General features: G+C 43.0%; 4 protein-coding genes across 22 annotated transcripts in view; 2 read left to right on the top strand and 2 right to left on the bottom strand.

The window, feature by feature from the left end:
• Nucleotides 1-10,410: 10,410 nt before the first annotated feature.
• Nucleotides 10,411-22,008, top strand: LOC115174618 (transcription initiation factor IIA subunit 1). Of its 4 annotated transcripts, none has more exons than XM_029733321.1 (12): nucleotides 10,411-10,646; nucleotides 12,415-12,516; nucleotides 12,794-12,953; nucleotides 13,512-13,550; nucleotides 13,752-13,816; nucleotides 14,500-14,575; nucleotides 14,776-14,814; nucleotides 15,066-15,199; nucleotides 16,734-16,835; nucleotides 17,070-17,327; nucleotides 19,076-19,165; nucleotides 19,425-22,008. In XM_029733321.1, exons 1-12 carry the CDS (start codon nucleotides 10,617-10,619, stop codon nucleotides 19,530-19,532), a joined length of 1,203 nt encoding a protein of 400 aa, XP_029589181.1. In that variant the 5' UTR covers nucleotides 10,411-10,616; the 3' UTR covers nucleotides 19,533-22,008. The 4 variants fall into 4 exon arrangements, with proteins under 4 accessions (XP_029589181.1, XP_029589183.1, XP_029589180.1 ...); XM_029733320.1 differs by having other exon boundaries at nucleotides 10,412-10,646; nucleotides 15,066-15,217; XM_029733323.1 differs by lacking the exon at nucleotides 14,776-14,814.
• A 2,879-nt stretch (nucleotides 22,009-24,887) lies between these two features.
• Nucleotides 24,888-59,560, bottom strand: LOC115174617 (thyrotropin receptor). The gene is made up of 12 exons (XM_029733318.1): nucleotides 59,094-59,560; nucleotides 49,358-49,429; nucleotides 44,544-44,618; nucleotides 42,296-42,370; nucleotides 41,842-41,916; nucleotides 37,194-37,271; nucleotides 36,629-36,697; nucleotides 34,864-34,941; nucleotides 32,596-32,784; nucleotides 27,485-27,827; nucleotides 26,782-27,363; nucleotides 24,888-26,623 (listed from the first exon to the last, which is right to left on the bottom strand). The coding sequence occupies exons 1-12, from the start codon at nucleotides 59,285-59,287 to the stop codon at nucleotides 25,994-25,996; spliced, it is 2,460 nt and encodes an 819-aa protein (XP_029589178.1). The 5' UTR covers nucleotides 59,288-59,560; the 3' UTR covers nucleotides 24,888-25,993.
• A 799-nt stretch (nucleotides 59,561-60,359) lies between these two features.
• Nucleotides 60,360-101,173, top strand: cep128 (centrosomal protein 128). Of its 2 annotated transcripts, none has more exons than XM_029733324.1 (25): nucleotides 60,360-60,491; nucleotides 60,887-61,064; nucleotides 61,216-61,302; nucleotides 61,597-61,723; nucleotides 61,963-62,096; nucleotides 62,348-62,439; nucleotides 62,509-62,581; nucleotides 62,834-62,953; nucleotides 63,831-63,917; nucleotides 64,624-64,698; nucleotides 64,813-64,942; nucleotides 72,690-72,832; nucleotides 73,226-73,513; nucleotides 74,335-74,658; nucleotides 76,430-76,756; nucleotides 78,475-78,639; nucleotides 79,875-80,051; nucleotides 87,863-87,922; nucleotides 88,108-88,300; nucleotides 91,913-91,962; nucleotides 92,764-92,787; nucleotides 97,203-97,280; nucleotides 98,555-98,668; nucleotides 99,597-99,705; nucleotides 99,992-101,173. In XM_029733324.1, the coding sequence occupies exons 2-25, from the start codon at nucleotides 60,906-60,908 to the stop codon at nucleotides 100,120-100,122; spliced, it is 3,267 nt and encodes a 1,088-aa protein (XP_029589184.1). In that variant the 5' UTR covers nucleotides 60,360-60,491; nucleotides 60,887-60,905; the 3' UTR covers nucleotides 100,123-101,173. The 2 variants fall into 2 exon arrangements, with proteins under 2 accessions (XP_029589184.1, XP_029589185.1); XM_029733325.1 differs by having other exon boundaries at nucleotides 60,362-60,491; nucleotides 60,920-61,064.
• Nucleotides 101,174-119,483: 18,310 nt separating this feature from the next.
• Nucleotides 119,484-144,179, bottom strand: part of LOC115174620 (neurexin-3b) — a 343,543-nt gene continuing 318,847 nt past the window's right edge. For 6 of the 15 annotated variants that reach the window (XM_029733338.1, XM_029733330.1, XM_029733329.1 and 3 more), the window contains 2 exons: nucleotides 134,033-134,114; nucleotides 119,484-122,352 (listed from right to left, as the gene is read on the bottom strand). In XM_029733338.1, the coding sequence (XP_029589198.1) occupies nucleotides 121,358-122,352; nucleotides 134,033-134,114 (1,077 nt within the window). In that variant the 3' untranslated portion in view covers nucleotides 119,484-121,357. Of the gene's footprint in view, nucleotides 122,353-125,436; nucleotides 125,572-134,032; nucleotides 134,115-144,179 lie in introns of those variants that run through there. The other 9 variants (XM_029733339.1, XM_029733333.1, XM_029733332.1 and 6 more) reach the window with 3 other exon arrangements.

Below are 144,179 nucleotides of genomic sequence, written 5' to 3' on the forward strand. Positions count from 1 at the left end.
GCATGTAATATCCATGTTATTCACGTCGTCCCAAATCAGCCCACACAGAGCAACTAAAAACGAAACATATTCTCTGTTACAGAAGTGCATCACAAAAGCAAGCGAATGCTTGAAAGCTCGGTTGAACCCTTCGCATAAGTAAATTGATCATTAGGTTATTGAGACCAGTGCCTGTGATTGGCTCTTTAGACTGGCCTCTGTTATTGACCTCAAATGTTGACATTAACAAGGCTCAGAACATAACAAGACCCTTTACAACCTGTTACATAACTATTCATTCACTTCCTGTAATCATTAAAGTCCAATACTTTTGATTAAGTGTCAGCGGTGTGCCATCAGTGTTTTACTCCCAGTCAGGGATATAGTTCCTTCTTGTCACTCAGTCAATCTGATGGTTGCCATGATGGAGCCATGTGGCAGAGGAAGGAAGGCCATTCATAATTAAAGCCAAAGACTACAGGCTTAATCACCAGCCACTGCCTCCCCGCGCAGCACAGCGCATCACAGCACAGCGCGCCACATATCCCTCCACCATGCGCTACAACTGCATGGAGCCAGTCTCTGTTGCTATGCAACTGCAGCAAAGAAAGTGCAAGTATATTCTGTACATCTTTAAGGGGCATCTTTCCACTGACCCAGTTGCCTGAGGCTCAAACAAATGTCTTAACACGCCATTATGTCAGTCTGCTATGTTTTAGTTCTCTTGGAAGTTGTCCTTCACCACTTTTACAAGGGCCGTTTTTGAAATGCCAGTTCATCTTCAAGACTTTGTCTGTGTAACGTGACATGTATGAGTAGTAAAAATTCAAAGAAATATCCACAAATATGAGGGCTCTTCACCCACTGAAACGGATGAAATAAATGAATACATGGTATTCAGGGGCCAGTCGTGTAGGAGAGGAGAATATGTGTGCTGTGTGAGGTGGGGTGAGTCAGACACAGAAGGTTCAATTCAAATCAAACTGTATTGTCACATCCGCTGATTACAACAGGTGTAGACTTTACATTGAAATGCTTACTTATGAGCCTTTTCCCAACAACGCAGAGTTAAAAAGTAAGAAAATATCCAAATAAAAATAGAAAATAGTAACACAATAAATACCAATAACGAGGCTATATAAAAGGAGCAGCGGTAACGAGTCAGTGTGCAGGGGTACAAGGTAGTTGAGGTAATTACAGTATGTACATGTAGGTAGGGTTAAAAGTGACTAGGCAATCAGGATAGATAATAAACAGAATAGCAGTAGCGTATGTGGAGTGGGAAAGTCAAATCAAATCAAATTGTATTTGTCACATGCGCTGAATACAACAGGTGTAGACCTTACAGTGAAATGCTTACTTACAAGCCCTTAACCAACAATGTGGTTTTCAGATAAATGCAAATAGTAGCTAATCAGGAGTCTTATGGCTTGGGGGTAGAAGCTGTTAAGGAGCCTTTTGGACCTAGACGTGGTGCTCCGGTACCGCTTGCCATGCGGTAGCAGAGAGAACAGTCTATGGCTTGGAAAGGAAAGTGTGTGTATGTTTGTGTGTTTGTGGCGTCAATACGCATGTGTGGTTTGTGAGCCTATGTAATGTGTGTGTGTGTGTGTGTGTGTGTGTGTGTGTGTGTGTGTGTGTGTGTGTGTGTGTGTGTGTGTGTGTGTGTGTGTGTGTGTGTGTGTGTGTGTGTGTGTGTGTGTGTGTGTGTGTGTTGGAGTGTCAGTGTAAGTAGTTGTGAGTGTGTGGGTATAGTCCAATGAGTGTGCATAGAGGCAGTGTAAGTGAGTAAGTGCAACAAAGGATCAATACTAATAGTCCGGGTGGCCATTTGAATAACTGTTCAGCAGTCTTATGGTTTGGGGTAGAAGCTGTTCAGGTGCCTTTTGGTCCCAGACGTGGCGCACCGGTAATGCTTGCCGTGCGTTTCCAGAGTGAACAGTCTATGGCTTGGGTGGCAGAGGTCTTTGACAATTTTCCGGCCTTCTGACACCGCCTGGTATAGAGGTCCTGGATGGTAGGGAGCTCGGCCCAAGCGATGTACTGGGCTGTCCGCACCACCCTCTGAAGGGCAGGCTCGTGGTAATGGCTGGAACAGAATTGGTGGAATGGTATAAAATATGATGCCATTCCAATTGCTCCGTTCCAGCCATTATTATGAGCCGTCCTCTCTCAGCAGCCTCCTGTGGAGTCAGGGTGCAGTATAAGTAATATAACTGTATTATGCTGCAAAAAATGCAACCAGAATAATGCGTCGTTTTTACTGCGTCCAAAATACCACAGTTGACTGCAGTTACTGCACTTTTACTGCCGTTTTAAAACTGCTATCTTTTATTGTAAGAGTTCTGCTCTTCATGGTCCAGATCATCCAGATTTACTAAATGTCAATTGAGACAGGTTTCCATGGAGACTGTAGAAAGTAGAGTTAAGGCTCTTTGTTAGCCTGCATTTATTCCATGGCGTTATGCTTTTGGGGAATTTTCCCCCTAGAAGAGCAGGGTTATTGTTATATGCCAGGGGTGGGAAAACTACGCCCCGCAGGCCGGATCCGGCCTGCAAACCCCTTCAATCCGGCCCGTGGGAGGTTTGAGCCAGCCTGCGGCAGTTTTTTGGGGGGAAATTATTACTTTGGGTTAATAAAACACTCCAGGTCACTCTTGAACGTCTACATAAAAAGTATGTAGAAATGATAAAGGACCTATATATTTTCAAATAACTTCCCTTTTTCTGGCCTGCAAATAAATTTTGTAGAATTAAATCTAATCTGTGCCGCCCTCCACTGAATTTCAAAATCCCAATGTGGCCCTTTACACAAAACATTTGTCCACCCCTGTTATAGGCTGTACGAAACAACGGACAAATCTTTCCTGAAGTGGACATAAATTTGCCATTTTGACATAAATTGCACATATTTTATGATAAAGTATCTTCCTTCTCATATTGCTTAAATTGATTGGGATGTGGGTCATTATAGGGATTGGAAACTGATCCTCTGTGTTTTGTTGTGGTGTGTGATCACTCTCTAGTGGTGTAATGGAGTTACTACATCCAGTGGCCATCCAACTCGGAATTCCAAGTTGAGAAATCGGGCCTCTTTCCTGAAGATCAATGACGTCATGATTCCCAGTTGTCTTGAAAGCACCATACATCCAGAGAATACCAGACTTTGATGACAAAGTTTGATGACAAAATTTACACACAAGAAGGAACGCTGTGCCACCTTCCTGTTCAAGTGAGCAAAGCACAACAAGGTGAGTCCAAAAATGTATTGTATGCTGCTGTATAAATTATTTAATATGCCAGGAAGATATGTATACTGTAGCTAAAAAAGTAATACTATGTGTTTTTTTGTGTAGCCCATGTGCCTCACCCTAATAATTTGGTCCCTTTCCCACTAATAACTTAGTGCACATGCAGCCTATAGCCTGTTTTAGAGAAATGTAGTCATTGAATATTGAGCTTTCATTGTCTACTTATATGCCCCCTTTATTTAACCTACGGCTTTGACTTGGTGTACAGGGAGAATACTGTAAGAACGGCCCATGTTCTGAATTCTGTCGATGTACATTTCAAAAGTGCTGAACAAATAGTTATATTGACTACGTCCATCCTAGCTCGCTCATTAATGTCTTAATTGAAATCACGGATTTCGCCCGTCGTCCCGATGCCATAGTTTGTACTTCTCAATTGTCAGTAGAAACCACATTTGTTTAAGCAAGTCAGCCATATCAGCTATGTTTTTGTTAAAAGGCATTCAATTAGGCTGATTGAACTGTTTAGCTGCCAGACAAGGCTCCGCTGATAGCCAGGTGTAGCAGTGGAAAGGATTCACTCCATGGTGCTGAAAATAAAGCTCTGCTGTTGGGACAGCTTTATGTAGGCCTTAACAGTTTGTGGGCACCGTTTGTCACCATTATAGTGCAATTAATGTATTGTTTGGTGTTGTGTAGTGGCTTTTCTGGCATACATCTAAAAAATGTTGTAGTTTTTGCTACTAAGATTTACATGCTAAGATCGCCACTGCTTGTACTATGGTATTCCAGTGAAATACTAAACTTTATTTTTTATTTTAGAACATATTTAGGCATAACCATTACAAAGGATCAGAAGTCTAGTAGCTTCCTAAATTTTAACCCTGTTATTAAAAAAACCAGAAGAAGCTAAATCACTGTCTACAGTGGGACATTGTAAGGAAGAGTCATAATAAGCTCTAGACTAACATATGCTGCTTTATCTTTATATCTTGACTGTAAAATAAGAGATAGACCAGATGCTTTTCAACTTTCTGTGGAGAAACCGTACCCATTACATTAGGAAAACTGTAGTAATGAGTATTATGGTGGGCTTAATTGTCAGGACTTTTTTATAATAATTAATACAAAATATTAATTTTCTATAATACTTTTAAGATCAATTGGATAAAACAATGGCTAAGAAGACCCCCTTCTATGTGGAACTTATTCCTCATCATGTCTTATCTACTTTTGGTGGCCTTCATGTTGGTTTGCAATTATAATATTGACAAGGTTCCAGTGAGGTTTTCGGCAGGTTTTCTTGTCGTTGTCCTTAATTTATAAGTATAATTTCTCCCCACACAGATATTATGTTATTAGAAATGGGACATATTGTGTAAAAATACATCTTTGTTTTTAGAATATTGGTTCCAAAATTATATCCTATTGGTGATCCAACTTGTAAATGCAGAGGGTCTTTTACTTCATTATGAGGAATTCTTATCACTTTACAAGATCCCTGTAACACATAATGATTTTGCAATTGTTTTTAATACCATTCCCTCAGGTGTTGATTTATTATTCAGGGACGTGTAAAGCAAAACCTGACCCTGACTTACCTTGTGTATTGGGGAAAAAGTTTGGATGTTGCCTCACACATACCTACTTATTTGTAAAAAATTAAGGAAGTTTCTTTTTTCATTATTCATTATCCTGCCAACCACAATATGAAGAAGTTTAAAAAAGATAAACTCAAATTGTACCTTTTGTAAGGACTACCCAGAAGCAGTGTTACATCTTTTTAAGCATTGTATTCATGTAAAGAATCTGTTTCAAGACATCATTAGATTTATAATTGATCATATTTATGAAGATTTTAACCTACTATGGAGAGATGTAGTGCTTGTATTCTTTACCTAAGATAGAAATGATTTTAAACAATTTTATGTTTTTACAGTAATTTCATTATTCTTCTGGACAAATTTCATATCCACAAATGCAATTTTACAAACAAAACACCCATTTTTCTTACCTAACAAAAGGACATTTTACAATATTTGAAGACCTAACAATATTTTAAGACAATTAAATACTCTACTAACAAAAACGCTGTTAGAATAATAAATGTGTGTATATCCTTTAAGTGCTTTGTGTTATTCTATAATTTTTTTGTGTGTTTCATTTTTTTTTAAATGCTCAGAAAACTTTAGGGGCCAAATAAAACCAGCCGCGGGCCAAATTCAGCCACCAGTTGGGGAACCCTTCCCTAGCCCAACTGTCTTATACATACGTGTGTTCTCGTGTACCTTTTGTATTGATTTATTATTGTTAATAAAAAAATATAAAAAATAATATATATATATATATATATATATAGTACATACGGAAAGTATTCAGACCCCTTGACTTTTTCCACAGTTTGTTATGTCATAGTATTGCCCCAGCTAACACACCTGACTCCAATAATCACCTAATCATGATCTTAGTTTATAATGCAATTTGATTAATCAGCTGTGTTTGCTAGGGATGGAGAAAAAGTGTGACACCAATCAGGCCCTCGGGGACTGGAGTTGCCCACCCCTGTGTTACAGCCTTATTCTAAAATGGATGAAATAAAATAATTCCCTCATAAATCTACACACAATACCCCATCATTACAAAGCAAAAAACAGAAATACCTTAACTATGTAAGTATTCAGACCCGTTGCTACGAGACTCGAAATTGAGCTTAGGTGCACCCTGTTTCCATTGATCATCCTAGAGATGTTTCTACAACTTGATTGGAGTCCACAAGTGGTAAAATAAAGTTTTATTTTATTTAACTAGGCAAGTCAGTTAAGAACCAATTCTTATTTACAATGACAGCCTACACCGGCCAAACTCAGACGACACTGGGCCAATTGTGCGCCGCCCTATGGGACTCCCAATCACGGCCAGTTGTGATATAGCCTGGATTCGAACCAGGGTGTTTGTAGTGACGCCTCTAGCACTGAGACGCAGTGCCTTAGACCAATGAGCCACTCAGGAGCCCAAGTGTCTCCCATGATTTGGAAAGGCACACACCTGTCTATATAAGGTACCACAGAGCAAAAACCAAGCCATCAGGTCAAAGGAATTGTCCGTAGAGCTCTGAGACAAGATTGTGTCGAGGCACAGATCTGGGGAAGGGTACCAAAACATTTCTGCAGCATTAAAGTTTTCCAAGAACACAGTGGCCTCCATCATTCTTAAATGAAGAAGATTGGAACCACCAAGACTCTTCCTAGAGCTGGCCGTCCAGCCAAACTGAACAATCGGGGGAGAAGGGCCTTGGTCAGGGAGGTGACCAAGAACCCGATGGTCACCTCCCTGACAGAGCTCCAGAGTTCCTCTGTGGAGATGGGAGAACCTTCCAGAAGGACAACCATTTATGCAGCAATCCACCAATCAGGCCTTTATGGTAGTGGCCAGATGGAAGCCACTCCTCAGTAAAAGGCACAGCCCGCTTGGAGTTTACCAAAAGGCGCCTAAAGTCCTCTCAGATCATGAGAAACAAGATTTTCTGGTCTGGTGAAACAAAGAATGAACTATTTGGCCTGAATGCCAAGCGTCACGCCTGGAAGAAACCTGGCACCATCCCTACGGTAAAGCATGGTGGTGGCAGCAACATGCTGTAGGGATGTTTTTCAGCGGCAGGGACTGGGAGACTAGTCAGGATCAAAGATTAACAGAGCAAAGTACAGAGAGATCCTTAATGAAAACCTGCTCCAGAGCGCTCAGGCGCTGTCTATATATACTTTCTGAATGCACTGAAAAAAATGTTCTTAAAAATACAGAAGAGGCGATAGGGATAACTGGGCACAAAATCTGTCTCCTCCATCATGTGGCGTTTTTTTTGTATTTTTTACTGACCAAGCAAGTAGTTTTGTATAGAGGTCAATGACAAAAAATGTATGGATTATTTGCTACGTGTGGCTTATTTGATCGAATAGAAGTTTCGTAATGCTTATTTTCTTACAAGTGTACTGATATAAGTAGGACATCCCGGCAACTTGGCGAAAAAATACTTTATATCGGAATTGTGAATGTTGTTCACACGCACATCTACCCTCTCATTGGCTATGTTCCCACCTGATCTTGCCTCCTCCCGACTGCCTTCCATTTAAGAAGAAGACATTTATTTTCATTGTTAGAGTGGCCATTTGAGTATCTGGTCAATATCATGGATAATCTGTGATTTGGACCAATGGATGAGATACAGTACTGCAGGCAGATGCAACAAAGGCGGTTGAGGTGGATTGAGACGCAGCCCATGCAAAAAACATATCTCTAGCTTAAATTGAGAGATTTTGATAGGGATTTTTTAATTATTTAGATGTTATTGTGGTTGTAGTGAAATGCTTGTGTTTCTAGCTCCAACAGTGCAGTAATATCTAACAAGTAATAACTAACAATTTCACAACAATACACACAAATCTAAAGTAAAGAAATGGAATTAAGAATATATAAATATTTGGACGAGCAATGTCAGGGCGGCATAAACTAAGATACAGTAGAATAGGATAGAATACAGTATATACAGTTGAAGTCAGAAGTTTACATACACCTTAGCCAAATACATTTCAACTCAGTTTTTCACAATTCCTGACATTAAATCCTAGTAAAAATTCCCTGTCTTAGGTCAGTTAGGATAACCACTTGATTTTAAGAATGTGAAATGTCAGAATAATAGTAGAGAGAATGATTAATTTCAGCTTTTATTTCTTTCATCACATTCCCAGTGGGTCAGAAGTTTACATACACTCAATTAGTATTTGGTAGCATTGCCTTTAAATTGTTTAACTTGGGTCAAACGTTTTGGGTAGCCTTCCACAAGCTTCCCACAATAAGTTCGGTGAATTTTGGCCCATTCCTCCTGACTGACAGAGCTGGTGTAACTGAGTCAGGTATGTAGGCCTCCTTGCTCAAACGTGCCTTTTCAGTTCTGCCCTACAAATTTTCTATGTGATTGAGGTCAGGGCTTTGTGATGGCCACTCCAATACCTTGACTTTGTTGTCCTTAAGCCATTTTGCCACAACTTTGGAAGTATGCTTGGGGTCATTGTCCATTCTAAAGACCCATTTGCGACCAAGCTTTAACTTCCTGACTTATGTCTTGAGATGTTGCTTCAAAATATCCACAATTTTCCTCCCTCATGATGCCATCTATATTGCCAAGTGCACCAGTCCCTCTGCAGCAAAGCACCCCCACAACATGATGCTGCCACCACCATGCTTCACGGTTGGGATGGTGTTCTTCGGGCTTGCAAGCATCCCCCTTTTTCCTCCAAACATAACGATGGTCATTATGGCCAAACAGTTCTATTTTTGCTTCATCAGACTAGAGGACATTTCTCCAAAAAGTACGATCTTTGTCCCCATGTGCAGTTGCAAACCGTAGTCTGGCTTTTTTATTGCAGTTTTGGAGCAGTGGCTTCTTCCTTGCTGAGCGACCTTTCAGCTTATGTCGATATAGGACTCGTTTTACTCTGGATATAGATACTTTTGTACCTGTTCCCTCCAGCATCTTCACAAGGTCCTTTGTTGTTGTTCTAGGATTGTTGCTCCCAAGGATGAGCCAGACTTGTGGAGGTCTACAATTTTTTTTCTGAGGTCTTGGCTATCTCGGTCCATTCTTAGCCTGTAATTTGTGTCGTATTAAAAAAGATTCTGCTTTGTAAGTAGAATTGCATGAAATGTTTATAAAAAGCATTTTTCTTCAGACCTGCAAATACGATGAAAGATTCATGCTTTTACTATAAAGGAGATCTTTCCACCGATACTCTTCTCCACGTGGTCTGTGAACCGATAACCTTCTGGCCCGCAGTCCTGTACACGATCAAAATGATTGCGTTGCCATAATGCTTACAAGACGAAGAACACTTTCTAAAACATCATATCTAAGGCTCCGGTCTGTCCAAGAAGTGAGGGTAACGGTAAGGATGTTCTCTGCTATCCACTTTAAAATATATTTTGCTGAAGAGAGGGCCATCCCATTTTATCTCAGAGGTCAGATTTTTTCCATTTAACCCGTATTATCATTAACGTTCACTTCCTTATTATAACCAAAGATTGTGGATATACTGACAAGATACATGTATCTTCGCCAGTGGAGGCTGCTGAGGGGAGGATGGCTCATAATAATGGCTGGAATGGCATGAATCACGTGTTTGATGTTGTTGACACCATTCCAATCATTCTGCTCCAGCCATTACCACGAGCCCGTCCTCCCCAATTAAGATGCCACCAACCTCCTGTGCTCTTTGAGCTAACAATGGGAGTCGTTGTCCTCAACGCTGCACTGCGGGCTGCCGAGTCTATCTGTTCGTTGGATTGGTGGATACATCTCATTGTTGTAGTCCTTTTTTGAATATTCGATGAGGGTTGTTGACGTCAACCGCCTGTATTCAATGGAGAGAGACGCTATGCTACTAGCCTTAAGCAAAATATGCATAGTCATCTCGAGACAACCCCGATATAAAGTATTTTTTCTTAAAGTTGCACATGTCCTACTTTTATCAGTACACTCGTAACAACTTTATAAGCATTACGAAACTTCTATTCGATCAAATAAACATCACGTAGCAAATAATCCATTCATTTTTTTGTAGATCAAATTCGACACTCTCATTGACCTAGATACTAACACCCCAAACTTGCTTGTTGGGCGAAACAACGTAAAATATTTAGAAAAAGGAAGATTATCCAATCTATAAACATGTTAGTTTCCACTGGCGGCAACATCCAATCTGCATTACAGACTACTGGTTCACTCTATGAGAAAAAACTATTTTCGCATAGCTCATAAATTTCTGTGCCTGCCTTGGAAATATGGCATTAGACAGTTTATCTTGTTTTGCAACGTCTGGTATATATATAAAAAAAAAAGATTGCATGAATGCATTGTGATGTTTATGTTTATTTACCAAACAAAACGTTGTAATACCAAAAACTAAAAAAACAGCAGTCAGCATCAAAGCTAATCAGAAATGATATAAGCAAAGCTATTTGCTTTTGTGAATACTTTCATTCACTCAATTGCCAATACACTACGTAAAAATACATTTCGAGGTACTGTTAAAACTGAATGTGTTTTTCTTCTGTACGATATTCCCGCGGACTCTCGCGGTAATGACCGGGTTGACCTGCCTTATGTCTCGCGCACTCGCAGCTCCAGCTCAGTATATAAAGGAGGACAACGGCGGGCGAAGAACGGCTGGGAAGGCACAGACCGGATTTGTAAATAAGACCGTTCAAATCTGTGTTTTATTTACAAAAGTTATGCCGGCTAATTTTAAGTATCGTACCCAGTTGTTTTAGATCGTTTTTGCCTTTTTTTTGCTCTCATTCCTCGCTTCATTCTCGTGTGGTTTTACACTACGCGTAATGGCGAGCTCGGCTAACTCGAATCCAGTGGTAAGGATCATTCTCAGAGGGTAGTTAGTGAGACAGAACTAGTTATGATGGCAAACTAACTGCCAAAAAATCATTTTGAGTGCAGAAACATTAAAATAAGTTACCTAGGGAGTATTGTTGGCGAACAATTTAGATTTTCTCATGAATAAAAATGATAGCCATAAGTACAACAGCCATTTTAACCTCTTCGAAACCATAGCTAAATCATTTTCAGAATGCAGCTGGGGAATGACGTTTTTAACGTATCTTGGGCAAATGTTCTCAGATGCAGTGTTAACCTTTAGCCAAGTCTTTTAGTTTAAGCTAGATCATTAAATATCAAGTTAGAAATGTGTTTTGAGCCTTTTGTAGTCTAATTTGCAAGCTATGCCACCTAACTACAGTAACGTTAGCTAGTCAACATGCATCAACTACATTGATGCATTTTCAATGTGGACTGGAGAGCTACCTAAAAAAATAATATAACGTAGTTAGCTAGCAATAACGTTAGGTATCGTACTAACTAGTAACTATCTACAGTATCTTCGAGTTTAGGAATTGTTCCTGGATCCTAATGAAAACTATCAGTTTGCCTTGATGTACAGTTGGAAGCACCTTCTCATCCAATGCATTTGTTTAATTCCTATTGTCGGAATTAAAACTGATTCAGGTGCTATTTATTGCTTGATAATTTCAAACAAGGTCGTACAGTGCCTCTGTCCACCATTACACGAACAAGGCTGCTCGCTAGCCGCCCCAAAACACTTAGCCCTCTATTCTCCACTATTTATTTGTCCGTCTCTCTAAAATCCCATTTTAACCAGCTAAAGTCACACTATCTTCTAGCAACAACCCCATTTACATCCAACATTGGAATATTAGTGCCTGCGAGCGTGAGGCAACGTGTGCCTGACCCCGGCTCCGTAAAATGGCTTCCATGTCTCCTCTCTTGACGGTTGTGACCTTCCTCCTTTCCGCAGCTCGGTTTTATACAGCCATATTGGCTCTCTAATATAGACTGCCCGGGATGGGAAGGCGCTACTCAACCCTACGTCACCGTCTCTACATATAAACACCCGACTGAGCTTGAAATAGTGAGCAGACAGGCCAAGAGGCGGGGAGAGCGACGGTGACACCGGGGAAAGTCACCTTTTGTCGGTGTTCACGCGACCGTTTGAGTTTGACGGTGTATGATTGAATGTTAAGCTGTGTTGTGCACGGCCTATTGAGTTTACTTCTCGCCAGCTGATCGGTTTGTTTCGGTTGTTTACCGTTTGAGCAAATCCTACAGGGTTGATTGGTTGAGAAACGATTGCTGCGTTAACTTGTTTACGGTTTGAAAGCTCCCATATGCACTGCACATTTATGGTCCAGTCTAGGGTTTCCAAACTATGTTCAATCATATATTAATATGACTTGATGATGAATTGTCCCAACTTGTCCAAGAATTTGTAACATTTTGGGGAATGCAATGAAAGTCTGCACACTTTCACTTTACAAATCATAATTTGGAGAATTGTAAGAATGGCACATTTTTTGTTGCAATTCTATAGTTTCTAAATTCTGTTAATTTTAAGATTCTTATGGTATGCAGTTTATGAATGCCTGGCACTGATGTTCAAAGGCAGTCATGCCCCAAAATGACATTTTTCAAAACATGACATTTTGCATTATTTGTTGGCTGACATTCTTTACCAAGCTGCATTTGAGTACATTTCAGTTATCACCATGTGGAATAACTATACTATATATTAGAGCACTTCTAACAGTACTCTGAATGTTCTGTCAGCCTAAACTGTACAGGTCTGTGATTGAAGATGTTATCAACGAAGTCCGGGAGCTCTTCCTGGATGAGGGGGTGGACGAGCAGGTTCTCATGGAGCTCAAAACGGTACGGAACTCATCACTTCCTTTTTAGTCGCATTCCATTCTAGAATATTCTTCCTCTTTAGCAGATCTGTAGTAGATCCTACTGTCATGCAATATGAGATCTCTAAGCCTCAATCCCAAATGAATGGACCATCTAATTCTACCTTCCGTTTGTGGTCAGAGGATAAGCAAGTCTGAAGATCCCTCTGAAAAACATGAAGTTATATTAGTCTAGAAGCTGATGGTCAACTTCTTACTTACCCCTCCATGTTTAAAGTTGTCTTCCTCATCTTTCCTAGCTGTGGGAGAACAAGTTGATGCAGAGTAAGGCAGTGGAGGGCTTCCATACCGAGGAGCAGGCGGCCCTCCAGGCAGCAGCCCATCAGCAGGCCCAACAGGCCCAGCAGGCCACCCAGCAAGCCCAGGCACAGCAGGTCCTCCTGCCCCCGCAGCAGCAAGGTGAGTCCTCGGCCCTGACACATCACCCCTGCTGTCCTTGGTATGTTATGGGCTGGTTTCCCAAGACGCAGATTAAGCCCAGTCCTAGAGTTAAAAAGCATGTTCAATGGAGATTCTCAATTGATAAGGCTTTTTAATCCAGGATTAGGTTGAATCTGTGTAGAGGAAATTAACCTGGCCTATAAGCCATTGCGCCATTTTACAGCCATGCCCAGCCTCTAACACCTCTAATCACCTTCTTTCTCACCACCTCCAGTGTATGAGCATATTTGGGGCATTGAAAAGCGCTATGTAAAACCCATGTAGATGGTTCTCTGACACAGCCCTTTAAAGCCAACCACCCACCTCAGACCTGCCCTGCCTGCCACCCCTAACCACCATGTCTGGTCTTTTCACACTCGCAGTGTATGATATAAATTGCTATGAGTCCAGACACAACAGGTCCTCATCTAAATTGCCTAATTCAAAGTCCATTTCAAAGAACTACTTGAAATGACTAACTGCAAAGTATATGAAAACCACAAATGCATTGAAAAGAGAATCCATTCTCATTCACAGTGACGAGCTGGCAATCCACCCGGCCTACTGTCACAAGCGGTAATATAATCCCTTGATTATGATTATAATACAGTATTTATTGTTTACACACACACACACACACACACACACACACACACACACGCACTGTTTGTTCCAAAGTGGCATTGGCAAGATGTTTCACATTTTTTTAGAAGTTTAATTACTGCGTGTGTAATCAATACTTTAATGAATACATGCATCTCCCCTGTCTCTCCACAGCACCCCAGCAGCAAGTCATTGTGCAGGATCCTAAGATTCTGCAGCACATGAGTGCAACGGGGATGGTGAGTGGAGTAGGGCGGTTGTCTGTAGATGGACTACACGTTTAGGACCGGTGACATAAGAGCTGGCGCTGAGCGTGACACTGACCAGGCCAGCTGGAGGACAGATGGATGGGAGGAGAGGAGAGGGGGAGGAGAAGCGAGGCCACTCAGGAAATCGTTTAGTGAGAGCTACGGATTTCAGACTGGATTACTGAGCAGATAAACCGAGAAGAGTCTCACAACTCGTCTTAACCCCCCCCCTGGGTATTTTCTGAGCTGAAGTTAGATCAGTCTTAGACTCTGGGATATTCTAGCTCTGTTTTTCAGACTGGATAGAAAGGTGTCTCCCTAGTTTTCTGACCTGTTTTTCGGACGGCCTGTTTTTTCCCTCTCTAACCTTCCCCCATCAACTTGTTTTGTCTTCTGAACTCACGTGTCAAATTTAGATGCTGTAGTCTTTGTGCGATGCACAGATTTTACCGGTCTGCACAGAATATAGGATTATTATAGCAAAGTGATAGGTTACATTTTAAATGCTTCTCCAGGCGTTTTGAAGATCTGTTTATCTGTGCAGAGTCTTATCTTGAACAAGCACACACTCTAGCGCACCCTCTTTATTTTGTACATTTTTTCTGTGAATGATTAGGAGTAGCTCTTTGTCCTTGCTTGGATAGTAATGTGCGTTTTCTCTGTTTGTCCTGTAGAGTGCAGCAGCCACCGCAGCAACCCTGGCCTTACCCACAGGTGTCAGTCCCTACCATCAGCTTATCACCAGCCAAGGTAGAACATTTAACATCGCACTAGCTCTAGTATTAATCATGTATTATAATACTGCATAGTGATTCATTGATTATTTGACAACTAAAAGTATATACACAGCCGTATTGTTGCAGAAAGATTACCTCACCAAATACCAATCTGTTTTTTTTTTTTTTTTCTGCCCTGGATTTCTTATGTCCTTCCCGGGTGACGCACATCAGGCAATTTGTCCCAGAATTGTTATATTAAGACAGCGGATGGTGTGTACAACCTAGGAATAAGAAGCCTTTCTTTCTGACTTGTTAATATACTTGTTTCTCAACATTTCAACTGTTCTTGGTCTGGTCATGGTTTCGATAATATGGATCTTTGATTGAGTCTCACGAGGTTGAGTCTGGGTCTCGAGGGCTTTGGTCTTCATCGCTCGTTCCTCTCCTCTGTTCTCCAGTCAGATCCTGAACATACTCTTCATAGGTCTAATATCCTCCGCTCTCCTCCTCTCTGGCCCCAGGTCAGATCCTACAGTTTGTGCGTGCAGCCAACGGTGCTCAGTACATCATCCAGCCCCAGCAGCAGATGGTGCTACAACAGCAGGTCCTTCCTCAGATGCAGCCGGGTGGCGTGCAGGCTCCCGTAATACAGCAGGTACGCCCCATTACACAGGTAGGTCTGCTCGCCGTCCTCCAACATATACACTACATGACCAAAAGTATGTGGACACCTGCTTGTTGAACATCTAATTCCAAAATCATGGACATTAATATGGAGTTGGTCCTCCCTTTGCTGTTGTAACAGCTTCCTCTCTTCTGGGAAGGCTTTCCAATAGATGTTGGAACATTGCTGCGGGGACTTGTTTCCTTTCAGCCACAAGCATTAGTGAGGTCGGGCACTGATGTTGGGCGATTAGGCCAGGCTCACAGTCGGCGTTCCAATTCATCCCAAAGGTGTTCGATGGGTTTGAGGTCAGGGCTCTGTGCAGGCCAGTCAAGTTCTTCCACCTCGATCTCAACAAACCATTTCTGTATGGACCTCACTTTGTGCACGGGGGTATTGTCATGCTGAAATGGGAAAGGGCCTTCCCCAAACTTTTGCCAAGAAGTTGGAAGCACAGAATCGTCTAAAATGTCATAGTATGCTGTAGCATTAAGATTTCCCTTCACTGGAACTAAGGGGCCTAGGCAGAACCATGAAAAACAGCCCGAGACCATTATTCCTCCTCCACCAAACTTTACAGTTGGCACTATGGTAGAATTTGGACAGGTAGTGTTTTCCTGGCATCCGCCAAACCCAGATTCATCCGTCGGACTGCCAGATGGTGAAACGTGATTCATCACTCCAGAGAACGTGTTTCCACTGCTCCAGGGTCCAATGACGGCGAGCTTTGCACCACTTCAGCCGACACTTGGCATTGCGCATGGTGATCTTAAGCTTGTGCGACTACTCGGCCATGGAAACCCATTTCATGAAGCTCCCGACGAACAGTTTTGGTGCTGATGTTGCTTCCAGAGGCCGTTTGGAACACTGTAGTGAGTGTTGCAACAGAGGACAGACGATTTGTACGCGCTTCAGCACTCGGCGGTCCTGCTCTGTGAGCTTGTGTGGCCTACTACTTCGCGGCTGAGCCGTTGTTGCTCCTAGACGGTTCCACTTCACAATAACAGCACGTACAGTTGACTGGGGCAGCTCTAGCAAGGCAGACATTTGACAAACTGACATGTTGGAAAGGTGGCATCCTATGACGGTGCGACATTGAAAGTCACTAAGCTCTTCAGTACGGGTCATTCTACTGCCAATGCCGGACTATGGAGATTGCATGGCTGTGTGCTTGGTTTTATACGCCTGTCAGCGACGGGTGTGGCTGAAATAGACATGGTGGTACCTCTGGTGGACGTGGTCCTCCTCGTGCAGATTGTCCACAGTTCAATTAAGAATATTTTGCGGCCACTTGCTCACTAACCAGTGCCAGAATACCTGGTCTTGTGTCAAAGCTGTGATAGATGGCATGAGTAGTGGAGGATAAAATGGCCGTTACCCTATGGGCCTTCTGTGAGGTCCTCAGATTTACAGAAGTGGCTTAAGATGGCTATGTTGTGCAAGCTGAGTGGTTTTGGAAGGTGACGTGTCCGTTACTAGTTCCTGGTGGTTCAGTGGGGTGTAATGTCATGTTGCTGCCCCCCAGGTGCTGGCTCCTCTCCAGGGAGGCCACCCGCAGCAGACTGGAGTCATCATCCAGCCTCAACAGATCGTCCTCACTGGGAACAAGGTCCAGCAGAACGCACAGGTCAGATATCAAACAAACACAAAGATGGTACACGTATTCCCCTGAAATGTTTTGTTTTTATAAAATATGCATTAGTATACCTACATTCAATGTATTTTTACACTCAGCTTTTGAGAATCTATAGATATGCATATGCAAGAGGGAATTATTTACCGTATTATACAAATGGTGATTCCTCTGCTGAACACTCCAGCTCTCACCACCCAATCCTTCTCAACCCATCTCTCTCTTCAGGTAATGCAGATGCCAGGCCAGCCCGGCCAGGTGCAGCAGATCCAACAGCAGGTCCAACAAGTACAACAGGTCCAGGGTGGCGCTGCGCCAGGGCCCCCGCAGCAGCAGCAAGCCAAGCAGCAGCCTCCTATGATGCTGCAGGTTGACGGCGCGGGGGACACGTCCTCAGAGGATGAGGACGAGGAGGAGGAGGAGTATGATGAGGATGAGGATGAAGACAAGGATAAAGATGGAGGGGAGGACGGCCAGGTGGAGGAGGTGGGTAGTACTCTCAATGAGACCGAGAGAGAGAGACAATGGTTCTAAACTTTTACCTTTAGAATGTTTGTATGACCTACTGACTAGGTGAGCGTAACTGTCTCTAACCAGTTCCAAAGCACTTTACCAGCACACTGTTGTACTCTCTAGATTTGGCTGTAGAGATTGACTGATAGGATGGATATACAGTGCCTTTGGAAAGTGTTCAGACCCCTTGACTTTTGTTACGTTACAGCTTTATTTTAAAATTGGAGAGAAAAAAAATCCCTCTTCTACACACAATATCCCATAATGACAAAGCAAAAACAGGTTTTTAGAAATGTTTGCTAATAAAAAATATATAAACACATTTACATAAGTATTCAGACCCTTTACTTTGTTGAAGCACCTCTGGCAGCGATCACTGCTTTGTCTTCTTGGGTGTGATGCTACAAGCTTGGAACACCTGTATTTGGGGATTTCTCCGACTCTTTACTGCAGATCCTCACAAGCTCTGTCAGGTTGGATGTGGAGCGTTGCTGCACAGCTAGTTTCAGGTCTCCCCAGAGATGTTCGATCTAGTTCAAGTCCAGGCTCTGGCTGGGCCACTAAAGGACATTCAGGGACTTGTCCCGGTGAACCTTCGCCCCCAGACCGAGGTCCTGAGTGCTCTGGAGCAGATTTTCATCAAGAATCTCTGTACTTTGCTCCGTTCATCTTTCCCTCGATCCTGACTAGTCTCCCAGTCCCTGCCGCTGACAATATCCCCACAGCATGATGCTGCCACCACCATGATTCACCGTAGGATGGTGCTAGGTTTCCTCCAGACGTGACGCTTGGCATTCAGGCAAAGTGTTAAATCTTTGTTTCATTAGACTAGAAAATCTTGTTTCTCATCATCTGAGAAGCCTTTAAGTGCCTTTTGGCAAACTCCAAGACTGTCAAGTGCCTCTTACTGAGGAGTGGCTTCCGTCTGGCCACTCTACCATAAAGGCTTGATTTGGTGGATGCTGCAGAGATGGTTGTCCTTCTGGAAGGTTCTCCCATCGCCACAGGAACCCTGGAGCTCTGTCAGAGTGACCATCAGATTCTTGGTCACCTCCCTGACCAAAGCCCTTCTCCCCCGATTGCTCAGTTTGGCCTGGGTGGCCAGCTATAGGAATAGTCTTTATGTGGTTCCAAACTTCTTCCATTTTTAAGAATGATTGAGGCCACTGTGTTCTTGGGGACCTTCAATGCTGAAGAAATTGTTTGGTACCCTTCCCCAGATCTGTGCCTCGACACAAACCTGTCTTGGAGCTCCACGGACAATTCCTTCTATCTCATGACTTGGTTTTTACTCTGACATGCGCTGTCAACTGTGGGACCTTTATATAGACAGGTGTGTGCCTTTCCAAATCATGTCCAATCAATTGAATTTACCACAGGTGGATTCCAGTCAAGTTGTAGAAACATCTCAAGGATGATCAATGGAAACAGAATGCACCTGAGCTCAATTTTGAGTGTCATAGCAAAGAGTCTGAATACTTATGTAAATAAGGTATTTCAGTTTTTTTGTTTATCAATTTGCAAACATTTCTAAACCTGTTTTCGCTTTGTCATTATGGGGTATTGTGTGTAGATTGAATATTTTTGTTTTCTTTAATCCATTTTCGAAAAAGGCTGTAACGTAACAAAATGTGGAAAAAGTTCAGGGGTCTGAATACTTTGAATCTTTGAATGCACAGTATGTAGGTTATTACCCCCCACATCCCCTCTCTCTCTTTCAGGAGCCTCTGAACAGTGAAGATGACGTGAGTGATGAGGAGGACCAAGAACTGTTTGACACAGAGAACGTGGTGGTGTGCCAGTACGACAAGGTAAGTCATCCCCAGATGACTACAATACGAGGTATCCTGTATATGAGATTCCACAGTGAGGATACCCCAGACTTCCTGTGTATGTGACTGGTATCCCCGTCCGCTCCTCTCCTAACGCCATCACTGACACTGTCCATTTGGTTTCCCTCCTCTCCTCACACACACACACACACACACACACACACACACACACGGTATTGTGCGGAAGAGCGAGGCATCCCAGTCTGTTCCTACCTAACGCTCACGCTTTTCTCCTCAGATCCACAGAAGTAAGAACAAATGGAAGTTCCACCTGAAGGATGGGATCATGAACCTGAATGGCCGAGACTACGTCTTCTCCAAAGCCATCGGGGACGCTGAGTGGTAAAACACACCACAAAAAAGGGTACATCCAAAATGGCACCCTATTACCGATTTTTATAGTGCACTACTTTTGACCAGGGCCCGTAGTCCTCTGGTCAAAATGAGTGCACTACATAGGGGAATAGGGTGCTGTTTGGAACGTAGGCAAAGCAACAAAACACCACAAAAGAACTCTGGAACTTTCTGTTGGAGAAAGAGGGAGACCTCAATAACTGAAGACCCAGGGAATCACTGGAGACATTTCAGCCCGAAGACCTGTGGTGGGTTGGTGGGGGAAGGAAAATATATGACACCACCCAAAACTGTGAAATGCACATCTGAATGAATGGTATTTCAGTATCAATACCCAACAAGCCTGAGAAGACTGTCCCTGCATCGTAGAACCCTCAGAAGAGGAGGGATCCTTTGCGCTTCTTTGTTTGAATTAATTCACCTTCAGTTTGAACTGACGGTCTTACACACTTGCAGTTGTAGTGGACCAGATATAACCACCGACTTGACCCACCCTAAACACTTTATAGGTTTGAATCGAGGTCAAAGTTTAGTGAAAATGCCTAGCTATTGGACAGGGAAATCTGTCAATTCCAGTTGTGCCCAGTGATTGGCTAGGGAACTTGTCAGTCAATTCTAGTAGGTTTCCCCCCCCCCCCCCTCAAAGTGACCCTGCACTACACAGTAAAGTTGACACCAGTGTATTGAGTTAAGATGGCTGTTTGCAAAAGCCGACGTTATTAGCTTCTTGTTGTAAATCTCCATTCCATGTCACTGATATGATATTCCTGCCACGTGTTCTCATGGTCCATACTAGAAGTTTCCTTCCGGGTATCCAGTTGTTACTAGTACCCACTGTGTTCGGCAGTGTAGCGCTCCCCTCCTGTAATCGTAACTTTGTATATTTTTATTGTTATGATGAAGATCAACCCCACTAAAGGCAAAAGGACGGTAACGACTTAGTGATGTAAATTGAGTGAAGGGAACCCAGGGCACCTCCTATTCCCTATAGAATGCACTTTTGTGAGCCCTGGTCAAAAGTAGTGCTCTACAAAGGGAATAGGATGCCATAGGGGATTTTTTAAAATCCCCAGTCTGCTTCTTTTTCAAGCCCTCCTAAATCATCCTATCGTTGACTGACCCCGTGCAAAGACGGTTAATTAATCAGCCAATGAATGGATAGATACAATTATTGTACAAATGTCTTCAAACACTTAGTTTTCCTGTTTTGTGTATCTGGTCTTCTAATTCAGTGGTTAATCAGTGCAGCCAGCTGGAGATTTGCATTGTCAGTGTCGATGTATCGTGAAGTCAGTCAAGTTTGGCCACAGCATGCCCAATATTGTGTGTGTGTGTGTGTGTGTGGTCTGTCTGAGTTCACTGCTTGTTGAAGATGGATTCATCAGTTAATGTTGGAAGAATGGACACCCCTCATCCCCTTTCTGATTTTACAGTACAAATAGATAACATTTTTGTGATTCATTTCTTTTGTCGATTTTTGTATTTATTCCTGAAAGCTCAGGCAGTGTTATATATTTTTTGGGGGGTAAAAAGTAATCAAGAAGCCGCACCAATATGTGCTCTTATGATGATAACGAAGTGTTCCTTTTTTTCTTTTAGTTGGTTGGACCAGGCTGCATGTGCTGTGGGCCATGTCTTGGCTGCTGTGTACAGCACTGTCTGTCTTGTGCTTTCATTTTAATCATGATGATTTTATAAAAGTCCTGTTCAAGCAGGTTTCAACTTCTGGGGGGCAAGGTGTGTGTTCTCTGCAGTTTATTTTAACAGTTCCCCATTGCAACAACAAAAAATCTCTGAAATAAATAAAGTATGTTTTCAGCTTTTTCTTAGTAGCTTTGATTCTGTTTGGGTTTTGTGTGTGTGTGTGTGTGTGTGTGTGTGTGTGTATACGTATGCCTGTGCAGTCATTCTCAGACACAATGGCCCGACTCATGACTAAAGTAGTCATTCTGTTGAGGAATGTATGCTGGAACATTTCAGAGTAGCTTCTAGTTCTGGAACTCTGCGCTTGGACAAGCAGTAGCATATGATATGAGCCACTCTTCTGCTCAAGTGGTTTTGACCATTTTTTTTCAATCAAATTATTTTAGCATTGTTCCTAATTCCACGTGTTCTAATTCCCAGATGTAATTTCGTATGTGCCTTTTTGGATTTTAGTTTGGCTTTTAGGTATTCACATATAATGATAATCATTTGGAGAGAGGATTTCTCTACATAATGTACTTTGACTTATTTTATTCTTCATGTACCATGCTTTTCAACTGCTATTCAAGAAAACGGTTTGTTTGAGATGTATCGTTTGTATTATCATTCATATAACTTTTATTTTATTTAAAATCACATCTTTGTAAATGATCATAACTTGGATGTGCTTTGAATACAACTAATTAGAGAAGGTAGTATTTTATTGAGCAGACATGTTGAGTTTTTGCCTTTTCTAAACATTTTATTAAAGTAATATCAAACTCGTTTGTGTATGGCTTTTTGTGTTTTTACTGGAATAGTATAATCGTTCATTGACAGATGAGCGGCAGAATTTAAGAATTTCTTACGTCAGAAAATAAAGAATTCGGGTGATGTAGCTTTGACACAAACTTTTTTTGTAACTGAGCATTCGATCAGCTATAAATCTACAGTCCTTTTCCACGGAGATGAAAATCTTTAGTTTCCACATTTGTGCGGGATAATCCAAATACTGTATGGCAGTGGGCCATGTTGTGTGGGTGTTTCTCGTGCCCTAATTCCAGACGGGCTGGTGTATGTCTTCGTGTGGGTACTTTTGAGATAAAATGTATGGTGGAAGTGGGACTAGAGCCCAGTTACTCAGCCTGGTTTAAATGGATTGTGGTGGTTTTACCTACTTTAGTTGAATTCTCTGGTTGTAGGTTGCTCTGGATAAGGGTGTGCTAAATGACTAAAATGTGATGTTGATTCTGCCTCTGATTGTAAATGGAGAGCTGAGTAATGGCCCATCCTAAATGCCACACGGAGTTGAAGTTAACTCCGATGGAGTGGATGAGGGATAGTGGACCCTACATACTCCAAAAGTAGTCTAGGCTACTCCTGAGTGAGCACTGGAGTAGAGAGCTGCTAGTTATACTGCCTAATCATTTTTATGGATCCAGGTACGTCCAGTGTATCCTCTTGATTCCAAAATCCCAAGTCCGACAGGGAGAATATCCTGGGAGTAAGCTCGCTAGAGAGTATGATATTTGACCCAGGTCTACAGGCTTGATGGTGGACATCTGCAGTCCATCCAATTATAGTGATGGACTCTGGCTGTTATTAAAAGTGTTGGAACGTGTGATGTGGGACCTTGTGACGTGTCTCTTGTCGGCTGTGGGGTTCACTAGCATGAAATAATGGCAGGCAAGGCGGTCTGGAGACACTTGAAAAATCTGAAAGGGAGGAGGGAGTGTTTTCTTTCTCCTCCACTTCATCATTCTCTCATTTTCTCTGCGTAAGAGAGCAGAGCGTGGTGGAACGCTCTAGTAGTTCTATGAGAGGGTGACCCTTGACCTTTCAAGAACAGCACACTGACTACACCTACTGACCTGCAGAGACGTGAGGAGGGACAAGTCAACAAGCTGAGTCACAGCATTAATATAAAAACAGCACGATCTCACAGACCCAGACCAGTCCTAATATTTTTCGATATTAGAATCTGTGCCTTCTCTCTCTCGCTTTCTCTCTGTTTCTTCCCATCTCTCTCGTTCTCTCTCTCGCTTTCTCTCTGTTTCTTCCCATCTCTCTCGTTCTCTCTCTCGCTTTCTCTCTGTTTCTTCCCATCTCTCTCGTTCTCTCTCTCGCTTTCTCTCTGTTTTTTCCCATCTCTCTCGTTCTCTCTCTCGCTTTCTCTCTGTTTCTTCCCATCTCTCTCGTTCTCTCTCTCGCTTTTGATGAGTTCAGTTTCTTCCCACTATTTGTGTTGAGAAACTCAATATGGCAGCGTGGTTGCATGTCGTTCATCCAAAGCGCCCTGCCCTCCTGGTTATTTGGGGAGCGGCTGGGAGATGAGAGGTTTATTTGAAATAGCAGGAGAGGAATGGGCCAGGCCATGATAGGAACCAGGGCTAGAGCGAGAATGGAATGAAATTGGTTCAATTTAACACAAGTCAGTTTGTTTGACCCTGTCTGTAGACCATGACTGTCTTTTTTTTCTCTGTTTGATTAATATTTTATTCTAGTTTGTGCCATGGGAGGACATACTATAATAGTGTTATATCGTTATGTACTCTGGTGAACTCAATGAGATCTGTCTCACCCCTCAATCGATTTGTTTCAAGTTTTAATGTCATGCACAAGTACAGTGAATTGCCTTTCTTTCAACCTCTAAACTCAATGCTGTAATCAATAGAAATGTAATACTACAAATAAATGATGACTGTTTAAGTATTTCAAGTTTTTACTACTTCAATATAACACAGCCTGTTACATGCTCCTCGGTTGGTTTTATTGTACCCGTTTTCCTTGTATTTAATCCTTTTGATATTGAAGGCTAGACTAAGACAACTTGTGTCAACCAGTAAAAAAATGTTTTTATACGAATTAGAAAAACGGAATATTTTTAATCTGTTGGATATCTGACAAAATCTAACAAAAGGCCAAGAACCTTTATTTAGCTGAACGGAAGAGTTGCATATCACTTTGGCCTGATGCAAAAGAGAAAATAAAACATAATAGGAAATGATCCCTTTTTCCAGGAAAGTTAATTCCCTAGCCGTCTGCATTTCTCTGAAAATGTCACAGTGCAGTTCAAACGCTATCCAGATGTCAAGCGGGCGGTCATTGGCAGAAAGCTCCAATATCTCACTATAGCAACAGCTATCTTGCATGTTAGTGTTTTTCTTAGGTTTTTCTAGCAAGGCACGGTTTTATCCAGACCTGGGTTCAAATACATGTGTATTTGAGTATTTGGTATTGAAAATATTTTTCAGCCCAAAACAAGTACTTTTATTAGAGTATTTGAATGGTTATTTATAAAAACCAAGTAGTCTACCAATTGTATTTCAGACTATTTTAAAATACCTGGGTTAAGTGCGAGGAATGTGTATTTGAGTATTTTCAAATACTTTAAGTGTATTTCCAAATATATTAAAATATTCAACTACTTGTCTTTTCAAGTATAAAATATATCTGAATACATACATTGGAATGTAATTGAAATATTTGAAATAGTATTTGAACCCAGGTCTGGTTGCATCTCTGATTGTCTGAAAAGTCACTTATATCCTTTTAAGAATGGAAATATATTTTGGTTTCGGAGTTGGGATGCATTTCTGGAAATTCTTTACATGTTTATTTGGATCAGTTCAGTAGCAACATTAAATAGGACAACGAGAAGAAGGAAAATAAGTAGACAAATGTTTAATGCATCTCTGGAATGTAATATACATTTGGGGCAAAACCAAATCACTTTCGCTGTAGATACTTTTCAAAGAGAACGGTTCGGTAAAAACACTCATGTCTGGTTTTCACATTATGGCTCCTTCTATAGATTGATGCCATGTGACGATTAACACATTTTCTCACTTCCTTTATGTAGCTGGTTTGTTAATTAACATTTTTAAAAGGCAAACTAAAAAGATGCAGTATCACAAAGTTTTGCATTTTATGTCTTTGTACATGGATTACTCTTCTCATTTCTATACAGTATACACATTGTGGAACATTAAGGGATGCAGTATTTCCCTGTCTGAAGTTAGGTCTAGTTTCTAATCACCCTGGACCTGCAGGCTGATCTGTAATACAGTACCAGGGACAATATCCAGGAGTCTCTAAGGAATCTCTTCATTTCATAGGTCTGACGTTTGAGAAATCAAATATCATGTTGCAGACCTCTCTCAATGTCTTCATTTAGCTCTTAGTAGTGTAGATGTTTGAGAGTCCCAGTTAGTGTACAAAAACATGTCCCTTTTTTTGTCTGGTATGTATGAATAATCATGGATTTAAAGTTCACAAGAAAACAGGGTAGATTTATTTGCTAAATGTGATAAAACAATGATCGGGGAGATATTTTTTTGGGGGGGACCAGCTCCAGTTCATCTACAATTTAAACAAAAGTGTAAATCAACTTTGCTTTCAGATACAGTACAGCTGACATTTAGCAACAGTTTCAACACCCAATTAAATCTTTAGAATTAACAACGACCGAAATAGGATCATTTCCTAACGAAGTTTTGCTGCAATCAACCAGAATATCTCATATCTTACTGACACGTAATATTCCTTGACAGTCAGTATATTAATTGCAACAGCAAAAATCACAGCAGAAATTATGAAAACAGTCAAACGTGCGAAAAGGTTCAGAGAAAATACTGGCTTGCTGTAAAATATCTCAACAGTTCAATCCACTTCCAGTTTTGATTTCACTGTGGCTCCTCTCCTCCCTCCAACCAAACCATCACTGGCACCATCACAGTACTCTTTGATCTCCCCAGGCTAGGTTTGAGTTCATGTGTCCAGGCTATGGTTCTCCTCCGGACTGGGTTGCTGGGAGGTGGGTTGGAGGTAGGTTTGACTAGACCCAGAACGATCCTGCAGGTGGATGGGTACCTCCTCTGGTCCTCCTGTTCCCTTCTCGTTTTTGTCTCTCTTCTTACCTCTCCGGCCCTGGTGACATACCCCACTGCTACCCTTCGAACTGACCGTCTGCCCTCTGAAGAGCTGTGCCCGGCGCTGGCACAGCCCCACCTTGCTGAGCAGGATAAAGACATCCCCCCTGAAGGCCTTGGTGAAGATGGCGTACAGGAAGGGGTTGGCACAGGAGTTAAGAGGGTAGAAGAGCACCAGCAGGATCTTAGAGTTGGATACAGTGATGAGAGGCCGGTCCAGAACCGCCGACATGGCGTAGAAAGAGATGGGTGCCATACACAGGAAGTCTGTGAAGATAAGAACGGCCATGCGTTTGGCGATGTTGGTGTCTTTGGAGCCGGACCGGTAGTGCGGGTTGTGGACAGTGCAGTAGATCTTGATGTAACAGGCACAGATGACCAGAAATGCCAGGATGTTGAGGATAAGGACTGAGACAATGTACACCTGGGCCACGGTGGACTGGGTGTCCATGGGTAGGCAGATACTGACCTAATTAAATAAAGATAAAAATAAATAATCCATCAATCAATCGTAACAAAACCGATTAGCCAGGGGTCCTAGGCTTGCCATAGACTGGCTAATTGGTTTTGTAACACAATCAATCACTGAATCAATCAATTAATATTAAGAAATAGATAAATACTGACCTTCTGGTAACTACTAACCCCCACTAGGGGGAGCATCGCTAGGAGGAGGCAGAACAACCATCCAGCCAGCATCACAGCAGCTGCATGGGGCAGACGCAACTTCCTGTCCAGCCTCATGGCGAACGTTATCGCATACCACCTCTCTAGCGTGATCACCGTCAGCGTATACACCGACAGTTCGCTGGCAAACACGGTAAAGAACCCCGCTAACCCGCAGCCCGGCCCTGTCTGCCAGTCGATGGCGTGGTTGTAGTACTCTGCCCGGGTGTGAAGGTCCACAGAGGCGATGAGGAGGAGATATATCCCCATGCAGAGGTCAGCGAAGGCCAGGTGACACATGAGGAAGCGGGAGACGGAGAGCTTGTAGTGAGAGGTGAGGAGGACTAGAAGTGCCACCATGTTGCCTACAACAGCCAGTAGGGATACGAACCACACAGACACCCGCAGGAAGCCGAAGCCCATGATGTCCTCGCACGGGTTGAACTCGTCCGGCGCAGGGGCGCAGGTCACCTCCTCGCCCTCCTCACAGACCACGTAGTCGTAGCGACTGTCGAAGTCCTGGCTGGTGTCCTCCTGGGGGTTCTGTAAGATAAGATCATCACAGACACTGAAGTGTATCCTTTTCCTTTCCTTGATTTGTTATTTCCCCCAACCCCCCCGTCAGCACTGGCGACACTCTGGTTGCTGACCAGTCTCTCTTTACCTTCAGTGTCTCCCCGAAGCCCATGTCATCATCCGGCTGGCCACCAAAGTAAGCGTGGTAGTGGAGGCTGCTTTGGAAGTCTCTCCGGGGATCTCCCTGGGTGTCTCTGAACACCCCATCTCTGAAGCCCACCTCGCTGGGCTGCTGGTCAGCTGCATCCCCCATGGGACCCTCTTGGAGGGATGGGACTGTGAGGGGACCCACGGATCTCTTCTGGTGCCGGTCTGCTGCAGTGTCAGAGACTGGGTCTATTTGAAGTGATGGGACTCTGAGGGGACCTACTGATCTCTTTTGATGCTGGTCGTAGAAAGCTGTCAGGTTGCAGATGATGTACTCCAGGTATCTGCAATGTCAAAAGAGACTCATTGTAGAAAGTGTACTGCAGATCTATGAGTTTTTCTTTGAGTTTCACTTTCTGCTTCTGTTTGTGCTTTAAGAATAACTGAAGGTGAAATCATTTGTTTGAGTCTGTAATGAACATTGCAAGTTGAACAAATGAAACTGCGAATGACTATAAGTTCAAGTTGAGTGCAAACAAATAAATACAAAATAATTCAGCTTGTCCTTTACTTCAAAATACCTCTTTATACACTCCTGGGTCCAGCTATCATATTATTTACATACCCAGTTAAAGAAGAAAAACTGATTCATGTTTTGAGAGGCTCATTAGTCTTGTTTAGACGTTGGTCTTCCTACAATAACAGTGTTGACTGACAGTAATTAAAGCCGCCTAATAAAACGTTATAGGTAAACGTGTCAGAGTTGACTTAATCTCAGCCAACATCCACACTGAGGAATTACAGCTGTGCTATTCAACAGCCATTAATCATACTGGAACTGTACACAATACAGAGTAATACACACTACAGTAGACTTCCAGGGTTAGTAATGCACTATGATTTTATTTTCATATACAAAACCATCAATGAAAGACTTCACAGGTCTCTAGTTGTAATGGAGCCAAGCAGCAATTATTTACAAACTTCTAGACAAATAAATAAACGTTGGAAGGACCAGTCAGTCAAAGGGAAATATCATTGTGCTCTTGTTTCTGTTTATTTTTGGGGCAACGTTGCAGATGGTGTGGCTCAAGTTCCTAGTGAGACGCCATGGTAGAATGGAGGAATGTATTGCGAGAGGAAATGGTAGAAGGATGATTTATTGGGAAAGATGGGTTGATCTGTGGCTGTCTGAACGGTGGAATTGATGAGTGTTGGAATAATTCTACACACAAATGTACAGTAGAAATGTTTGAGGTCCTCCAATCAGGGGTGAAGATGGGATTGTTATATGTTTTGCGGTTTGGTTTCATGCTGTGAGTGGTGCTAGTGTTGATCCTGGTAGCTATGGGTGCGCTTGCTTCCATGCCCGTCCAGGTGTCGGGTGGGGCTTGGTTTTTCCAGCACTTGGAATCTCGGGGCTGGTGGGGTCGAGCGCACCCACTGACCAAAGCACCCACTGACCAGAGCACATACTGACCAGAGCACATACTGACCAGAGCACCCACTGACCAGAGCACATACTGACCTGACCAGAGCACTCACTGACCAGAGCACATACTGACCGGAGCACTCACTGACCTGACCAGAGCACATACTGACCAGACCAGAGCACTCACTGACGTGACCAGAGCACTCACTGACCAGAGCACTCACTGACCAGAGCACTCACTGACCAGAGCACTCACTGACCTGACCAGAGCACTCACTGACCAGAGCACATACTGACCAGAGCACTCACTGACCAGACCAGAGCACTCACTGACCAGAGCACTCACTGACCAGAGCACATACTGACCAGAGCACTCACTGACCTGACCAGAGCACTCACTGACCAGAGCACATACTGACCAGAGTACTCACTGACCAGAGCACTCACTGACCAGACCAGAGCACTCACTGACCAGACCAGAGCACTCACTGACCAGAGCACTCACTGACGTGACCAGAGCACTCACTGACCTGACCAGAGCACTCACTGACCAGAGCACCTTTTTGCCCCCGGTCAAAAATGTATTGTCTGTGTATTGTAGTGTTAAATAAAATATAATTTTTTATATGTATATATATATATATATATATATATACACACACACATACACATTCTGTAAGTATTCAGACCCTTTCCCTTTTTCCACATTTTGTTATGTTACAGTACAGCCTTATTTTAAAATGTAATAAATAAGTAAAAATTCCTCTTCTATCTACACACAATACCCCATAATGACGAAGTGAAATGCCGAAGTGAAAACAGGTTTTTGCAAATGTATAAAAAATAAAAAACAGATATACCTTATTTAAATAAGTACACAGACCCTTTGCTATGAGACTCGAAATTTTGCTCAAGTGCATCCTGTTTCCATCGATCATCCTTGAGATGTTTGTACAAATTCATTGGAGTTCACCTGTGGTAAATTCAATTGATTGGACATTTGGAAAAGGACACACTTGTCTAAATAAGGTCCCGCATTTGCAATGCATGTCAGAGCAAAAACCAAGCCATGAGGTTGAAGGAATTGTCCGTAGAGTGCATAGACAGGATTGTGTCGAGGCACAGATCTATGGAAGGGTACCAAAACATTTCTGCAGCATTGAAGCTCCCCAAGAACACAGTGACCTCTATCATTCTTAAATGGAAAAAGTTTGGAACCACCAAGACTCTTCCTACAGCTGGCCACCAGGCCAAACTGAGCAATCGGGGGGGAGGGCCTTGGTCAGGGAGGGGATGTTTTTCAGCGGCAGGGACGGGGAGACTAGTCAGGAGATGGATAAATGAATGGAGCAAAGTACAGAGAAATTCTTGATGGAAACCTGCTCCACAGCATTCAGGAACTCAGACTGGGGTGAAGGTTCACCTTCCAACAGGACAACGACCCTAAGCACACAGTCAAGACAACACAGGAGTGGCTTCAGGACAAAGTCCTTGAGAGGCCAAGCCAGATCCCGGATTTGAACCCGATCGAACATCTCTGGAGAAACCTGAAAATAGCTGTGCAGTGACACTGCCCATCCAACCTGACAGAGCTTGAGAGGATCTGTAGAGAAGAATGGCAGAAACTCCCCAAATACAGGTGTTCCAAGCTTGTAGTGTCATATCCAAGACTCGATGCTGTGATCGCTGCCAAAGATGCTTCAAGAAAGTAAAGGGTCTGAATACTTATGTAAATGTGATATTTCCTAAACACTTTGAAACCTGTTTTTGCTTTGTCATTATGGGGTATTGTGTATAGATTGATAAGGGAAAAACTATTTAATCCATATTAGAAAAAGGCTGCAACGTAACAAAATGTGGAAAAAGTCATATATATATATATATATATATATACACACACAGTTGAAGTCAGAAGTTTACATACACATTAGCCAAATACATTTAAACCCAGTTTTTCACAATTCCTGACATTAAATCCTAGTAAAAATTCCCTGTCTTAGGTCAGTTTGGATCACCACTTTATTTTAAGAATGTGAAATGTCAGAATAATAGTAGAGAGAAAGATTTATTTCAGCTTTTATTTCTTTCATCACATTCCCAGTGGGTCAGAAGTTTACATACACTCAATTAGTATTTGGTAGCATTGACTTTAAATTGTTGGACTTGGGTCAAACCTTTCAGGAAGCCTTCCACAAGCTTCCCACAAAAAGTTGGGTGAATTTTGGCCCATTCCTCCTGACAGAGCTGGTGTAACTGAGTCAGGTTTGTAGTTCTGCCCATACATTTTCTATGGGATTGAGGTCAGGGCTTTGTGATGGGCACTCCAATACCTCGACTTTGTTATTCCTTAAGCCATTTTGCCACAACTTTGGAAGTATGCTTGGGGTCATTGTCCATTTGGAAGACCCATTTGTGACCAAGCTTTAACTTACTGACCGATGTCTTGAGATGTTGCTTCAATATATCCACACAATTTTCCTACCTCACGATGCCATCTATTTTGTGAAGTGCACCAGTCCCTCCTGCAGCAAAGCAGGAGTGACAACATGATGCTGCCACCCCTGTGCTTCATGGTTGGGATGGTATTCTTCGGCTTGCAAGCCTCCCCTTTTACTCCAAACATAACGATGGTCATTATGGCCAAACAGTTCTATTTTTGTTTCATCATACCAGAGGACATTTCTCCAAAAAGTACGATCTTTGTCCCCATGTGCAGTTGCAAACCGCAGTCTGGCTTTTTTATGGCGGTTTTGGAGCAGTGCCTTCTTCCTTGCTGAGCGCCGTTTCAGGATATGTCGATATAGGACTCATTTTACTGTGGATATAGATACTTTTGTACCCGTTTCCTCCAGCATATTCACAAGGTCCTTTGCTGTTGTTCTGGGATTGATTTGCACTTTTCGCACCAAAGTAATTTCATCTCTAGGAGACAGAATGCGTCTCCTTCCTGAGCGGTATGACGGCTGTGTGGTCATATGGTGTTTATACTTGCGTACTATTGTTTGTACAGATGAACGTGGTACCTTCAGGCGTTTGGAAATTGCTCTCAAGGATGAACCAGACTTACGGAGGTCTACAATTTTTTTTCTGAGGTCTTGGCTGATTTCTTTTGATTTTCCCATGTCAAGCAAAGAGGCACTGAGTTTGAAGGTAGGCCTTGAAATACATCCACAGGTACACCTCCAATTGACTCAAATGATGTCAATTAGCCTATCAGAAGCTTCTAAAGCCATGACATCATTTTCTGGAAATTTCCAAGCTGTTTAAAGGCACAGTCAACTTAATGTATGTAAACTTCTTACGCACTGGAATTGTGATACAGTGAATTATAAGTTAAATAATCTGTCTGTAAACAATTGTTGGAAAATGACTTGTGTCATGCACAAAGTAGATGTCCTAACCGACTTGCCAAAACTATAGTTTGTTAACAAGTAATTTGTGGAGTGGTTGAAAAACGAGTTTTAATGACTCCAACCTAAGTGCATGTAAACCTCCGACTTCAACTGTATATTTAGTACACAATAAAAATAAACGTGTGATACAACAGCACAACAACAACTCAACATCAACACACAGAAGATACAGCCTTTTCACATCTCCAGAAAAACGTCATTGTCCACGCAATATGGAAATGGCTTCACAATGATTGACATAAAAAAAACATTAAAACATAATCTCACCCTCTCTTCTTCTTGAGGTTCTTGAAGCCGCAGCACAGGGAGGGGTAGGTGAGGTCTGCGGTAACCAGGTGTTTGAAGGTTTTGATTGGCGGGAGCTTCTTCAGGTTCCAGGCGTTGCGGGCCATCAGCTCCCTGAGAGATTCCAGGCCTGCTGTGGGGAGGGATGACACCCCCGTCAGGGACACGTCACTGGAAAAGGAAACACAGGGAATACATGTGACAGCTGGAGGTCATACAGGGCTCATAGAGGGTTCTTACAGAGTTCAGAACAGTGAATACGGGAGACAGCTGGAGGTTAAACAGGGGTCATACAGAGTTCATACAGCTTTGGATCACATATGTCACCTTGGGGAACGTGTGTGTGCGTGTGTGTAGAAGTGCTGTAATGGTATTTGGAATCATAGGCCATGGCACGGGCCATAGACATTATCATTAAAGCCTAACAACAGATGAAGCCTAGTGAAGATATGGTTTTGTACTGTTTAGGACAGCAACACCTCCCCACTTTCTAGTTGTTATGATATGCATGGCTACCCGTTTTGCGCATTCTGGGATACACATTTTTGTCAAATGCCTATTTATTCACCAATTGTTAGACTTGCGATCTTTCCGAAACGGAACGCAAAATACAACGCCTACATCTTGTTCCCGCAAAAGAGTATCCACCACTCTTCCATCGTCTTTATCTAATTAAACATTGTTTTTTATTGTCCACGTTGCCATGCCAAAGACTGAACCTCACTGGGACGTAAAGTCACAACTCAGTACAAGCTCACATCCAGTCCTTGGCGGCATCCCAAATGGCACCCTATTCCCTATATAGTGCACTACTTTGGACCGGAGCCCTGGTCAAAAGTAGTGCACTATACAGGGAATAGGGTGCCATTTGGGTATTCCATTTCTCCTTCAGCATCCTGTGTGATTGTATTATCAGCAAAGTGTAACCTACACTCCCCCTTCGAGGGGCCAAGTGGGGGACAAAACATTAACAAGATGTTTCCTCATCTAGTGTATCAGTGAAATGATCTGCTAAATGATTTAATAAGATAATAATAATAATAATAATATACAGAAACACAAGCCAAACAATGCATAAAATTAAATCACACTTTCTTTCTTTTCCAGAGGCAGCTGAGTATTTTTCTGTCACATTGGTTCTCTCTCTCTGGGGGAACATTGAGCAACACTGGATAATAATAGTGTGTGTTGAAGGCCTGCCGGCGGTCTGATTTTGTCATTGGGAGATGTTTAGGCCATGACCTCATGTGGATGACCTCACCACTCAGCCAGGACTAAGACATGTTCGAATACTTTAGAAATATGCATCCTTCCTTCCTTTTCCCCCTTGAGGTTAGCATAGAGATACGTGATTGAATGGGTATAAGCAAGTTAACAACCTTACTACTTTCACCAATCCAACCAATTCAGGTCAGTGATTACTTCAAGGAATGTAGGAAGGACGGCCGCATTTCTGAAGTACTGAACAAGGCTGGGGAACAGATTGACTTATTAAAAACGTATTAAAAGAGGTTACAGCTTTAGGAGTACTACTTCAGAAAACAGATAACAGAGGTAAGGTTTCTGCATCAAACTCCCCAGAAAGGGAAGGGGATATTTCATTCCACTATGACTCTCAAAACAGAGAGGGGAAGGAAAAGTTGAAACGTTTCTATAACACTCACACACAATCTGTGTCTGATTTCCCAGTCAAAATCCCAGCTGTCGTTAAGCTATTTTCATGATTTCTGAACTGGGTTTCTCCCAGACATGTTTCTCACTCATTCTCCACTTTTATGGGAAAATAGAGAGGTACAAAGAGAAAGAAACTTAGCCATGAATGAATTACGGAAGTTATGATTTGAACCCATTTGGCTTTGTAAAAATGATTGTTTTCTAGTAATTATTTATATTAATCGTCTGATAATTTTGGACTCCAATATAAACTTTTTCTATAAAAGTTCCAAACCCGACTCATAAATCACATATCATTGCAAAACACACTTGATTAATATCACATTAATGGAACATACTGTATCTCTCTGTTTAATAAGACAAATAACTGACATTTAAGACGAACGTAGGAACATTGGATGCATTTGTACCATTCTTTCAAAGTAGTTTGAGCAACTATAACTTCAGAATAGGAACTGAACATGTTGGGCAGTGCAGTGAGAGGATTTTTTTGTCCAGGGCTCACTTGAAAAAAAAAGAAGGATGCTCATCTCTATATGACTTTCCTGGTTAAATAAAGGATGAATAATTACGCACAGAAGCATTGGGCCACTAACAGTGCCAGCAAACGTTCTTTCATCCATCTTGGTCAGACGCTTGTTCCTATGGAGGTACCTGGAGAGAAAACACGCACACACACACACACACACACGAATGTAATCATCCTGATAGCTCAGAGACATGCTACAATATTTTCACTATCCTCATCACACCACGTTCTACTGTTTATGTACCCCACTTCCTGGAGTAACACCGACTTCGGACGACTCAGGTCTTATCCTGAGTGTTGTTTTAAAATCAGCCGTCCCACCATCGGAGAAGGTACTTCAGAAACACGCTGCACCTTTAAAATAGATATTGTAGAGTCCCTAAATCTAATTTTGATAATAAAACGTGTGTGGGAGAGTGTTTGTCTTGGTGTTACAGCTCTGGGATCAGCTCTCGCTCTGAGAAAACACACATACACACCGATACACACACACTCCCGGATCACTTTTTTCTCTAAGCCCGCTCTGTGCGTGCCAACCCAAACAGCAGTGTGGTAAGACTGACTACAGTGACTGCCCATTGGTCTAATTACAACTCCACAAGGACCAGCTAGGGTTTTACTAGGGGTGAATGGTTAAATGGAGGGGTGGGGGGGTGGGGGTCAGAGCTATATTAATGTTTCATATCCTGATGGGAAAGCTAGAGAGAGGTGACAAAAAGGAGGGTGGCGGGGGGTGAAGTTTGGCGTTAAAGGGAAAACAGTAACAAAAGTAAGTAATGTAATGTTTAAATGTCTTTATACAATATTGGGGTCGGAGTGGAGGAGGGGTGCATCGGGACAGTGTAGTGACACAGAAAGTAATAATTGTTTTTTTACATTTCAATTTTAAACTTTATTCATCCAGGTTAGTTTCAGTAAGATGAAATCTAGATAAAAAAATAAGACTTTTTGTTCCCTTATGGGGAAATACATTTCCTTTGGTGCAGACTTCCTGAAATCGTCTTCTTACAAAAATCAGGAGAACTAGGGCTTCCTAATCAAGGCTGGGGTTAAACCTCTCTTTAAGCACGTCTGGGAGAACCAGTTCAGATGGAACATTGATCCTACTGCTTGTGTAGCGTAATAGTGTAATTTTGAGTAAGGAAATATTAATGCCAGATGTAAAAAAAAAGTTTAATCCAGTCAAAATACTAAATAACTTAATTTTGGTGAAATGAAGGGGTCTGAAATGACTGATTGTTAAGCCAGAGTGAAAGATATCATAACTGTAACAACATAGAGAACCGTACCTCCAGTACTTCTCTATGAGAAGACTGAACCTCTAAGGCAGTCCAAAGCACTGTTACAGTCCATTTATATAGTAATTGGTTCCAACAGCAAGAGGTCATCAACAATACAACATTACAAGAATCCTTGCTGCTTCAGTGCTTTGTCCTGCACGGCTTTGGGTCAGCAGTGTTAAGCAGAGCGCTGCATGTGGCTACTAATACAGTATTTCATTTTCTATTCTATTATTTTCTATTCTATACCATTCCTTTCTATTCTATACCATTCTATTATGTTATTTTCTATTCTATACCATTCTAATCTGTTATTTTCTATTCTATACCATTCTATTCTGTTATTTTCTATACCATTCTATTCTGTTATTTTCTATACCATTCTATTCTGTTATTTTCTACACCATTCTATTCTGTTATTTTCTATACCATTCTATTCTGTTATTTTCTATTCTATACCATTCTATTCTGTTATTTTCTATTCTATACCATTCTATTATTTTGTGTTAATGATATAAGCAAAATAACTTACACAGCATCCAGTTTGGTCCCGTTGAAAGCATGATGCTGAATGTCGGTGAAGCCATTACTGTACAACATCCTGTAAGAGAATAAACACATCAGAAAACAATCATAACAGTTAACATTTAGTGAAGTCAAACGTGTGTTATTTTATGCACCAACCCACTGACTAACTTTGAATCTGTCTGGTTGTACAGCTCCTATTAAATCAGTAAATGTCAATTCCAGCTGTTGAATAACATGTATATTTTTGTGCTGAGGATTTGCCAGTGTATGCAATTCAGTGACCAAAATCACTACAACATTTTCTGTAACATATTTCACTGCGTTATGTTCTCCCCAACAACATTTAACCACTTCGATCGATGTATTGGTTAGTTGTGTCCTGAATCAGTTTGTCAATGTGACCATGGCTTTGGCATCTAATGTAATGGTGTTTTCTCGCCGACAGACATTTGTGAGAACATCTCTGTGCTGGTCACAGCACTCTCAGACTGCAAGCAAGGGTAATGTAATGGCCTGTAGTCCACAGTGAAGACACCAGTGAAACTGTAGAGCTATGGCTGTGTACTCACACTGTCAGCACTTGGTTGGTAATACCGCGGAATGAGTTTGCTGGGACCTCAGATATGTAGGGATGATCAGCTATTTCACTGAGGAGATACAAGAGGAAATTAGGTGATGTTGCAAATACACTACCGGTGAAAAGTTTTAGAACACCTACTCATGAAAGGGTTTTTCTTTATTTGTACTATTTTCTACATTGTAGAATAATAGTGAAGACATCAAAACTATTAAATAACATATGGAATCATGTAGTAACCAAAAAAAGTGTTAAACAAATTAAAATATTTTATATTTGAGATTCTTCAAATAGCCACCCTTTGCCTTGATGACAGCTTTGCACACTCTTGGCATTCTCTCAACCAGCTTCACCTAGAATGCTTTTCTGTTGTTTTGTTGGCTGCTTTTCCTTCACTCTGTGTTCCCACCCATCCCAAACCAGCTCAATTTGGTTGAGGTCGGGGGATTGTGGAGGCCAGGTCATCTGATGCAGCACTCAACACTCTCCTTCTTGGTAAAATAGCCCTTACACAGCCTGGAGGTGTGTTGGGTCATTGTCCTGTTGAAAAACAAATGGTAGTCCCACTAAGAGCAAACCAGATGGGATAGCGTATCGCTTCAGAATGCTGTGGTAGCCATGCTGGTTAAGTGTGACTTAAATTCTAAATAAATCACAGACAGTGTCACCAGCAAAGCCCCCCCCACACCATAACACCTCCTCCTCCATGCTTCACTGTGGGAAATACACATGCGGAGATCATCACATCTCACATAGACACGGCGGTTGTAACCAAAATTTGGACTCCAGACCAAAGGACAAATTTCCACCAGTCTAATGTCCATTGCTTGTGTTTCTTGGCCAAAGCAAGTCTCTTCTTATTATTGGTGTCCTTTGGTAGTGTTTTCTTTGCAGCAATTCGACCATGAAGGCCTGATTCACACAGTCTCCTCTGAACAGTCGATGTTGGGATGTGTCTTTTACTTGTACTCTGTGAAGCATTTATTTGCGCTGCAATTTCTGAGACGGGTAACTCCAATGAACTTATCCTCTGCAGCAGAGGGAACGCTGTGTCTTCCATTCCTGTGGCGGTCCTCATGAGAGCCAGTTTCATCATAGCGATTGATGTTTTTTTGCGACTGCACTTGAATAAACTTTCAAAGAAATGTTCCATATTGGCTGACCTTCATGTCTTAAAGTAATGATGGACTGTCGTTTCTCTTTGCTTATTTGAGCTGTTCTTGCCATAATATGGACTTGGTCTTTTACCAAATAGGGCTATCTTCTGTATACTACCCCTACCTTGTCACAACACAACTGATTGGCTCAAATGCATTAAAAAGGAAAGAAATTCCACAAATTAACTTTTAAGAAGGCACACATGTTAATTGAAATGCATTCCAGGTGACTACCTCATGAAGCTGGTTGAGAGAATGCCAAGAGTGTGCAAAGCTGTCATCAAGGCAAAGGGAGGCTATTTGAAGAATTTCAAATATATTTTGATTTGGTTAACACTTTTTTGGTTACTACAGGATTCCATATGTGCTATTTCATAGTTCTGATGTCTTCACTATTATTCTACAATGTAGAAAATAGTAAAAAATAAAGAAAAACCCTAGAATGAGTAGGTGTTCTAAAACTTTTGACCGGTAGTGTATAGAAAACCTCGTCAGAGAGTAGAAAAAAGGAATGGAATGCCACAGAATGGAAAATAGCTAAGTACATCTCCTAGCACTATAGTAACCACTGGCATTAGACGACAGGCGAGACATAATGGATTGGAAAATCCTTACTATAAATAAGACAGCTCTTTAGAGAGGACAGGATGATGCTTCTACACTCCCCTACATATGTGTTTTGACAGTATAGCTACATTCCTTAATTTGGCTCTATACCCCAGAATATTGGATTTGAGATGAAACGTTTTATATGAGGTGACAGTACATATTTTCACCTTTTATTTGAGGGTATTTTTATACTTATCCGTTTTACCGTTTTGAAATGAAACCACTTTATGCATCTAGTTCCCCATTTGAAGGTGTCATGAGTATTTGGACAAATTCACTTCTAGTTTATTATATTCAGTCAAAAGTTTAGCATATGATCCCATATTCTTAGCACGCAACGACTACATCAAGCTTGTGACTCTACAAACTTGTTGGATGCATGTGTTCCGGATTAGGTTGTGCCCAATAGAAATTAATGGTAAATAATGTATTGTGTTATTTTGGAATCACTTTTATTGTAAATAAGAATATAATATTTCTAAATACTTCTACATTAATGTGGATGCTACCATGACTATGGATAATCATGAATGAATCGTGAATAATGATGAGTGAGAAAGTTAAAGATGCAATTTTTATTTAATTGATCATGCCCCCATTTTTTGGGGTGGGGTATGATATTTATGCCACTGTAACTTATTCGCTCATCATTATTCACAATTCACTCATGACACATATGTGTTCAGAAACATATTATGTTCTTATTTACCCACAACGTGACTCCAAAACGACACAATACAATATTTACCATTCATTTCTATTGGGCACAACATAATCTGAAACACAACCAAAACAAACTGCAAATGCATCCAACAAGTTTGTAGAGTCACAAACTTTTGAATTTTTTTTATACACTTATAGTGTATTTGTCCAAATACTTATGACACCTTCAAATCGGAGGACTACAGTCGTGGCCAAAAGTTTTGAGAATGACACAAATATTAATTTTCACAAAGTCTGCTGCCTCAGTTTGTATGATGGCAATTTGCATATACTCCAGAATGTTATGAAGAGTGATCAGATGAATTGCAATTAATTGCAAAGTCCCTATTTGCCATGCAAATGAACTGAATCCCCAAAAAACATTTCCACTGCATTTCAGCCCTGCCACAAAAGGACCAGCTGACATCATGTCAGTGATTCTCTTGTTAACACAGGTGTGAGTGTTGACGAGGACAAGGCTGCAGAACACTGTCATGCTGATTGAGTTCGAATAACAGACTGGAAGCTTCAAAAGGAGGGTGGTGCTTGGAATCATTGTTCTTCCTCTGTCTACCACGGTTACCTGCAAGGAAACACGTGCCGTCATCATTGCTTTGCACAAAAAGGACTTCACAGGCAAGGATATTGCTGCCAGTAAGATTGCACCTAAATCAACCATTTCTTGGATCATCAAGAACTTCAAAGAGAGCGGTTCAATTGTTGTGAAGAAGGCTTCAGGGCGCCCAAGAAAGTCCAGCAAGCGCCAGGACCGTCTCCTAAAGTTGATTCAGCTGCGGGATCGGGGCACCACCAGTACAGAGCTTGCTCAGGAATGGCAGCAGGCAGGTGTGAGTGCATCTGCACGCACAGTGAGGCAAAGACTTTTGGAGGATGGCCTGGTGTCAAGAAGGGCAGCAAAGAAGCCACTTCTCTCCAGGAAAAACATCAGGGACAGACTGATATTCTGCAAAAGGCGCAGGGATTGGACTGCTGAGGACTGGGGTAAAGTCATTTTCTCTGATGAATCCCCTTTCCGATTGTTTGGGGCATCCGAAAAAAGCTTGTCCGGAGAAGACAAGGTGAGCGCTACCATCAGTCCTGTGTCATGCCAACAGTAAAGCATCCTGAGCCCATTCATGTTTGGGGTTGCTTCTCAGCCAAGGGAGTGGGCTCACTCACAATTTTGCCTAAGAACACAGTCATGAATAAAGAATGGTACCAACACATCCTCCGAGAGCAACATCTCCCAACCATCCAGGAACAGTTTGGTGACAAACATTGCCTTTTCCAGCATGATGGAGCACCTTGCCATTATGCAAAATTGATAACTAAGTGGCTCGGGGAACAAAGCATCGATATTTTGGGTCCATGGCCAGGAAACTCCCCAGACCTTAATCCCATTGAGAACTTGTGGTCAATCCTCAAGAGGCGGGTGTTCAAACAAAAACCCACAAATTCTGACAAACTCCAAGCGTGGATTATGCAAGAATGGGCTGCCATCAGTCAGGATGTGGCCCAGAAGTTAATTGACAGCATGCCAGGGTGGATTGCAGAAGTCTTGAAAAAGAAGTGTCAACACTGCAAATATTGACTCTTTGCATCAACTTTATGTAATTGTCAATAAAAGCCTTTGACACTTATGAAATGCTTGTAATTATACTTCAGTATTCCATAGTAACATATGACAAAAATATCTAGACACTGAGGCAGCAGACTTTGTGAAAATTAATATTTGTGTCATTCTCAAAACTTTTGGCCACGACTGTAGATACATAAAGTGCCTTCATTTCTAATCGATAAAACCGATATGTATGAAATTACCGTCAAATGAAAAGGTGACATTCTGTACTGTCGCCTCAAATGCTATTTTGTACAGAGTATAGAGCTTCATTCAAAGTTTTAGCTTCACTGTCCAAATAAATATGTAGAGGAGTGTGTGTGATGTCAGTCTCATAAAAGAGATTTAAACCTCAATCGACTTACGGATACAAAATGCCATTATTTTCCACATTTAATATGACAAATGAGTGAGGTATTGAATGGAATACTGGAATGTATGGAATTATTACTGAAATATGTAATGTTATGGTTGTAATACTTGTGAGACAGTACCTACTTGTAAGAGTATAGTGCTAACAAAGGTAGTGTGTATTAGTATTGTAGTTTGCTTACAGTATAAAGTTCATATCATCTGAGTGGATGTTGGTGAGATCAGGAAAGATGGTGAGGCCAGTATTGAAAATACCCCTAGAAGGAACCAAGAAAGATGGTTAGATAGCTGGCAGGCGATGACCAAGCAGACTATCCCAATCAAAACCAAGAGAGAGATGGAAAGATAGCTGGCAGTGACCAAGCAGACTCCCTCACCAGTCAAGCTACCACAGAGTATAAAATATAACATGACAGTACTGGCATATACAATAGGAACCTTTTAAGTTGAATAGATTGGATATAATTGCTCAATTACAGCCAAAGCCAAATATTTGAAGACAAGTCTCATCTATTGTATCTTGTGTTAAAGTAAGGTTGTCAGTTTTTCACTTACATTAGCGTTTTCAAAGCCAAGATGGTTTTGATTTTGAAAAAAGACGCTTATAATACACGTATGATTTCTAAATGAGCTCACAGGTATTTCAGGTTTGGAAGGTTCTTAAATGCTTCTGGGTCGATGTATGACAGACTCTTTGCGTTCCGGATCTCTCTGAAATGGAAAACACAAATACACCGTAAAAAGTACAGTAAACATGATGTTTTCCAGTTTGACATGTACTTCTGTGTATCCTAGGATTAAGTGCTCATACATCCTTTGCTTTGCTTAGTCGGTTGACATTCCTGTGTCACTGAATATACAGGACATGTTGTGGAGTATATAGGGTTGTATTCATCCCCACTAGTCCTTTACAGTTTCCTTTCATGTTCTCTAAAAGTCAAGTCCGTGCTTTAGGTTCACTGACACACACACACACACATCAAATCTTATTCGTCACATACTTCGTAAAACAACAGGTGTAGACTAACAGTGAAACGCTTACTTACATTCACACACCCTAAGATCTCCCCCCCCCCCCCCACACACACACACACTGAGTGCTGACAGAAGAGGGCAAGGTGCATGTCTGCCTATCGGAAAGACCAGGAGGAAAATCTCCAAAGTCTCCACATACATCCAACTCTGGAAGTCAAGGTTCAATTAACGTTTCATTAGTGTGTTGACTCTGGTGCACCCATCGGCCATAGAGAGGGCCAAGGGGGCTCTCCTCTTTGCTTGTCTAACCCATGTGGTGTGGATGAAAGCTGGGGAATGTGTGAACCTAGCCCTCCTTCACACACCTAGGTAACCGCAATCAGCACCCTAGCCAACATGTTCTGACCACTGAGAGTCTGAGCCACTGTGTGTGTTTGTGTGCAGTGAACAGCTACCTTCCAACCTCCACCCCACCTCGTCCTCCACCACCCCACCTCCCTCCCTGCCTCTCAGTCCCTGAGTTGGTGTGTCTGTGTGCAGTGAACTGCTACCCTCCACCCTTCTACCCCATCCCACTCTCCACCTTCTACATCCCTCCCTCTCAGACCTCAGCTCCTTGGCTCCCCGAACAGCCCTTGCCACCCTCCACCTCCTCTTGGTCCGGCCTTTGTGTCTGACCCATGGAGGAAACAGGAGAGCGATGCCATTATTATGTGATGTGGCACAACCACTGGACCAATCAGGTCTGAACAGACCCCGGTGATCCAATAGAAATAATGGGCTATGAACTCTTCTTAGTGTGGGAGAAACTCTCTTGGTCTCTACACTTTGAGCCTATCAGAGAGCGTGAGCCAGGACAGGGATTGGCCAAATATAGAGCCTGTCACAGTGGGGACTGTGCTGATGGACATCAATGGAATACGAGATAAGGGAAAAGTCAGTGTTCTGTACTATTGTGATGAAGAAGCTTGATTAGTCTTGACGCAAAGCAAATAAATGATCTCATCCCATGCAACTTAGCGGTCAGACCTTAGAAAGAACATACATCAGACGCAGATATAGAGACGACTAAGGCCATCACGCAAACCAACTTGCTGTTTATGAGACGCCTCTACAGCAGCTCAGGCATGGGTAGGAAAACCACATTGACTGTTGGCTTTCCCTCTCTCCTAACATCTCCAGTTGCACGCTGTTACTTCTGTCTGTTTAGACCCAGACCTAGTGATGATGGACAGGAGACCGATACTCTACGTATCAATTATTCTCTCCAACGTCATTATGTCAGAAGGCACTTCGCTAAAGTGCTGCCCCAGAGTAACATGGGACGGCAAAGCCACGCTCTTCAGATGTTATGAAATGTTGTCGTCAACCGTAACTGTTATGGAAACGCTGTTGGGTAACAGTTCTAGAATATCTGTTGATCGTGTATGCATATGCTGGCGCTCGCAATGGTTTGCGGCATGGAAGGGGAGAACACTATTTACGATCCTGAAAATAAGGCAAATTCGTCTAACTTCTTGACCATAATGTGTTTAATAAGAGTCATTATTAGAAAAAAACACTCCTATGTATTTGGACAGTGAAGCAAAACATTTTGTGAAGTTCCAGCATTTTGGATTTGAGATCAAATGTTTCATATGAGGAGACAGTACAGAATGTCACCTTTTATTTGAGGGTATTTTCATGACTTCTTCAAATGGGGGGACTAGATCTATAAAGTGCTTTCGTTTCTAAACATTAAAACAGATTTGTAGGAAAATACCGTCAAATTAAAAGGTGACATTATGTACTGTCGCCTCATATGAAACATTCTAGCTCAAATCTAAAATGCTGGAGTATAGAGACAAATAATTTTTTATCTTCACTGTTCAAATACATATGGAGGGGAGCGTACATATCCTCTACTCACATGTGGGTGATTTTCTTTAGATTGTAGAAGGAATGCCTCTCAAGTCCTGCCAGTGTTACGTCCACTGATATGTATCTGAAAGGAACAAACCATCATACTTTGATATAGGGATTTTCAACATACAGAAAAGACATAGGGTATCTTTAATACAATTAAAGATCAATTTTACACTCTTTCCTCCACATTCTTTACACATATGGTTTTACTGTGTAACATTTTATCAAATACAATTAAAAGGTATTGCGCAAACATACCAATTATTATACAACATGTGATTTACTGTCATCTACACTCCTTTCCGTATTTATTTGGACAGTGAAGATCAACTTTGTATACTCCGGCATTTTGGATTTGAGATCAAATGAGGCGACAGTACAGAATGTCACCTTTCATTTGTGGCTATTTTCATACATACCGGTTGTACTGTTTAGAAATGAAATCACTTTATGCATCTTGTCCCCCTCTTTGAAGATGTTTTTTTCATAAATATTTGGATAAATTCACTTATTTGTGTATTAAAGTAGTAAAAAAGTTTGTATTTGGTCCCATATTCCTAGCACGCAACAACTACAGTGCATTCGGAAAGTATTCAGACCCCTTGACCTTTTCCACATTTTGTTATGTTTGTTTTGTTATGCCTTATTATAAAATGGATTACATATTTTTTTCTCTCATCAATCTACAGACAATACCCCATCAATTTTAGCAAATTTATATACAAAACCCCCCGTAAATATCACATTTAAATAAGTATTCAGACAATTTACTCAGGACTTTGTTGAATCACCATGGGCAGTGATTGCAGCCTCAAGTCTTCTTGGGTATGACGCTACAAGCTTATCACACCTGTATTTGGGGAGTTTCTGCCATTCTTCTCTGCAGATCCGCTCAAGCTCTGTCAGGTTGGATGGGGAGCGTCACTGCACAGCTGTTTTCAGGTCTCTCCAGAGATATTTGATCGAGTTCAAGTCCAGGCTCTGGCTGGGCCACTCAAGGACATTCAGAGACTTGTCCCAAAGCCACTCCTGCATTGTCTTGGCTGTGTGCTTAGGGTCGTTGCCCTGTTGGAAGGTGAACCTTTGCCCCAGTCTGAGGTGTTGAGTGCTCTGGAGCAGGTTTTCATCAAGGTTCTCCCTGTACCTTGCTCCATTCATCTTTCCCTCAATCCTGACTAGTCTCCCTGTGCCTGCTGCTGAAAAACATCCCCACAGCATGATGCTGCCACCACCCTGCTTCACTGTAGGGACGGTGACAGGTTTCCTCCAGATCTGACGCTTGGCATTCAGACCAAAGTGTTCAATCTTGGTTTAAACAGACCAGAGAATCTTGTTTCTCATGGTCTGAGAGTCCTTTAGGTGCCTTTTGGCAAACTCCAAGCGGGATATCATGTGCCTTTCACTGAGGAGTGGCTTCTGTCTGGCCACTCTACTGTACCATAAAGGCTTGATTGGTGGAGTTCTGCAGAGATGGTTGTCCTTCTGGAAGGTTCTCCCATCTCCACAGAGGAACTCTGGAGCTCTGTCAGAGTGACCATCGGGTTCTTGGTCACCTCCCTGTTCAGTTTGGGCAGGTGGCCAGCTCTTGGAAGAGTATTGGTAATTACAAACTTCTTCCATTTAAGAATGATGGAGGTCACTGTGTTCTTGGGGACCTTCAAAGCTGCAGAAATGTTTTGGTACCCTTCCCCAGATCTGTGCCTCGACACAATCCTGTCTCGGATCTCTACGGACAATTCCTTCAACCTCATGGCTTGGTTTTTGCTCTGACATGCACTGTCAACTGTGGGACCTTATATAGACAGGTGTGTGCCTTTCCAAATCATGTCCAATCAACTGAATTTACCACAGGTAGACTCTAATCAAGTTGTAAAAACATCTCAAGGATGATCAATGGAAACAGGATGCACCTGAGCTCAATTTCGCGTCTCATAGCAAAGAGTCTGAATACTTATGTAAATAAGGTATTTCTGTTTTTATTTTTTTAAATAAATGTACACATTTAAAAAGTAAACTGTTTTCACTTTGTCATTATGGGGTATTGAGTGTAGATTGATGAAGAAAACATATAATTGAATCTATTTAAGAATAAGGCTGTGACGTAACAAAATGTGGAAAAAGGCAAGTGATCTGAATACTCTCCGAAGGCTCTGTACATCAAGCTTGTGACTCTACAAACTTGATGGATGCATTTGCAGTTTGTTTTGTTTGTGCTTTGGATTACGTTGTGCCCAATAGGAACTGAACGGTGAATAATCTACTGTCATCTTGGAGTAACTTCTATTGTAAATAGGAAAATAATGTTTCTGAACACTTCTACATTAATGTGGATGTTACCATGATTATGGATAATCATGAATGAATTGTGAATAATGATGAGTGAGAAATTTACAGAGGAACAAACATCATATTGCCAAATCAAATTCTAACATCTTGTAACGCCCTGGCCATAGAGAGGGGTTTTTGTTCTTTATTTTGGTTAGGCCAGGGTGTTACATTGGGTGGGCGTTCTATGTTCCTTTTTCTATGTTTTTGTATTTCTTTGTTTTGGGCCGTGTGTGTGTGGCTCCCAATCAGGCACAGCTGAAGCTCGTTGCTGCTGATTGGGAGTCACACATAAGGAGCATGTTTTTCCTTTGGGTTTGTGGGTAATTGTTTCTGTCAGTGTTTTGTTCCAGACAGGACTGTTTGCTGTCGGTTTGCTCATTTCTTGTTTTGTATAGTGTTCACGTTGATTATATTAAATTCTAATAATGAACACTAACTCCGCTGCACCTTGGTCCACTTCTTCAGACGACATCCGTTACACATCTCACCATTACCAGTAAAAGGAGAGGCTAGCATTTTTGTGGGGGTATGATCTTTGCTCTTGTTGCGATTCATTCATGATTATCCATAATCATGGTAGCATCCACATTACTGTAAAGTGTTCAGAAACATTATTTTCTTATTTACAATAAAAGTTACTCCAAGATGACACAAGATTATTCACCATTCAGTTCCTAATTGGGCAAAACAATCTGAAACACAACCAAAACAATCTGCAAATGCATTCAACAAGTGTGTAGAGTCACAAGTTTGATGTAGTCATTGCGTGCTAAGGATATGGGACCAAATATTAAACTTTTGACTACACTATTAGTGAATTTGTCCAAATTCTTTTGTCCAAAAATCTTCAAAATGGGGGGGGGGGGAGGGACGCTAAAAAAGATACATATGAAAATACCCTCAAATAAAAGGTGAGATTCTGTACTGTAAGCCTCAATTGAAACATTCAAAATGCTGGAGTATAGAGCCCAATGTAAAAATATGTTAGCTTCACTGTCCAAATAAATACGGAGGGGCGTGTACCTGAACCACTAAGAAAAGTAAAGCTACTGGACTAATGATCCTCAATCCAAAGCCAAGTTTTAGCCTCAGTCCTATAGTCTTAACCACCCACCTCTAACCAATGCCTCGAAATCCATGGGTAATTTAACAGGTATGTATGCACCCTACATATCCATTACCCAGTCATCAGTACCACTGCTTTCATTTGTTATTACTGAATAACTACTGTGTAGTTAGTGTGTAGTCTAATGGCATATAAAACAGACTGAGATTATGAATCTATATCAGAAATGGAATGAGTCTCTTCATTGTGAGAAAGCAGGGTTAGTATTTAAAGTGCAGTGCACTAGACTAGAATTGCTCCTGATTGCTAATAAATACTATTTACATGCTGCTAAATTAAGGGGGTTAAACAAGTACTTCCAGTTTAGACTGTCTAGACTATAGGTTAAAAAGAGTCTCTATTCCAGTATTCTGTGGCAGGTTGAAGCTTATTGTCATGGGTCTTGTCCCGGAGGCAGAACTGGGCAGCTGCGAAGTCAAAATTGTCTATGTAGTAAAAATGTATGATATATATATATTTAAAACTTTTTGATCTTCATTTAAGGTTAGGCATTAGGGTTAGCAGTGTGGTTAAGGTTAGGTTTAAAATCAGATTTGATTACTTTCTGGCTGTGCCAGCTAGCGACCACTCTGCAGAGCTACCCCCAGAACAAGATTGATGACGAAAACCGCTGACCTGCGATTCTGTTGGGCGATATAGAGGTGTGCTGGATGAGGCTGGGGAAAACATCTCCTTTTGCTCTTCTTTCCTCATGTAGGACTTGGACACAGCCACCGGCCTCAGGCTGGGATCAAGGCCTAGCTCGTGTATATTTTCAGAGAAGTTGTCTAAAAAGAACTCAATTTCAAATTTTCGCATTGCCTTCAACATTTTGGCTTGGTGATACCCTTTTCCACCTTCTACTACTGGGTTTATATTTTACCACATCATCTAACCCGTTCCCTGAACGAGGCACCGATCCGTACAGCGACTCCACCAGAATACCTTGCCGATGCCTGGGCCCTTGCGGTGGGAATGCTGACATTCCTATTCTAGGAGCGCATTAGCTCTTCCAACTGTGATTAGCAGACAGCGGTGATACTAAACAGAGAACAGATCATCTGCACGAGTGGAGGAGAGGACAGAGAGAGAGAGAGATATTTGGGGGGGGGGGGAGTGGGGGGAGAAAGAGAGAGAGAGAGGAAGCAGAGAGCGAGACGAGGCTTGGAAAAGGCTTGGATCTCTGATCCCAATTTTTTGGATCAGAGGGAGGATAATAGACAGGTGGATGATGTGGAGTCGGGATATTAAGAATTGAAATATAGCTTTGTGGCTTAACGAGATGAGAATTTGTGATGATGATCAGAGAGATAGAAAGAGAGGGACAAGGAAGGGAATAAGGTTGAAAAGAGACTGTGCGATTGTGCTGATGGTGATTCACTCACATCCTTGAGATGTTGACCAGGTTGGAGAAGACATCTCCTGGCACTGATGTCAGACGCGTCTCCAAAAGCCATCTGGAAGAGACATAGAGGAGTACTGATCAATGTAAAGTTTACAGATCCATGTAAAATTGACAGATCCAACACAATCTTACACTCAAATCGTGCAAATACGTACAAAAAGTATTTCAGCAGATTTTGTTCATTTTTGTGTTGCTTAATTTGTGTGAAAACACACGTGTTTTGGTGCGACTTAACTCAAAGGAAAAGACACAAATATTTGTGCAACCTTATTCATAGGAAAATACATTTTGTGTGGGCAAACTTCAGAACAATCTTTTCAAAGTTATTGGTGCAATGCATTTTGGGCAATGGTGTTCTACACTGCCTTTGTTGTTGTTAATCAACCAGGTTGACACTGAAATGAATGCCAATGCTGTGTTCTATGCTTATTTCACTTAATACTTTGGGATACTGGTGCCATTACTGGTGCCATGTCATATTTTATGAGGGTTGCACGATTGGAGTAAAAAACAGTATTTGTCTTTTTTTTGTGGTATTGATGGAGGTTTTTGATTGGGGATACATTTTCATGATGGGAAATTAGTTCATCAATAAACATGGTTAAACAGCAAAAAAAATGTTTGGTTTAAATTCCCCTGGTGCAACTGCATGCTATGTGCAAATACAACGAGTATGGACAATGGTCAATTAAGCCATATCAATGCAGTTAAACAGGTTCATGTAAAATAATGAATTATGTTGGCGGCTTACACTTATGGCACTTCCTAGGCCATTTCATGATGTTTATTACGTTCGTGTCAATCACTTACAGTAGGCTATTGTAACAAGACATATGCCAGCATTGTAGGGCTACTGCCTCTGCCCAGAGGAATACTAGGCTTTCTGGGCAATGGCCGTTAGAGCTCACTTTGCCACAGATGAGCCCTGGTTAGAGTCCCTGTTGCAGCTTTCACTTTCTTCTACTACATTGTTGGCAGCGTTCAGATCACGTCCAGCGTACGTCTAGTTATGTGATCTAGTGGTGGGAAGTGTTCTCTGTTTCAACATTGTGTTGGGTTATTCTTACCAGTGTGGACCCAAAACAAAACACATTCCACACATTTACAAACTACCTGTTTAAAGTGTTACTACAACCACGGTGTTCTGTTGTTACTGAACCATATACATCTAATAACCTGACAATGATCCACATCATATGGGTAGACAAATAATGTAAGTGTGTTATGCAGCAAAACAGAATGAGTAAAAATTACAAAAGAAATCGAGCAAAAATGTACAACTATTTAACCATTTTATTTATTACTGAAACATGCAAACTTCAAACATGTCACCAGTTAAAGATAATGAATACATACAAAAGTCAAGAGTTGGCTATAACATGAGTACAGACAAAGTGAGTGTGTTTATACAGTATGTGTTTGTTTGCGTATATATTATGGTGTGTATTATAATTTCCCATCCTAAAAATGTATCCCCATCTGGTATACACTTAGTATCAAAAATGTACTGCAATATTTGTTTTAAACCATTTTAAAATGTATTTCTATGTTTCAAGTATAGCTAGAATGTCTGAACAGTGACATGATCATCCTGAAAGAATTGAATTCAAATTTGTGGAATTGTTGGGGATAATATTGAATTGGGAAATGAATGATTGGAATTTACCTAACATTGGAATTGAGAGCAATTGAATTATCTCAGAATTTAAAGACTGACCTGGAATTTGAATTGAATTAAATGGAATTTACAGGGAGAGGGAATTGAATTTGTGGAATTAACCCCAACCCTGTCCTTGTTCAGTCAGTCTGCAGGATCTATAGGCATGCCCTGAAAACACTCATCATACACTTTGTATCCTGTAAACTGGGCATGCAGCAGAGAAGACAACGATTGAAATTGATCAAGCAGACCATAACGCATGAGTGCTGAAGACATGGATTAATCTTGGAGTTAAAAAGTAGACCCAACAGTGAAAAGAGAGAGAGAGACATGGATTGGAGATGAAGAACGGGGGCAAGTGAGGGTACAAGCTCGGGATCACTCCAAAGCCTGTCGATAGTTTTGATTTCAGAATTGTCGGTATTACACATTTATTATAGAATCAAACAAGATCCTTAACTTACAGCGAAGTCGGCCTCGGCTAACACGGGTCGGCACCAGACCAACATTGGCAGATAGACTGTATGTTTCTGGTTACTAGATTCTCTCTCCATGCAATGCAGGGCTGGATGAAAGGGTTCTTTGAAGTGTATGGTGTAAACCCTGTCATAGGAACATGAGGGGAAAACAAAAACGTTGGGTCTGAGTATGTAGGAGTGGACCTGGACCTAACCCGTCAGCTCTCAGCCAAACCAAACAACGTCTGGCCCTGCTTACACCTACGACCTGGTGGCTGGGGGAAACACACTGTGTTATAATGGTTTATTACTAAAAAGTGGTTTATTAGTGGTTTATGAATATCATTCCATAAAAACATTTTGTTGTTGTTGCTGCGGTAGTTAATCGCAGCGGCAGTAGCTGAGCTAGCTATCGGACCTAAGTTCTCTTTCAACCTGTAGCGCCATAGTGCGCTAGAAATCTGAAGGCAATGTTCCCATGTCTGCCTTCATAGGAAACGCTGCATATGTCGGCTCAATCGGAAAGGACCTTTAAAAATGTCAATCGTGCTACAGTGTGGATCTTCAGCACCACGGATTAAATCGAGCCCCAAGTATCAGTTGAATGTCAAGCCTGGAGAAGAAACACTACTTAAATGCTCTTCACTAGGATAAATCGTTCGCTCAGTAGACCATTTCCCCCAAAATAATTTCAGCCAACGAAAATGGAGATCCTCTTTAGACTTCTGACTCAGATGGTAATGGAGCCGTATACTCCATAGACCTACTTCAATGTGCCTAAGCGTCTGCTCGGAACACCTGCACTTCTCTGCTAAGCATGTGTGACATTGATCTAACTTTTTCTTTACCCTTCTCTACTCCCATTTGACAACTATTTTCACACCAATCTTTACCAATTTGGGACAAGGGGGCGGGGAGGTTGGCACGCCAGAACAATTTGGTGAAACAATGGACTAATTCAGTGCTGAGAGCTGGCGGCTAGTCAGGGGGTTGGTCAGTGGTAGCGTAGAGCACGGCAGCTCTTTGACAAAGTCAAACAAACAGAGATACACAGAGCAGACTCCCATCACCATCACAATGTGTTGAGCCATTTCACTGGATAACTACTACTACTACTACTACTACTACTACTACTACTACTACTACTACCACCATAATAAATCAACCCAGTGTTACACTGGGGCCACAGAGGGCAGACAATCAGCATCCTACAGGCTTTAGGGGAAAATGACTCCCTCAATTTGTCATTCAAGAGAGGAAAACCCCTCGTAATTTATAATGGTGTCAGAACAGAGAGGGGCTGACAACATGGCTGGTGTTGTTTACTACTAGATCTCTCTCTCTCTCAAGTAGAATGATGGAGCAATACTGGGCTTATTTATGGCCTTAATGTTTTAGTAAGTGACAGCGTAACAGTGTACAACTTCAAACTGTACTCACTAATCGTGCCAAGTGTAGGCCAGTGGAGGCCCCTTAGAGGAGGAACGGGAGGAACATCCTCCTCAGTGAATTTCATAAAAATAGACATTGTAAAACATTTAAGTTATCCTTTTTAGATAAAACTACACTAAATATATTCACGTCTCCAAATAATTTATTAAAACACTGTTATTGCAATGAAGGTCTACAGTAGCCTCAACAGCACTCTGTAGGGTAGCACCATGGTGTAGCCAGAGAACAGCTAGCTTCCTTCCTCCACTGGGTACATTGACTTCAAAACAAAACCTAGGAGGCTCACGATTCTCATCCCCTTCCATAGACCTACGCAGTAATTATGACAACTTCCGGAGGACGCCCTCCAACCTATCAGAGCTCTTGCAGCATGAACTGACATGTTGTCCACCCAATCAAAGGATCAGAGAATACATCTAGTACTGAAAGCATAAGCCGCACGCAGCTAGCTAGCACTGTAGTGCTCAAAACGTGGTGAGTATTTGTCTCAAAGAGAGAAAAAACCAATTTCTTCAAAGATTAAGGAGAAGCAAAATAGTAATTGAATTAGCTAGCAAATGCAGCTAGCAAGTTTAGCCTACTCAAACAGAGGGATGCAATGTTAGCTAGCTGGTTATGAATATCCAACACAACACTGGAACTCTTCCAAGTCAAGGTAAACTTTTGGTTTTACTAATTTATTGCCACCGGGGTTTGCCGGTGTAACTGCTAAACTGCGTACTAACTATACACTAACATTACTGCATGATTGTAGCGGGTTTACTAACTTGTTAGTTCTATTAGCTATGTTGACTATGATGTTACTTTCGCTAATATGGGGACAACGATGTAGGCTGTGTGTAGCGGTTATGATATGGCTTCGCTTGAAAAGGTTTTTTTGCCTGTTCACATACAGGTAATGTGTTGTGCATTGAAGTCCACAAACGAAGGGAGAAGGTGAGAAGGGGAGAGCGCATAGATGCGAGAAGGAATACAACGTGGCTGCTATGAAAGTGAAGTGAGTTCACGCGTGATCAGGGGGGTATTCATTCCGCCGATTCTGTTCAAAAATGCTTCTTAAAACGGAAGCAAATGGAACGAAACAGGGATAAACATACAGTACCTGAATTTGTCCCGTACAAACTCGTTTGCAACTGTGTGACTAATGATTACATCCTAGATCAGGTAGATGCAGGCAAGAGTGTACAAGGCGGTATTGAATGTGTCACTGTCTGTCACCTCAAATGTTTCTCTCGACCTGTGTGCACCTACATTGTAAACCTTCATTCATAGGCTAGGTTGTAGCAACCTCATGGTGGGTGTAGGGAAAATTTCAGTATCATATAGTAGCCTAAACCTATCGATGTTACATTGAACTTGATGAATGGAATATGAATGACAGTCATCCAATATGCTATAAGTGTCACGACTTCCGCTGAAGTCAGCCCCTCTCCTTGTTCGAGCGGTGTTCGGCGGTCGACGTCACCGACCTTCTAGTCATCACGGATCCATTTTTCATTTTCCATTGGTTTTGTCTTGTCTTCCTTCACACCTGGTTCCAATCCCATCAATTATATGTTGTGTATTTAACCCTCCGTTTCCCGTCATGTCCTTGTCGGAGATTGTTTAATTGTATGTTTGTGCTAGTATGTGTTGTTGCGCGACGGGTTTTGTACACATTTGATTATTATTGTATTTTTTTGGTTTTGGAGTTGTTATGAGTTCTTATTAAACGACTCTGTTTGCACCAAGTTCCTTCTCCTGCACCTGACTTCTCTGCCACCAACACGCACCCATTACAATAAGATAAATAAATCCATGCTCATGAGAAGGAAAAAATAAATTGCCCTCCCTCATCTTAAAACGGCACTGACCGCCATTGGTGTAGGCCTAGGCTAAACCTTCAATCTGTACTCTACCACTATCACTGTCTTCAAGTGTTCTATCAAGTGTTAGGTTATGCAGTGCCTGGGCTCAGTGTTTTTCCTCTTCTGTTCGTTGTTCTGTAACTGCATTTTGAGCAGAAAGTAATGAAAAAAACTATGAATATTGCTTTTCTGACTGTTTGTTTTCTTAAACCTTAATTAACAGATTATCAAATTAAAATAGTTCAGTTTGAAGTCATTAATTCATTCTAACAGTTCAGTGTTTAGAATTGTTAGTCATGGTAATTTCCTATAATTAATCACACTTCTATACTTCAATTTTTTCCCCCAACCCTTTAGACCCACAGTGACTACTTTAAAAATCATTTGGGAATCGATTCTTAAGAGCTAAATTAGTCAATCTCACCCCTAATTACAATCGATGTGGGATTTATAGAAAACGGATACCTGGATCTAAATAAAATTGTCATTCTAGAATGAATCCAAGAATTCCAGTGTTAGGAGACTGAAGAGAGTTATTGTGGGTTTTTCCCCTCTCTTGAAAAAAATGTGTTCTCCCTAATTATTCTCAAATGGCACTCTCTCTCTCTGGGTGTTTGAGAAATGTGCTGTGAAAAGTAAATATTGTATTTGAGTGCATCGAGCAGGCCCAGCGTCTGGTGTGGGAGAGCTAGCAGTCACGCTACAGAGACTGTTAAAGAGTGTCTCTGCTTTCCTTTCCACCGTACCTCTACCTCTTATCTAACTCTTCAACGCATGGACAAGACCTGCAAAAATACCCCCCCCCCCCCCACACACACACACACACAGAGTGTACTCCGTCTTACCCCTGTGGCACACACACGTGCACTCACAAAGATACGGTACACACTTTTTATTAGCGTGCACTACAAGAAACAATTAGCAATGTGCTGATAAGTCAACCTCTCGTCAGTAACCAGCAGTACTACAGAGAGACTTCTGTACTTTAACTATTTACTCAGTTACAACACTGTATATAGACATAACATGACCTTTGAAATGGCTCTATTCTTTTGGAATGTTTTGTTTACTGTTCATTACCTAGTTCACTTGCTTTGGCAATGTAAATATGTTTCCCATGTCAACAAAGCCGCTTAAATTGAAATTGAGAGAGAGAGACACACCTAGCCACGGTGTTAACACAAGAGACAGGGGCCTAGTCCCAGCGGCACTAACACAATGGGTTCAGCTCCAACAATGTGCCCCTGTCAGTGTACAGTACAACATCTTCATGCCTAAACTATCAGAACATCCCTGTCTTACACGCAGGTTGCCAGATGGCTATTTTGGGCTGGGCTTTTATGGACTATTTTGGGAGATATTTTTTTGGTCTTTTGTTTCCTGGAGGGCATTGGGCAAACTATGCGAGGGTGAAGAATGCAGTGGCGTCGCGGGGGTGTCTGGGCGGCTGAATTGGGGCACTGATTAGAGCATAATTTCATGTGATGGGTGTCCTTGGTAGACCATGAGATGGCGGCTGGGTGAGGAGGGGGACGGTTGAAGAATGGGTAACAGAGGAATGTTTTCTGAGCATACCGGTAAAACAAACTGGAGCAGAATGTAGATGATCACACGTATTGTTTAACCTAAACCCGCACAGCCAGAGGAGGGCTGTAGACCCACCATGCCCCACAAACCCTTGCCCTGCCTTCCCTGATGCCTCCCTATGCCTGGGGGGCTGACACACCAGATGCCCCAGTCACCAGAAGGATAAGAAAGAGTAAGGAGTTAAATGGTCGCTTTTGCACAAAAGCCCACCAAAGATCTCTCCCTCCGCTTTGTGACATCTGATACTCATGAGTGCGTCTCCAGACAACGGTGCTTTACAAATAAAGTTATCATGGCGATCATTATCCTGTGAAGTGGACATGGCCTTTTTGTCTGCCCTGCTGTTCTCACTCAAGACAGGACCAGAGCTGCGTCCGAAATGTCACCCTTTTCCCTATATAGTGCACTACTGTTGGCCAGAGCCCTATGGTCAAAAGTAGTGTACTTTAGGGAATAGGGTCCCATTTAAGCTGCAGGCCAAAGCCAGAGATCACCAAATCCTGACTCTTTACCCAGAGTCCCTACAGAGCCTGGATAGTCTTTCAGTGTCACAGCGTTTAGGAGATGTTTGCTCTGACATGTGCAGATAAAGGAATAATATGTTAAGGATTCAGGGGCAGAATAGGCCTAGACTTTAATAGAGATATTAATATCAAAGCCAATATCTTCTCTTCTCTCTGCAGCCAATACACAATGACAAACCCGAGCACTAAAAAGTTATTGAAATGTTTAGGAAAAACTGATATCTTTTTATAACGCTGATTCAGAGAAACTGATTTGTTCACTTGTTTAATCAATTATGATTTTGTCCTTGCACATGTTGAATTGTGTTTGAATATTTAGTTATACCAATAACAAAAAAAACTGCATAATGTCTTTCAATACATGTCTTTGTTTCAATAACATTTTTTACTGGTCATTTCTTTACCTTTCCTGTTCTCATAAGCACATATGTAGGCATATTTCCCTTTACTGCACGTGAGGACAGACACTTTGCAGACATGACCCAAACACCCTCAAAGCTCCATGGACAGGCTGTCTGATAAACTGGTTCTCTGTTCTCTCAGACAAGATTCGTTATGGTATGAACTCATTAAAGAGAAATGTTTGCCTTGCATCGCTGAGTGTGCCAAGGATTCTGTTTTATAAAACTGTAAAATGTTTACTGACTAAAATCAATCTCTTGAAAATAATAGCCAATTAAGTAATTTAGACGATCTAGTGTTTGATCATCTCTGTGCCAATATACACTACATGTACAAAAGTATGTGAACACCTGCTCATCGAACATCTTATTCCAAAATCATGGGCATTAATATGGAGTTGGTCCCCCTTTGCTGCTATAACAGCCTCCACTCTTCTGGGAAGGCTTTCCACTAGATGTTGGAACATTGCTGTGGGGACTTGCTTCCATTCAGCCACAAGAGCATTAGTGAGGTCGGGCAGTCGGCGTCGGCGTTCCAATTCATCCCAAAGGTGTTCGATGAGGTTGAGGTCAGGGCTCTGTGCAGGCCAGTCAAGTTCTTCCACACCAATCTCGATTAACCATTTCTGTACGGAACTCGCTTTGTGCACGGTGGCATTGTGCAGGTAGCCTAGTGTTAGAGCATTGGGCCAGTAACTGAAAGGTTGCTAGATCGAATCCCCGAGCTGACAAGGTAAAAATCTGTCGTTCTGCCCCTGAACAAGGCAGTTAACCCACTGTTCCTAGGCCGTCATTATAAATAAGAATTTGTTTTTAACTGACTTGCCTAGTTAAATAGAAAAAGGTTAAATACATTTTTTTTTATTGTCATGCTAAAACAGGAAATGGCCTTCCCCAAACTGTTGCCACAAAGTTGGAAGCACAGAATTGTCTAAAATTACATTGTATGCTGTAGCATTAAGATTTCCCTTCACTGGAACTAAGGGGCCAAGCTCGAACCATGAAAAACAGCCCCAGACCATTGTTCCTCCTCCACCAAACTTTACAGTTGGCACTATAATAGTGTTCTCCTTGCATCCGCCAAACTCAGATTCGTCCATTGTACTGCCAGATGGTGAAGCTCCAGAGTCCAATGGCTTTACACCACTCCAGCCAACGCTTGGCATTGCATATGGTGATGTTAGGCTGCTCGGCCATGGAGCTACCAAAGATACCGACAAACAGTTATTGTGCTGACGTTGCTTCCAGATGCAGTTTGGAACTCGGTAGTGATTGTTGCGACCGAGGACAGACGATTTGTACACACTCGGCGGTTCCGTTCTGTGAGCTTGTGTGGCCTACCACTCCACGCTTCAGAGCCGTTGTTGCTCCTAGAAGTTTCCATTTCACAATAACAGCACTTACAGTTGACCAGGGCAGCTCTAGCAGGACAAACATTTGACGAACTGACTTGTTGGCATCCTATGACAGTGCCACATTGAAAGTCACGGAGCTCTTCAGTAAGACCATTTTACTGCCAATGTATGTCTATGGAGATTGCATGTCTGTGTGCGCAATTGTATACACCTGTCAGCAACGGGTGTGGCTAAAATAGCCAAATCCACTAATTCGAAAGGGTGTCCACATACTTTTGGCCATATTGGGTATTTTTTTCTGAAGTTTAATTTCTGAATACATCTCAAAATCATAGTTTTATCTTCAATCCTGTATATTTTAACTTTTTCACACACACAGCTCAATATCACTGAGACATCAATCCTAATAAGCCTATACAAACAGATACTTACATTGTCTCTGTGCTTGTAGGAAATGTGGGAATGACATCAATGTCAAAGCAAGAGATAGTGTAAGTCTTCCACTCTGAGCATTCGCAAACAGTGGGGCAGGAGTCGGTGTCCCCCAAGGTGTTGATAGGTAACGTGACGAGGGTAAACAGCGCACATGTTATCACCTGCAAGCGGTGTCGGTCGTTTTCAGTCATCTCTTTAAAAAAATATATCAAAAGTCATTTGAAGGCACTGACGAAGACCTCCTCACCTGAAGCCCACGGCAAACTGAAGTTGAAGCACGTTACTTTGTTTGTCATAAATTTCAACACATGAACTCGACTCGTCCCAGTTCAATTATACTGACAGTTTTCTTATTGGCCACTGACTCTCGGTGTCATGTGAGAGAGCGGTGAGAGGAGACGCTTGGGGATACTCTCTCTGAGGTGTGGATTTAGTCTTGCTTCTTATGGACTGGGTCTACAGAAGACTTCTGAGACACTCTTGTGTTAAGTAGGGGAATTTAATATATTGGATTTTCTTTACCTCATGGTCCGTTGGCTATTTTATAAAGTATTTAGGCTATCCTTCCTAGAAATGCAATTTCATATCATAAAGCTCAAGCATCTAAATAACCTAAAAACCCTACATTAAACATTTAATGTTCAGTATATTATTAGCCTACTCATTAATTGAGCTACTAACCTATTATAATTATTAATGGTCAATAAGTTATAATCATTATAATTTTAAAATCAAATCAAATGGTATTTGTCACAAGCGCCGAATACAACAGGTGTAGGTAGACCTTACAGTGAAATGCTTACTTACAAGCCCTAACCAACAACGCAGTTAAAAATTAAAAAAAATATATAGCTACAAAAAATAAGAATGAGAAATAAAAGTAACAAATAATTTAAGAGCCGCAGTAAAATTACAATAGCGGGGCAATATGCAGGGTGTACCGGTTCAGAGTCAATGTGCGGGGGCACGAATTAGTCGAGGCTATAGATAACAGGCTATATAGATAACAGGCATAGGCTAGCCTGCATAAAATAAACAAACAAAGTCTTATCTTCTTATCTTTCTTATCTTCTTACTTATATCAGTAGCATCCTACTGACTAGACGGGTTGCGCTGTAATCTGAAAGGCGGTCGCAGTGGCGCAATATGCATCTCCCCAGAACAAGTTTCGGACAATGTAGTTCTCAAGAATGTGATTCACACATAATTCCGTCACCGAGGTAACTTTTAAAACTACAACTCCCGACGTAATTTGAAACTGTTCTACTCTTGTTGTCTTCCTGTTCTTGGCGGCCAGTTCAAGTTGCCATAGCAGAGAGAAACTGGCTTGTCCCTCTTCAGTTGTCACTTGCTAAAGTGACTTGTTAACGGTTTCTATGTTGCTAATTCATGCTGGTAAGTGTGGCTAATATGTTGAGAGTGTGTTTAGTTGAGTTAGCTAGCTACCGATGGTTCCAGATAAAACCTGTTTTAAAAAATTGGCTTAGCTAGTCTGGTTTAGCTAGCTAAACTAGCCATAGTTAGCCCAGTTATATTAACGTTAGCTAGTCAGTTTTCTATCTGATTTACTAACAGTCATCAGGTTAGCTAGCTAGCTTCCAAACTCATAGCTAGTTATACAAAAATGTACAGCTAACTGAGTTTGAATAGAAAACAAGAGCTGTCATAAAGAAGAGATGCAACTAGCTAACGTTATATTTTCCAGTTTGCTAGCTAGCTAATCTGATTAGTTAAATTGCTAATCAGCGATTAGTAATATCAGCAGTAAAGTTTTTAAAAACATTTTAAAGGCTACCCCTGACCAAAACAATGGAATCCTCCAGCGAGTCAGACACCTTCGACCGGACGAGGGGGCTGAGGTCACGGCGGCGGAATGCCAGCTCTAGACCGCGACGGGACAGTCACAGAACAGGTCCTGATGCTCCAGCCATTTCAGAAAAAATTAACACCTTGGCGAGTACTTTACAGGTAGGCTAGTCTCCTTTCTCTTCCCTGCTAATGACAGTCAAGAACTGTGCATGCAGGTTGAAACCAATCAAAACCTTTCCAATATTTAGCATAGGAATTGTCACTCCGAAAACCATTACAGCCAGCACTAATGGCTATTTTCTCATTCCAGGACACTAATAGGAATTTGAACAAAGTGGACCGGATGCTGGGGCAATACAGAGAGCACACAGATGACCAGGCGGAAGCCATGGCAACAGTAAGTAAAACATCAGCAAAAATGTACTGTCTGCAACTGTTTAGTTTAAATTGCCCACGTCTCATTTTATGCATGAAGGTTGTGTGCTGTAAAACTCAGTCAACGCATTGTCAGAAGTTCTCTAGTACATCTGTCTCTCCATCTCCCCCTTCTTTTCCTGTGCTTCTACACCTGCATTGTTTGCTGTTTGGGGTTTTAGGCCGGGTTTCTGTACAGCACTTTGAGATATCAGCTGATGTAAGAAGGGCTATATAAATACATTTGATTTGATTTGATTTTCCTCCCCCTCTCTAGTTGAGGGATAATCTGGAGGAGTCTATCGCTCAGCTGCAGAACCAGAGGCTGCATAGTTCCTCAGGGGTCCGGAGTGCCTCAGCCTCCACCCTGCACACCAGCGACCTGGAAGCTGGCTATGGCTCAGGTGATATATGCTATGTATGATGTCTACATGTGAGACCTATGCTGCTGTGTCTCAATTGGCCAACACTAAGTAAAACAATAACTGACAGACAGATAGTCAAGGTCAAAACACCAGGGGGCAGGTGGAATTAATTTAGAAACTTTACTTATTATAACTGTTTTATTTTGAAAAATAATTATGTGCAGTTATACAGTTATAAAATAGTTATATAGCTCACAGTTTATTGTGTACGTTTGTAGAGGGCCAGCGCTTCTACCCCACGTCTCCCTTGAAGGACTATGGGAGATCTGAGTCGGCCGGAGAAGGAGGAGCGAGAAGGAGGTCTAGATCAGCTACAGTCCGCTTCAGAGACTCCAGCCTGCCAGACGGGGATGTAAGTCCTGAGACCACCTTATCTGTCAAAGCTCTGCATCTTCAGTATCGCCACTTCAACGCTCACTGTTGTAATGCAGTTAGAGACCAGAACCAGCAGAGGGTGCATTGTATTGTTTTTGTGCCCTAAAGGTTTCTCAGTAACAGTTGAATCTGTTAGTATCAGCCTATGACAGTGCTATAACAGTATTATGCAGCCCTTGTGGACGTTTTAAGTAGTGCAAGTGTTCTCTTTTTCCTCTTCCTGCTCAGGTCCACGTCCTGCACCAGTCATTCAGAGACCTGCGCAGTGACCAGCTGAGACTGGGGGACGACATGGACAGAGAAATCCTCAGGAGGAACAGGTAGAGGCCCTGTATTGTCCAAAATGTACCATTCATTAATTCATTAATTCCTGTTTCCCTGTTTCTAAGGTCTGACATTGACACCAGACGAGCCTTGGAGAATCTGTCCGAGCACCTGACGACTTCACAGAGACAGGACTCGGTCAGTTAGGGACATAACAGTAACATAACAGTATGAAAAAGCATGAAAATGTAGGCACTCACTACTGTAAGTCGCTCTGGATAAGAGCATCTGCTACATGACTAAAATATGCATGTAATAGCATCACTGTAAATACATGAATTCACATTAAATACATAACTGTAAAAACGTTTACTCCAACGTTAGCTGCTCCACTCTAGAGGTGATCGTAGAACGCTTAGTGCTGTAACCTACAGTGACTTTCTCCCCCAGGTGTCGTCTCGTGTGGAGAAGCGTCTGCAGGAGATTGAGAGGGAGATGCGTTCGGAGCGACAGAGCGTGTCAGACAGACGACCAGAACAGCGGGTTATCATGTCTGATGAACTGCAGGAGGTGGAACACCTTGACTTCTACCCTTCCCTAATATAACCCACATTCATCTCGCACCATCCACCCCTCTCATCCAAACCATTCTAGCTGTCCTTCCATCCCTGCAATTAGCCTTTTCCATGTCAGTGGTGTTGTTGTTTTCAAATGAAGACCAGTTCTGAAAGTTACAGCTGGGGGGCAGTGTTTAGCTATCTATCAGCTCTAATCCTCCCCTCTTCCCCTTAGAGAAGCAGTGATAAGAGAGGTGGCTAAGTCATTTGCATCTCTTTCCACTGCAGAGAGCTTCTTCTTCTAATGAGAAGCCGGCTGCCCCAGGCTAGGGGAAAATAATGTATTTGTTCCCAAGTTAAGGGTAAATAAACAAGAGGAGAGGAAATGAAGAGGAAAATCATCTCTTTTGCTAAAGACAGACTGGGCAAGGGAGAGGTCTGCCTGGGTAGTTGTATTATAAGGCTACACTCCAGTGGGCCTACTCTACTCTACTGCCATGTTGTGAATGAATGGATAGGATGAGTCAATTGGTGGATGGTGCCTTAAGGGGCTGTAATACATCACTAAGCCTTTACAAAACACCACAGAAACAGGAGTGTGTGGGATGGGATGCTAAGCTCTATTAGAAACCCAACACATTGTCTCTTTGAGAGGAGATGGAAGCTAGCTAGCCATCGACTGTAACACCATTACTCGTGTTTCTCCTCCTGACTGTTCGGTTATCAACTAGCCTAAAGGCTATTCTTTGCCTTTTTCGATTCCCTACTTGCCTAAAGGCTAAAAGCCACGTTAGCTAATTTAGTTTGAATGTGATACTACACACTAAATGCATAGTGCTGGGGTGTGTACATGTAGGTATCATTCATTACTCTATGGTTTCCTTCTCAAGGCTCTGAGGCTGCGAGAGGCTCGGGACCTGGAAACTGAGGAGGCCGTCAAGAACAAACTACTGAGATCAGAGAGCGAGAAGACCAAGGTGTGTGCGTGTGCGTGTGTTGGAGGTGCTGATTTTGGAAGTGGGTTGCTCATTTGATTGTTACATGGAGCAGGCCTTTTCTGACAAGCTCCTTAAATACCAGCCCCTCGTATCACGCTTGGACAGCCTGGGATAGCAATGCAAGTTGGTGGCATTGATATTTGGCAGTCTGGACCACGTACATAGGCTTACAGTACGTGGCCTTCAGATTGCAGGCCTGCCTAAGAGTAGAACAAAACAACCGACTAGGTACTGCTCTGTTTCAGCCGTTAAACTACTGTTCCTAGGCCGTCATTGTAAATAAGAATTTGTTCTTAACTGACTTGCCTAGTTAAATAAAGGTAAAAAAAAAAGTTATGAGCAGCCTAGCTGTGTGGAGAAGGTGCCTTTTGTTTCCTTAATTGTCCTTGCATCAATGAGCTTAGACATGTTTGAAGCCTTCATGATGTAATGTGATTTGTGGATTCAAATAAAGTATTTAAAATGTGCGTGTGTGCAAATAATATTTTAGCCATGTATTCTGTTACCCTTGTCGAAGAATGCAGATGATATTCTATATGAGCTGAAGTACTTCCTGGTTGTATAATGGAAGGGATCTCATGAATGTACCTGTCCAGGTCATGTGTAGGACCAGGATTTTTTTTTCCTGACCGTGTGACCTGACCAGCTAAAACTCTTGGCACTAATTATGTGATCTGTCCTCCAGATGGAGGCGGAACTGGAGAGGGCCAGGAGACAGCTGGACCAATCAGAAGGAGGCAGGGGCGCTCTTCAACAACAGGTACTCGAGTAGCTCTTCTTAAAGGTGTGTGTGTGTGTGTAGGGGTGGGTGCTACGGTGTTAATCAAATTCATATTCTCTGTGTGGGAAAACTCCTCCATGTGTGTGTTCCCAGGTAGAGGAGATGCGTGTGCAGCTGCTGAGGACAGAGAAGGAACGTATAGATCTGCAGAGGGAGATCTCCCAGCTCACTACCCAACCCAGAGCCACTCGCATGGACAGGGAGGAGAGAGGAGCAGGACTAGGTACTGACTGCTGGAGAAGAGGCTGGAGCTCTTATGAGTTAAGGGTTTTTCACTGGAGGTTGTTGGCTGATGGAGGAGAGTGAATGCCTGGGCTTAGGTACTGACTGAAGGTTACGTACGTAACCACGGTTGTGTGAGCTATATGGATCACCAATATATTGGTATCACTCTGCGGTGGAGGAATACATCCGAGGTGAGGATTTACAGATTTACTCCCGTGTACACCTGTGTCACGGCTGGGGTCCGCCCTTATTTATAGACCCCATGGTCACGACACACGTTCTCTAAATCATTTTTGAGGCGCCTCTATCGCCGTAGAGGATTGGTGTGATCTATATAGCTCACATAACCGTGGTTACACATGTAACCTTCGTTATGTTTCACTATATTGGATCTTTCCAATATATTGGTATACCCGCACCAGATTTAGTCGGTGCTAGAGGGACCTGGCCAGCCAGCGGCGAAGTCCCAGCGCGGGACCGAGACACGGGCCGTCAATGTGGAAGGGGGGGTCCCGGCACAGTCCCCGGAAGGAGGCGACGCCGAGGACCGCTGAACCAACCGCAGAGGAAGGTACCACGTTTACCCGATAGTACCTAGCAAAGTTGCAAGAGGAAGCCCAGCTGGCCGCAGCACAGATATCAGCAAGGACACAGCCACACCTCGTGTTGAATGTGTCACCACAGATCCCAGCACTGGCCTGCCAGCCAGATGGTATGCTGTCCTAATCTTGTCCACCATCCAATGAGAGAGCCTCTGCTTTGATAACCCAGCCCCCAGGACTCTCTCACCACAGCAGACAAAGAGCTGGTCTGTTGTTCTCTCTGACCGTGTCCGCTCCACATAGGCAGCCAGTGCCCGCACAGGGCACAGTATGCCGGAGGGAGGCCCAGACTCCCCCGCCACTGCCGGGGGGGTCATAAGCAGACAGGATATACTCCTCCCACCAGGGTCCAGCCGGTAGCACTCAGAACTTACTGAAAGAGCATGGAGCTCACCCACCCTCTTCGTGGATGTAATCACTACTAGAGGTCGACCGATTATGATTTTTCAACGTCGAAACCAATTATTGGAGGACCAGAAAAAGCCGATACCAATTAATCAGCCGATTTTTTTTTTCTTTTTATATATATATATATATATATAATTACAAATAATATATATATATATATTATTTGTAATTATTTATATATATTATTTGTAATAATGATAATTGATAATTACAACAATACTGAATGAACAATGAACACTTATTTTAACTTAATTTAATACATCAATAAAATCAATTTAGTCTCAAATAAATAATGAAACTGTAACGTTCGTCGCCTGGTAACGAGGAAGCGGACCAAAACGCAGCTGGGAGCGAACACATGTTTATTCAACACACTGGAAATAAACATGTACACAAAACTCAAGAAAAATGACGATACGTTACGTGCTCAAAACAAAGAGACAACAACCCACAAACATCGTGGGGGGAAAAGGAACTTAAATATGATTCCCCAATCAGAGGCAACTAGCGACAGCTGTCTCTGATTGGGAATCGACAGAACCCAACATAGAAATACGCTCCAAAGCAAGGCTATACCAAAACATAGAAAATAAACTATAGAAATGCCACACCCTGACCAAAATAGAAGAGTTCACCTGGTCAGGGCGTGACAGAAACATGTTCAATTTGGTTTAAATAATGCAAAAACAAAGTGTTGGAGAAGAAAGTAAAAGTGCAATATATGCCATGTAAGAAAGCTAACATTTAAGTTCCTTGCTCAGAACATGAGAACATATGAAAGCTGGTGGTTCCTTTTAACATGAGTCTTCAATATTCCCAAGTTTTAGGTTGTAGTTATTATAGGACTATTTCTCTCTATACCATTTCTATTTCATATACCTTTGACTATTGGATGTTCTAATAGGAACTTTAGTATTGCCAGCCTAATCTCGGGAGTTGATAGGCTTGAAGTCATAAACAGCATGAGCTGCTGGCCATCGCAGTAAAGTGCTGTTTGAATGAATGCTTACGAGCCTGCTGCTGCTTACCACCGCTCAGTCAGACTGCTCTATCAAATCATAGACTTAATTATAATATAATAACAAACAGAAATACGAGCCTTAGGTCATTAATATGGTCAAATTTGGAAACTATCATTTAGAAAACAAAACGTTTATTCTTTCAGTGAAATACGGAACCGTTCCATGTTTTATCTAACGGGTGGCATCCATAAGTCTAAATATTGCTGTTACATTGCACAACCTTCAATGTTATGTCATAATTATGTACAATTCTGGTAATTAGTTCGCAACGAGCCAGGCGGCCCAAACTGTTGCATATACCCTGACTCTGAGTGCAATGAACGCAAGAGCAGTGACACAATTTCCCTAGTTTAATATTGCCTGCTAACATGAATTTCTTTTAAATAAATATGCAGGTTTAAAAAAATATACTTATGTGTATTGATTTTAAGAAAGGCATTGATGTTTATGGTTAGCTACATTCGTTCAACAATTGTGCTTTTTTCGCAAATGTGCTTTTGTTAAATCATCCCCCGTTTGGCGAAGTTGGCTGTCTTTGTTAGGGAGAAATAGTCTTCACACAGTTCGCAACGAGCCAGGCGGCACAAACTGCTGCATATACCCTGACTCTGTTGCACAGAATGCAAGAGATGTTAGCAGGCAATATTAACTAAATATGCAGGTTTAAAAATATATACTTGTGTATTGATTTTAAGGAAGGCGTTGACGTTTATGGTTAGGTACACATTGGTGCAACGACAGTGCTTTTTTCCGAATGTGCTTGTTAAATCACCCGTTTGGCGAAGTAGGCTGTGATTCAATGATAAATTAACAGGCACCGCATCGATTATATGCAACGCAGGACAAGCTAGATAAACTAGTAATATCATCAACCGTGTGTAGTTAACTAGTGATTATGTTAAGATTGATTGTTTTTTATAAGATACGTTTAATGCTAGCTAGCACCTTACCTTGGCTCCTTGCTGCATGTCTCTGTCGTGGCACAAATCAGCCAATCGTCCAGGTAATTGAGGATCAACAATCCTTGGGACGTGAGAGGTGCCAGGACAGCGTCCATGCACTTTGTGAAAGTGCGGGGTGCCAAGAAGGAGGGACCGAAGGGATGAACCATGAATTCGTAAGCCATCCCTTCGGAAGCGAATCAGAGGTACTGTCAATGAGCTGGGTGAACAGGAACATGGAAGTACGCATCCCTCAGGTCCAGTGTCACAAACCACTGGTCCCTGGACACGGCCTGCAACACGCGGGCTGGGGACAGCATGTGGAACCTCAGTACCTTCAAGTACCCATTGAGGTTGTGGAGGTCCAGAATCGGTCGAAACCCTCAGTCTCTTATTGGGACCACAAAATAAGTGGAGTAGAACCCACTTAGTCATTCTGATGTCTCGATCCTGAGGATAGCACCCTTGTTCAGGAGTGAAGAGATCTCCAGCCGCAGGGTTTTCTTCAGGGGGTCGGCCACTGTGGTGACATGAAGGCCCCTGAAGGACGGGGGCCGGCACCAGAATTGGAGTCGGTACCCCTGGTGCATTGTCGACAACACCCAGGGGGATTCCACACCCTCCTCCCACTTTTCCATTTGAGACCGGGAGAAGTGGCCAGGGAAGGGTGTATGAGGGGTCCCCCAGGCACGTCCCTATGGTGGGGACGGTTGACAGGTTGTTGCTCCACCGGACGCTGTTCCCCTCCACGCTGTCGTCCCTCAGCACAGGGTGATGGGGCAGGAGAGGGACCCCACCGTCGTTCAGGTGCAGGTGGGTGGTGGCGGCCCATTCGCCTTGGACCCGGGGCCTGAGGAGGTGGCATGAACCGTCTCAGGGTCTCCCAGTCCCTACGAACCTTATCGGTCTGCTCCAGAATGTCATCAACCCCTGGGCCAAACATCAGCCCTGGGGTGATGGGGAGAGTGGCAAATGTGCTCTGGAAAGCAGACGGGATTGGGCCAGCCAGAGATGGCGCCGGGAGGTAACCACCTGCGCCATGGCCCGTCCGTTGGCGTGGGCCACATCCCCCTGGAGCAGGAAAGCAGACAAGACACCTCCATCACTTCCCAGAGGGGCTCCTCTGTGCCCTCCTGCAGCCGGGGCAACAGAGTCTGCAGGTAGGTCTGCTGCAGCATGGTCGCGTTAGTAAGGCGGCCAAGAGAGCAGAGGGACCCATGTGTGGCTTTCAGATCTGCATCAAAGACTCCGGGGGGTCCCGGCTTCAGTCACGGGTTCCGCCCTATAATCTCCCGGTCCGGGAGGACTATGGCAGCTATCATGGTGTCCATGGTCGGGTACTCCCGGAGGCCGAGTGACTCTGCGCCCGCAGCATAACTCCATGGTCCAGTCTCTGCTGTGAGTCAGAAGCGCCCCCCCTGGCAGAGGCCCAGCTCTCCTGCAAGGCCTCGTGGAACTCAGCAGAGATGGGGACAGATGGAGAGTCATCACTGTCCACCAGTTTGATGTCCAGTGCATTGGCTACCTGAGTGAGTAGGCCCCTCATAGCCTCTCGAGCCGCTGGGGGTGATAAAGCCCCGCTGGTGGCTTCTGATGGCCTGTCAGCCTGGTAGCCCCGCTCACGGTGGTGAACAGTGCCAGTATTGTCCCCCAGGAATAGCCTATCACTAGCCAACAGGGATCAGCTGTCATCGCCATCGAAGCTATTAACCTCCTGACACAGGGCATGCACCCTATGTTCAAGGTGGTCCCAGCGGTCTGACTCCTGCTCCTGTCCAGGACTGGCAAGCAGATGGGCTCTGCCTTCGGTGGCTCTGGCCATGCTTCCTGGGAGGGGTACTGGGCCCAGTGGAGGGACTAACAGCTCGCTGGTGCACTACTCCTGAGGGAGGGAGCTCGTTCTCATCCTGAGCCCGAGCCTGGCTGACCTACTCGCGCATGGCCTCCAATCGCACCAGGCGCAGGCGTTCTGAGAACACCACACAAATCAGGCATCGAGTAGAGCACTCCACCACCTTCTCCGTGTGGCACAACCCCAGGCAGTGCATACACGAGGTATGCGGATCCCCAGGGGGGATGCCATCATCACACCTGTCACAAATGGAAGCCTTAAGCTCAGCCAAGCCGACAAGGCCACGGAGCAAGGGTCTGACGCCCTGGGAGAGTCATGACCCGCCTGGAGGAATAGGAACCTGGTGAGGAATACATTACCCACTACCTCTGCAAAAAAATGGGGAAGACCCGGGTTGGAAAAACAGGCAGACAAAAAAACAGCAACCAGGTAATGGATTTGATTTATTTGTTTTTTGGTTTTAGGCCAACTGCAATATTACCTAGCAGTAAAAACAGCACCATATGATGGAGTAACTCTGTTAAGGAACTCTGAAGTTAATGTCTCAAAGTAGTGGAAAGCCCACCACGATACTCTTACACTCTGCAGGGGAAAGAACAAGAAAAAAAACCCTGCAGGGTAATTAGCAGAGAACCCTTCGGTGCAGGGAGCAGCATGTTAAAACAATTCACAACACACACATAGAACAAGCCAGTCGGCAAGTTGTGTAATGTAAATTACAGTTTGAGGCAGTAAGAGCCACTATACTAATGGATGCACACAAAGTCCTGGTGTAACGCTAACGAACACAAGTACGACAAACCACAGGCGGAAGATACAGCTCAACCACACACAGCAAGTGGAGCACTCAAGGTGGAGGGGCTGGCCATGTGGTCAGCTGCTCCAGGCTGCAAACAGCCAGTGAGTATACCTCCACGCAAGATATTACACTTACCAGTGACTTACCAAGCGAACTTCAGAAAGTTTGTACCTGAAACCATACGACGTCCGCCGAGAAAATGAAAGAACGTGTGTCGCGACCATGGGGTCTATATATAGGAGCGTACGTACCCCAGCCGTGACACAGGTGTACACGGGAGTGAATCTGTAAATCCTCACCTCGGATGTATCCCTCTGCCAAGGAGTGATACCAATATATTGGAGTGATCCAATATAGTGAAACATAACTACTGCTGGCCCACAGGAATAAGTGTTTTTTTTTCAGAAATTGTGGAGGCTGCATCCTGTCTGAAACTAAATGAAGGCTGTTTGGATATGGTGTGTGTGTTATCTAATGTGTAGAGCATGGTACACTACCGTTCAAAAGTTTTAGAACACCTTCTCATTCAAGGGTTTTTCTTTATCTTTACTATTTTCTACATTGTAGAATAATAGTGAAGACATCAAAACTATGAAATAACACATATGGAATCATGTAGTAACCAAAAAAGTTTTAAACAAATCAAAATATATTTTATATTTGAGATTCTTCAAACAGCCACTTTTGCCTTGATGAAAGCTTTGCACACTCTTGGCATTCTCTCAACCAGCTTCACCTGGAATGCTTTTCCAACAGTCTTGAAGGAGTTCCCACATATGCTGAGCATTTTTTGCCTGCTTTTCCCTCACTCTGCAGTCCAAATCATCTCAGTTGGGTTGAGGTTGGAGAATTGTGGTGGCCAGGTCATCTGATGCAGCACTCCATCAATCTCTTTCTTAGTAAAATAGCCGTTACACAGGCTGGATGTGTGTTGGGTCATTGTCCTGTTGAGAAACAAATGATAGTCCCACTAAGCCCAAACCAAATGGGATGGCATATCACTGCACAATGCTGTGGTAGTCATGCTGGTTAAGTGTGCCTTGAATTCTAAATAAATCACTGACAGTGTCACCAGCAAAGCACCCCCACACCATAACACCTCCTCCTCCATGCTTTACAGTGGGAAATACACATGCGGAGATCATCCGTTCACTCACACCGTGTCTCACAAAGACAGGGCGGTTGGAACCAAAAATCTCAAATTTGGACTCCAGACCAAAGGACAAATTTCCACCGGTCTAATGTCCATTGCTCATGTTTTTTGGCCCAAGCAAGTCTCTTCTTATTATTGGTGTCCTTTTAGTATTGTTTTTTTTGCAGCAGTAGTAACTCTGGGTGTTCCTTTCCTGTGGCGGTCCTGATGAGAGCCAGTTTCATCAGCGCTTGATGGTTTTTGCGACTGCACTTGAAGAAACTTTCAAAGTTCTTGAAATGTTCCGTTTTGACTAACCTTCATGTCTTAAAGTAATGATGGACCTGTCGTTTCCCTTTGCTTATTTGAGCTGTTCTTGCCATAATTGGTCTCAACCCCACCCTGTGCAATTGGGTCGTGGGCCGCCCCCAGGTGGTGAAGGTAGGAAACATCATCTCCACTTCGCTGATCCTCAACACTGGGGCCCCACAAGGGTGCGTGCTCAGCCCCCTCCTGTACTCCCTGTTCACCCACGACTGCGTGGCCATGCACTCCTCCAACTCAATCATCAAGTTTGCAGACAACACAACAGTAGTGGGCTTGATTACCAACAACGACGAGACACTCTACAGGGAGGAGGTGAGAGCACTCGGATTGTGGTGTCAGGAAAACAACCTCTCACTCAACGTCAACAAAACAAAGGAGATGATGGTGGACTTCAGGAAACAGCAGAGGGAGCACCCCCCTATCCACAACGAAGGGACAGCAGTGGAGAAGGTGGAAAGTTTTAAGTTTGATTTGTTTAACACTTTTTTGGTTACTACATGATTCCATATGTGTTATTTCATAGTTTTGATGGCTTCACTATTATTCTATAATGTAGAAAATAGTTAAAATAAAGAAAAACCCTTGAATGAGTAGGTGTTCTAAAACTTGACCGTTAGTGTACGTGTTGTCTGACTTCGATGTGTTGTTGTTGTTACATTTAGACCGGTTGTCGGAGCTGGAGAGAGAGGTGCAGGAGCTGAGAGCCCAGCTGAGCAGGACATCTGTCCTCAGTGAGGTGGACGATCTCAGGAGGACTCTGGAGCGCAAAGACCGAGAGAGAACACAGCTCTGCAACCAGGTCGAGGTACGTGTGTATGTGCGTGCGTGTCGATATGTAGGTGTGTGTTATGCATGTCTGCCTGAGTGAGGTTGAATCAGATTGTCTTTATGCCACAGCTTCTGTTTGCTGCAAACGCTCTCTTGATCTGGTTAAATGTGCCAAGTAAGACAACAGTCAGAGTAGAACATCAGTCGTCTAGCTAGCTAACAGTCATTTTTCCGCCTCATAGAGCTGAGATCTGTCAGTTCACTGAGTGGAAATATCAAACGCTCCCCACTAAGCACAAAGATATAAACAACTTTGTAGTGGAAATATTTCTGACTTAATAAAGGTATAGAGGATATATTCCACCGTTTTTTTTTGTCTGCACTATCTTCACTGAATCTCTCTCTCTTCTTCACCGTCTTCCAACCCAAGGTGTTGTCGTCAGACCTGGCGAGGCGCGAGCAGCAACAGTTGAGGATGCTGGCGCAGTTGAAGGAGATCCAAGGCCGTTCGGAGGCGTGTGCTGCCGAGAGGGCCCGGGCCCTGCTCAGGGCTGAGGAGGCTGAGGCCCGGCTCCAGGACAGCTCCACGAGAAGGGAGGAGCTGAAGACCAGAGCCCAGGAGGCAGTCAGACAGTGGAGGGCCAAGTGTAAGAGGATGGAGAGGGACATGGAGGAACTGAGGGGACAGGCCCAGCTGGACACAGAGAAAGCCAAACAGGTCTGTATTGAGACTGGGAGGTGACGGTGCATTGAAAGAGATGCATCGAGGTAGGTTTTGTGGATGACACTTGCTGATTAGAAGAGTGATCAAGTGCACTCCTCTGTTACTCTTGGTAAAGCTTTCTAATAGCCAAAGAGCAGCTGCCAAAGTGTTTTTCGGACTCATACTGGCCTTATGAGGCTGAAGAAGACAAGGCTCATTTACAGGGGATTGGAAGCGTGAACTGCTAGATCTACTGAGGCTGCTGGTATGGCTGGCTGGCCTTAGCTAAGTGATTAGCTGTAGTTAGTCAGCCAGGCATTATTAGTGGGAATGTCACCGCTCTGTTTCTTTCTGCGCTATGAGTCACCTCAAAACTCTCTCCCCAGCAGCAGCTGACTTGCTGACTGACTGACTCACACCTGGCTCGCTCGCTACGTGACAAGAATGAATACCCTGAATCATTTCTCCTCTTAATAAATTAGGAGGCAGAGAATGAAGTGCTCAATTAACTGATTAGGAGTGGAGCTCTGAGCTGGGAGAAAGCCTTGCAGACAGTCTCTCAGACAGCAGATTAGACAGTGGGGTGATTTGTAAGAGTTGGATCAGAGACAGAAAGGCGAACCAATCTTTCTTAAACAGACCAGGGCTAGGCCTATAGCCTTAATACAAATCTGAGCTGAGCGACAGCTTTTCACTATCTACATTGAAGCTGGTGTTTGCACTTTAAATGCATTGTCCTCTTCACTTCTCCCCCTTCATTTGTCTTACTCTCATCCCTCTCTTCTTTTCCCCTCTCCTCCTTTTTCACCCCTCTCATCCCTCTCTTCTCCCCCCAGGCGTGTAAGGAGAGAGAGCTGTCCCAGGCCCAGCTGAAAGCCTTCTCCCAGCAAACTGAAGGGGTGCGCAGGGAGCTAGCGGAGGTGCTGGGGCGTCTGGCTCGGAGCGAGGAAGAGGTGCTCCGTAAAGACGTGGAGCTGTCGGAGACGCGGGCACGTCACCTGGGCCTAGAGCAGGAAGTGAGGGATGTGAGGGAGGCCTCCATAGCCCTGGAGGAGGAGGCCCAGCGGCAGTCTGTCCTGCAGGTTAGGCTGAGAGAGGAGAACCAGAGTCTGGAGGAGAGGGCTGAGTCCATGGCCCGACGCAGCCAGAGAGACCAGGAGGTAGGCTATTTCATAGCAGAGTCTGAAAGGGCACCCTATTCCCTAATATACAGTTGAAGTCGGAAGTTTACATACACCTTAACCAAATACATTTAAACTCAGTTTTTCACAATTCCTGACATTTAATCCCAGTAAATATTCCCTGTTTTAGGTCAGTTAGGATCACCACTTTATTTTAAGAATGTGAAATGTCAGAATAATAATAGAGAGAATTATTTATTTCAGCTTCTATTTCTTTCATCACATTCCAAGTGGGTCAGTAGTTTACGTACACTCAATTAGTATTTGGTAGCATTGCCTTTAAATTGTTTAACTTGGGTCAAACGTTTCGGGTAGCCTTCCACAAGCTTCCCACAATAAGTTGTGTGAATTTTGACCCATTTCTCCTGACAGAGCTGGTGTAACTGAGTCAGGTTTGTAGGCCTCCTTGCTCGCACATGCTTTTTCAGTTCCGCCCACACATTTTCTATGGGATTGAGGTCAGAGCTTTGTGATGGCCACTCCAATACCTTGACTTTGTTTTCCTTAAGCCATTTTTTCACAACTTTGGAAGTATGCTTTGGGTCATTGTCCATTTGGAAAACCCATTTGCGACCAAGCTTTAATTTCCTGACTGATGTCTTGAGATGTTGCTTCAATATATCCACAATTGTCCTCCCTCATGATGCCATCTATTTTGTGAAGTGCACCAGTCCCTCTTGCAGCAAAGCAGGAGTGACAACATGATGCTGCCACCCCTGTGCTTCACGGTTGGGATGGTGTTCTTCGGCTTGCAAGCCTCCCCCTTTTTCCTCCAAATATAACGATGGTCATTATGGCCAAACAGTTATATTTTTGTTTCATCAGACCATAGGACATTTCTCCAAAAAGTATGATCTTTGTACCCATGTGTAGTTGCTAACCGTAGTCTGGCTTTTTTATGGCAGTTTTGGAGCAGTGGCTTCTTCCTTGCTGAGCGGCCTTTCAGGTTATGTTGATATAGGACTCATTTTACTGTGGATAAAGATACTTTTGTACCCGTTTCCTCCAGCATCTTCACAAGGTCCTTTGCTGTTGTTCTGGGATTGATTTGCACTTTTCGCACCAAAGTACGTTCATCTCTAGGAGACAGAACGCGTCTCCTTCCTGAGCGGTATGACGGCTGCGTGGTCCCATAGTGTTTATTCTTGTGTGCTATTGTTTGTACAGATGAATGTGGTACCTTCAGGCGTTTGGAAATTGCTCCCAAGGATGAACCAGACATGTTGAGGTCTACAATTTTCTTTTCTGAGGTCTGATTTCTTTTGATTTTCCCATGATGTCAAGCAAAGAGGCACTGAGTTTGAAGGTAGGCCTTGAAATACATCCACAGGTACACCTCCAATTGACTCAAATGATGTCAATTAGCCTATCAGAAGCTTCTAAAGCCATGACATCATTTTCTGGAATTTTCCAAGCTGTTTAAAGGCACAGTCAACTTAGCGTATGTAAACTTCTGACCCACTGGAATTGTGATACAGTGAATTATAAGTGAAATAATTTGTCTGTAAACAATTGTTGGAAAAATTACTTGTGTCATGCACAAAGTAGATGTCCTAACCGACTTGCCAAAACTATAGTTTGTTAACAAGTAATTTGTGGAGTGGTTGAAAAACGAGTTTTAATGACTTCAACCTAAGTGTATGTAAACTTCCGACTTCAACTGTATTGAACTGCTTTTGCCCAGGGCCTAGACATTAAAACTTTGGGCTTTAAAATTATGAATGAACTAAGCATAAAGTGACTTTCTAAGGAGTTACATAGCCTCCAGGCAGCCATGAAGGAGTTAACCACCGCCCGTGCCCAGCTCACCACCCGTCTAGCTGATGAGGCGGCGTTCAGGACGGAGCTCCAGAGGAGTGGGGCGGAGGGGGCAGCGCGGCTGGCCGCAGCCCAGGAGCAGAGGGCTTCCCTGGGGCAGCAGCTGGAGCTGGAGAGGGAGGTACACCAGAGGGAGCTGGCCAGTCTCAGAGCCACTGTGCAGAATGGCAGGGCCAAGCAGGATAGAGACATACAGGAGACACTACGACTCTGTATGAAGGAGAGGAATGAGATGGAGCATCACCTCAAGGAGATCAAGGTAGGTACTGGTTCGTGTAAGGCGCGTTCAAACTGCACCTTAGTCCGGGGCTAGGTGATTTTAGCCCGGGGCTCGGTGATTTTAGCCCGGGGCTAGGTGATTTTAGCCCGGGGCTAGGTGATTTTATCCCGGGGCTAGGTGATTTTAGCCCGGGGCTCAGTGATTTTAACCCGGGGCTAAGTGAGTGTTCACACTTGCAAATTGTAAAGTGGGCTAGCACCAACCTTAGCCCAGGGCTAGCTGGCCCTGCTCCGGAGCAGAGTTGGCACCGACTTTCCAGGGTTAGCCCCAGAAACACGTTGCCAAAATAGCCCGTGTGAAACGGGGTCAAGAACAACGCCTAGAATGCTTTTACTGTTCAATCACAAAAGCAGCACATTCACTTAATTGACATGTCCTCATGATGCCTGCACGTTATTTTGATAAGTAAACTCATATCATTTGAATCCTTCCAACTAACACTACAAACTGCTGGAACGGCAGCAAACGCTCCATTTTCCTCCATTGTCATAGCTTTTCTATTGACATTTAATTGCATGTTACCATGATAATAATATTGTCGCATGATTCCGCCTGGATCATGCACAGCATTCTCTACGGGGCGAGATCGAATTTCAAAAGGGAGCAAGGTTTATTCAAACCATCACTGTTAGAAATCAAATGCTAGGCCAATGTCTGTTAGCCCAGGGCTTTGGAATACAAGTGTGAATCCTTGTATCCTCCAGGGTTTAAGCTTAGCCCAGGGGTAACAAATGCTTGTGTAAACACAGGCTAAGCTAGCCCAGGGCCAGTCTAACCCGGGGCTAAGAACAATGAAGTGTGAGAAGGCTTGTAGAGTAGTCCTCACAGTTCGTGTATCGTATATTCTCCACTGCTTGTTATTAGCTTTATAATAGCTGTGGATATTTTAGCTCCTTGTAATTAATATTAATTAATTAATATTAATTAATTACAGGGGCTAAAATCTGTCGTTCTGCCACTGAACAAAGCAGTTAACCCACTGTTCCTAGGCTGTCATTGAAAATAAGAATTTGTTTTTAACTGACTTGCCTAGTTAAATAAAGGTAAAATAAATATTACTCCCTTGTAATTAACCTTGGTGGAACAACGTCAAGGTAACCCATTATTATCTGGAGTGGAAGTGGGAATTTCTCAGGAAAATGTTCAGCTCCGTTTTTCTTTAATGTGATTTCAATTTCCTCCTCTTTGCCTATCCATGCAGTCCCAGACCTCACACGCCCAGTGCTTTGAGCCAGGGTGAATCTAGGACAGTAGGTTCCTACAGGCTAGAGGTGGATAGGAAGGCCTGAATATTTACACTCTGCTTCCTCCTTCCCTTCAGTGTAACTAGCTCATCAAGGCAGCTAGGCAAATAGGGGCTTGGACCCTCCTGAAATCCACACACAAACCTGAGTAGAAGCTGTTCAGGGTCCTGTTGGTTCCAGACTTGGTGCATCGGTACCACTTGCCGTGCGGTGGCAGAGAGAACAGCCTATGACTTGGGTGGCTGGAGTCTTTCCCTTCCTTCCTTCCTTCCTTCCTTCCTTCCTTCTCTGAGCTCATGTTCACAATCCTCCATCTTCCTTCCTCACTTCTTAAAAACACTGGAAGAAAACCTTCTCCTGTGTTTTTTAAAAGGTTGGCTAGGGTTTCCAATTTTAACCCATTTTATTTATTAATACATTTTTTGTAATACGTTTTGCGCATCCGCCCTGCAGGCGGATGCCGCTTCGGACAAGGAGCTGGTGAGGGTTCTGCGTGTGAAGCTGGACAGGATGAAGACTGAGTGTGACCGGATGACAGAGGAGCTGAGCGAAGGAGAGGAGCAACGCTCACACCTCCGCAGGAAATACCAGCTACTTAAGCAGGAACTGGATGACAAGGTGAGCCTAAAATCTCCAATCCAAAATTACATCTAGAATCGCCTTCCTATTTCGCAACAAAGCATCCTTCACTCATGCTGCCAAACATACCCTCGTAAAACTGACTAGCCTACCGATCCTTGACGATGTCACTTACAAAATAGCCTCCAACACTACTCAGCAAATTGGATGTAGTCTATCACAGTGCTGTCCGTTTTGTCACCAATGCCCCATATTTGTCGCCAAACCCACTGGCTCCAGGTCATCTATAAGTCTCTGCTAGGTAAAGCCCAGCCTTATCTCAGCTCACTAGTCACAATAGCAGCACCCACCCGTAGCACGTGCTCCAGCAGGTATATTTCACTGGTCATCCCCAAAGCCAACTCCTCCTTTGGCCGCCTTTCCTTCCAGTTCTCTGCTGCCAATGACTGGAACGAATTGCAAAAATAACTGAAGCTGGAGTCTTATATCTCCCTCACTAACTTGAAGCATCAGCTGTCAGAGCAGCTTACCGATCATTGCACCTGTACACAGCCCATCTGTAAATATCCTCATCCAACTTCCTTATCCCCATATTGTTATTTATTTCCCCCTTTGCACCCCAGTATCTGTACTTGCACATTCATCTTCTGCACATCTATCCCTCCAGTGTTTAATTGCTAAATTGTAATTATTTCGCCACTATGGCCTATTTATTGCCTTACCTCCCTAATGTTACTACATTTGCACACACTGTATATAGAATTTTCTATTGTGTTATTGACTGTACGTTTGTTTATCCCATGTGTAACTCTGTGTTGTTTGTGTCGCACTGCTTTGCTTTATCTTGGCCAGGTCACAGTTGTAAATGAGAACTTATTCTCAACTAGCCTTCCTGGTTAAACAAAGGTGAAATAAAAAATGTAAATAAATGATCCACACATCCACACACAGCCTCCCTCTCCCCTGGCCCCCTGGCCGGTTAGTTTACATTGACATATTGATTATGTATTGATGAATGTATCTCCGTAGAGACCCAGAGAGTATTGACTCTGTATGGGGAGGTGGAGCTGACACTATAACGTGGAGAGAGAGGTCCGATGTTCAAGGTTGTCTCTGCCCAGCCTGTCCATCCGTCCGACAGTTTTTTTTCTTCTAGGGTCTCTTCTGTTGTGATGTTAGAAATGGAAGCAAGAACAAGCCGTAATAACCAGAGTTGTACACTTGAATCACCTCTCTCTCTGTCTCTCGCTCGCTCTCCTTCTTCCTTCCTCCAGGTGAAGTGCATGGTTCAGGGAGAGGAGCGGAGGCGTGGGTCAGAGGAGGCTGTAGCGACACTAGAGGACAGACTGTCTCGTCTGGACACTGAACAGGAGTCCATCCTCAGTTCTGTAGCAGAGGAGATCGACGCTGCCTGCAGAGCACTGTTCAAGGACTCCCAGGACAAACTCAAAGTAAACACGCACCATCAACTATTCCCGATAGGCACACACTCATACACACCTGTACCTATTCCGTACTCACAGCCCTACACACCCTAACGTGTTCCATACACACGTACTATTGTCTACTCATCCTTTGTTCTTCCGAACACACACATTCATATTATTCTTTATTCAATACATGCACTCCTACACACCCTTGCCTATTCCTCACACACACCCTTACCTATTCCACACACACTTTAACACACCCTTACCTATTCCACACACACTTTAACACACCCTTACCTATTCCACACACACTTTAACACACCCTTACCTATTCCACACACACTCCTACACACCCTTGCCTATTCCTCACACACACCCTTACCTATTCCACACACACTTTAACATACCCATGCCTATTCCTCACACACCTATACCTATTCCTCACACACACTTTAACACACCCTTACCTATTCCTCACACACACACATATACCTATTCCTCACACACCCATACCTATTCCTCACACACCTATACCTATTCCTCACACACACTTTAACACACCCTTACCTATTCCTCACACACACACATATACCTATTCCTCACACACACTTTAACACACCCATGCCTATTCCTCACACACCTATACCTATTCCTCACACACCCATGCCTATTCCTCACACACCTATACCTATTCCTCACACACACTTTAACACACCCATACATATTCCTCACACACACATATACCTATTCCTCACACACCCTTACCTATTCCTCACACACACTTTAACACACCCATGCTTATTCCTCACACACACATATACCTATTCCTCACACACACATACACCTATTCCTCACACACACTTTAACACACCCTTACCTATTCCTCACACACACATACCTATTCCTCACACACACTTTAACACACCCATGCCTATTCCTCACACACACATATACCTATTCCTCACACACACATACACCTATTCCTCACACACACTTTAACACACCTTTACCTATTCCTCACACACACATATACCTATTCCTCACACACACTTTAACACACCCTTACCTATTCCTCACACACACACACACACACACACTTTAACACACCCATACCTATTCCTCACACACCCATATACCTATTCCTCACACACACTTTAACACACCCTTACCTATTACTCACACACATACATACACCTATTCCTCACACACACTTTAACACACCCATGCCTATTCCTTACACACCTATACCTATTCCTCACACACCTATACCTATTCCTCACACACACTTTAACACACCCATACATATTCCTCACACACATATACCTATTCCTCACACACACATATACCTATTCCTCACACACCCATACCTATTCCTCACACACACTTTAACACACCCATACCTATTCCTCACACACACACCCATACCTATTCCTCACACACACTTTAACACACCCTTACCTATTCCTCACACACACACACACACACACACACACACTTTAACACACCCATACCTATTCCTTACACACCCATATACCTATTCCTCACACACACTTTAACACACCCATGCCTATTCCTCACACACCTATACCTATTCCTCACACACACTTTAACACACCCATGCCTATTCCTCACACACCTATACCTGTTCCTCACACACACTTTAACCCACCCATACATATTCTTCACACACATATACCTATTCCTCACACACCCATACCTATTCCTCACACACACTTTAACACACCCTTACCTATTCCTCACACACACCCATACCTATTCCTCACACACACTTCAACACACCCATCACAAAAGCGGCACATTCACTTTATTGACATATGCTCGTGATGCCTGCACGTTATTTTGATAAGGAAACTCATACCATTTAATCCTTCCAACTAACACTACAAAGTCTACAACTGGAACGGCAGCAAACGCTCCATTTTCCTCCGTTGTCAAATCAAATCACATTTTGTCACTTGCGCCGAATACAACAGGTGTAGACCTTACAGTGAAATGCTTACTTACAAGCCCTTAACCAACAATGCAGTTTTAAGAACAATACTCCCAAAAAATAAGAAATCAAATACAAATAAATAAAGAGCAGCAGTAAAATAACAATAGCGAGGCTATATACAGTGGGTACCGGGACAGAGTCAATGTGCGGGGGCACCGGTGTCGAGGTAATATGTACATGTAGGTGGAGTTATTATAGTGACTATGCATAGATAATAACAGAGAGTAGCAGCAGTGTAAAAGGGGGGGGGGGCAATGCAAATAGTCTGGGTAGCCATTTGATTAGGTGTTCAGGAGTCTTATGGCTTATGGCTGTTTAGAAGCCTCTTGGACCTAGACTTGGCGCTCTGGTACGGCTTGCCGTGCGGTAGCAGAGAGAACAGTCTATGACTAGGGCGGCTGGAGTCTTTGACAATTTTTGGGCCTTCCTCTGACACTGCCTGGTATAGAGATCCTGGATGGCAGGAAGCTTGGCCCCAGTGATGTACTGGGACGTATGCACTACCCTCTGTAGTACTTGCGGTCGGAGGCCGAGCAGTTGCCATACCAGGCAGTGATGCAACCAGTCAGGATGCTCTCTATGGTGCAGCTGTAGAACCTTTTGAGGATCTGAGGACCCATGCCAAATCTTTTCAGTCTCCAGAAGGGGAATAGGTTTTGTCGTGCCCTCTTCACGACTGTCTTGGTGTGATTGGACCTGGGACGGCAGGTAGCCTAGTGGTTAGAGCGTTGGGCCAGTAACCAAAAGGTTGCTGGATTGAATCCTTGAGCTGACAAGGTAAAAAATCTGTCGTTCTGCCCCTGAACAAGGCAGTTAACACACTGTTCCCCGGTAGGCCGTCATGGTAAATAAGAATTTGTTCTTCACTGACTTGCCTAGTTAAATAAAGGTTAAAATAGATAAATAAATGTTTAGTTTGTTGGTGATGTGGACGCCAAGGAACTTGAAGCTCTCAACCTGCTCCACCACAGCCCCGTCAATGAGAATGGGGGCGTGCTCGGTCCTCCTTTTCCTGTAGTCCTCAATCATCTCCTTTGTCTTGATCACATTGAGGGAGAGGTTGTTGTCCTGGCACTACACGGCCAGGTCTCTGTCCTCCTCCCTATAGGCTGTCTCATTGTTGTCGGTGATCAGGCCTACCACTGTTGTGTCATCAGCAAACTTAATGATGGTGTTGGAGTCGTGCCTGGCCGTGCAGTCATGCGTGAACAAGGAATACAGGAGGGGGCTGAGCACGCACCCCTGAGGGGCCCCCGTGTTGAGGATCAGCGTGGCGGATGTGTTGTTACCTACCCTTACCACCTGGGGGCGGCCTGTCAGGAAGTCCAGGATCCAGTTGCAGAGGGAGGTGTTTAGACCCAGAGTCCTTAGCTTAGTGATGAGCTTTGAAGGCACTATGGTGTTGAGCGCTGAGCTGTAGTCAATGAATAGCATCCTCACATAATTGTTCCTTTTGTCCAGGTGGGAAAGGGCAGTGTGGAGTGCAATAGAGATTGCATCTCTGGATCTGTTTGGGCGGTATGCAAATTGGAGTGGGTCTAGCGTTTCTGGGATAATGGTGTTGATGTGAGCCATGACCAGCCTTTCAAAGCACTTCATGACTACAGACGTGAGTGCTACGGGTTGGTAGTCATTTACGCAGGTGACCTTGGTGTTCTTCGGCACAGGGACTATGGTGGTCTGCTTTAAACATGTTGGTATTACAGACTCAGACAGGGAGATGTTGAAAATGTCAGTGAAGACACTTGCCAGTTGGTCAGCGCATGCTCTGAGTACACGTCATGGTAATCCGTCTGGCCCTGCGGCCTTGTGAATGTTGACCTGTTTAAAGGTCTTACTCACATCGGCTGTGGAGAGCGTGATCACACAGTCGTCCGGAACAGCTGATACTCTCATGAATGTTTCAGTGTTATTTGCCTTGAAGCGAGCATAGAAGTAGGCTTGTGTCTGATAGGCTTGTGTCATGACTTTTCTATTGACATTTAATTGCATGTTACCATGCCTATTGCATGTAACACCCTCATCTATTCCTCACACACTTTAACACACCCTCACCTATCCCTCACGCACTTTAACACACCCATACCTATTCCTCACACACACCCTCACACACTAACACACCCTCACCTATTCCTCACACACTAACACACCCTCACCTATTCCACACACACTTTAACACACCCTCACCTATTCCACACACACTTTAACACACCCTCACCTATTCCACACACACTTTAACACACCCTCACCTATTCCACACACATTTTAACACACCCTCACCTATTCCTCACACACTTTAACCTAAACCTGTAGCGGTGTTGTTAGAGAGGTGTAAAGATAAAGGTTTTTGTTGGGTCAACAGGCAGGTATTTACACTGCCGATGTGAATAATGTAGGAATAGTGTAGGAGAGAGAGAGAGTACTGCTACACACATCAGCAGAAGAGACTGCCTAGTGTAGCCTGTTTGCCAGACAGCCAGTGGATAAGACGCACCATATATACACAAGTCACAGCACAGGGGTAACCTAACCAATAATACCTCATACAGTAATAATGATTAGTGACTCAGAGGTCTATCTACATTAGATGATTTGCAATAATCTGTATTCATTCACAGAGTGAAGAGTGAGTTGGTAACATGTGTGTTTATTTGTTTGTAGTCCAAAACACAAAAGGCCTTTAAATGTCCCAGTCTCTTAGGACAATACAAAATATTCCCACAAACCCTGTCCTGTTCCCTCTCCGCTGAGTTTAACGAACCCAGTTAGCCCTCTTTGCTCCAGCATATAGATTTTCCAATATGCACCGAGGCGAGTCGGCCTAATGCAATGTTCATCTGTAATTTGTCATGTTATAAAGGAGTCAAACTGTGTCAAGGATTGGGCTAATGAGGGGGATCATTAAAGTTAAAGGTTAGAGAGAAACAAGCGGCATTAAGCTGCCTTTCATTAACTATTGCATAACTATAACACCTCCTTCATGCTACCCCTCTCCTCCTCCTTCCTATTTTCCCTTCCTTCTAACCCTCCTCTTCTTCTTCATCCTTATCTTCTTCTTCCTCCTCCCTCTCTTCCTTGTCATCCTCCCCCTACTCTCTACTCCCTCTCTTCTCTCTCTTCCTGGAGAAGTTTTGAACAAACAGCTGTTTATATAGGCAGTATGCATCTCACACCCTGCTCCGACATCACTGCTCTGCTGCCTGTTCCGTCTCTCTTTCATTTCACCTGGGTGCTGTCTGTCAAACAGAGCTTTTTACTCCTCCTATAATATATCCTGCTCTTTCACACCGTTTTATCAGCCTCCCAACATTACACACTGGGCTTTTGATCGCTAAAGGGTACAGGGAGAGAAAGGGGCAGGTTGCTACCTCTGTACATGATCACACACTTTCACACAGTTGTAGACGCACGTACGCACATGCAGGAAAGCAAGCGCACACACACACACGTACACACTGTCTGTTATGCCCAACTCTGTCTGTCACTGCTGACCCACGCAGAGACACAGGCTGTGTTGACAGCAGAAGGGTATGTCAGGGGAGCGGATGTTTTTTTTTATGTGACAGTCAGAGAATGTTGTCTGTCTCTCCCCACTGTGTGTGTGATGTTGCTGGAAATGGCCATTTATAGCTCCCACTCACCGTTCTGAGGAGGTAGGAGCAGTTTAGGGCTGTGGGATTTCTACACATACAAATCTTTATGGGTTCCAAACTTCTAGACCTAACTAGAGGTCGACCGATTATGATTTTTCAGCGCCAATCTCGATTATTGGAGGACCAAAAAAAAAGCCGATACCGATTAATCGGCCGATTTTTATTTTTTATTTTATTTTGTAATAATGACAATTGCAACAATACTGAATGAACACTTATTTTAACTTAATATAATACATCAATAAAATCAATTTAGCCTCAAATAAATAATGAAACATGTTCAATTTGGTTGAAATAATGCAAAAACAAAGTGTTGGAGAAGAAAGTAAAAGTGCAATATGTGCCATGTAAGAAAGCTAACGTTTAAGTTCCTTGCTCAGAACATGAGAACATATGAAAGCTGGTGGTTCCTTTTAACATGAGTCTTCAATATTCCCAGGTAAGAAGTTTTAGGTTGTAGTTATTATAGGAATTATAGGACTATTTCTCTCTATACGATTTGTATTTCATATACCTTTGACTATTGGATGTTCTTATAGGCACTTTAGTATTGCCAGTCTAACAGTATAGCTTCCGTCCCTCTCCTCGCTCCTACCTGGGCTCGAACCAGGAACACATCGACAACAGCCACCCTCGAAGCAGCGTTACCCATGTAGAGCAAGGGAAACAACTACTCCAAGTCTCAGAGCGAGTGACGTTTGAAAAGCTATTAGCGCGCACCCGGCTAACTAGCTAGACCTTTCATATCGGTTACACCAGCCTAATCTTGGGAGTTAATAGGCTTGAAGTCATAAACAGTGCAATGCATTGCGAAGAGCTGCTGGCAAAACGCATGAAAGTGCTATTTTGAATGAATGCTTACGAGCCTGCTGCTGCCTACCACCGCTCAGTCAGACTGCTCTATCAAATCATAGACTTAATTATAACATAATAACACACAGAAACACGAGCCTTAGGTCATTAATATGGTCGAATCCGGAAACTATCATTTCGAAAACAAAACGTTTATTCTTTCAGTGAAATACGGAACCGTTACGTATTTTACCTAACGGGTGGCATCCATAAGTCTAAATGTTCCTGTTACATTGCACAACCTTCAATGTTATGTCATAATTACGTCAAATTCTGGCAAATTAGTTTGCAACGAGCCAGGCGGCCCAAACTGTTTAATATACCCTGACTCTGCGTGCAATGAACGGAAGAGAAGTGACAATTTCACCTGGTTAATATTGCCTGCTAACCTGGATTTCTTTTAGCTAAATATGCAGGTTTAAAAATATATACTTCTGTGTATTGATTTTAAGAAAGGAATTGATGTTTATGGTTACATACAGTCGTGCAACGATTGTGCTTTTTTCGCAAATGCGCTTTTGTTAAATCATCCCCCGTTTGGCGAAGTCAGCTGTCTTTGTTAGGAAGAAATAGTCTTCACAGTTCGCAACGAGCCAGGCGGCCCAAACTGCTGCATATACCCTGACTCTGTTGCAGAGGTGACACATTTTCCCTAGTTAAAAGAAATTCATGTTAGCAGGCAATATTAACTAAAGATGCAGGTTTAAAAATATATACTTGTGTATTGATTTTAAGAAAGACATTGATGTTTATGGTTAGGTACAAGTTGGATCAACGACAGACCTTTTTCGCGAATGCGCACCGCATCGATTATATGCAACGCAGGACAGGCTAGATAAACTAGTAATACCATCAACCATGTGTAGTTAACTAGTGATTATGATTGATTGATTGATTGTTTTTATAAGATAAGTTTAATGCTAGCTAGCAACCTACCTTGGCTTCTTACTGCATTCGCCTAACAGGCAGGCTCCTCGTGGAGTGCAATGATAAGCAGGTGGTTAGAGCGTTGGACTAGTTTAACCGTAAGGTTGCATCCCCAAGCTGACAAGTAAAAATCTGTCGTTCTGCCCCTGAACAAGGCAGTTAACCCACCGTTCCTAGGCCGTCATTGAAAATAAGAATGTGTTCTTATTAACAGACTTGCCTAGTTAAAAAATATTTTTATATAAAAAAAAAAAAATTTAATCGGCAAATCGGCGGCCAAAAATACCGATTACCGATTGTTATGAAAACTTGAAATCGGCCCTAATTAATCGGCCATTCCGATTAATCGGTCAAACTCTAGACCTAACCGTCTTTGTTATTTCTAGGCCATATCCCTCAATCCTGGACTCCAGAAAGACCCTCATCGCTGGTTGGCTGAGACCAAGGTACACTACATTATCCATCTTTTACGGAGATACTTTAAAAGCATTGACCCACCTGTCGCTATTGGGAGAAACTGACACTTCATCAGGTTTTTTGGGGTGTGAATGTTAGAGATTGAGAAACAACCTGCATGTGTGACATTGTGGGTATGACTGCATTATGAAAGGAGGCTGTGTGTGTGTTCCAGACCAAGCTGCGTTGGCTGTCTGAGGAGGTGTCTGTCCATGAGGCCAGAGAGAGAAAGCTGCGTCGGCAGGTCCAACAGGACAGAGAACAGCTGAAAGGACTGAGACAGAGCAGAGACTCTGAAAGACAGGCCCTGCTACAGAGACTGGACCAGCAGGAGAAACTACTGCACTCCATCAGCACAGAGAAGAAAGGTAGGGCTGGATCCGATTGATTGATTGATTCATTCATTGAGGGCCAACTTCTAAATCTCCCGTACATCAGTTTAAGAGCTGCAATATGGGCTCATTCAGGCTTTTTCTGTTCCATCTAGACGGTTGCTAATGAATTGTCCGACATGTAGCTAGCCTCATTATGGTTGTGTTTCTATCTGCTCGAGTGTCCTTGTTTTTGTCTGTAGTTCTTAATTTGTGTTAATTTCTGCAAATGCACTTGGTTTGTTCCTCTCATTTCTTCCTCCCACACATTCACATCCACACAGGGAAGCTCTTCTCTCTCCCAGTTTCTAAACTAAACTCTTGATAATGAGTTAGAGAAGGTGGACCCAGCAGAGCAGGTTTCATCACAACAACCAGGGGAACCTCCATCTAATTCTTAGCTCCCTCTTTCCTCTGTTTTACACAGACTGACAGACGGACAGACAAAGACCTAATCAACCAGTCTCTCTCATTCAGACGTGCTGTGCTGCTCTGGCTGGAACAGCGTGGCATTGTGTAGTAATGGGGGGGTCGATACAGTTACACATCGCTATGTTATTTTGGACAATATTATATCGATACTTCAATATTTGTTTTGCTAGGTTGCGTTAACTAGTGCTAATCGACTGTACCTGCGCAAAAACTCTGGTAATTTTTATCGTACAGCTACTTTGTTCTCCATCTTCTATTTAAATAGGTAGATAGTCTAGCGGTTAAGAGCGTTGGGCCAGTAACCGAAAGGTCGCTGGTTCGAATCCCCGATCCGACTAGAGCACCGTTTCCACTGGCACTTAAAATTAGGGCCAAATTTGAGCTGACTCGGGTCGGGGTTTCGAACCAGCGACCTTTCGGTTACTGGCCCAACGCTCTTAACCGCTAGACTATCTACCTATTTAAATAGAAGATGGAGAACAAAGTAGCTGTACGATGAAAATTACCAGAGTTTTTGCGCAGGTACAGTCGATTAGCACTAGGTATTCTGAAAATCGAGCTGGTTCAAGGGAAACCAGGGCCAGCGCAGCCCAGTTTCACAACTAGCTTGATTAGAATTCTGGTTGGTGACGCCGTTACTATGCAACCACCAGCTGATCACTGCTGGATGCTAACAGGTTTAGCTAGCTCGTCTGGGCTTGTGGCTGTTAGCAAGCAAATGGACAAGCAGTACTGCAGTAGTCAGACATAACACGAATTACCACCATAGCTAGATCCTTGATTCATTTTTGTGCTACACAATAAACGTTTATGTATGAGAACAGTCAGCCCAATAATGGTAGCTACCTATCGTCAGAGTTGAAACAAGCTCGCTAGCTAACGTGAGCTAGCAGGAATTATAGCTGGCCAGGTCGTATTGAAAGCTAGCTAGCTAGCTACATCATATCGAACCTGTCTTCTAGTTCGCTTGGTTAGCTAGCTAGCTAATAAGCAATGCCATGGCAAGCAAGGTAGTAATTAAGTTAGCTAGCCTTTTATGCTAGCGACGACGTTAACCGTTTAGCTAGCTAGCAAGCTAAATATGTGGCTCTGAGTCTGGCTGGCAATGGCTGGAGTTTGGGTTAACGTTAATTACAGCATGGTGAGGGTGAATTACATTCATCAACATCTTGCTAGCTAGCTAGCAACATTAGCGAAGCCAGCTACACAGTCACATATTGGCTACCTAGCAACATGACATAATTTCAAATTTCTGGAGGCAGTGGAAACGCAAATTCAGCTAGCCCACCAAGCTGACTTTCTAGTGCCAATGGAAACGGAGTTTGGGTGAAAATTCTGTCGATGTGCCCTTGAGCAAGGCACTTAACCCCAATTGCTCCTGTAAGCCACTCTTGATAAGAGCATCTGCTAAATGCCAAAAATGTAAATAGTGAGCCAACATGTTTTCAGCATTTTTATTTCTCTGAGTAATCAAAACTAATTTTCTCATGCTCTCTTGTCTCGCTGCAGCAGACATATAGTGAGCAATATGTTTGGAATATCAAATCACAATAAAATCGCTGTATCGATTAGCAATAGATATAGAATCGTGAGAATCACAATATATATTGAATCGGCACCTAAGTATCGTGATAATATCGTGTCCCTGGCCGTTATCAGCCCTTACATTGTGGATCCTAGACACCATAGTAATTTGTATTTTTATTTAACTTTTATTTAACTAGGCAAGTCAGTTAAGAACAAATTCTTATTTACAATGATGCTGTCTAACCCCCAACTCTGCCTTCCCCTTGGGAAAGAAGCTGGTAGCTGTATATCTTTGGCGCGATTTGGTACAAAATAGAAGAAAACTAAATTGGGCCATCTGGAAATGTTCTCTCTCATTAGGAACGAACAGCAACACATCTTAGATGTATTTGTTCTATCTAGATATACGGTTCACTGGGTGCACTCCTTATGTCTTTGATCATCGTAACTTACTTCAGAAGTTTTCAGAGTTTTTGGTTGCTGACAGTTGCTGCCAGTGTACTTTTCTCCCTCTTACTTTTCAATTGGTTAAGTTCAGGTCAGCCAACTTAAAGGCCCAGTGCAGTCAAAAACTACATTTTCCTGTGCTTTATATATATTTACACACTGAGGTTGGAATAATACTGTGGAATTGTGAACATTATGATAATGCCCTTTTAGTGTAAGAGCTGTTTAAAAATACTTTGAAATTAGTTAATAGACCGATAAGAGTTCCAAACTTCTCTGCCAATAGCGGCTAGTTTTCAGTTTTCCCATCCCCACTCAGACCACTCCCAGACAGTCCTAGTCTTGTTTCAGAAATTGCTCTTTGCTAAGAAGATTTTTTTGTTTGTTTTCAATTAAAATGTTAAATAACAATCACAGTTGATATTGAGATAAAAACCGCTGCCTTGGAACTTTTGCCTTCTTTCTTAAACACTACGGTGGTACTTTTCAGAGGAAGTTTTTCTCTTGCGTACGGTCTAACTTTTAACAACTCCCTATTTACTAAAACACAGTCTGTGGTAGATAGCTGTTGGATTACAGGTCTTGCCTCAGTAACTGACTTTCACACATTCAGATTAAGGGACTGAGTGAGCGAGAGAAGGCAGTTTGGCAGTCTGTGACGTTCTCTCTCACGTCATGTGGCCCGTCGTCTTTACACCCGTTTAGACTGCCAGAGTCTCGCCGGTGCCATCTGGAGATTGGCAAGTGGCTCAGTGGCTGCTTGGGTATTCCTGAGGTGGCGGCATGGGGTTCCGGCTGGGTGGGCACGTGGTGGAGTGTGTGTGAGTATGAGTGACAGAGGTGGGCAGGGACAGAGGGACCAGGGTAGAAAGCAGTCATCCAATGCCTAGTGATTGAATATTGAATGTCTGAGCTGGGAGCAGCCTCCTCTCCCAGCCCAGCCAGCCTGCTCAGCTCTCAGCTCAGCAAGACAGCAGACAGCAGGGAGTGGGAGACCAATGAGCAGCAATCACAGCAATCTATTTGATTTGACCAAGTTTAGGGAGGTGTTGAGACTGACAGCAAGGTTGTTCAGAATAGGAAAAGTTTCATAGCCACTGATAGCATGGCTAGTCAAGGTGTTAAGGCTGTGGGTCCCAAATGCCTCTGTCTATGTGAATATTATATTAGATGGTAATTATTAATGTGCTTGTCTCATTAAAGAACTCCTGGAGAAGACTCGGAGGAAGGAAAATGAGATGAGAAGTCTTCAGGTGAGCCAGACACCCATGTTGGCCTTGCTCTTCTGTCTGAACAATGCAGCCTGCTGTCCAGGGCCCCAACACACAGACTCACCCTCAGACAGAGTACCCTGTTATAGTACTACCTCCTCTCTCTCTTCTATTAAACATCACTACACACCATCCCCAATCCAGCTATAACGTCCTAAACCCCATGGCAGTCCTGTCCAGTCACACAGTCTGTTTTCCATTTTCTCCTCAAAGTGGTGTGTGTGTGTGTGTGTGCGCGCGTGTGTGTGTGTGTGTGTGTGTGTGTGTGTGTGTGCGTGTGTGTGTGTGTGTGTGTGTGTGTGTGTGTGTGTGTGTGTGTGTGTACTGGGGCCCATCTGTGTCTGTACGTGTGTGCACCTGCTATAATTAATCAGTCCCCTCGGACCCAGCCAGGCCTTTAATTAAGAAGAATGAGGAGTCGAGTTCAACCGCACACTGCTGCCACCCAACAGCCAGCGCAGTCACAGGACGGGGGGAGGAGGGGGAGAGAGGGAGGGAATCTAGCAGGTGTGGGGATGGATGAGTGACAGGCCTATAAGACGCATCGCATCACTTATGCATCATTAGAGAACCAACATCACTCAGGAGCCAGATGAAAGGGAGGAGAGAGAGGAGCGTGTTCTCCACAGCTTCTTCTGTTCCGTCCCCTGTTGCTTGTTTATTGGCAATACACACGCCGTGCTGACTCACTGTTTAGTGGTTTAAGCTTTGACACGCTTTCAGTCACTCATACACGTCTTTTGGTCATTAAACAATAAGTAACTGTGGTTCTTGTCTTCACAGGATCGTATCTTGGATCTGGAGATGGTAAGATTTGATTGTTTATACACTACGTGACCAAAAGTATGTGGACAGCTGCTCGTCGAACATCTCATTCCAAAATCATGGGCATTAATATGGAGTTATAACAGCCTCCACTCTTTGAGAAAGGCTTGCCACTAGATGTTGGAACATTGCTGTGGGGACTTGCTTCCATTCAGCCACAGGCATTATTGAGGTCGGGCACTGATGTTGGATGATTAGGCCTGGATCGTAGTCGGCTTTCCAAGTCATCCCAAAGGGGTTGAGGTCAGGGCTCTGTGCAGGCCAGTCAAGTTCTTCCACACCAATCTCGCCAAACCATTTCTGTAGGGACCTCGCTTTATGCATGGGGCATTGTCATGCTGAAACAGGAAAGGACCTTTCCCAAACTTTTGGAAGCACAGAATTGTCTAAAATGTAATTGTATGCTGTAGCGTTAAGATTTCCCTTCACTAGAACTAAGGGGCCTAGGCAGAACCATGAATAACAGCCCGAGACCATTATTCCTCCTCCACCAAACTTTACAGTTGGCACTATGCATTGGGGCAGGTAGCATTCTCCTGGCATCCGCCAAAGCAGATTCGTCCGTTGGACTGCCAGATGGTGAAGCGCGATTCTTCACTCCACAGAATGCATTTCCACTGCTCCAGAGTCCAATAGCGGCGAGTTTACACCACTCCAGCCGACGCTTGGCATTGCGCATGGTGATCTTGGGCCTGTGTGCTGCTGTTCGGCCATGGAAACCCATTTTTTGAAGCTGACTTTGCTTCCAGAGGCAGTTTGGAACTCTGTAGTGAGTGTTGCACTACGCTTCAGCACCCGGCGGTCCCGTTCTGCGAACTTCTGTGGCCTACCACTTCGCAGCTGAGCCGTTGTTGCTCCTAGATTTTTCCACTTCACAATATCACCACTTACAGTTGACTGGGGTAGCTCTAGCAGGGCAGAAATTTGACGAACTGACTTGTTGGAAAGGTGGCATCCTATGACGGTGCCACGTTGAAAGTCACTGAGCTCTTCAGTAAGGCCATTCTACTGGGCGTGTTTCCTTTAACATAGCCAACAAAACGTATTAACAGATATATGGCTTCCCTCTTGATAGCTTGATGGACTCAACCTAGAGAAGGTTTGTTTGTAAACTCTGACTCCTAACTTGAAGATGGTAAATTGTTAGTGATTGTTTTTATAAAAGTGCTGAGCATCATTCAATCACCATAAAGCTAACATGATCAGGTATATGTAAGGATCATTAGACACTGACTAGGGTCCACTGACTCAACAACAAACATTGACCCCAGGCAGGAGAATGTAAACACCCCACTCAAACATCCTTTATCACCCGCTCCATGTCACGTCAACCCAAACCGACAGACACATTCGTTAGGGATATCGAAAGGCCGTATTGACCTAAGAGTATTTATGGGCTGTGAAGCTATGAAGCGATCTGTGTTCTCTCTCTATATCCATCACAATTATGTGTCGCGGCCGGCGGCCTCGACTTCAATTAGCTTTAATAAAAACCCTGCGAAGCCCATCCATTCAGATAATTCCTGCTTACTGCTACAACACTGTGGCACAGGGTATTGACCTGTGTGTGTATGTACAGTGAATTCAGAAAGTATTCGGACCCCTTTTCCACATTTTGTTACGTTTTAGCGTTATTCTAAAACTGATTAAATAACAATTGATCTTCATCAATCTGCACACAATACCCCATAATGACAAACAGAAAACAGGTTTTCCGATTTTTTTGTGTAAATTTATAATAAACAGAAATACCTTATTTACATAAGTATTCAGACCCTTTGCTATGAGACTCGAAATTGAGCTCAGGTGCATACTTGAGATGTTTCTACAACTTGATTGGAGTCCACCTGTAATAAATTCAATTAATGATTTGGAAAGGCACACACCTGTCTACATAAGGTCCCACAATTGACAGTGCATGTTAGAGCCAAACCCTAATGAGAAGAATGGGAGAAACTCCCCAAATACAGGTGTGCCAAGCTTGTAGCGCCATACCCAAGACGACTCCAGGCTGCAATCGCTGCTAAAGGTGCTTTAGCAAAGTACTGAGTAAAGGGTCGGAATACTTAGGTAAATGTAATATTTCAGTAAAAGAAAATGATACATTTGCAGAAATTTCTCAACTAGTTTTTGCTTTGTCATTGCGGGGTATTGTGTGTAGATTGATGAGGTGGGGGAAAAAACGATTTAATCAGTTTAGAATAGGACTCTAAAGTAACAAAATGTGGAAAAAGTCATGTGGTCTGAATACTTTCCGAAGGCACTGTACAGTATGTGTGCGCATGCAGGCAGCTGATTCATCAGGCAGTGAGCAGGGTTTCACGTTTCCATTACTACGGCGGCGATCAGCGGAGCAGTCTGTGTAAGGTTCTCCAACAGCCCCGGCTCTTTAATGTCTCAGAAAACGCACGGGCCGAGTCCCAAATGGCACCCTACTCTCTACATAGTGCACTACTTGTCAAAAGTAGTGCACTATGTAGGGGATAGTGTGTCATTTGGGACAAAACCGCCGTCTGAATAGAATGGAATACAATACAGGCCTGTCTGTCTAATATGATGTGGCAATAATAATACAACCCCAGATGACAATTGCTTTTTGTTTTGTCTTCGTATAACGGATTGTCAGTGGGGCTACTTCGATTGTCATCTTGCAAATGCTGTCTTTCTGTAGACCTATGCCTTCAAAGTACTTATTGACTTATTCCACATTCTGTGTTACAGCCTGAATTTAAAATGGATTCATTACATAAAAAAATTCACCCATCTACACACAAATACCAAATAATGACAATATGAAAACATGTTTTTGGAACAAATTGATGGAAAATGAAATGCGTAAGTATTCACACCCCTGAGTCAGACTTTGTAGAAGCACCTTTGACAACGATTACAGCTGTGAGTCTTTCTGGGTAAGTCTCTTAAGAGCTTTCCACACCTGGATTGTGCAACATTTGCCCATTTATTCTTTTCATGATTCTGCAAGCTCTGTCCAAATTGGTTGTTGATCATTGCTAGACAACCATTTTCAGGTCTTACCATAGATTTCTATTATTAGATTTAAGTCAAAACTGCCACTCAGGAACATTAATTGTCTTCTTGGTAAGCAACTCCAGTGTAGATTTGGCCTTGTGTTTTAGGTTATTGTCATGTGTCTGGTGGAAAGCAGACTGAACCAGGTTTTCCTCTAGGATTTTGCCTGTGCTTATCCCCATTCTGTTTATTTTTATCTTTAAAAACTCCCCAGTCCTTAACGATGACAAGCATACCCATAAAATGATGCAGCCACCACAATTTTAGAAAATATGGAGAGTCGTACTCATTAATGTGTTGTATTGGATTTGCCCGAAACATAACACTTTGTATTCAGGACAAAAAGTGAATTGCTTTGCCACATTTTTTGCAGGATTACTTTAGTGCCTTGTTACAAACATGATGCATGGTTTGTAATATTTTTATTCGGTACAGGCTTCCTTTTCACTCTGTCATTGAGGTTAGTATTGTGGAGTAACTACTATGTTGTTGATCCATCCTCAGTTTTCTCCTATCACAGCCATTAAACTATAACTGTTTTAAAGTCACCATTGGCCTCATGGTGAAAACCTTGAGCAGTTTCCTTCATCTGGCAACTGAGTTAGGGAGGACGCCTGTATCTTTGTAGTGACGGGGTGTATTGATACACCATCCAAAGTGTAATTCAAAACTTCACCATGCTCCAAGGGATATTCAATATCTGCAGTTTCTTTTTACCCATCTACCAGTAGGTCCCCTTTGCGAGGCATTGGAAAACCGCCCTGGTCTTTGTATGTGTGTGGTACAGAGATGAGGTAGTCATTCAAAAATCATGTTGAACACTATTATTGCACACAGAGTCCATGCAACTTATTATGTGACTTGTTAAGCACATTTTTACTCCTGAACTTATTTAGGTTTGCCATAACAAAGGGGTGGAACGCTTATTGACTCAATACATTTCAGCTTTTAATTTTTAATTAATTTGTAAAAATGTCCCGAAAACATAATTCCACTTTGACATTATGGGATATTATGTGTAGGCCAGTGACAAACAAATTGCAATTTAATCAATGTTAAATTCAGGCTGTAACACAACAAAATGTGGAAAAAGTTAAGGTGTGTGAATCCTTTCTGAAGCCACTGTGCATGTACTGTGTCAAATAAATACCAGCACACTGCACTTTCCTAGTATCACTAGGTCATTTAAGCCCACTTACAGCAGCCTACTGCCGTTGTCAGAGCTTTTTTAGTACATTGTGTGACAGTACAATAAAGCCTTTTGAATGGACATGAATAGTAGTTGGATTCAGCGCCTTGCTGTGTTGTATTGTGAGTAAACCTAATGTGCAGTATATTAACCTCCTTGTATTCCTTTATCTATTCAGAGCACCAGGCTGGCGGTGGATCACCTGGAGTCAGTCCCTGAGAAGCTGTGTCTGCTGGACAACTTCAAAGACCTGGAGGTGAGGCTCACTGGGGAGACCTGGGATGTACCGAATATATGGGTTGTTCCACGAAATTAGGGCCTTTTGCATCCCTTTTGATATTTTAAGTAGAACTTGTGCACAAATATAGAATTTTAAAAACTTGTTATATTAAATGAAGTGCCCTTTAATATAGACCACATGGAAAATTCCATAAATCTGATATGGAAAAAAAGACTTGCTAAAATGACAAAATTTTGCATTTTGACATGTCCCTTTGTGCATCCTCTGTGACTTCTAGGAATATTTTAACTAACAAAACCCCAACATTTCTCCCAATTTTCCACCATCATTGTAAAGCCCTAATTATTTTGTTGCTTTGACAGACATTTCTTAAGATTATTATTTATTTGTGATTTATTTTAAGGTAAATAAATAATCAGGGTTTTGAAGCCCTTTATCTACTTACCCAGATTCAGATGAACTTGTGGATACCATTTTCCTTCATACTGGACACAGAGATGGTGTCCATGAGTTCATCTGACTCTAGGGAACTAGATAAAGGGCTTCATTGCCAAAATCCCGAAGTATCCCTTCAAGGTCAACCCTATTACGTGAACTGAACTCTCGTTTTAATATGGTGAAACTATTCCTTTTGAAGTATTATTTTCCTCCAAGAGACATTGAACACCTCATAGTGAAATCATAGTGTAAAAGCAGGTGAGCTGGTTCTATTCTTTTTGGTCGTTTTCTCATGTTTTGTGGTGGGAAACTGAGCGGGTTGAGCATAACACGTCAACCCTGTTACCCATAGATAGACACACTATAAATGTTTTAACAATTTACTTTTTTTTTTTAAAGCTTACATTCAATTGCCCCTCTCTGTTGCACACAACAAGCTTCCATGGCTGATTTTAAAATGTAGTCATCAGCCCTGTTACGGTCAACCCTATTACTTTCTGTAGGACTTATTCGGCACTTATTATAGTCATTATTTTATTTCACCTCTTGAGATGGGGAAAAAAGTGTTTTTTTGTTTATGACAGAATGTTAAAATGAGGTGAAATAAAACTTTTTCACCAAGTTAGACTACTCAAACGGCATCTAATTGGTGGAACGACCCATATGTCCAGAAGGGAGGTCTGGGTCTTTCTATGTGTTTGATCTCTTCTGAATCTTAATGACACCAACCTAGGTGTCTATCTAACCTGATCCTAGATCTGTACAACTTCAACTCCAAACCGGTTTTGTGATGAGTTCTATTTTATGGCTGGTTTGTGTGGTGAGTGACTATTTTCATGTTGTTTATATAGGAGTCTCAGCGGCAGAAGGAGTTGGTGGAACAACGTTACATTAAATACAAAGAGATCGTTGGAGTCCTGCAGCACCAGCTGGATGAGTCCAAACGACAGATACAGGAGTACAGGGTACTTGACTACATTACCCACAGTGCACTCTATGTATATGCTACATCAAATATCAGCTTTATGATACCTAGAAGCCCAAAACGAGACTTTGCCACTCTGCAATTTCAATACTTGGCCTGTTCAAAAAGTACTTTGTACTCTTACTCCCAGAGCCATCCAGCCTATGACACCTTCTGAGTACACTGGTGTATCGTTTGTCCACAACTGGCATTTGCATTTAATATGAATATTCCAAGCCAATGTTGGCAAACGCAAATGACAGAGTGAGACGGAGGGTAGTAACTTCCAATCAGTCCTAATGATCATATTTATCTTCTCACGCGGCCAACAGAGAAACATCATTGCATTGTTGACAGCAGATTGCCATCAGTGTGTCTATTCTGCCCGCACAGCAGCCACACACACACACACACACAGCAGCCACATCGAAGCCACTTCTTAAAGTGCATTAATCTGCCAGACGACTCTGCTGCGACGCCAAACGACTCCCGTGTTGATCCATAAGTGCTGATTGCATTAGTGCCTAATAGTACGGCGCCCACCAGGAGTTCATTTAAAGAAAGTAGAATAAAGAAAAGTCTTCATCTACTTAGCTTTCACTTTGCAGTTAGAGGCAATCTGTTTCAGTACAGAATGCTGATAGTGTCCGTTCTCATTTAACGCTGGTCCTGGGGACCCACAGGATAAGCACAGACCGGAGCTTTTTTGCAGCCCAGCATTTTAACACCTGATCAGCTAATCAAAAGCTCGAAGACGAGTTGCTTAGTTTAACCTGTCGTGCTAGTGCTGGACTGGAACAAAACCCTGGTCGCCCTGTTGGCTCACCCAGGACAAAGACTGAAAGAGCACTGCTCGGAATACATTTCACATAAGGTTGGATGTTATGCCAGTTTGCAGTGTGTGTACTCAAGACTGTACCCTCTTCCAGGATGACAGGTTGGATGCTACAACACAGAGCATTCGATTGACTGCTCTCTCCTCCTCCATAAGAGGCCCTAGCGCTCTCCTCACCAGCTCCATGCTCACTGACACCACATGTGAGTACACAGCCGCAATGTTCACCTCTCGTCTCCTCTCGAAGAGTGCAATGATTGTGATGTGTGGTTGTTTTACCTACTTCAGTCGACAGCGCTGATTGTAAGCGCGTCTGTTAAATCGCTCAGATATGTCTCAGACTGTAATGGAAAGAAACTCTGTGAAGAAGCATTGCATTAAAAGACCCTAAAACATGTTCCTTTTTTTTTTCTAACAAAAAATGTAAAACATGACTTAATATGTTGTGCTTAGTGTTGTAACTCCTTCCTTTCTCCCTGTGGTCCTTAGCTCCACACAAACGCCTGGTCTCTCCAGACTGCACCCTGGACTATAGCCTTCCTCTGCACCGCCGAGCCTCTCCTGCTGTCAACGGTGCCCACTCTCACTCCGTCTCCGACCACCTCAACAGTAACACATAGTGCCCACCATCAGGGATTCACACTGGTTACATACATGTATTCATCAACAAGCTTTTCATTATAGAGTTGGATAGAGGGCTCACACAGAAGTGTGTTTTAACACGGGCATAGAGGCGATAATAGCAAAGATGGTGGTGGGCCCTCTTTTTAACTCTATGCCTTACTTGACAGTACAACCGACACCCATCTCTATGCAGTACCCTGGTTGCAAAGCATCACCACAACAGTCTTCCGTGAATACCTCAACCAAAAAACAGACAACCCTTCCAAGCGACATAACTAGCAGCCAACCTAGAAAACAGCTAGCATGAAGCCAAGCATACATACTAAGCGTGATTGTGATAAGTAAAGCAGGGTTAAACCTAGTGGAAGGTTCATTGCACATAGCTTGGGGTATCTTATAAGAGAACCACCAAATTTAGCACTGTGAAAGACGATTGTAGCTTTTTTTTATGAAGATTTTTCATTGAATGTTACTTGGTGCAAAGAAAGCAGGCAGAGCTTAAAGAACCCATGAAGTTTGACTGAAAATAGATTGAAGAACCAGTGATAAAGCCAAGGTAGGTCAACATTCCAACGTGTCATACTGACGTTACGTTTGTATACGTATTTCAACACTCAAACACTTATCTGAAAAACACTGTTTTAAGCCCCAATGTTTACCTTTTTGTGACAGTTTTTGTACTCTGGTGTTTTATCATGCCAATGTGTTTTATCTGAACAGATTAGATGTGATGATTATATTTATGCTGACATTCTGTGAAAGTTGTGCTGCCTTTCTAACTTCATGTAGCCTATGCATTAACAATATATTATTGTTTTCAACCGACTTGACAAGTCACAATGAGTTTGTTTTTATATTGGAATGTTTTTACCACTACCGTAATTTTAAAAAATTAAAAAAGTACTTTTATGCAGTTGTGGAAAGAAGTTTTATTTGTAAAGAAGAAGAAAAATGCCAATAAGCACAATATATGTATATTTTTATGAAATGTAGAAAAGAATATATGCAATAAACAAATCTCCACAGATCTGTAAGGATCATTTCCCCTGAGCCCTGGTCTCATCCATTTCAAAATGAAGTGTTGTTTCCTTAGGCTCCTAAGTCTCTATGGTATGTCAATCGCTGTTGCCTTGGTCCATCTGTTGAGAAAATGACTCGTAGCATGGGCTTATGTTTGTAGGTTTATATGGCCACTCCAGCCTTATTTCAGCTTCAATTTACATTTACCAAATGCATCTGTACTTCAGAAGAGCCGATACATATCTGCTGTTTAGTGAAAACAAGTCGCTAGAAAGTTCTGTGTCTTTTCAATTTCGAGTTATTGTATTAATGTCCTATGTTCTGCACATAAGATTTCACACCTCGGACCACATGTGTCTATGCTGTCTCTTTCCCTCAGGGACTTGCGTAGAAGCCTCATCCTCAACCTTTCAAAGCTGAATACTGTACTTTCATATTGCTGTCTCTGTAAACTGCACTGATGAATAACTTTGTTGATCGAAACTTCTCTACAGTGCATTCGGAAAGTATTCAGACCCCTTGACTTTTTCAACATTTCGTTACGTAACAGCCTTATTTTAAGATTTAATCAATAGTTTTTTCCCCTCATCAATCCACACACAATACCCCATAATGACAAAGCAAAAACAGGTTTTTAGAAATGTGTGCAAATTTATTACAAATAAAAAACTGAAATATCACATTTACATACAATACCAGTCAAAAGTTTGGACACACCTACTCATTCAAGGGTTTTTCTTTATTTTTACTGTTTATACATTGTAGAATAATAGTGAAGACATCAAAACTATAAAATAACACATATGGAATCATGTAGTAACCAAAAAAGTGTTAAACAAATCAAATTCTATTTTATATTTGAGATTCTTCAAAGTAGCCACCCTTTGCTTTGATGACAGCTATGCACACTCTTGGCATTCTCTCAACCAGCTTCACCTGGAATGCTTTTCCAACAGTCTTGAAGGAGTTCCAACATATGCTGAGCACTTGGCTGCTTTTCCTTCACTCCAACTCATCCCGGTTGAGGACAGGTGATTGTAGAGGCCAGGTCATCTGATGCAGCACTTTCCTTCTTGGTCAAATAGCTGTTACACAGCCTGGAGGTGTGTTGGGTCATTGACCTGTTGAAAAACAAATTATAGCCCCACTAAGCGCAAACCAGATTGGATGGCGTATCACTGCAGAATGCTGTAGTAGCCGTGCTGGTTAAGTGTGCCTTGAATTCTAAATAAATCACTGACAGTGTCACCAGCAAAGCACCCCCACACCATCACCCCTCCTCCATGCTTCAGGGTGGGAACCACACATGTGGAGATCATCCGTTCACCTACTCTGCATCTCACAAAGACAGCGGTTGGAACCAAAAATATCACATTTGGACTCATCAGACTAAAGGACATATTTCCACCGGTCTGAGGTCCTGAGCTCTCTAGAGGTTTCATCAAGGATATCTCTGTACTTTGCGCTGTTCATCTTTCCCTCTCCTGACTAGTCTCCCAGTCCCTGCCACTGAAAAACATCCCCACAGAATGATGCTGCCACCACCATGCTTCACCGTAGGTATGGTGCCAGTTTTCCTCCAGACGTAACGCTTGGCATTCAGGCCAAAGAGTTTAATCTTGGTTTCATCAGACCAGAGAATCTTGTTTCTCATGGTCATAGTCCTTTTGGTGCCTTTTGGCAAACTCCAAGCAGGCTGTCATGTGCCTTTTACTGAGGAGTGGCTTCCGTCGGGCCACTCAACTATAAAGGCCTGATTGGTGGAGTGCTGCAGAGATAGTTCTGGAAGGTTATCCCATCTACACAGAGGAACTCTGGAGCTCTGTCAGAATGACCATCGGGTTCTTGGTCACCTCCCTGAACAAGGCCCTTCTCTCCCAATTACTCAGTTTTGCCGGGCGGCCAGCTCTAGGAAGAGACTTGGTGGTTCAGAACTTCTTCCATTTAAGAATGATGGAGGCCACTGTGTTTTTGGGGACCTTCAATGCTGCAGACATTGTGTGGTACCCTTCCCCAGATCTGTGCCTCGACACAACCCTGACTCAGAACTACAGACAATTTCTTCGATCTCATGGCTTGGTTTTTGCTCTGACATGCACTGTCAACTGTGGGACCGTATATAGACAGGTGTGTGCCTTTTCAAATCATGTCCAATCAATTGAATTTACCACAGGTGGACTCCAATCAAGTTGTAAAAACATCTCAAGGATGATCAATGGAAACAGGATACACCTGAGCTCAATTTCAAGTCTCATAGCAAATAGTCTGAATACTTATATAAATAAGGTATTTGTTTTTTATTTGTAATACATTTGCACAAATTTATAAAAACCTGTTTTCGCTTTGTCATTATTGGGTATTGTGTATAGATTGAGGATTTTTTTATTTTATTTAATCCATTTTAGGAAAAAGCTGTAACAAAGAAATGAAGAAAAAGTCAAGGTGTCTGAATATGTTCTGAATGCACTGTAAATGGACTGAACTGCTATATAATTCATATTCATGTTTTAAATTGAACGACAGGCCTTGGCTATGAATATTCTGAGGCTTTAGGTCTAAAACCTACAGTTAAAAGAATTTGGAAGTCTTCTGTTACCGTTGAGTGGTGACGATTCACTGACGTCTAGTGTATTGGTCTTTTCGGAAGCTCTTACAAACCCTTTCAAAAGTACTTTCCTCTCAATTACATGGACTGTCAGCTTTTAGGTCTTAGTTTTTCGGTTTTTTAGGTCTTAGGCCAAGTACATTGAATCCTCCTGTGAAAAAAATGACTGTACAGGAGAGAGCTCTTTTGGAAGATTCTAACACATTTGATCTATCATGGGGTTGTTTTATAAAGTTATTATCTGTAATCATCATTTTTGTATTGATTTTATTTTCAGTACAGAGCTAACTGAATATTGCTCCACATAACACCAAACTGAGGAATGAATTAAACATATTCCCCTTTATGATATTCTACACAGCTAACAGTTCTAGGGAGATTGTTTTTTTAATGTTACCCTAACGTTTGAGTGTCCAGTTTTCCTTAGATTAGTTTCTATATATAGGCAGGTTTCCATTGACCCAGGTTTATTTAACAAAAGCAATATCGTAAAAAAAAATCATTGGGACGTGTAATGGAAATGGCAGATACAGTGTCTTCAGAAAGTATTCATAACCAATGATTTATTCCACATTTTGTGTTACAGCCTGAATTTAAAATGTATACAGTTGAAGTCAGAAGTTTACATACACTTAGGTTGGAGTCATTCAAAATTGTTTTTCAACCACTCCACAAATTTCTTGTTAACAAACTATAGTTTTGGCAAGTCGATTAGGACATCTACTTTGTGCATGACACAAGTAATTTTTCCAACAATTGTTTACAGACAGATTATTTAACTGTATCACAATTCCAGTGGGTCAGAAGTTTACACACACTAAGTTGACACAGGTACACCTTTAAACAGCTTGGAAAATTCCAGAAAATTATATGGCTTTAGAAGCTTCTGATAGACTAATTGACATCATTTGAGTCAATTGGAGGTATACCTGTGGATGTATTTCAAGGCCTACATTCAAACTCAGTGCCTCTTTGCTTGACATCATGGGAAAATCTAAAGAAATCAGCCAAGACATTAGAAAAAGAATTGTAGACCTCCACAAGTCGGGTTCATCCTTGGGAGCAATTTCCAAACGCCTGAAGGTACCACGTTCATCTGTACAAACAATAGTACGCAAGTATAAACACCATGGGATCACGCAGCCGTCATACCGCTCAGGAAGGAGACGCGTTCTGTCTCCTAGAGATTAATGTACTTTGGTGTGAAAAGTGCAAATCAATCCCAGAACAACAGCAAAGGACCTTGTGAAGATGCTGGAGGAAACGGGTACAAAAGTATCTATATCCACAATAAAACGAGTCCTATATCGACATAACCTGAAAGGCCGCTCAGCAAGGAAGAAGCAACTACTCCAAAACTGCCATAAAAAAGCCAGACTACGTTGAGCATCATTATGTTTGGAGGAAAAAGGGGGAGGCTTGCAAGCCGAAGAACACCATCCCAACCATGAAGCACTGGGGTGGCAGCATCATGTTGTGGGGGTGCTTTGCTGCAGGAGGGACTGGTGCACTTCACAAAATAGATGGCTTCATGAGGAAGGACAATTATGTGGCTATATTGAAGCAACATCTCAAGACATCAGTGATGAGAATAGTCTGATTAAACGATACCTGACACAGACATGGTGGCGTAGTGGGAAGATAGTAATACCGTGAACCACGAGGTTGTGAGTTCAAACCCCAGGGAAGGCATGGACAACGTAATAATGTGTGTCAAATATGTATGTTAAAAGCCCCTGTGTGTGTGCCACCTTGCCAATAAACAAAGAGCTATGATAGGATCAGTTGTTCACCAATCAGGGCCTTGATTTGCTTGGCAACAGTAAAAAGGTGTATTGAAAAGTGACTAGAATATGAACATATATTCTAAAAACATGGCAACTGTGTTCTGAGTGATGTTGATGGAATATTCTCAGAAAACCAGACACATGAATGTTGCATTGAAACGTGTCTAGAACATTCATTTCTTATCTTAGAACATGGCAACCATGTACTGTGTATATTTGAGGGAACGTTGATGGAATACTCTCCCAACCGACAGAAAACTGGACACATGTTCTTGCAATGTTTCCGATGAAACGAGTCTAGGACATTAATATCTTAAATTCTGAGAACATGGTAACCACGTTTTGTAGTTCTATTTTACGATAAGGGAATAGTCTCTTGGAAACATTCCTTGCACATCATGGGAACATTGCTATGAAAACATTACCTAATGAGGGAATGTTTTCTAAAGTTGTGGGAATGTTGGTTGTTGGCTATGGTAGAGTACTGGGGAGTCCCACACATGACTTCCAAATTGACTGGGAAAATGGTACATTCCCTTTTTCAAGGTGTCTCTAATCAACCAACACGCACGCACGCACACTCTTTTTCAGTTCATTCTTGGTGGTTGAGTCTTGTACTTTAACAGTGTGGTTGGGTGTGAGGTAAATTGATTTGGTTGATACAGTTCCGCCTTTAAATCAAATCTAATAAAAATATGAAGTCAAACTTTATTTGTCACATGTGCCGAATACAACAGGTGTAGTTAGACCTTACCGTGAAATGCTTACTTACAAGCCCTTAACCAACAATGCAGTTCAAGAAGAGTTAACAAAATATTTACCAAATAAACGAAAGTAAAAAGTAACACAATAACATAACAATAATGAGGCTATATACAGGGGGTACCGGTACCGAGTCAGTGTGCGGGGGTACAGGTTAGAGGTAATTTGTACATGTAGGTAGGGGTGAAGTGACTATGCAGAGATATTTAACAGCGAGTAGCAGCAGTGTACAAAACAGATATGGAGGAGGTCAATGTAAATAGTCCGGTGGCCATTTGATTAATTGGGGGTAGAAGCTGTTTAGGAGCCTTTTGGTCCTAGACTTGGTGCTTCGATACCGCTTGCCGTGCGGTAGCAGAGAAAACAGTCTATGATTTGGGTGACTGGAGTCTCTGACAATTTTATGGGTTTTATATAGGTCCTGGATTGCAGGAAGCTTGGCCCCAGCGATGTACTGTGCTGTACGCACTACCCTCTGTAGTGCCTTACAGTCAGATACCGAGCAGTTGCCATACCAGGCGGTGATGCAACCGGTCAGATTGCTCTCGATGGTGCAGCTGTAGAACTTTTTGAGGATATGGGGACCAATGCCAAATCTTTTCAGTCTCCTGAGGGGTAAAAGGTTTTGTCCTGCCCTCTTCACGACTGTCTTGGTGTGTTTGGACCATGATAAATTGTTGGTGATGTGGACACCAAGGAACATGAAACTCTTGACCCGGTCCACTCCAGCCCCGTTGATGTTAATGGGGGCCTGTTCGGCCTGCCTTTTCCTGTAGTCCACGATCAGCTCCTTTGTCTGTAACCTGTTGCTGTAACCTGTAGCATAACTCGTTCAGTATCCTCAGGACTTTGAATGGCCCCACAAACCACGTGGCCTGCTTCCGGCAGGGCAGGCGGAGGGGCAGGTTTCAGGTCGAGAGCCAGACCCGGTCCCCCGGTGCGAACACCGGGGCCTCACTGCGGTGGCGGTCGGTGCTCGTCTTCTGCCACCTCACGGCCCGTTGCAGGTGCACATGAGCGGCGTCCCAGGTCTCCTCCGAGCGCTTAAACCATTCGTCCACCGCAGGAGCCTCGATCTGGCTCTGATGCCAAGGTGCCAGAACCGGCTGATACCCCAGTACGCACTGGAAGGGGAGAGGTTAGTGGAGGAGTGGCGGCGTGAGTTTTGGGCCATCTCTGCGCAGGGGATGAACGCCGCCCACTCCCCCGGCCGGTCCTGGCAATATGACCACAGAAACCTACCCACATCCTGGTTTACTCTCTCCACCTGCCCGTTACTCTCGGGGTGAAAACCTGATGTGAGGCTGACCGAGACCCCCAGATGTTCCATGAACGCCCTCCATACCCTGGACGTGAACTGGGGACCCCGATCAGAGACTATGTCCTCAGGCACCCCGTAGTGCCGGAAGACGTGAGTGAACAGGGCCTACGCAGTCTGTAGGGCCGAAGGGAGACAGGGCAAAGGGAGGAGACGGCAGGACTTAGAAAACCGATCCACAACGACCAGGATCGTGGTGTTGCCCTGTGAGGGAGGAAGATCCATCAGGAAGTCCACCGACAGGTGCGACCACGGCCGTTGTGGGACGGGTAGGGGTTGTAACTTCCCTCTGGGTAGGTGCCTGGGAGCCTTGCACTGGGCGCACACCGAGCAGGAGGAAACATAAACCCTCACGTCCTTGGCCAAGGTGGACCACCAGTACTTCCCACTAAGACAGCGCACTGTCCGACTGATGCCAGGATGACCAGAGGAGGGTGACGTATGGGCCCAATAGATCAACCGGTTGCGGACAGCAGACGGAACGTACAGACGCCCAGCTGGACACTGGAGAGGAGTGGGCTCTGCACGTAGCGCCTGCTCAATGTCCGCGTCCAGCTCCCACACTACCGGTGCCACCAGGCAAGAGGCCTGGAGTATGGGAGTGTGATCCATGGGCCGCTCCTCTGTGTCATACATCCGGGACAGTGCGTCTGCCTTAGCGTTCTGGGAACCTGGTCGGTAGGACAGGGTGAACACAAAACGGGTAAAAAACATGGCCCACCTTGCTTGGCGAGGGTTCAGTCTCCTCACCGCCCGGATGTACTCCAGATTGCGGTGGTCAGTCCAGATGAGAAAAGGGTGTCTCGCCCCCTCAAGCCAATGTCTCCACGCCTTCAGAGCCTTGACGACAGCCAACAGCTCCCGATCCCCCACATCATAGATTTGCTCCGCCGGGCTGAGCTTCTTCGAAAAGAAGGCACGGGGCAGAGCTTCGGTGGCGTACCCGAGCGCTGAGAGAGCACGGCCCCTATCCCAGCCTCGGACGCATCCACCTCCACTATGAACACCAGAGAGGGATCTGGATGAGCCAGCACGGGAGCCGAGGTAAACAGAGCCTTCAGGTGACCAAAAGCCCTGTCCGCCTCAGCCAACCACTGCAGTCGCACCGGTCCCCCCTTAATGGGAGCCACTACCTGACCAAAGCTCCGGATAAACCTCCGGTAGTACTTGGGAAACCCTAGGAACCGCTGCACTTCTTTTACCGTGGTGGGAGTCGGCCAATTACGCACGGCTGAAATGCGGTCACTCTCCATCTCCACCCCTGAAGTGGAAATGCGGTACCCTAGGAAGGAGACGGACTGTTATGCAATTATTTTCCAATGATTGCATGTTAGCAAGTTAAGTTGATGGCAGTGGGAGTTTACTCGCTCGCCTACGGATTTTCAAAAGGCAGCCTGATCTGCGTCCTCTTTTCCTGCGTATTTTCTTCACGCAAATGACAGGGATCTGGGCCTGTTCTCGGGAGAGCAGTATCTCTTTCTCGTCGGACTCGTTAAAGGAAAAAGCTTCTTCCAGTCCGTGGTGAGTAATCCCAGTTCTGATGTCCAGAAGTTATTTTCGGTCATAAGAGACGGTAGCAGCAACACTATGTACAAAATAAGTTATAAAAGAAGTTACAAACAACAACAACAAAAAATGAACAAAGTAGCACAATTGATTACGTCAGCCATCCTCTTCGGCGCCATTTTAACACACGCCATTTACCTGTGGGACTTCCAGTAGGGTGTGTCCCATTTAAATTCTGCTTTTATTAAACAGAGTGTTCCATTTAGCCTTGTTTATGATTGTGAGAAATAAAGTCACAGTTTAGACTTGTTTTCTTGTAACTTGTTTTTCCCAGACACCTTATTGTAAATAATTGACTGCAGAGTAAATAGAAAGAAACTATTTGCTCTGAGCTAAGCTAACCGACAGTAAAGTATATGAATTATATTCAAAGATATTCAATACAGGACAGTCATGTATTCAAATCAATTCAGAATGAATTATTGAAGGTTTTTCTTACCCTCCATTAAATCAGAGATGGAACAGAAATCAGGTCATTACAGCTGTGTTGTGTTGTGAATGATGATACACAATAGTCTTCAACGCCGCAAGCTAGTGACTGACAGTAAACACACACACACACACACACATGAATGCATGCACACTTGGGCGCACACATGCTGTAATGTACATGCACACATGCACACTTGTGCGCACACTCACACAGACATGCTCCACAGCATACTGCAGTGCCAAACGGGTCATTTGTGAATACATCAACCTACTGTTGTTGTTCCAGTAGTTACTGCCTCTCATTTGGATCACATAACGATGGGGTGCTTTGTACTGCAGTCTGGGCTGTTATACTTTTATGGTGCTGCTGGCGTAAGCCTTTACGGCATCAGCACAGCCCGCAGCCTGCTCCCATCAGAACAGACCTATTTGGCTTGCATTATAAACCCATTGAATCAGACAGGTTTGCTGTTCTACTGCTCTACCTTAAGCCCCCTGGCTGCTGGGCTGGGAGCTGGCTGGGAGTGTATTGTATTTAATGCCGTGGGTTATGGCGTGTGTGAGTGAGTGGGTTGTTGCAAGCAGCTTACTGAAACAGTATTTGTGTGTGCCCTGCTTTCCAATTCCGTCTGTCTGTCTGTGCAGAGGCTGCCTGTGGGACGGGCTGGGTCTTGGGAGAGTGGTGCTGGGTCTGGGATGCTTATTGCTACATTTGGATTCTCATTGAATCCAATCACACAGTAGAAATCAGCCTGTCAGCCACACACGCTCTCTCTCACACATACACACACACGCTCACACACATGCTCACACACATGCTCACACACACACACACACACACACACACACACACCAGTCAGGCTGCAGATCACACACACAAGAGAAAACACAACCCTGTCAATTCCTAGTCTGTTGAACGCCACTGAGCCAATGGCGCGCTGCTCCTCTTTTTATCCCGTCTCTCTTTTCTCCTACTCTCTCTCTCTCTCTCTCTCTCTCTCTCTCTCTCTCTCTCTCTCTCCTCTCTCTCTCTCTCTCTCTCTCTCTCTCTCTCTCTCTCTCTCTCTCTCTCTCTCTCTCTCTCTCTCTCTCTCTCTCTCTCTCTCTCTCCTTCATAGCACAGTGGAGCAGCAATACCAATCTCATTCTGGCTGACATGGTCGTTTAAACTCACTCTTTAAATCTCACCTTCTGTCACACCTTGTTATTCAGAAATCTGAAGTCAAGTGTGTGTGTGTGTATATATGTGTGTGTGTGTATGTTTATTATTGTAGGTCTGCTATATGTTATATAACTCTGCAGCTAAAGCTGTGTGTTGTATATCATGGGACGTTACTCTACCTACCATCCACTTGGTCCTCCTCATTTACATTGATATTAATGCAGCCAATCCATGTTTACAAAAGAGCCCTTTTCATTATGCAGACTAGTGCAGATGTTTCACTAGAATACTGCATTCTGAAAATGGATGCCCCGAAGAAGTCTGCATCAATTCTGCAAAGCAGAGCAGGAGAACGGGGCTCCTAAACCTGCATGTCATTCCTGTACTCAGTCCTTAGATGGCGCTGTCAACTACTTACTACACACTACGCCAGCCGGCCACTACACACTACATCACCAGGGAGTGTTAATCATGATGCTGTGATTGTCATAAAATCCTTTGTCAGTGGAACTGTAGATTTGCACGTTCATATCGCTCCAGTTAATTAGGTGTGAGGAGTAAACTAAAAAGCTGTGGCTACATGCCCATACTGCTGTAGTAGGAGAGGGGGGAAATAGATCAATGGACGGGCATCTCCTTTTTGTGTACACACAAACAGAGTGAAAACTCACACACAAACGCACACCGTATCGTAGAGTAGTTTGACGGCAGTACACTGCATGCTCTCACCCTTCCTAAACCTGGTGTTAAAGTCGGATCGACTCATATTCTACTTGCCAGGTTTGATCACCATTTCCTCGGAGCAGGTTTTCTGGGGTACTGGATAGTTATGAAGGGCTGGAGCAGCTTACTGCTGCTGTACAGGACGATGAAAAACCTCATTCTTCATTCAAGAGGTATCACTGCTACTAAAACCCTTGCTTGGGATATACAGTATAAATACCCAAATGGTTCCAATTTCCTTCACTGTATGATTGAAGTGGTAAAACTGAAGACCAGTGCTTGACATGGACTGAAATAGGTCCCGGTACTCATTTTGTGTGCGCCGGTACTGTTTATATTTAGGTGTAGGAACTCCACAATACTTTTGAGCAAATATTCACAATGATCACTTGTTATATTTTTACTAATCTGTGAAGCTGCCATACTTTGTTTAATTTGTTGTTTAATTGGATGTTCAGAGGAGAGAGGAAAGGAAAGGAGAGCACAGCTCTTAGAAATAGGCGGCAGCATAGCCTAGTGGTTAGAGCGTTGGACTAGTAACCGAAAGGTTGCAAGATCGAATCCCCGACGTGACAAGGTACAAAATCTGTCGTTCTGCCCCTGAACAAGGCAGTTAACCCACTGTTCCTAGGCCGTCATTGAAAATAAAAAATTGTTCTTAACTGACTTGCCTAGTTAAAGAAGAATAGAATTTATCTTCGTGTATGGTGAGTTCAAACACTATCCAGAGAGCAGAGTGAGCTTATTCAATTGTTCCAAAAGAAAGCTTTAGGGCAAATGTAAAGTTTTTTCTTTGAATTAAGATGCAGTGCATACGGAAAGAAATTCAGACCCCTTTACTTTTTCCACATTTTGTTATTCTAAAATGGATGAAATTGTTTTTCCCCCCCCCATCAATCTACACACAATAGCCCATAATGACAAAGTAAAAACAGGTTTTTAGAAATGTTTGCCAATGTATATATTGAGTATGAGGCTACAAGCTTGGCACACCTATGTTGGGGAGTTTCTCCCATTCTTCTCTGCAGATCCTCTCAAGCTCTGTCAGGTTGGATTGAGAGCGTTGCTGCAGAGCTATTTTCAGGTCTCTCCAGAGATGTTACATCAGGTTCAAGTCCAGGCTCTGGCTGGGCCACTCAAGGACATTCAGAGACTTGTACTGAAGGCACTGCAGGGTTGTCTTAGCTGTGTGCTTAGGGTCATTGTCCTGTTGGAAGGTGAACCTTCGCCCCAGACTGAGGTCCTGAGCGCTCTGGTGCAGGTTTTCATCAAGGATCTCTCTGTACTTTGCTCCGTTCATCTTTCCCTCGATCCGGACTAGTCTCCCAGTTCCTGCTGCTGAAAAACATCACCACAGTATGACGCTGCCACCACCATGCTTCACCGTAGGGATGGTGCCAGGTTTCCTCCAGACGTGACGCTTGGCATTCAGTCCTAAGCGTTCAATCTTGGTTTCATCAGACCAGAGAATCTTGTTTCTCATGGTCTGAAAGTCCTTTACGTGCCTTTTGGAAAACTCCAAGCCCACTGTCATGTGCCTTTTACTGAGGAGTGGCTTCTGTCGGGCCACTCTACCATAAAGGCCTGATTGGTGGAGTGCTGCAGAGATGGTTGTCCTTCTGGAAGGTTCTCCCATCTCCTCAGAGGAACTCTGGAGCTCTGTCAGAGTGAAGATCGAGATATTGATCATCACCCTGACCAGCGCCTTTCTCCCCCAATTGCTCAGTTTGGCCAGGAGGCCAGCTCTAGGAAGAGTCTTGGTGGTTCCAAACTTCTTCTATTTAAGAATACTGGAGGCCACTCTAATGCGGACCTTCAATGCTGCAGAAAGTTTTTGGTACCCTTCCCCAGACCTGTGCCTCGACACAATCCTGTCTCAGAGCTCTATGGACAATTCCTTCGACCTCATGGCTTAGTTTTTGCTCTGACAAGCACTGTCAACTGTGGGACCTTATACCAACTGTGGGTCAGGGAGGTGACCAAGAACCCAATAGTCACTCTGACAGAGCTCCAAACTTCCTCTGTGGAGGTGGGAGAACCTTCCAGAAGGACAACCATCTCCGCAGCACTCCACCAATATGCTCGCTTCGAAACAAGCAACACTGAAGCATGCATGAGAGCACCAGCTGTTCCGGATGACTGTGTGATCACGCTCTCCGTAGCAGATGTGAGCAAGACCTTTAAACAGGCCAACATTCAGAAGGCCACGGGGCTTATGGATTATCAGGGTGTGTACTCAGAGCATGCGCAGACCGACTGGCAAGTGTCTTCACTGACATTTTCAACCTCTCCCTGACTGAGTCTGTAATACCCACATGTTTCAAGCAGACCACCACAGTCCCTGTGCCAAAGAATGCGAAGGTAACCTGTTTGAATGATTACCGCCCCATAGCACTCACGTCTTTAGCAATGAAGTCCTTTGAAAGGCTGGTCCAGGAAATCCTAGACCCACTCCAATTTGCATACCGCCCCAACAGATCCACAGATGACGCAATCTCAATCGCACTCCACACTGCCCTTTTCCACCTGGACAAAAGGAACACCTATGTGAGAATGCTGTTAATTGAATACAGCTCAGAGTTCAACACCATAGTGCCCTCCAAGCTCATCACGAAGCTAAGGACCCTGGGATTAACAGAACTCATATGGCAGGCAAAAACCTGAGAAAAAGTCAACCAGGAAGTGTAGGATCTGAGAAATGTAGTTCTTCTTTCTAGTCCCTTTCGAAACTACAGTATCTGTGCTGTTACGTTGCACTTTCTAAGGCTTCCATTGGCTGTCTAAAGCCTTCAGAAAGTGGATTGAGCCTTCTCCTGTCTCTGGGCAGAGTATAGGAGCTCAGTTACTGAGTGGTCTGCCTGAGGACAAAGAGATTGGATATGCGCGTTCCTGCGAGCACGCTGTTTTTTCTTTTCCTCCTTGAATGAATACACTATTGTCCAGTTGGAATATTATCGCAATTTTACATAAAAAATACCATAAAAAATGATTTTAAACAGCGTTTGACATGCTTCTAAGTACGGTAATGGAACATTTTGACTTTTTGTGTCTCGAATTGTGCTCGCGCGTTACCCTTTGGATAGTGACCTGAACGCACGAACAAAACTGAGGTATTTGGACATAACTATGGATTATTTCGAACAAAAACAACATTTCTTGTGGAAGTAGCAGTCCTGGGAGTGCATTCTGACAAACATCAGCAAAGGTAGTACAATATTTCTAATACTAATTCTGAGTTTAGGTTGCCCCGAACTTGGCGGGTGTCTGAATATCTCACCGTGATGGCGAGCTATGTACTCAGAATATTGAAAAATGTGCTTTCGCCGAAAAGCTATTTTAAAATCTGACACAGTGATTGCATAAAGGAGTTCTGTATCTATAATTCTTAAAATAATTGTTATGTATTTTGTCAACGTTTATGATGAGTATTTTTGTAAATTCACCAGAAGTTTTTGGTGGGAATACATTTTCTGAACATCACTCGCCAATGTAAAAAGCTGTTTTTGGATATAAATATGAACTTGATTGAACAAAACATACATGTATTGTATAACATAATGTCATAGGAGTGTCATCTGATGAAGATCATCAAAGGTTAGTGCTTCATTTAGCTGTGTTTTGGGTTTTATTGACATATATGCTTGCTTGGAAAATGGCTGTGTGGTTATTTGGTCTATGTACTCTCCTAACATAATCTAATGTTTTGTTTTCACTGTAAAGCCTTTTTGAAATCGGAGAACGTGGTTGGATTCAGGAGAGGTTTATCTTTCAAATGTTGTAAAATAGTCGTATGTTTGAAAAATTGAAATTATTGGATTTTTGAGGTTTTTGTATTTCGCGCCATGCTATCCCATTGGCTGTTGGCTAGGGGTTCCGCTGGCGGAACGGGGTTCCACTAGCGGAACGCCTAGATGTAAGAGGTTAAACACCTCCCTCTGCAACTGGATCCTGGACTTTCTGACGGGCCGCCCCCAGATGGTAAGGGCAGGCAACAACATATCTGCCACGCTGATCCTCATGACCGGGGCCCCTCAGGGGTGCGTGCTTAGTCCCCTCCTCTACTCCCTGTTCCCACATGACTGAGTGGCCAAGCACGACTCCAACACCATCTTTAAGTTTGCTGACGAAACAACAGTGGTAGGCCTGATCACCGACATTGATGAGACTGCCTATAGGGAGGAGATCAGAGAACTGGCAGTGTGGTTCCAGGACAACAACCTCACCCTCAATGTGAGCAAGACAAATGAGATGATTGTGGACTACAGGAAAAGGAGGGCCAAACAGGCCCCCCATTAACATCAACAGGGCTGTACTGGAGCGGGTCGAGAGTTTTAAGTTCCTTGGTGTCCACATCGCCAACAAACAATCATGGTCCAAACACACCAAGACAGTCGCGAAGAGGTCACGACAACACATTTCCCCCCTCAGGAGACTGAAAAGATTTAGCATGGGTCCCCAGATCCTCAAAAAGTTCTAGAGCTGCACCATCGAGAGCATCCTTACCGGTTGCATCACCGCCTGGTATGGCAACTGCTCGGTTTCTGACTGTAAGGCGCTACAGAGGGTAGTGCATACAGCCCAATACATCACTGGGGCCAAGCTTCCTGCCATCCAGGACCTATATACTAGGCGGTGTCAGAGGAAGGCGCAAAAAATTGTCAAAGATTTCAGTCACCCAAGTCATAGACTGTTCTCCTTGCTACCGCACGGCAAGCGGTACCAGAGCGCCAAGTCTAGATCCAAAAGGCTCCTTTACAGCTTTTATCCCCCAAGCTATAACAGCTTCTACCCCCCCCCCCCCTGTTTTTAGACTGCTGCTACTCGCTGTTTATTATCTATGCATAGTCATTTTATCCCAACCTACATGTACAAACTGCCTCGACTAACCTGTACCCCCGCACGTTTACTCGGTACCGGTACCCCCTGTATATAGCCTCGTTATTGTTACTTAATTTTATTGTGTTACTTTTTATTTTTACTTTGGTTTATTTAGTAAATATTTTCTTGACCCTATTTATTGAACTGCATTGTTGGTTAGGGCTTGTAAGTAAACATTTCACAGTAAGGTCTACACCTGTTGTATTTGGCGCACGTGACAAATAAAATTGGATTTATATAGACAGGTGAGTGCCTTTCCAAATCATATCCAATCAATTAAATTACCACATGTGGACTCCAATCAAGTTGTAGAAACATCTCAAGGATGATCAATGGAAACAGGATGCAGCTGAGCTGAATTTCTAGTCTCATAGCAAAGAGTCTGAATACTATGTAAATAAGCTATTTCAAGATTAACAAATTATATATCAATTTGCAAAAATTTCTAAAACCGGTTTTCACTTTGTCATTATGGGGTATTTTGTGTCGATTGACGCAAAACATTATTAATGTAATCCATTTTAGAACAAGGCTGTAGCATAAAATAAATATGGAAGAACAGAAGGGGTTCGATTGAATGGTATGAATTATCCAATCTGTTTGGGCAAATTGATGTAACCTATTTCTGCACATTTGACAAAAAAAAGAAAACAGTCTCTCTGAGCCATCAAGCACAACAGTTAACCCACCCGCTGGTTACATGGCCCTGAGGTGACAGGGTAGGGTGGGCCAGCGTACACCTGAAATATTACCTGTCAGTTAGCAGACAAGGTTACACAAAGCAACTTAAAGTACGAGTGCATTCATTATTCGTATTGGTATGTCATGACTGTGCGATATTGAACCCACAACCTTGGTGTTGCTTGTGCCACACTTTTACCAAATGAGCCACCCAAGACCACCAAATAGCAGCTGTGTGTGACATCACTAAAGGCTCAGTCAGTCACCTGCTTCCTCCTTCCTCCTATGATCCAGCCTTACAGTTATAGACAGGCTACTGATTGGTGCAGTCAGGTGTTTTTTTGGACAAACCCATTCATACACTAATACACGGTTATTGGTTTTCTATGCATCATACATACATTCCTACAGAGTCAATACTAGCAACCTCACTAAGCCCAACCAACCACGAGTACTGTAAGCCTACTAAAATGTTCCCATTGAGAGTCAAAAAGAGCATGTCAGGTCACTCAATGAGAATGTGAAAGTACTTTTAGGTCGTAAAGAAAACAAAAAAAACTGTTGGACTCTTATTACCCTTGGCAGTAGCAGAATGAATGAGTTAATATGTAGTCATTGTGCTGGCTAAATATACTCCTTACAGCCCTCTAACTTACATCAATGGGCTATTCCAAGGTAATGATCAGGACTGTGTGGCCCATTAGCGCAAAATATGGAATGGTGTAAAAATGGGTCTGGGAAGCAGGTGCAGCAGCCAGCCATTCACAAAGTCATAACCTGTCCATATGGTGCCTAGAAGAAAAGAAATATCTCATTCCCCCCATTCATGCATTACCACAAAGACCTGGCGATGGAAGGGGATAATGGCATTCTTCTTATTCCAGTCTCTTCTCAGAAACGGCTGTGCTTGGAGGGTATAGGAGAGTTAACACTGACTCTAGCTATAGCTAGGCTTCCATACAATTGGTGAGATTTTCATGCGAATATTCTCAAATCTGCATAAAAACAATATGCACATTTTCCCACCAGAGAAGTGTTTTTATCTAATTGACTTGTTGCGGGTAATAGGCTGTGCGGGATGATGTAGCGCACATAAAAATCACTTTTGCGGTTAAATTCCCATGTACCGATTTAAAACATCTAATTTAAATGGGTTTCCAACCAACTCTACTGATGAATGTGCCCACTCTGATCTTGGTACGGGCGCTCTAGCCAACAGCTTGTTAATTCAACAAGGTCAAATCATGATGTCAGTGATCTTTAGGTAAGAAAGTTGGAGCTCTAGAAAGATGCCAGAGTTTCCGACTTGGAATTCCGAGTTGGATGACCGTTCAAAAAGTTTTTCCCAGTCTGAGCTAGTGTTTTTCCGAGTTCCCAGTTGTTTTGAATGCGGCATCAGATCCAGACTCATTGCGGAGAAGAAACTAACTTCTGTGGGTGTGGCGTAGCGTTTGTCGGAGCAAGGAGTTTGGGTATCCAGGCAAATCTAGCTCATCACCGTGCACTTTCACCTCCCTGTGAAGTTCATCATATCTTATTTCATCTGTAGCCTTGTAGTGGGAGGACCACACAACTCATTGCGTGACTCCAAGTTTACTTTGATATGATTATTATATCAATATTTGCGCATAAAGTTGTTTCCACCCCCATTTCTCTCATAATACATTTTACAGACACACAAAAAAAAGTTTCCACCTTGTCTAGCATATTTTGTTTTACCGACAAATTCGCTGTTTCCATCAGGCCTGTTGTGAATGTACTTTTCTCGCATAAAAAGGTTGGATGGAAACCTTGTTTGTAAAAAGGAATTAGAGGAATATCTGGTCATGTTAAAAGATTACCTGAAGATTAATCTAAAAATGTACTATTGTGTTTAGGACTTTTAATTAGGGCTGTGACGATACCAGTATGGCAATCATTTTTCCATGATAACATTTTTTTATGCTAAGCAGGCCAAACTCTTTGGTCCTTTAAAAACCTGCTGTATATAAAATATGTGTTCTAGATTAGAAAATAAATAAATATGACTCTGGATGACAACATAATGATGGTTGTTTCCAACATTAGCGCTGTTCTCCTAAAGAAGTTAAATCCGTTTCGTGTTTTGTTTCCTTGCCACGATACTAACGAGTATCGCGATACTGGTATCGCCTCGGCCCTACTTTTAATGGAAAAAAATCATTCATCCATTTTGGAATAAGATGATTTAGGTAATGGACACAGGTTGAGAAACCGAATCCTGTCTCTGTGCTCTGTTACTGATGAATGTACTTCTAAAAGCTCACAAACCCTCTCCATATCAACCTTTTCTTTCTCTTTCTCTTTCTCTTTCTTTTCCCCTTCCATTCATGTCTATGCTCTTTTTTTTACATTCACACCCACACCACATGACAGACAGCTAACCATAATCTACCATTGAAAACTTGGGGAAGAACATTTTATTGCTGGGGTTTATTAATGGGTTGAAAAGCAGTAATAACAACACAAAATCAAAATGAATGTGCACAACGACTTGAGATTTGCTTAGAATGCGAACTGAACAAGACACAATCAAATATATTAAGTAATAAATAAATACAAAAAAATGTACTGCCAGCCCAAACTGTCATAAAAATGATAGGACTTCAAATGAAAACTGCACAATAAGAGGAGAAACATAAACATAAAAGAACAGCAAAAACCGAAAGGAAGGAACATAGACATCACAGTAAAAAAAAAACATAATCCTGTATCTTAGTAAGGTGCCAGTACTGGGTCTCAAAAATCCACCAGATTCTTTCTTTATTATCAGGTTTCTCTTCACTGTTTTTATGTAAAAAAAAACAAAAAACAAATAAACTATCAACGTAATCCAAAATCAGGAGGCCCTAGTACAATATCGATTGACTTCTCCCATTGGTCAAATATTCATGCGTTTTAGAAACACCATCCAAAAATACTAGATTTTCTAACTTATCAACATTTTCCTCCTCTCCTTACAAACAAAATGCAAGTACAGCATCGCTTTCTCCAGTCTTTCTCCAATAATCACTTTCTCAACATCAAAAAAAGCTTAGATTTTTGTAATGTATTGTAGTACACCGAGAAAATAAATCAGCTCAAATGATCTGTCTGTACAATACAAAAAAAAAATCAAATGTTATGTACAATATTGACCTGCAAAGGACGACGGCTATGATGCAATAACATATGTAAACATATTTGTTGTTTTGACACAGTTGACTGTGACAACAGAAAAGAATTCTAAACTTTTTCACATTGGTTAAGTCTTCTTTAGCCACATTGTTTTCAATATTGTACCAAAAATCTCTCAGACATCAGGACTTTGAATAAACCTCGACACACTGAGAAATGGGACAAACAGAATGTAACAAATAACTGAATCAGTGTTCTATGAAAAACGAAATTAACTGAAATAAAAATGCTATCAGGGATCTAATGTTCTGTAAAATATATAATTAAAAAACCATAGCATTTTTCCTGCTGCATCCACTCTAGTACGGTTGAATACCCTCTTGATTGTGGATGTCATGCATACTGTAGATTTCAAATCCTTATTTGAGACCGGTGGGGAAAAAAGGTAAAAACAAAATGGAGATACATTACTGCACTACCATTCATTGAGCATTGACTGGTCAGCCCTGACAATGTCTCATCCCTCAAAAAGCATAGGGCGGAATAAATACACCTTAGCTACTACACACATACCTTCCCTTATACCAATGCTAGGCATAGAAATGGAAATATTTGATGCTAATTATGTTTTGTCTTTCAAACTTTATCTTTAACTGACCAATCGTTCTTATCTTCAGGTCCCTCACACAGATGCCAGCACCACGTCACATACATCTCACATGCATGCTCAGAATGGCCGAAATTATGGTTGTTTGTTTTGTTATTTTACAGGGTTACAATGGACAAGGTTGTTTACGCCAAGGATCACACATCTCTGACAGTCACTTGGGAGGGATAGCGAAGTAACAGTGAAGTATCTTACACTGCCAAACCTCTGGCAACGACTCCGGACAGAGCTCCGTCATCTCGTCACAACAAGGTCTCTTATAGTAGTGTCCCTATCAGCCTGTTTCTCTGTATGCTTACCATAGTGTGCTTTTAGGTCACAGTACATTTGAAAATGTTTAAACTTGGACTCATTCACTTTGAGTTCTCATGAGCAGATTTTGTTTTCCTTTTTGAATTACAGCTCCCAATATGGTACTGTCAAGCGTTTATTCCTATTTTCTCCAAACAGTTTTTTTATATTTTTTTGTTTGCATTGGGAATGGTTGATTTTTTTCTATACATAGTATTCCTTGTCCTTGTCTTTCGGTCTCTTGCTGCTGGCTCCCTTGGCACCACTGCCCCCACTGGGCGTTTTATCTTTCACCACGGCGCCGTTGGTCTGTGCCGAGTTGCTGATGTAATTCCGTGTCTCGTCTACCTGGTAGGAGCCTTCGTCTCTGTTCCTGTACTTGTACATGGCGTAGAGGAGGATGAGGATGCAGAGTGCCGCGGCCGAGACGATGCCCACCACCATACCTGTTGTGCTGCTGGATTCTCGTATCACCTCCGAGGCCCCCGGGGGCACCCGCCTTACGACGGGTACGGTGGGTAACGTGGCAGGCACCGTGCGTAGCATGGGCGAGGTGATGAGGGGCCCGCGGGGCTTGGTGCCGTCCAGGTCGAAGGACGCGGTCGGCAGAGGCAGCAGGACAATGTCCGGCTGTAGGGGTTTGATCACCTCGCGGTTGTCCATTTTCCCGGCGGGCAGTTTGGGCGGCGTGCCATCCGAGGGGAGGGACGCCTCCGCTACAGTGCCCCCGAGGTTGGGTAGAGGCGGGGTGGGTGTAGTCCTACCCGCCTCTGAGGCTTTGCTAGGCCTCAAGTCCTTGGCCTCCCACTTGGGCGCGAGAGCTTTGTAGCCACCTTCATAGGCCGACGTGGTCAAGATCTTATCTGTTACCAGGGAGAAGGTGGTGTAAAAATCTTCATCGTCAGTGGGGGGCAGGCTAGAGTCGAAAGCTTCGCCAGAGCCAAACCCCGATATCACCATTCCATCATCATCATCATCATCATCACCATCATCAAGACCATCATCACAATCATCGCTGCCTCGGTCCGACAAGCAAGGTACCCCCGCCTCAGTGGCCATGGGCAGGGACTCTTTGGTGGCCTCGATAATGGTGAAGACGGGGCGGAGGGTTGGGGGGAGGGGGATGAAAGGAGAATGGGTGGAGACAGGAGGGATGTCTATGGGATCCTCTACAAGTACGGGGATGACTAACTCCCCTCCTGCAAACAGAAACAGAAAAGAGACACGTTAGAGGACATGCATGACGTTCTGAACGCAGACAATAGCTAATTAATCAAACACCGGAAAGTAATTACATCAAACATAAAAAGCAAAGCGTAACAAAAAACAAACAAAAGGAAATCATATCAACATTAAAGAAAAATAATAAAGAATAGAAAATACTATACCAGTGCAAATTCAATGAAACCAGAACCAATCAAACAAGACCATAAACTGAAAAGAAACAATAGCCATAAAAATGTATACATTGCATCAAAAGGCTGCAAGGGATGTGCAAGGGTGAGCCAAAATATCAAACATAATTTTTACCACACCTAAAACTCCTACGCTTCAAGTTCAATAACAAGTGTACTCTTTTTGTGGACAGAGATATCATTATCCTTGCTGGGTCTGTAGCTCTGGAACCTACACACCAGGGTGTAACTGTATTGATTCTGCCTGGTCTAGCATTGCTAGTGTCTGGCTGTCTGGATACAATATACGCTTGAGAAATACACTGACTGTACAAAATGTTCTTTCCATGACCAGGTGAATCCAGGTGAAAGCTATGATCCCATATTGATGTCACTTAAATCCACTTCAATCAGTGTAGATGAAGGGGAGGAAACAGTTTTAAGAAGGATTTTTAAGCCTTGAGACATTTAAGACATGGATTGTTTATGTGTGCCATTGAGAGGTCCAAGAGGCTTCTAAACAGCTTCTACCCCCAAGCCATAAGACACCTGAACATCTAATCAAATGGCTACCCAGACTATTTGCATTGCCCCCCCCCCCTTTACACCGCTGCTACTCTCTGTCGTTATCATCTATGCATAGTCACTTTAATAACTCTACCTACATGTACATATTACCTCAACTAACCGTGCCCCCGCACATTGACTCGGAACCGGTGCACCCCTGTATATAATCTTGCTATTGTTATTTTACTGCTGCTCTTTAATTACTTGTTGTGTATATTTCTTATTCATATTTTTTTAAACTGCATTGTTGGTTAGGGGCTCGTAAGTAAGCATTTCACTGTAAGGTCTACACCTGTTGTATTCGGCGCATGTGACTAATACAATTTGATATGATTTGACATGAAGAGGGTGAATGGGCAAGACTAAAGATTTAAGTGCCTTTGAATGGGGTATGGTAGTAGGTGCCAGGCGCACCGGTTTGAGTGTGTCAAGAACAGCAACGTTGCTGGGTTTTTCACGCTCAACAATTTCCCGTGTGTATCAAGATCGGTCCACCACCTAAAGGGCATCCAGACAACTTGACACAACTGTCGGAAGCATTGGAGTCAACATGGGCCAGCATCCCTGTGGAATGCTTTCGACACCTTGTACAGTCCATGCCCCGATGAATTGAGACTGTTCTGAGGGCATAAGGGGGTGCAAGTCAATATTAGGAAGGAGTTCTTAATGTTTTGTACACTCAGTGTATGTTCTAACTCAGGGGTGGGGAACTCCAGTCCTCAGTGGCCTGATTGGTGTCACACTTTTTCTACATCCCTAGCAAACACAGCTGATTAATCAAATTGCATTCTAAACTGAAGATCATGATTAGGTGATTATTGGAGTCAGGTGTGTTAGCTGGGGCAAAACTGTGACACCAATCAGGTCCTCGAGGACTGGAATTGCCCACCCCTGTTTTAACTAATAATGCTCAAGTTTTGCTGAAAGGCAAAGATAGCTTGCTCTATAGTCTTGTAGTTTTTGTAGCTACTGGGGCACTGACTTCTCTGCATTCCTAATGTAAAGCAATAAGGCATCAGCATGAAGTGAGAAATTGCTATCCTATGTGTGTTTGGATTATTGGCCAATGTAAATAATAATGGAGATAGAGGTTAACCTTGTCGGGTTCCTCTAGGGTGCAGAGACCAGGCTAAACTTTCTGTAGCTATTGTTAGGGTCTAATGAAATGAAACTGAGCAAAGTATTTCTTCTTATATTCATGTTTCTCTATGATGACTTCAGTAGGCTCCCCCACAGACCCTAGCCCCTTGCCTTTTGACTTATCTTATACAGTTACCACAATGGCACAAAGTCACCTGACAGTTCAACAACAACAACTGAATGTTTTGCTTTTATTTATTGTCAAGTGTAGAAGCCCACTTATATCAGTATCAGTTACTGTATGTGTGTTCTTGGCTAGTCTTGGAACATGGCAGTTTTCTATGTATCTATCATTTCTATTACCTTCTCTTGTCCTTTATTATATTATTTTACTATTAGATTTGTTTCTAAAAACATTCAAAAGTAACATTCAGATGTCGGTTGAATCTGCATAAACCTCTTGCCAAGGTGGCTAGCTTATACACTGCAAAGGCTCATCACAAACAGGGCACTAAAAGAAGATGCAAATCTCTAATAACAATAAAAATGATACAAAAGAAAACAAAATAAAAAAAATAAGTAAAGCAATGCAAACACAGTTAAGACTGTCAAACTGAGAGTTAGAGCAAACTTCTTCAACATTCACAAACTAAAGGCACAGATAGATTTATCCATAAGAAGGATTAGTACGTAGAAAGAGGTGAAATAAAGTCAGCTTGAAAAATCATAATAGAGCCTACAAAAAATACTTTTCAAAAGGAAGAAAGCATACCATCAATTTTGTAAACTTACATCAACAAATTGCCCGCATGATTTTGGCAGGAAGAAAACAATTTACAAAAGAAAGTTGTGTGAGAATGCTTTTGGACAAGTTAGGTTAGTTTCTTTTGAACAATTTTGATTAACTGAGTAAGTTATTTCTCTTTTAGACAGGATGGTACAGGGAGGAAACAACACATACATCCACACATCATGACATGAAAAATAATCTTCACCATTCTGTTCAGGATTTTTTTTCTTTTGATATAGTCGTTTTTGTTTTTATAAAAAGAAAACTGTACATCTATAGATAAGTCTTGGCTTTGTGAGAGATAAGCTGCTTTTACGTAGCTTCTCCATAAATATCTACAGTCTGATTATTGAGCGTTTTTTTTCTCCTTTAACTTGAACTTCGTTGTTCATTAGTTTTGAACGAATGGATGACTGTATCTTAACTTCTCTATGTAAAGGGGGTTGGGGGGGTAGGGGTGGGAGGGGGGAGGGCAACCTATGAACAGACTAGGTAAAAAATGACATAGATGGGGGTGAATGTGTACGTCAGTTGCCATGTCCATGTAAAGGTGGCACGAAGCGGCCGGGCGGCATTAGAGCTTTTGGCTGTAAGGAAGGGATGGGGACATACAAACCATGAGCATGTACATGCCCATCTACAGAAGAGAACAGCACTTTCAACACAGTTTTTACAAACCCTAAGCTGCAACTTCTTTCTTTGCCATGCACAAATTAATAATCAATGAATTCATTCTAATCCAAATGTAATCAAAATTGCTAATTGAATAACAGGAAAGAATATATCAGTGTAAGAACAGCTTTGAAACAATTTGAAACAGATAGTGGTGAGGATAATTGTATTTTGGAGTTTTCTTCAATTTTTTCTCAATAAAATGATTTTGTAATTTGTTATTGTATAATGGGTCAGGTGTTTCGGGTAGCCAATCAGAGCTGTGGATTTCCATCCACAGTCGACCAATCAAAATCATTAAGAAAAAAGGAAGAAATGTACTTATTAAGAATTAATGTCTTCATAACATTATCAATAGTACTTCTAAGCTAATTATCAGATTGTTAAAGAGGTAATTTTGAGCAATTTCAGTAATTAACATAGATATCCACATATATGTATATTTACATATATGTACAAACAGACAAATAAAAAAACAATTGGCAAGCAAGAAATTCAAAGCATAAAAAATTCTCACACACTATCAAAGATGAACAACCAGAAAGCACACACTGAGGCAGACGTAGAGAGGAGGGACAGTTCGTAGGGGAAATTGTCACCACCTTCATATATAACTAATAATAATAACATTATTATTAGTTATTTCTTTATGAAATACATATCTGTTGTTAGTATTTTTAAAACACAAAACAGGCGTGCAATCTGGGTGTACGTCAGAGAGAGGTTAGGTAATATTGGACATTTTATATTTTTGTTGTTTTTACCATTAGGTTCATGGTTAGTGCATGCTTTAAGTAAGTTGCATTTAGGGAGAGTAATATACAGTAACAGTACAGCAAGCTGGGGGTCATGGTGTCAGGGGGGGGTTAAAGGTCACTAGAGGTCATTGTACCAAAGGCTGTAGGGTATATTGTTTTCAGGCAAAGAACCATTTACTATTATTTACATTAACCATCTGGTAGGAAGAAGGAAAACCATTGGTGAACGTCTTTACCTAATTAATCAACTTGGAATTTAATTAATTAACATCGGATTTTATTAAATTTAGTTTAGTTCAGTTTTATGCTAATGCATAACCAACAGCCTTTGCTTGACAGATAAACAGTGTTCAGACGAAGTTCCACAAGAGGGCACAAGGAGATGGGGCTATCCATACCCCATGGGGACAACAACATTTCTTTTTAGATCTATAGTCCTGGATCTTCTGCTTTTGGCTCTGGAACAGTTCTCTGAGAGACGTTAGTGGATATAATGGTATATTTATGTTTATCACTATGAAAGAGAGCTTTGGTATCTTTAGTGTTATTGGTTGGCACTTGCCTTAGGATGTCAATGTGCATGTCACGTTATTTAGCTAACAACATACAGGGTCCGTGGATAACCGCCAAGCCCAGGTGTGTATTCTAGAGACAATGTACTCTGCTCTGTACACCAATTCAGCGTTTCTGTTGCCATTGTGTGGCTATGGTAATGTTTTAATCAGGAATCGGCTACCTGCCTTGTTAGATAAACAGTAGCATCGCTCACTAAGTGATTTCAGAGTCTGTTTATCTCCATCTACCCTGTATCGTCTTGGCCTTGTTTGCATCCTTACGCTCACTCCTTCATTCCTTGAACATCTAAAAGCTTTTGGCAATTGTTAGCTTTCCTGCTAGATCAACAAAACCTTTACATCCCATCTGAAGGGAGCTGCCTGGGTGTGAGAGAGTGTGTGTGTGTGTTTGTGTTTCTGAGAGGTGTGTGTGGCTCTGGGAAGCAAAAGCCTGCCAGAGGACCTTGACGTTTTAGTAAACACTTTAATCCTCTGCGTTAGCTCTCTTACCAGCGCTGCACATTTCACAGTGTTTTACCTCAGTGCAAACACTGCACGTTCTAATGAGTTTGCTTAACGAGACGCCGTTCGTATTCGTTTTCTCAGCTAATGTCAAGACGGAGGGGCTTTGTGCTAAGCCTACAGTGTACACTTCAGCAGACCTGGAGGTACACTAGATAGTGTTTTCTTACTCTTTTTCTCGCTCTCTTTCTTTCTCCCATGGTGATAAAGTCTCAAAAGAAAGCCTCGAGACTACATAGGGAAGCAGCATGATGCACTAACATCTTCTGACGTCATCCTATAAAGAAAGTGTTCCTTCAGACAGACGAACGCTGATGTAGGATGCGTCAGACTAGACGGGACAAAAGCAGATTGAACAAAACCGTCCTCAACCTCACTAAATCAACTCAAATGTTATTGGTCACGTACACATACATCCACCTTAACTTCCAGAGAGAACCAGGACGTTGATCAAAATCTCAGAGCTGCAGTAACTGTCCTCCCCAAGTTTCAAGTTTTATTAGCCGTATGTCCAGGATACACGTGGTAGTTGGAGTCGTCAAACCGGTGAGCAGCTGCTCTTGCAACCATTCTCACGAAGCCACACCCACCCCACTCACGTGACAAGTTCAGAGCGAGAAAGTGTAGGCTAAATAGAAATAATTACACAAAAATTGAAAAATCACAAACAAAATAGTGAGGATTTCTATCAGCCTAATCAAGGTGTAGATTACATCTTACATTCCAGTGTTCAAACTTGTAAACAAGTCTGCATGGGATTTCTGTTAATGTGGTAATGTCGGCTTTAAGTATAATGCCAGGAGCCACTTCTGGATTTGACAGCTCTAATGCAGTTCCACCTCCGACACCACCAAAACAACTGCTATGTGGATGTCGGCTAAAGCAGATCTGATTGAATCGAGCCCTTACTGTCAGAGTATTAAAAGAGATATACAGCACCTGGGCTTATTATAACATACAGGTGCATCGGGGGAAGTCTGAGCTTTCTACCAAGCATTAACTTAAAAGTTCATCTTTTCCGCTTGAGGTAAATCTCAGCAGCATACATTTAAGAGAAGATTGACAGCTTGTCAGAATACAGACAGCAAGAAGACTTCACCAGTTTGTGAGGAAGCACCAATGTCCTACTCTACAGGGGTGGGGGGGACTTCTTTTTCAGGGGGGTGTCCCTTATCCGGGCGTGTGGGTGGCACGTGGCAGATAACCCAGGGGAGAGATTTTCTTTCAGGGGGGTGTCCTCCTGCCCTATCCCTTAATGGCAGATAGCTAGGATGTTTTTTGTCAGATTGTGCTGTCCTTTGTAAGACAGTGTGGCAGGCTGGCTGGGTGCACTCCGGCCTATTAAATTGGCATCCTCCAGCCAGCCACCGCGGTGTAAAGCAGCAAAGCAAGTCCCCTGTCGGCCGGTCGATTTGTCGAAGGGCCATTAAGCTCACCTCACCGCTCCGATGACATGTCAGCTGAATAACCTTTAAACTGATCTGGGGCCTGTGTTGAAGTGACAGTCAGCCCGATGGGGCATGACGACGGCAGCTCCAGCCAGCCAAGGTCCACCGTAATGCCACTAGGCGGGAGAGAGGGAGAGCGAGTCACTGATCCATCCCGCTCACAGTTCACTCTCTCCTCATCGCGCCCGCCGCCCGCCTGACGCCCCCGCTTCGTCCTGGTCCTTCATCTCATCAGCACTACCATCAGCGCTACGATAAAGAAATCATGGGCTACATCGCTCCCGTTCTAACACAGCCTCCTCAATGGTTTCCCTTTCCCTGTTTCCCTGCCGCCTCATGTGTTAAAGAGACATGCAGAATTAGGTTAGTCCTCCATTAGATCGCTGGGCCTATTCATCGTCGTTGATACGCTAATCTAATGGCTCACGCGGTTACATTTCATAAGATTTTATTACATGTCGTTTCTCCTTCTGCTGGATGGCTGTCCCGTGTCCTCGTTTTATGCAGGCACCGTGAGACTGAATGTGGCGCCGTGAAGTTAACTCTACTGTACCTGTCGATCTGCCACTCTGCTCTTTGGGTTATTTGAAAAAGAATGTACAATGTCGCCAATGTTGCACTGGATAAGAACGTCAGCTAAGTGACTAAAATGTAAATGTGCAATGCAATGATTGGCCGAATTGGTTAGGGTGACCAAAGTGATTGATCATCAGCAGCATCTTTTGTAACGATGACCCCTCACAAGAGACTTGAACAGCATGTGGATTTCCTGGTTGCCAGTCAGTCACTTTGTCAACTACTGAAGGGGCTAACATCTATCGTAGATTTAGCTGTCTAAATGAGGGTTGACAAGAAAGTAAGTTAGGGGAAGTGTCCTTAATTGTGTTGTCATCTACTTATCGAACCGGTACAGTGCACAACTGTAGTTCTTGAAATGGAGTCAGCCCCAGGTGTAGAATATTCTGTTCCTGCACTGTTCCTGTCACCTTCTTGTGTAACTCGCTCAGGATCAGAGGGTAGTTTCAGGTTGACAGTTTTAAAACATAGACAAAACAATCACAGACAAACAGTAAGGACAGACACAACAGGTTGGCAGTCATACACAGACAAACACAGACACAGAAACGAGACGAGAAGCAGGAGGGGCGACAGTGGCTGGGTTTTAAACCACCACTGTTGCCCCTAAACACATAACAACAGTGGGCAGGGCGGGGCAGGGTTAGCCTGAGAGCAAAGTTATGGGTGGAATTAGAAGCATAGAAAATGGCTGCCAATTAAATTCACATGCATTAGCAGAAGGAGGAGGAGTCACCGAGAAAGTTACAGGAAGTTAGTCTTCAAGTCTACTGTACAGTCACGTACGTATGCATGCCACAAATGCCTTCTACTAGGAGCAACAGATATAGAATAGAAAAACAGATATACTTTGTGGCAATAAAATTATTTTTATGCCATCTGCATTCAAAACAGACATGTATATGCAGAAAGGCTGTGAGACAGAAGGCGGGGTTGGATGGGGTTGGGTTGGGGTCGGGGTAGGATGTTGTGGGGGCGGGAGTCATTCTTTCACACACAACTTTCTTGAGACAGAATGGGGTTGCCTGCACAAGGCCCAAAAAAGGATGATGGCAAGAAAATATTTTGTTGCCTTTCATTTCCTGTGTTGTAAATCGAAAATGGGGGATGTTTCAGAATCAGTCTTTAATGGTGCAAAAAAACATAAACAAGAAGATGAGTAGGAGAACTGTTTTTTTTTTTTTTTCAACCACCAAAATATCATGCGGCACAAGATGAGGCAAAACGGAGGGAGCAGCTCTATCCTGGTAGATGGACGGATGAGGGGCACCAAGATAAACAAATAAATGAGTCCGGACAACTCAAATCATAACAAATGAAACAGTAAGTCAGAAGAGGGTACAGCGGAGGAGAGATGTCCAGAATGCACTTCACCATGGAAAATTAAAAGATTCAAATGAAAAAGAAACAAAACAAATAAAAAACAATGTCATGCAACTGTTAACAAAACCGGAAGCAGGGGATCAGAATGAGGATATGAATTTCTGTGTCAACATGGTGAGAGGTATGTATGTATGACTGTGTATGACTAAATGTAGTTCACTATTATCATCACTATATGAGGGGGGGTACCAAGTTGACTAAATTCGGACTAACAAGTTCATAGTATACTGTAGTTACTGACTTACTAACACTTTTGCTTTTGAGAAAACTTGGGTTTTAAGTTACTTTTTTTTTTTAATTGTTCAAGCTGTCAGCCATGTCCATTTCATTTCTTTTAGGGTAAACACAGATGTTGTAACTACATGACACAAGATAACATAAAGTTATCGAATGCATGGCTTTGCAGAGGAAATTACTTTCTCCCGACAATAGTCAAATCAAAAAGACCACGTACAAAAATAGATAACATTCCTGCTAAAAAAAACCTTAAGCGCAATTTCCACGCAACGAATGTTACAAGAAAACTACAAGATGACAAAGCACTAGAGATTATAAACTGTGGAATTACTTCCTTATCCCTGTGCACATATTCAGAAACCTATCTCAAACCTAAATATATAAATAAATACGCAGAATCGTCGATCCATGATCTTCTACCAGGAATAACAGAATAGGCAAATACTGCATTTCAATTGGTCTTAATGGAATCTGCTTCACATTGTGCTCGGTGAAAAGTGGACATATGTTTCGTAATTAGCCCGGGCATATTTAGGCAGATTAGTGGGGCATTAATTAGTGTTCTATGATGGCATTTTGAAGGACAGCCCAGTAATTAAAACGATTTTGCTCGCCAGTGAATGACTGCCACAGGGCTTCAGGGGAGGAGAGAGAGGGGGAAGAGGTCCTTCACACCATAGATATACACTCACTGGCAAGTTTACTAGGTACACCCATCTAGTACAGGGTCGGACCCCCCTTTGCCTCCAGAACAGCCTGAATTATCCGGGGGCATTCTACATGGTGTTGGTAACGTTCTACAGGGATGTTGGTCCATGCTGATGCGATGGCATTACATAGTTGCTGCAGATTCATGCTGCGAACAGCCGTTCCATCTCATCCCAAAGATGCTCTATTTGGTTGAGGTCTGGGGACTGCGCTGGCCACTCAAGTAAACTGAACTCACTGTCATGTTCCAGGCGATGTTTTTCCACTCCTCAGTTGCCCAGTGTTGGTGATCGCGTGCCGACTGGAGACGCTTCTTCTTGTTTTTAGCTTATAGGAATGGAACCCACTGCAATAGCCCATCCGTGACAAGGATCGACAAGTTGTGTGTTCCCGAGATGCGTTTCTGAGATGTACTGAGACATTATTTGTGTGATTGTGGCCCGCCTGTTAGCTTGCACGATTCTTGCCATTCTCCTTCGAACTCTCTCATCAACGAGCTGTTTTCACCCACAGTACTGCTGCTGACTGGATGTTTTTTGGTTTGTCGCACCATTCTCAGTAAGCCCTAGTCATTTCTATTTCTGTGCTGGTTCACCCATTGAACCAGACAGTATTAGTTAGTAGTTATTCCTTCTCAGGAGCAATAAGAGTCCATCTGGGTTTATTATCAGACAACACAACTGGCTAAGCTCTTTTGGGAACATGATTGACAGCTTGATATGAATATTAACATGCATAAAACCCTAAACCCAAGTCGTCTCAAAACAAGTGACTTGTTTCCATGTAAAACACACTTAATTATCACCTTTGGTATTATGTGTTATGATTATTTCACACTACTGTAGAGGGAAGTGAGAGTTACATTGCCTTCAGAAAGTATTCATACCCCTTGACTTGTTCCATATTTTGTTGTGTTACAGCTTGAATTCAAAATTGATCCAAAAATAAGTAAATGGACAAAGTGAAAACATGTTTTTAAACATTTTTGCAAATATATTGAAAATAAATATCTAATTTGCATAAGTATTCACACCCCTGTGCTATGACAACCAAAATTGAGCTGGCTGTCTGACCAAGCTGAGCAACCGGTATTGTGAATACTTATGTAAATGAGACATTTCTGTATTTAATTTTTAATACATTTGCAAAAATGTCTAAAAACATATTTTCACTTTGTCATTATGGGGTATTGTGTGAAGACTGGTAAAAATGATAATATATATTTAATCCATTTTGAATTCAGCCTGTAACACAACAAAATGTGGATTAAGTCAATTCATATTTTCTAAAGTCCCTGTACATCTCACTTTAACCTGGTGTCAAAACTATATGTGTTATAGGAGGGGAGAGAGAAAAACGATGCGCACAGAAATTCGAGGATATCTGTTCTCTATTAGAATGTTTCAGGTAAGGCAAGCCTCCGACGTATAAGGAAACAAAGGAACAAACAGGAGAAAGAGAGAGGAGGAGGACTGGGTCCGTTGCAGTTAGTCTGCCACATATCACAGTATCTATGCTGAAAGCATTTTGTTCTTCGAAAAATAGATCTCAAAATGTATCCTTTGTGGAGAAGACGCACACACACGCACAGCAAGAAACATGTCAACCATATAAAACAGGACAGATACATTTTGAAGCATCAGTTTGGACAGGTGAACATGGAGCTTGATACTAATTTTGTACTTTTTGATTGAAAGTTTGCTCTCTTGAATGCTGAGAGAACAAAAATAGTATCAACAGTCTTTACCATGTTAACGACCAAAGGCCCCATAGCTAAGTGTAACTTAAATTAGAGACTATACTAAAACTATATCACTGACTATAGGCTATCACGCTATACTATATGTGTGTGTGTCTAGAACTATGTATATATGCGGTTACTTACAGTTTGGAGCCTAAATATAACTTCAAACTTTTCTACAGAGGGCATGCTAAGGATATTATCTTACTTTCATCCAACTCCAAAGTGCTTAGAGCTCTTTCGACTTTCCATTTAGCTAAAACCTTAGACTTGTGCTACCGTGTCTCTTGGTGCTTTTAGGAAGTCTTTTGAAGTTACACTTTAGGCTCCCGTGGGACATGATGCTTAGAGGAGAACGATCCTCTTTTTGGTTTTGGTTGCAAATCAAAGTACGAAAGAAAGAAAGACGGGTAGGTCTGAGCAAGCACAACTCGACACACCCATCCCACCTGCGTGTCCAGAATCACACTCCTCCAGATCCTCGTCGTCGCTGGAACACTCCGCCGACGATACTATGTCATCTGTCGTCTGCTGGTGGAGGGGGACACAGAGACACACAAGGGACAGACACACAGAGACAAACAGAAAGAGAGAAGACATCAAAGAACATGGTGAGACTGAACGGCACATTGAGTCACGAACACACACTGTGAATCACCTAAGTTAAAGATATCTGTATGGAAGCTGTTTTGAATCAGCCGAGCGGAGAAAATCTTAACAAATTGGACAGTTCTCGATTTCCTTGTCCCAAATCTTTTATTCCGTCCATCCTCAACCCCAGGACGTGGGTGCTCACCACATTACACCATGATTCCCTAATTGATCCTGCACTGGTAGAAAAATGCCGACACGCAAACAGCGAGCTGCTTTATTAGGGGGCACATTATTATGTGGAGAAACATCAAAAAAGAGGCGCAGAATATGGACCCGCCAATGGTTGGACAGACTAACCTTTAGGGTAATGATATCACTTTTTTAATAGAAAACCAGGTTGTTATAGGGGAGAGGCTATTTTATTCGAGCCTTTATCTTTTTGGTTTCTGTCATGGTAGGACGCAGAGGTAATATTGAAAAGGCTGCGTTCTCTCCACAGCTTCATTAATCTGTCTTCCGTTACCTCGGTCCACATGGTACGTGTTGTTGTTGCTTTCCTCTTCACCATCAACGGGCAAGTTTGTTTAGCATGGCCCGGTACCCCGGGTGGGTGAAGATTTCACTTAAAGACCAATAGAATAGTCTAAATTGTACAAACTCCACCCACCCGGGGCACCGGGCCACGCAAAACGAACCCACACATTGTTTTGGTCTCACATGCTGAGTGCTTCTTGGCTATTGGCAGTAGTCCTTGCCCAACCTCGTCGTGGCAGTGCTCATACTACAATATGCACGTAATGAAAAATGACCGGGACATCCAGCAAGGGTCTGGAGAATGGAACAGCTATCATCGGTGCGTCCTTGACACGCTCAAACTACACGAGTTCCGACGTACTGATCCTAGCCCAAGTTCATAGGATTTGACCCTGATCAGGAACATTTGTCGGGAACGGCAAAAACGTGGCAGATTCGTGGCAAAATGGTGTTGTATATGCCCGGCAACAATCTCCTACTACCATCCCACTCAAGGACATCTAGCCAGCCTATACTGTACGGTACGTTTTCAGAATATTCCACCCCAGGCCGAGCTTCCTACAGTATATCATCTCAAGTCAAACATCTTTCATTGTGTTTATTATTCTTTACATAGTGTTCTCTCCTCCCTCTCTGCCTACAGATTGTTTTCCTTTTAGCTTTCCTCTCCTTCCTGCTCATGTTATTTACAGCCTGCTCCTCCTCTCCTCCTTCCTCTGCAATCAATGGCCTCTCATGAAACACCCAGAGCCACAGATCAGCCTTGTCCAACTGAAACGCTGTGATTTGTGCAGCAGGGAGGGGGAATGGTCAGGGGACTGTGTGTGCATCCCAAATGGCACCCTATTCCCTATTTAGTGCACTACGTTTGACCAGGGCACATAGGGCTCTGGTCAAAATTAGTGCACTATATAGGGAATAGGGTGCCATTTGGGATGCAGACGGATTGGGGGGGGTTTGCCGACCGGGTGGATTATCAGCCAACCTCCAGTATCCCACAATTCAGATTTATCCCCTCGCCTCTTCTCTCGGGCCTCACCTGGGGAGGACAGAGAGGTCGTATTTCAGCATGGCGGGGAGCGGCGTTTATTAGAAGGGATCAGCAGGTAGATAAAATAAGAGGTGTCACAGAGCAGGGTTATGAAATCACAGCGCTGATTGAGTTTGCAGAGCTGGACCACCACGCTGCCTGCTAGGCTCTAAATATCATTGAGTTTGACAGACTAATGAAACGCGGCTGCTGCTGCCTTCACCTCCTCCGCCATCTCCATGATAGCTGTAGCCGCCCAGGAGAAGGCAGGCAGTTAGGCTCACCACCATGGCCCTGATATGCCGGCGAATACACACACTCCACGATTAGAGAGTCTATTTATTATAAATATATTCAGAGAGAGAGAGAGAGAGAGAGAGAGAGAGAGAGAGAGAAAGAGACAGAGAGGGTGATCTGGTGTGTGTGTGTGTGGTTATGTGTGTGTGTGAGAGCGAGAGAGAGACTGAATTGCTGTAAAATATATAATATACAGTCCATTCGGGAAATATTCAGACCCCTTGACTTTTTTCATATTTTGTTACGTTACAGCCTTAATCTAAAGTGGATAAAAACCAGAAATACCTTATTTACATAAGTATGCAGAACCTTTGCTATGAGTCTCAAAATGTATCTCAGGTGCATCCTGTTTCCATTGATCATCCTTGAGATGTTTCTACAACTTGATTGGAGTCCACCTGTGGTAAATTCAATTGATTGAACATGATTTGGAAAGGCACACACCTGTTTATATAAGGTCCCACTGTTGACAGTACATGTCAGAGCAAAAACCAAGCTATGAGGTCAAAGGAATTGTCCGTAGAGCTCCGAGACAGGATTTTGTCGAGGCACAGATCTGGGGAAGGGTACCAAAAACATTTCTGCAGCATTGAAGGTCCCCAAGAACACAGTGGCCTCCATCATTCTTAAATGGAAGAAGTTTGGAAAGAACAAGGTTCTTCCTAGATCTGGCCACTCGGCCAAACTGAGCAATCGGGGAAGAGGGGCCTTGGTCAGGAAGGTGACCAAGAACCCGATGGTCACTCTGACAGAGCTCCAGAGTCCCTCTGTGGAGATGGGAGAAGCTTCCGGAAGGACAACCATCTCTGCACCACTCCACCAATCAGGCCTTTATGGTAGAGTGGCCCGACGGAAGCCACTCCTCAGTAAAAGGCACATGACAGTGGACTTTGAGTTTGCCAAAAGGCACCTAAAGACTCTCAGACCATTAGAAACAAGATTCTCTGGTCTGATGAAACCCAGATTAAACTTTTTTGCCTGAATGCCAAGCGTCACGTTTGGAGGAAACCTGACACCATCCCTATGGTGAAGCATGGTGGTGGCAGCATCATGCTGTGGGAATGTATTTAAGCGGCAGAGACTGGGAGACTAGTCAGCATCAAGGCAAAGATGAACGGAGCAAAGTACAGAGACCCTTGATGAAAACCTGCTCCAGAGCGCTCAGGACCTCAGACTGGGGTGAAGGTTCACCTTCCAACAGAACAAGGACCCTAAGCACACAGCCAAGACAACACAGGAGTGGCTTCGGGACAAGTCCCTGAATGTCCTTTAGTGGCCCAGCCAGAGCCCGGACTTGAACCCGATCGAACATCTCAGAAGAGACCTGAAAATAGCTGTGCAGCAACGCTCCCCATCCAACCTGACAGAGCTTGAGAGGATCTGGAGAGAAGAATGGGAGAAACTCCCCAAATACAGGTGTGCCAAGCTTCTAGTGTCATACCCAAGAAGACTCAAGGCTGTAATCACTGCAAAATGTGCTTCACCAAATTACTGAGTAAATGGTCTGAATACCTATGTAAATGTGATATTTAATTTTTGTTTTTTATATATAAATTAGAAAAACGTCTAAAAACCTGTTTTTGCTTTGTCATTATGAGGTATTGTGTGTAGATTGATGAGGGAAAAAACCAATATAATCCATTTTGAATAAGGCTGTAACCTAACAAAATGTGGAAAAAGTCAAGGGGTCTGAATACTTTCCGACGGCACTGTATATGATATGATTAATAAGTCACATTATGTGTGTAAAAAGCCTGTATATTCCTGAGAGAAGATATTGCTTGCAAGTTATTCTGATAGCAAATGCAGGAAAGGACACAGAGAGAAGAGAAGAAAACTAACTCAGACTTTAAAACAAAGGCTGTTCCACCAATCTCAGTCTCTCCCTACACATCTCAGCTCACTATCCATCCGAATCGTACAGCTGCCCTGGATCCATTGTTTCAGCTGTGAGCCCAACACATTCTAGGTCTTTTGTTGCAGAAAAACCTCAACTAGCCTGTACCCCCGCACACTGACTCGGTAACGGTGCCCCCTGTATATAGCCTCGTTATTGTTATTCTTATTGTGTTACTTTTTATTATTACTTTTTACTTTAGCCTACTTGGTAGAGATTGTCTTCTTCTTGAACTGCACTGTTGGTTAAGGGCTTGTAAAGTAAGCATTTCACGGTAAAGTCTACACTTATTGTATTCGGAGCATGTGACAAATAAAGTTTGATTTGATTTGTTTTCCCGCTTCAGCCCAAAACATCCTTATGCCTGTACCCATTTACTTGTATGTAACCCATGCTTGGCACACTGAACATGTTTGAAGCCTGTGTGCCTGAGGGGGTCTCTGCCCTGAGGCTCTCACCTGTTCTCCAATACGTCTCACAGCATAGAGATGTCGGAGTCTAGGAACAAATGTACCACATTCTCACAGCAGAGGGAACCCATGTCTGAGTTGGAAAACAAACCCACAACAGGACAAGAGGAGATTGGCCACTGTGCGACAGGCAGTGGGGTGCTCTGTCAGGAAGTAGAGGGATGGCGAGATGGTGGGTTGATGCTTTCTGTCTGAGTCTAGAGACAAACCCACAACAGGACCATAGGAGATGTGACAGGCAGCAGGGTGTTGTGTCAGGCAGTAACAAAGCTATCATGGCTCTCAGCCTGGGGAATTTCTCTTACTGGGCTTTGTAATCTCTCTCCTCTCTCTCTGACCCAACCTCACACTGAGGCCAGAATACTAGCAGAACTGAGAAAGAAAAGACTTGAGGGTTTGGGGTTCGACAAAATAAGGAAAATCTGTGTTGGTTCCTTCACTTCATACAGGCTTGATGAAAGTTCAATGTGGACAGGTTCTGAATCATGCATATCCTCTATTTTTGGAACTTAACGCAGATCAGACTTCCTGACATAGATTATATACAAAGTCAAATCCCAATGATTTTACCTCTAGGCTTCTGAAGATTTAATCCTCACCTTTACACTGATGCAAAACCAATGAACTGATGCCTGCATTATGAATCACACACCTGTCTCGTAGACGGTCAGAAACATCAATCATTTCAATGCCTGTGCATTGAAGACAGCAATAGTGTTTCCTGCCTATGTATTATGCTATAGTGTAGAATAATGATGTGCATGGCCGGCAGGACTACAGAAAGGGATTTCACAGCCGAAGGAATCCAATTCTCAGGCTAAATCTCCATAGCATAGAGTGGGATATATTTTGGCAGCAAAGTGATTTATTTTTACTGCAATTATTCTCAACAAACTGTCTCATCTTAATTTCTGGAAGCGGGAGTGAGTGTATGTGGCGTATTGTGTGTGCGTGAGCCGAAGGGGATTACAGGGTGGCCGTGCAGTGTGTGTGTGTGTGTATTGGTGTGTTTCAGTGTGTGTGCTTGTGTGTCTGTGTGTCTGCGCCTGTGTACATACGTGTGTGGCCATGTGAGTTTGCGTAATGTGAATGATTCAAGGCTATCGTATATCTGACATACACCATGTAATGTGGTTACATGATCTTTCAACAACAAAGAAACAAGACAAAATCGAGACCGAGACTACAGGGCTCATTATAACAACCGTTACCTTTAACGTGGGTATTCTAAAAGGACCACACGTACGCACGCACCCACCGTAAACACACACACACACAAATTTGAACATTTTAGTCATTTAGCAGACGCTCAGGGAAGGAAGGACACACACACACACACACACACACACACACACACACACACACACACACAGCCTAGCCTTTCTCCTTGTGGTGCTACAAAATGGTGGACATGGGCGATTCTCCCTCCCAGTCTGTTTTTAGGGAACTAATCAGTGCTTCTAAGAGTCTCAGAATCATCATCCAGCCTTGCGCTGCAGCCACCATTATCAGGCAGAGCATATAATTACCACCGGCAACTGAAGAAATCACCAGCTAGACGCGCAATCAGGCTTGACCCTCCAAAAAAAGGTGTCCATTTTAATCACATTCAGAACAAAATGTTGAGCTAAAAACTAGAAAAGGCTCTTATCATATTCACTTTGATGATAAATATTCAAATATTCAAACATTCACTGATGTTTCACACGTCGTTTCGCACAGTTTGGCGCACGGAATGAAAACGGTATCTCTATGGTTTGGACGGAGTATGAGAACCACGTTTAACAGTTAAGTTATTTTGTAGGCGGACAGGAGAGCACAACTTTCACGGGAACACGGGAAGTGCTTTCACAGTTTCACCCATCTCTCTCACACCTGAGGTTAGTGAGGCAGGGCCAGCGAGGAGCTGTGAGAACACCACAGCACACTACAGCTACAGCATGACACTGAGAGATCCTCATAGTCAAGGCCACTGCCATTATAGTAACACAACCGTAACATAATCGACCACACCTGTGCCTTTGTTAAAAACTGTAACAAAGAGCGAGAGAGTAAAATTACACATACATCTTTTTTCACAACATAATAGCACAAGAGAGAATACACTATACTTTATTTAATTGAACTGTAGTTGAATGTGTTGGACATCCCAGAACCATTTAATTATTTACATTTGGATATGTACCGCTCTGGGCCATCCTATATTCCGGGGATCTGATAAGCTGGGTATAAGCCCTACTACAGCCCCAACACACTCTGCATGGTGAGACACTAGAAAGGCAGATATGTTGTAACACTGTCATTTTTCCCTGGGTCTGTAAGAACAACACAACACATCTCTAGCTCAACAGGATCTCTGCTATAGCCCCGGGTTCTATATTCATTATAAGATGGTATAGACCTGTGTCAGAGCCTAGGGAAAGAGATGGTCAAATGTGCTCGTATGTTCATATACGGTGGCATATCACAAAGCAGAAGTTGTTACATATTACACGTTACGCCTAGACTGTTATCTGAACAAATACCCTGCTCCCCTTTCTACCCAGAGGAAACAGAGGGAAAAGCCTTTGAGGTAGAAGACAACAGCATACTGTACATCTACAAGGCCACATATGATCTCAACCACCTAAACCAAATTTGCTTTATTTATAACGCAACAACAGAACTCCTATGGCGAAGATATTGTTTTTTTGGCGGGTGACAACAAAGGAAGCATGAACAAATTCTAACTCAAGCTCTCTCTTTTATAGCCTATGACCATTTCCATTGATATCATCTAGCGGAGGGAATTGTTGTCATGGAGATCAGAGTGGCCACAGTAGAGGAAGGGAGGAAAGGCAAATGTAAGACACGGAATAAGAAGCATGTTCCTATTCCCTGGGGCACGTTGTCACGGTAATCATGTAGTAATCAAAAAAAGTTTGAAACAAATCAAAATAGATTTTATATTTGAGATTCTTCAAAGTAGCCACCCTTTGCCTTGATGACTGCTTTGCACACTAATGGCATTCTCTCAACCAGCTTCATGAGGAACCTGGAATGCATTTCAATTAATAGGTGTGCCTTAAAGTTATTTAGTAAAATTTATTTTCTTCTTAATGCGTTTGAGCAAATCAGTTGTGTTGTGACAAGGTAGGGGTGGTATACAGAAGATAGCCCTATTTGGTAAAAGACCAAGTCCATATTATTGCAAGAACAGCTCAAATAGGCAAAGAGAAATGACAGTCAATCATTACTTAAAGACATGAAGGTCAGTCAATCCGGAAAATTTCAAGAACTTTGAAAGTTTCTTCAAGTGCAGTCGCAAAAACCATCAATCGCTATGATGAAACTGGCTCTCATGAGGACCAGCAGAGGAAAGGAAGACCCAGAGTTACCTCTGCTGCAGAGGATAAGTTCATTAGAGTTACCTGACTCAGCCCAAATAAATGCTTCACAGAGTTCAAGAAACAGACACATCTCAACATCAACTGTTCAGAGGAGACTATGTGAATCAGTCCTTCATGGTCAAATTGCTGGAAAGAAACCACTACTAAAGGACACCAATAAGAAAAAGAGACTTGCTTGGGCCAAGAAACACAAGCAATGGACAATAGATGGGTGGAAATCTGTCCTTTAGTCTGATGAGTCCAAATTTGAGATTTTTGGTTCCAACTGCCGTGTCTTTGTGAGATGCAGAGTAGGTAAACGCATGTGTAGTTCCCACTGTGAAGCATGGAGGAGGAGGTGTGATGGTGTGGGGGTGCTTTGCTGGTAACACCGTATGTGACTTATTTAGAATTCAAGGCACACTTAACCAGCATGGCTACCACAGCTTTCTGCAGCGATACGCCATCCCATCTGGTTTGCCCTAAGTGGGACTATCATTTGTTTTTCAACATGACATTGACCCAACAACACCTCCAGGCTGTGTAAGAGCTATTTGACCAAGAATGAGAGTGATGGAGTGCTGCATCAGATGACCTGGCCTCCACAATCATTCAGATTGACTGACCTTCGTGTCTTATAGTAATGATGGAATGTCGTTTCTCTTTGCTTATTTGAGCTGTTCTTGCCATAATATGGACTTGGTCTTTAACCAAATAGGGCTATCTTCTGTATACCACCCCTACCTTGTCACAACACAACTGATTGACTCAAAAACATTGAGGGAAGAAATTCCACAAATTAAGAGGTTAACTGAGCCGTGTGGCTCAGTTGGTAGAGCATGGTGTTTGCAACGCCAGGGTTGTGGGTTCGATTCCCACAGGGGACCAGTACGGAGAAAAAAATGTATGAAATGTATGCATTCTCTACTGTAAGTCGCTCTGGATAAGAGCGTCTGCTAAATGACTAAAATGTAAATGTTAATTGAAAGGCATTCAAGGTGACCTTATTAAGCTGGTTGAGAGAATGCCAAGAGTGTGCAAAGCTGTCATCAAGGCAAAGGGTGGCTAATTTTAAGAATCACAAATATTTGTTAAACACTTTTTTGGTTACTACATGATTCCATGTAGAATGTAGAAAATAGTAAAAATAAGGAAAAACCCTGGAATGAGTAGGCGTGTCCAAACCTTTGACTGGCACTGTATATTCCAGGGGTTATAAATACATCCACTTCATGTACAAAAATATGTGGACACCCCTTCAAATTGGTGGATTTGTCTATTTCAGCCACACCCGTTGCTGACAGGTGTATAAAATCGAGCACACAGCCATGCAATCTCCATAGTGCAACATTGACAGTAGAATTACTTTACTGAAGAGCTCAGTGACTTTCAACGTGGCACCGTCATAGGATGCCACCTTTCCAACAAGTCAGTTCATCAAATTTCTCCCCACAGCAATGTTCCAACAAGTAGTGGAAAGCCTTTCCAGAAGAGTGGGGGCTGTTATAGCAGCAAAGGGGGACCAACTCCATATTAATGCCCATGATTTTGGAATGAGATGTTCAACTAGCAGATGTCCACATACTTTTGGTCATGTACCGTACGTACAGCACATTTTGTTTTACACCACAGACCCAAAGGCATGACCGCGATGACAATGACCAGGAAAGCTCCCGGAAAACTGAAGCCAGGCTCCCACTCTCCCTTCCTCTCCTCTCTCTCTACCCAGTCTCGTCTTCTTTTCCCTTTCTCCTCTCCTCTCCACTCTTCTCCTCCCCTCTCTCCTCGCCTTTCCTCTTGTCCCTCTCTCCTCTCATCTCCCCCTCTCCTTTCCTTTCCACTACTCTTACATTGTAGTCATTCAACAGACGCTCTTATCCAGAGCGACATACAGATAGTGCATTCATTTTAAGATAGCTAGGTGAGACAACCACATATTACAGTCGTAATAAGTACATTTTTCCACAATAAAGAAGTTATCGGCAAAGTTTGTGCAAAAGTTAGTCTCCTCTCCTTCCCTCTCCTCTTCTCCACTCCACTCCTCTCCCCTGGTCTCCTCTCCTCTCCCCGCCCCCCGCCTCTCCTCCACTCTCCTCCTCTTCCCTCTCTCCTCACCCCTGGTCTCCTCTCCCCGCATCGCCCCCTCCTCTCCACTCTCCTCCTCTTTCCTCTCTCCTCTCCTCTCCTCCACTCCCCTCCCCTCCTCTTCCCTCTCCTCTCCTCCTCTTCCCTCTCTCCTCTACTCCTGTCTCCTCTCCTCCACTCTCCTCCTCTTCCCTCTCTCTTCTACTCCTGTCTCCTCTCTTCTCTCCTCTCCTCTCTCCACTCTCCTCCTCTTCCCTCTCTTCTCTAGTCTTATCTCCTCTCTCCTCCACTCTCCTCCTCTTCCCTCTCTCCTCTACCTCC

This window comes from Salmo trutta, chromosome 35 (genome assembly GCF_901001165.1).
Source record: "Salmo trutta chromosome 35, fSalTru1.1, whole genome shotgun sequence".
Lineage (NCBI taxonomy): Eukaryota > Metazoa > Chordata > Actinopteri > Salmoniformes > Salmonidae > Salmo > Salmo trutta.

Excerpts from the sequence above, each read along its gene's own strand:
- LOC115174618 (XM_029733320.1), top strand. The coding sequence starts at position 10,617 with ATGGCGAGCTCGGCTAACTCGAATCCAGTG. Across the intron at positions 12,517-12,793 it reads TTCTCATGGAGCTCAAAACG|CTGTGGGAGAACAAGTTGAT; the intron begins GTACGGAACTCA and ends CATCTTTCCTAG. Across the intron at positions 19,166-19,424 it reads TGGTGTGCCAGTACGACAAG|ATCCACAGAAGTAAGAACAA; the intron begins GTAAGTCATCCC and ends TTTTCTCCTCAG.
- LOC115174617 (XM_029733318.1), bottom strand. The coding sequence starts at position 59,287 with ATGACTGAAAACGACCGACACCGCTTGCAGGTGATAACATGTGCGCTG. Across the intron at positions 37,272-41,841 it reads GATGATATGAACTTTATACT|TGAAATAGCTGATCATCCCT; the intron begins GTAAGCAAACTA and ends GTATCTCCTCAG. Across the intron at positions 34,942-36,628 it reads GGGACCAAACTGGATGCTGT|GTACCTCCATAGGAACAAGC; the intron begins GTAAGTTATTTT and ends TTTTCTCTCCAG.
- cep128 (XM_029733324.1), top strand. The coding sequence starts at position 60,906 with ATGGAATCCTCCAGCGAGTCAGACACCTTCGACCGGACGAGGGGGCTG. Across the intron at positions 62,440-62,508 it reads GAAATCCTCAGGAGGAACAG|GTCTGACATTGACACCAGAC; the intron begins GTAGAGGCCCTG and ends CCTGTTTCTAAG. Across the intron at positions 64,943-72,689 it reads GGAGAGAGGAGCAGGACTAG|ACCGGTTGTCGGAGCTGGAG; the intron begins GTACTGACTGCT and ends TGTTACATTTAG.